Source organism: Aegilops tauschii, chromosome 7 (assembly GCF_002575655.3).
Source record: "Aegilops tauschii subsp. strangulata cultivar AL8/78 chromosome 7, Aet v6.0, whole genome shotgun sequence".
In the NCBI taxonomy this organism is placed as follows: domain Eukaryota; kingdom Viridiplantae; phylum Streptophyta; class Magnoliopsida; order Poales; family Poaceae; genus Aegilops; species Aegilops tauschii.
In genome coordinates this window covers 72,190,846-72,335,024 of record NC_053041.3, presented here as the reverse complement: position 1 = coordinate 72,335,024, position 144,179 = coordinate 72,190,846, and the positions used below count along the sequence as shown (strand labels likewise).

Here is a 144,179-nt window from a genome sequence, read left to right as displayed (position 1 = left end):
ATTACATGGTGACAAAGCGGCAGATCCGAGGCATCCTCGAGTCGGCAGCAGCACGGATGGGTTCAGTGTGTTTGGTATGACGGCAGCCCAATACAGTTGTTGGCCCGTATTTGTCTTTCCACTCAATCTCCCCCCCGGACAGATTATGCAAAGAAAGAACATTTTCCTGACGTTGATAATTCCAGGGCCCAACTATCCGGGGAAAAATATGAATGTGTACATGCAACCGCTTAAGGACGAATTGCAAGAAGCCTGGGATAATGGGTTCAAGACATACGATGCCTATAGCAAACGGAACTTCATAATGCGTGTCTGGTACATGTACTCGACGCATGACTTGCCGGCGTATGCGCTATTCGTTGGCTGGTGTGTGCATGGAAGGTTCCCGTGCCCCACATGCAAGGGAGCTCTTGAGTTTCGTTGGCTTCAGGCCGGTCGCAAGTTTTCTTGCTTCGACATGCATAGAGAGTTCCTGAATCCTCGCCATAAGTTCAGGAAAGACAAGAAGAACTTCATCAGAGGTAGAGTTGTCAAAAACTCTGCACCACATGCATTGACAGGCCAACAGACCCTGGATCAGTTAAACGCTCTCGAGCCAGATCCCGAGCGTCCAGGGTACTTCAAGGGGTATAATTCTAAGCACGCCTGGACTCACAAAACATGCTTATGGGATCTGCCTTACTTCAAAGACCTCCTTTGCCCACACAACATCGACGTGATGCACACTGAGAAGAATATCGCCGAGGCACTTTTTGGTACATTGTTCCGCATAGATGGGAAGTCAAAGGATAATACTAAGGCTAGAGTCGATCTGGAGGCGCTATGTGATAGGCCGTTACAAAACATGAAAGAACCGAAAGGAAAGCAGAACTGGACGAAGCCAGAGGCATGGTTCAATCTTGGAAGGCCGGCTATGAGGGAAATTATCTTGTGGGTGAAAATGCAGTTGATGTTCCCCGATGGGTATGCAGCGAATCTACAGAGGGGAGCCAGTCTTGATAAATTGAAGATATTTGGTCTCAAGAGTCATGATTGGCACATATGGATTGAGCGGGTAATGCCGGTGATGTTGCGTGGCTTCATCCCTGAGGATGATGGCTAGTACTGGCAGAACTCAGCTATTTCTTCCGTGTTCTTTGTGCGAAAGAACTATCGCCTGGCGTGCTAGAAGAAATGGAAGAGTTGGCGCCGGAGTTGATCTGCAAGTTAGAGAAGATCTTTCCACCGGGCTTCTTTAATCCAATGCAACATTTGATTTTGCATCTCCCGACCGAGGCAAGATTGGGGGGGCCCGTGCAAAATCGTTGGTGCTACCCAACTGAGAGGATGCAGAAGACGCTTCGACAAAAATGTAAAAATAAACGTAGAATTGAAGCATCGATGGCTGAGGCATTCATCACTGAGGAGGCGGCAAACTTCGTGACAGCACACTACGAAGCCAAAAATCGTCATTTGCATAATCCGAAGCCTCGGTACAATGCTGACGACCCTAAAAAGGGTGGATCCAACCTCAGCCTATTCAAAGGGAATCTCGCACCAGCCAGTGTTTCAAATCCAGTATCTTTGGATAACGAACAATGGCGGACCATTTCGTTGTATATCTTCAACAACCTGATAGAAGTGCGGCCGTACATCGAGTAAGTTCTCGGTACATAGTTTCGCAACTTCTATTTCCTTTGAACTGCTCTTATTCCTGGATATTTCATACAGTCGATACGTCGCCTTATTCTCGTATGGAGCGGTGATCCAAAAGGATTCTGTCGAAGAGTATGAGCTTCTCGCAAAGCAAGGTGGCGGCTATCCCGGTTTCATCTCTTGGTTCAAACAAACGGTAATTTCTATTAGACTTGTAGGCTAATTTGTAGGCGGCTATCCCGGTTTCATTCGCTAATTTGTGCGTAATGCAACAATCCTTTCATATTAAACTTGTAGGCTAATTCAGAGTCTATGGACGCCGAATTGAGACAAGTCGCTAATGGTTTTGACTATAAGGTTCGTTCATTTGACAAATACGACATCAACGGGTATCGCTTTCGTACCTATGGCAAAGAGCTATCTATGGCCGACCGAAAGTCTACAAATTGTTGTGTATCTGCTATCGGCGAAGGAGGTACCGAGTATTATGGGAGAGTTGAAGCAATTTATGAACTTCTATTCTATGGTGAAAACCCACCGAATGTCGTAGTCTTCAAATGTTATTGGTTTCAGCCGAAGGAGACTAGAAGAACTCATGAACATATAGGGCTAGTTGAAATCAACCAAAGCACCCATTTAGATGTTCCTGATGTCTATATTACGGCTCAACAGGCGACCCAAGTATTCTATCTACCGTGGGCCTACCAAACTAATCCAAATCTGAAAGGTTGGGATGTCGTTTATGAAGTGTCGCCACGTGCTAGACTATCTCCCCCAAAGGAAGAGGATTATGAACCTCACATTAACCCAGACACATATGAAGGAGAATTCTTCCAAGAGACACGTCTTTCCAAAAAGCGTTTCAAGAACCGCTATACTTCACCCCAAAACATTGAAGTAGACAGCGACAGTGAATCCGACATCACCCCAGAGGAGGAACAAGAAGAGCCGGAACAAGAAGAGGTTACTGCTGCGGATGACCTGTCATTGCTTGACCGATTACGTCAAGGTGGCCTTGCACATGTTGATGCCACTGAACCCTATGAGCCCGTCATTGATTATAGTGATGATGATGATTATGCATTTATTGATGATACTGATCGAGATTATTAGTAGTGTCAGGTATTAAATTTTTTAATGTTGTACTTGATGATGATACACTTAAGTGATACACATATTATTATTCATGTCGGTCTTTTTTTTATGTTGTACTAATTTCGTTTACTCTTTGTCATGGCAGGTGTTGAAAGATGGTGGGCGCTGGTCGGGAGCGCGCCAAGGCCCCTTCTTCCTCGGCGCGTGGTCTGAGGTCTTCGATTCCAGACGTACCTCTTCGCCGAGCGTTGCTGGACAGTATGTCCACACCGCCGGGCCCTTCTTCGTCCACCGCGGTGCCCAGCAGGGGACGAGGTAGGAAGAGAGGAGGTGGGGCACGTGGTCGCGGGAGAGGAGGTAGGGTGACTGCTAGGGCGCCTTCCTCGCCGCCACCCCCAGCTGTTTCACCCGAGCACGTGACTGCTAGGGTGGACTCGTCCGAGGAGGAGGCTACACGGACTCCGGTCCACGAGCCTCCGGTCCACGGGTCTTGGGCCCACGAGCCTCGGGTCGACTGGCCTTCGGCCCACGAGAGTTCGGCCCACGAGACCCCGGAGGAGCACACGTCCGGATGGGGTACCTGGCCGGATCAGCCCGAGGAGCCGAGTGGCCATGCTGATGATGGCGGGGAGCCGACTGATCTTGAGGAGGAGGGTGGCACCGTCTACCAGCGTGGTGCTACACGGCTCCCGTCCGTGCCGGTGACCCGCGAGCAGAGGTGGTTGATCTTCCCTGATGGGGAGAGGTACGTAAGTGCATTTAATATTTTTGTACCTTCTGCATTCACGTTTCTTCAAATAACTAATGCGTTGGCCTTGTCATGCTGCAGGGGTTGGGACCACCATCATAGTGTCCGCCGGCCCAACTCCGTCCTTGGAGTTCTTTGCCGGCAAAACTTCCCGGGGTTTGTCACGTTGCCTGGTGAGGGTCGGCTTCCAGAGCTTGGGTTGAGCTGGGAGCACTACGTGGCTGCCCCGGCCCCGCCGGATGTCATTATCGACGGTGTCGTGTGCGACACGAGGGCAGACATGGTGATCAGGACGTTCTGGGTAATTTCTCCTTTACACATTTCAAAATCTTCAACTAGCTAGTTATTAATTGTACTAATCAATATTGTCTCATTTGATTGCAGACATTCTACAGGTGTGAGGAGGGATACGAGGAGGACTGCGCAAATGTTATCCAGAACGTCTGCAAGCGCCTACTCCAGAACTTACGGCACGAGGCTCGGGTGCAGGCTGTTCGAGACTACTACGCCTTGCGTGGTATCAAGAAGACCAAGCCGGCGTGCCGCGATAAGTTCTTGAGTAAGGAGCAGTACATGAAGGTAATTCTTAAGGCCTTCTACTTAAGTTCATTTAGTAATTCTTAGCCGTAGCGCTCAAGTTTCTATTTGCTAACTTAGGCGCCTCCGAGATGGTGTGCGGATCGGATGGATTGTTGGGAGGTGTTGGTCGATGAGTGGTGCTCACAAGAATGGCTAGCCCTCCACAACCAGGCCAAGGACAAACGTGCCCAAATGGAAGGTGTGCCACACCATCAAGGCAGCTCCAACTTATATCAGTTCGGGCGCAACTGGGTATGTGGTTTGCTTCATGATTCATGCAATTCATTCATCATGCTAGCTTGAGCCCTTTAATTACTAATTTTCATTGTTTCTCTCTTTCAGGCACGCCACAATAAGGCGGATAAGGTGCCAGAGGTGTACGACCTGTATGCCATGGCCCACACTGGCTCTTACAAGAAAGTCAAGGCTTTCTCTCAGTCTGACCTCGATGATGCAAACAACTTCACCAACATCTCCTCCCACAACAAGCTCGTGAGATATAGAGATGAGGGGAAGGCGAGGAAAGGGGAGGACTTTAACCCGAGCCAGGGTCCCATTGATCCAGAGCTGGTGATGATATCTGGTGGCGGGAGGTCCCATGGCTCCATAGCCATTGGAGATGGACTTATCCGTTGTCCTAGCACTCTCCCGGAGATCAAGGCGCGCCAGTCGAGCTCCGCTCCTGAGATAAGGCCTCGTGAACGGCCAGTGCAACTCGCCATCAAGGTTAGTGATACGTACTCAGTTATCTTTCTCCATTACATTGTGTGCGCTTCCATCAATGATTACAAATGGTCATATGAGTGGTGTTGCAGGCTGCTATACAGACTGAGAGAGATAGAACGGAGAAACTTCTGGCGGAGGCGGCGGAGAGGCGGCGGGAGATGGAGGAGAGGACGAGAAAGATGATGGAGGAGGAGAGGGCACGGAATGACATGCAGGCAAGGGCCATGTACGAGCTCCTTGTGGTAAGTTTCTTCTGCAGATTACTTGCTAGTCTTAACATTTGAGTCTCATTACTAACTAGTATGACTCTGTTCTGAAAACCAAATGTGCAGTCTGTGTGCGAGAAGTCCGGTCAGCCCGCTCCGCCGATGCCAGTGATTGCTCCTGGGAGCACGGTGAGTTTAGTTTGAATGGACATGACTTGGTAGTCTTAACATTTGAGTGTCGTAATGCTAACGAGACATTGGAAATGATCTTTGGTGCAGCTTAACTCCAGAAACGCATCGCACGATCCTTCTCCAGGTAGCGGCACTAGCCACCCCGCTCCTACACCTCCCTGATCACGGTAAGTTTCTCTAGTGTTTTGCTTAACAAATGCATAAAGACCTAGACTTAGCTTTATTTCCTCCAATATGCTTACCATAATGACCTAGAGTTAGCTTATTTTCCTCCAAAATGACCCATTTTACCTAGGTTAGCTTATAAATGATGCAGTTCATCCAAGTTAGCTCAGAAATGACCCATTTTACCTACATTAGCTCCTAAATGATCCATTTTACCTACGTTAGGTTTAAAATGGCCCATTTCACCTAGGTTAACTCCAAAATGACCCATCTTACCTAGGTTATCTCATAAACGATCCATTTCAACTAATTTAGCTCATAAACGATCCATTTGACCTAAGTGAGCTAAAAAACGATCCATTTCACCTAAATTAGCTCTTAAATGATCCATTTCACGTAAGTTAGCTCAAAAAGATCCATTTCAACTAAATTAGCTCTAAAATGATCCATTTCAACAAAGTTAGCTCAAAACCGATCCATTTCAACTAAGTTAGCTCAAAAACTATCCATTTGACCTAAGTGAGCTAAAAAAGATCCATTTCACCTTAGTTACCTCAAAAACGATCCATTTCACCTTAGTTACCTCAAAAACGATCCATTTCTAACTTTCTTATTTTGCCATTTTGCAGATTTCATTATGTGCTGGATGGAGTGCTTGTTCTACTCTTCTTCTTCTTGTCTTCTCATTCTTGTCTTCTCATTCTAGTCACCTTAGCTATGGAGTGCTACTTTATGTATGGATGGAACTTCTTTATGTATGAAATGATGGATGGAACTTGTTTATGTATGAAATGATGGATGGACCTTGTTTATGTATGAAATGATGTATGAACTTGTTTATGTGATGAATGCCTGTGAAATATATCTATATGTCATATATATTTTCTGTGCAAATTGTGGGATTTAACAAAAAACAGAAAAAACAGAAAATATGCAGGCTCTTTGCCGTCTGCCACCGACGGCAAAGAGCTCTTTGCCGTCTGCCGTGGACGGCAAAGAAGCCACGTGGCAGCCAACTGTGCTTCCTGGGAGCTGACCCATTTGGTCAGTTTGCCTACAGTGGCAGACGGCAAAGACTTTGCCGTCCGTGGCAGACGGCAAAGAACCTGCACTTTGCCATCAGTGGCAGACGGCAAAGAACCTGCCATCTAGTGACGTGTAGATGACATCATAAGGCGGACGGCAAAGACCAAAGGCTCTTTGCCGTCTGCGGCGGACGGCAAAGGTCTGCCGTTAGCCACTTGTTGCCGTCCGCCCTCTTTGCCGTCCGCCGCAGACGGCAAAGAGCCTTTGCCGTCCGCCGCCAGGAAGCAGACGGCAAAGGAGCTGTTTACCGTAGCGTTCTTTGCCGGAGCCTTTTGCCGTCCGCGGCTGACGGCAAAGGTCTTTGCCGTCCGCCTTTCGAGCCTTTGCCGTCCGCCATGGCAGACGGCAAAGTAGTTGTTTCCTGTAGTGATATGAGATGTTCCGAAGACTGAAATTGGGATTTCAGACTAGTGCCCATGTCAAGAGGTATGAGACCCCTGACAAGTTTCTTAAGCCTGCAAACTAAGGGAGAAAAGCTCAATCGTTGAGCATGTGCTCAGATTGTCTGAGTACCACAATCGCTTGAATCGAGTGGGAGTTAATCTTCCAGATGAGATAGTGATGGTTCTCCATAGTCACTGCCACCAAGCTATTAGAGCTTCGTGATGAACTATAACATATCAGGGATAGATATGATGATCCTTGAGCTATTCGCGATGTTTGACACCGCGAAAGTAGAAATCAAGAAGGAGCATCAATTGTTGATGGTTAGTAAAACCACTAGTTTCTAGAAGGGCAAGGGCAAAAGGGATACTTCATGAAACAGCAAATCATTTGCTGCTCTAGTGAAGAATCCCAAGGTTGAACCCAAACCCGAGACTAAGTGCTTCTGTAATGAGGGGAACGGTCACTGAAGCAGAACTACCCTAGATACTTGGTAGATGAGAAGGCAGGCAAGGTCGACAGAAGTATATTGGATATACATTATATGAATGTGTACTTTACTAGTACTCCTAGCAGCACCAGGGTATTAGATACCGGTTCGGTTGCTAAGTGTTAGTAACTCGAAATAAAAGCTGCAGAATAAACGGAGACTAGCTAAAGGTGAGATGACGATATGTGTTGGAAGTGTTTCCAAGGTTGATGTGATCAAGCATCGCATGCTCCCTCTACCATCGAGATTGGTGTTAAACCTAAATAATTGTTATTTGGTGTTGAGCATAAACATGATTGGATTATGTTTATCGCAATACGGTTATTCATTTAAGGAGAATAATGGTTACTCTGTTTATTTGAATAATACCTTCAATGGTCTTGCACCTAAAATGAATCTCGATCGTAGTGATACACATGTTCATGCCAAAAGATATAAGATAGTAATGATAGTACCACATACTTGTGGCACTGCCACTTGAGTCATATTGGTATAAAATGCATGAAGAAGCTCCATGTAGATGGATCTTTGGACTCACTCGTTTTTGAAAAGATTGAGACATGCGAACCATGTCTATTGGTATATATGCATGAAGAAACTCCATGCAGATGGATCGTTTGGACTCACTTGATTTTGAGTCACTTGAGACATGCAAATCATACCACATGGGCAAGATGACTGAAAGGCCTCGTTTTCAGTAAGATGGAACAAGAGAGCAACTTGTTGGAAGTAATACATTTGATGTGTGCAGTCCAATGGGTCCTGAGGCATGCAGTGGATATCGTTATGTTCTTACTTCACAGATGATTTGAGTAGATGCTGAGTGTATTTACTTGATGAAACACAAGTCTGAATTATTGAAAGGTTCAAGTAATTTCAGAGTGAAGTTGAAGATCGTCGTGACAAGAGGATAAAATGTCTATGATATGATCATAGGGATATCTGAGTTACGAGTTTGGCACACAATTAAGACATTGTGGAAAGTGTTTCACAATTAATACCGCCTGGAACACCACAGTGTGATGGTGTGTCCGAACATCATAACTGCACCCTATTGGATATGGTGCATACCATGATGTCTCTTTACCACTATCGTTTATGGGTTAGGCATTAGAGACAACCGCATTCACTTTAAAAGGGGCACCACGCAATTCCGTTGAGACGACACCGTTTAGAGAAACCTAAGTTGTCGTTTCTTAAAAGTTTGGGGTTGCGATGCTTATGTGAAAAAGTTTCAGGCTGATAAGCTCGAACCCAAAGCGGATAAATGCATCTTCATAGAATACCCAAAACAGTTGGGTATACCTCCTATTTCAGATCTGGAAGCAAAAGTAATTGCTTCTAGAAACGAGTCCTTTCTTGAGGAAAAGTTTCTCTCGAAAGAATTGAGTGGGAGGATGGTGGAGACTTGATGAGGTTATTGAACCATGACTTCAACTAGTGTGTAGCAGGGCACAGGAAGTTGTTCCTGTGGCACCTACACCAATTGAAGTGGAAGCTTATGATAGTGATCATGAAACTTCGGATCAAGTCACTACCAAACCTCGTAGGTCGACGAGGATGCATACTACTTCAGAGTAATGCGTAATCCTGTCTTGGAAGTCATGTTGTTGGACAACGATGAACCTATGAGCTATGGAGAAGCGATGGTGGGCCCATATTCCGACAAATGGTTAGAAGCCATGAAATCCGAGATAGGATCCATGTATCAGAACAAAGCATGGACATTGGTGAACTTGCCCGATGATCGGCAAACCGTTGAGATAAATGGATCTTTAAGAAGAAGACGGACATGGACGGTAATGTTACCGTCTATGAAGCTCGACTTGTGGCAAAGAGTATTTTCACAAGTTCAAGGAGTTGACTATGATGAGATTTTCTCATTCGTAGCGATGCTTAAGTCCGTCGTAATCATGTTAGCATCAGCTGCATTTATGAAATCTGACAGATGGATGTTAAAACAAGTTTCCTTACCAGTTTTCGTAAGGAAAGGTTGTATGTGATACAATCAGAAAGGTTTTGTCGATCCTAAGGATGCTAAAAGGTATGCAAAGCTCCAACAATCCTTCTAAGGACTGGAGTAAGCATCTCGGAGTCAGAATATACGCTTTGATGGAGTGATCAAAGTTTTTGGGTTTATACAAAGTTTGTTAGAAACTTGTATTTACAATAAAGTGAGTGGGAGCGCTACAACATTTCTGATAAGTATATGTGAATGACATATTGTTGATCCGAAATGATGTAAAATTTCTGGAAAGCATAAAGGGTTGTTTGAAAGGAGTTTTTCAAAGGAAGACCTGGATAAAGCTGCTTACATATTGGGCATCAAGATCTATAGAGATAGATCAAGACACCTGATGATACTTTCAAAGAACGCACACCTTGACATGATTTTGAAAGAGTTCAAAATAGATCAGCAAAGAAGGAGTTCTTGGCTGTGTTACAAGGTGTGAATATTGAGTAAGACTCAAGACCTGACCACAGCAGAAGAGAGAGAAAGGACGAAGGTCGTCCCCTATGCTTTAGACGTAGGCTCTACAGTATGCTATGTTGTGTACCGCACATGAAGTGTGCCTTGCCATGAGTTGGTCAAGGGGTACAATAGTGATCCGGGAATGGATCACATGACAGCGGTCGAACTTATCCTTAGTACCTAGTGGACTAAGGAATTTTCTCGATTATGGAGGTGAAAAGGAGTTCGTCGTAAAGGGTTACGTCGATGCGAACTTTGACACTAATTCGGATGACTCTGAGTAGTAGACCGGATTCGTATAGTAGAGCAGTTATTTGAAATGGCTCCAAGTAGTGCGTGGTAGCATCCACAAGATGACATAGATATTCGTAAAGCACACACGGATCTGAAAGGTTCAGAGACGTTGACTAATAACCTCTCTCACAAGCATAACATGATCAAACCAGAACTCATTGAGTGTTGATCACATAGTGATGTGAACTAGATTGTTGACTCTAGTAAACTCTTTGGATGTTGGTCACATGGTGATGTGACCTGTGAGTGTTAATCACATGGTGATGTGAACTAGATTATTGACTCTAGTGCAAGTGGGAGACTGTTGGAAATATGCCCTAGAGGCAATAATAAATTGGTTATTATTATATTTCCTTGTTCATGATAATCGTTTATTATCCATGCTAGAATTGTATTGATAGGAAACTCAGATACATGTGTGGATACATAGACAACACTATGTCCCTAGTAAGCCTCTAGTTGACTAGCTCGTTGATCAATAGATGGTTACGGTTTCCTGACCACGGACATTGGATGTCGTTGATAACGGGATCACATCATTAGGAGAATGATGTGATGGACAAGACCCAATCCTAAGCCTAGCACAAGATCGTGTAGTTCGTTTGCTAAGAGCTTTTCTAATGTCAAGTATCATTTCCTTAGACCATGAGATTGTGCAACTCCCGGATACCGTAGGAATGCTTTGGGTGTACCAAACGTCACAACGTAACTGGGTGGCTATAAAGGTGCACTACAGGTATCTCCGAAAGTGTCTGTTGGGTTGGCACGAATCGAGACTGGGATTTGTCACTCCGTGTAAACGGAGAGGTATCTCTGGGCCCACTCGATAGGACATCATCATAATGTGCACAATGTGACCAAGGAGTTGATCACGGGATGATGTGTTACGGAACGAGTAAAGAGACTTGCCGGTAACGAGATTGAACAAGGTATCGGGATACCGACGATTGAATCTCGGGCAAGTAACATACCGATTGACAAAGGGAATTGTATACGGGATTGATTGAATCCTCAACATCGTGGTTCATCCGATGAGATCATCGAGGAGCATGTGGGAGCCAACATGGGTATCCAGATCCCGCTGTTGGTTATTGACCGGAGAGTCGTCTCGGTCATGTCTGCGTGTCTCCCGAACCCGTAGGGTCTACACACTTAAGGTTCGGTGACGCTAGGGTTGTAGAGATATTAGTATGCGGTAACCCGAAAGTTGTTCGGAGTCCCGGATGAGATCCCGGACGTCACGAGGAGTTCCGGAATGGTTCGGAGGTAAATATTTATATTTGGGAAGTCTTATTTTGGTCGCCGGAAAAGTTTCGCGCATTATCGGTATTGTACCGGGAGTGCCGAAGGGGGTCCGGGGGTCCACCAAGGGGGTCCACCTGCCCCGGGGGGCCACATGGGCTGTAGGGGTGTGCGCCTTGGCCTATATGGGCCAAGGGCACCAGCCCCAAGAGGCCCATGCGCCCAGAGATAAGGGAAAGGGAGAGTCCTAAAGGGGGAAGGCACCTCCGAGGTGCCTTGGGGAGGATGGACTCCTCCCTGGCCGCACCCTTCCTTGGAGGAACGGCCAAGGCTGCGCCCCCCCCTCTCCCTTGGCCCTATATATAGTGGGGGGAGGGAGGGCAGCGATACCTAAGCCCTGGCGCCTCCCTCTCCCTCCCGTGACACCTCTTCCTCCCCGCCTGCGCTTGGCGAAGCCCTGCCGAGATCCCGCTACTTCCACCACCATGCCGTCGTGCTGCTGGATCTCCATCAACCTCTCCTCCCCCCTTGTTGGATCAAGATGGAGGAGACGTCGCTGCTCCGTACGTGTGTTGAACGCGGAGGTGCCGTCCGTTCGGCGCTAGGATCATCGGTGATTTGGATCACGACGAGTACGACTCCATCAACCCCGTTCTCTTGAACGCTTCCGCTCGCGATCTACAAGGGTATGTAGATGCACTCCCCTTCCCCTCGTTGCTAGATTACTCCATAGATTGATCTTGGTGATACGTAGAAAATTTTGAATTTCTACTACGTTCCACTACAGCTCCTACATATTCTATGAAGATCTTTATTGGTCAAAGCGCATAACAACATATGTTGTTCCCTTTGTCATCGGTATGTTACTTGCCCGAGATTCGATCGTCGGTATCACTATACCTAGTTCAATCTCGTTACCGGCAAGTCTCTTTACTCGTTCCGTAATGTATCATCCCGTAACTAACTCATTAGTCACATTGCTTGCAAGGCTTATAGTGATGTGCATTACTGAGAGGGCCCAGAGATACCTCTCCGAAACACGAAGTGACAAATCCTAATCTCGATTTATGCCAACTCAACAAACACCATCGGAGACACCTATAAAGCATCTTTATAATCACCCAGTTACGTTGTGACGTTTGATAGCACATTAAGTGTTCCTCCGGTATTCGGGAGTTGCATAATCTCATAGTCAGGGGAACATGTATAAGTCATGAAGAAAGCAATAGCAATAAAACTAAACGATCATTAATGCTAAGCTAACGGATGGGTCTTGTCCATCACATCATTCTCTAATGATGTGATCCCGTTCATCAAATGACAACACATGTCTATGGCTAGGAAACTTAACCATCTTTGATTAACGAGCTAGTCCAGTAGAGGCATACTAGGGACATTCTTGTTTGTCTATGTATTCACACATGTACTAAGTTTCCGGTTAATACAATTCTAGCATGAATAATAAACATTTATCATAATATAAGGAAATATAAATAATAATTTTATTATTGCCTCTAGGGCATATTTCGTTCACAAACCTTTACAAACTATTCAGGGGTAAATCACAAGCTGATTCCTCATCGAAAACATCCTATCCACCTAGGAGTATCTAGCCTCCAAGAGTAACAAATGCTCAATATTTTCTTTGGTGGAAATGTAGGTTGGAAGCTCCTCTATCTTTTCGTCAAAGGTGTGATGTGTTTTGATGGAGCGAAGTGGAGGATTTGGCGTTTCTAGATTTTGAGAAATGGAGCAAGAGGGAGAATATGAACAACTCAAAAGTTAATAGACGTATACCTCTTGGGGAAGAATAAGTGGGCTTATATAGTCCCACTTCGAAATGTTGCCCTTGGAATGCATCAAACACCTTTCAAAAGGGCTTCGGAAGTCCCGGAGTAACATTTTGGGCAGTCTGAATTCCGGCACTACTTCCGGAGTAGCTTTCGGAGTAGAACATCGAGCTAACAGATCCCTGATCAATTCTGGAACTCACTCCAGAGTAGGTGCCGGACTCCGGGCACTCCGAAAGTTTCGGAGGAACTTTGGGCCTGTGTTTCTAGGTTCATACGAGTTTCAAGAAATTTTCTTGGGATATGGTGGTTTCATATGGTATAGGAAATGAATCGGGTATATTTTGCTGATTATAGAGGAATGCACCACAAGAGAGTTGAGTTTCACCTTACTTTCGTTGAGCACCCGTCTTAATGTGCGGTGTTCCTATACTCAAGAGAATGTAAAATACTTATGAATGCTTGACTATACCACCATCTTTTATCTTTAATAATTAGGGATCCACAAACACCATTGCTTCATCCTCTTTCACTATTCCACCTTGTAAATACTTAGCGCACAAAATTAGTCTTCAATTCGTATTGTCATTATCACTAAAACCCACTTAGGAAGATGATTGCACTTCAATTGATTTATGTGATCTACGCATACAACATATATGCATCCATGAATGGAAAAAAAGAATTGAGTGGCCAACACATGATACATGTTCTTAGTGAGAAACAATTTACATATGGATGTAGCATTGGAGGGGTCCGGACAACAGTAACTTGCACCTTCTTTATCCCATCGGCCCTCCTCCAGCCTCCAGCTACCCCATGGGATGCGTCTCTTCTTCCGCCAGGCAACTACTAGGGGGAGAGCTTAGTGACGCCCACCCGTCGCCCTAAGATGCTCGTCGCCACCACATTCAGAAGAGAAAATGGAATTGTGCGTTTTCGGGCTGAAGTGAGAAAGGCAAGGGATTCTTTTGTTTCAGCGTTGACGTAATTCCTGTACATCCTCATGTGAGGAGGAGCAAACGAGGATCTGGTGCGCCTACTACACCGGACTTGATGCTTGATGGTGAGTCTAGCACAAAAGGGGCGCGACGGAAGAACGCTTTGTCGAGGAACTGTTGCGTCGTGCGTGTTCTAGTGTTTGGAAGACGTGTGTCCGTGTAGTGCTCCGTGGTTTTTTGGGATTTATCGTGTGTATGTAAGCTGATTTTCATGGGTTTTTTCGTTCGAAGGAAGGTTGCACGTAGGGATAATTTTTGTCAAAATGAGTATGAGAAGAGAGAACGTATGAAGGGAGGGCTGGATGACAACGAGCGAACTGGGGAATGTTGCATTTTGTTTTAGATAGGAGATAGGAGGATTTAGGTCGAAAGTCATATTCTGCTTCCGAGCTCAAATGCTCTCCCATGAACAATAAAATCAGGAAAAAAATAGTAAAAAAATTTGAATTTTTTTGTGGTAAACTTTGACAAATGTTTTGTATGCATACCAAAATTCAGCATGAAATGACCTTTGTGGAAATCGTGGCGAAAAAAGCAAAATCAACAGTCCAAAATATTTTCAAAACTAGCATTTTTAGAGCATTGATTTTTTTGCCACAACTTCCACGAATGTCATTTCGTGCCATACAAAACATTTGCCAAAGTTTACCAAAAAAGAACCACAATTTTTTTGAATTATTTACTATATTTTGATTTTATTGTTTATGAAGGAGCATTTGAGCTCGGGAGCAGATACTCTATGTCCGATTTAGGTATGCTATTAGATTCTCCCTCATTTCAAAACGTATTGCGTATTTTGTTTTCTAAAAGTCAAACACACATATGTTTGATCAAATTTAAAGAAAAAATTATCAACATCCACGATACAAAATTAGTATCATTAGATTCATCATGAATTGTCTTTTTATATTCTATTTATTTATTGTAATATTTTAAATAGCGATAGTCTATTTTATAAACTTGGTCAATCATAAACATGATTGACTTTTGGAAAAGGGAGGGAGCAGTATATTCCACGTCTTGCTTCGCGCTGCCACATGACCATACAACTCCTCGTCATGGAAAGGAAAGGGAAAGGGCCGACAAGGACAGGAACCCTCACGGGCGGGTAACCCATGTATGTCATGCTCCCTGCACCCAACGGCACCAGCTAGCTGCCAATGCCACCAGACAACATCAAAACCTGAATTCGGCGGCCTGCTTCCCACAAACGCCAATTGCTGGCTCATCCCCGCCAAACCGCAAAGCAGCTGAATCCGTCGCCTAGTCCGCACAAGGAAATATGCCGGCCCCCCGAGCAGCACACATCAGTGCTCAAGTGTCAAGAGCTTGTTGCTCAAAAGAAAAGAGATGTGTTGAGAGCTCCCAAGAGCGGTAGTAACGCGTCCTGTACGTTCCACTGAAACTTTGGCACAGAGTTTTGGATCCCCCACAGTAGAATTTTGCAGGAGGTTGTAAACTTGCACTCCCTCCATAACAAAATGTAAGACCTTTTTTATGCCTCATGCAAAATCAAAAAACGTCTTACATTTATGGTACACAGTGACTAGCACTTTTCCCACAATTTTTATTTTTTTGGGGGTTTTCCACATTTATTATTTTGAGAAAGAGATTAATCCCACATTTGCGGGAATCTTGAGAATCGAGTTTTTTCTTCTTCAGAATTTTAAGTTACAGTGGGATCTCCATGATTCTCTTGAGCTTTTTCATGTTAAATCAAGTTCGTCTATGATTTTGATTTTTCAGAATAAGATTCGTTAGAATCTGCTCAAAGGAACTGGCCTTACCCCACGCCCCATCCGACGTCAAAAGCTTGTCGGAGGAATGCGCCACCAATGGGCGTCCAGCCCATCGCTCCACATGCGATAGCTTTTTTGAACATACCCCATTGAAGGGGGCAACCCTTTAAAAAGGGTACAAACTTGATAAGATGGTGTACTATGTTGGAATTTCTGTTAATCAATGGTAAAAAGCGTCACAAACTCAATCTTATCTAAGGGTGAAGTGCTTAGGATAATTTTCATCCGTAAACGTTTTTATAGGATACAGTAAGAGATTGTTGACATCCTACAACATCTAATCTAAATCCGAGTACGATAGATAGGATACAATATAGGATATATTGCAAATATACGACACAGTAGGATAATCCATTTTTTCTAGTTGGATAATCCGACATTTTAAATTCCAAATCCGATTTATGGGAGAAGTTTTAAGTATTAACTACCAATACATGAATGATGTCTTTGCTTATGAGACAAGACATATACAGTACTTGTTAGTGATTTATTTGACTCATTTAAATAGCATAATATTTGCTCATTGTTTATGTACATTTTTAGTTGAAAGCATTTATATATCATGAATAGGGTAAATGATTGTTCCGGACCCACCGTCGTTTTTTTATTACCATATCATTTTCGAATTCGCATAATCCGGTGTTCGAATCTGCATAATCTGGTATTCGTATCCACATCGAAAATAAAATGCAATATGATTACAATATAATATAATGATTATCCATCCGAATCTGACCTGTTTCACCCCTAATCTTATCTTAAATGGCGAACCAACGTGTGGTTAGATGGTTAGAGAGATAGTGATATCTCCGACCCACCAGGTTTCAAGTCCTGGTGTTCGCATTATTTCTGGATTTATTTCAGGATTTTCGGCGATGCGTTTTCAGCGGGAGGAGATGTTCCCGTCGACGACAAGGCGCCTACGCTGTTTTGGTAAATTTCAGTATGATATACCGGCTCAGTCTCTTGAAGGTGCTCACATGGGTAGGTGTGCGTGTGCGCGTTCATATGAGTAAGTGTATGCGCATATGTATGAGTGATTGCGTATGTACTGTATTTAAAAAAACTTATCTTATAAATGTAAATAAAAGGTGGAATTTACTATCTTTTTTCGGTTCTCATGTGTTCTGAACATTTCTATCCGGGGCAAGTTTTCAGCGCGAGTTAATTCATTCATCAATGCCCTCATCATCCAGGAACCAGGATTGATGGCGCGCAGAACACGAGATTAACACGACGGCGACGTGTCGCGCCACCGCAGACTCCCACTCCTACTCCCACCGCATCGCGCCTCCACCTCGCCGGAGTGGAGAGCCGTGAGCGATCGGAAACCGGGCCGAGGGACGGCCGGCACCATCGCGTGGCGGCGCAAGTGGCGAGAAAATCCGCCCACCTTTCCGCCGCGCTTTCCAACGCCACCACCACCACCCCCTCCACCCGCGCGGGCGGGCCACCACCGCACCACCACCACTAGGAGTTGTGTATCCACGCCCGCCCCGGCCTCGGCCTCCCCGCCGGCGCACCACGCTGCCACCCATCCCCATCCCTCCGCCCGAGCACGGAGAGACTGAGAGAGACCGGCACCAGCACCACTGTAGTAGGGGGAAGAGCGCGCGAGGGAATAAACAAGGGGCGCCACCGCACGGGCCGAGGCGAGGGATAGGGGGAAAAGTTGGGGGCGAGGAAAGCGGCGGATGCCGAGGCGCCGGTGCCGAGGCCGCCTCCCCGCCGGCACGGCGCGCTGAATCCCCCGCCGCCACCCGCCACCGCCCCCGCTCTCGATCCTTCCGTCTCCACCCCCAGTCCCCACCCACCTTCCCGTTTTAAGCGTGCGTGCGCCCTCACTCCCCTCCGCCTCCTTCGCTGCTGCGCTCTCAAGTCCCCATCCTCTTCTCAATCGCCGCACCGCGCCTCGGATCTGCGCGCCGGGGGAACCCGCCGGCCGAATCCATGGCGCGGCCGCTCGCCCTCGCCCTCGCGCTCCTCCTCGCCGTGTCAGGTATCCCCTCCCTCCCTGCCTCCCTCGTGTTGGTAGGATCGTTTCCCGTTCAATTACTCTGGCGAAATCACGACGCCCTGCTCTCTGATTTTCTCGCTGGTGGTGATGGTGGTCCTCCTGGTGTTGCAGTGACCGCGCTTCCGCTTGTCAGCTCCGCTGACGACCACGCGCGCTGCGAGGGGGCCGTCAAGGGCTGGGCGGACTCAGCCGGGGAGGGCGACAATGGCGGAGACAAACTGAACCTCAAGGATTTGCTCTTCTTCCTTCACATTCCCAGAACCGGTGGGCGTACCTACTTCCACTGGTAGGTTCTTCGCTGGGCCTTCGAACTGTTCGGTCCGTCCTCGTCTACGATTGTGTTGTACTGATAATCTGATACTAACTGTTGCCTGCCAGTTTCTTGAAGAAGCTGTATACCAATGCTCAGGAATGCCCCCGCTCCTATGATAAGCTGCGGTTCGACCCGAGGTGAGGGAGTTTTGTTCTCTGCTTCGCCGAGTTGTGTCTGTCATCTGGGTTTTATCTTCAAACTTCATGTTGACTAGCCAAACAGGAACAACAGCTCTGTTGTCTGTAAACAGTGATTAGAAAGTGCTCTGTTAATTTTTCAGATTTTCATCATGATGCCTGCAGTGCCTATGGTTCAGGATATTTTCATATATATTGGAATGACATTCTGGCGCTTACCTGGCTAAAATGTTATGTTACTTCATTCCGGCATGTTCATAAGCACTATAACTTGAAGTTGGTAATTGAGAAGTTGCATGGATTCTGACCCTTTGTACGTGTTATGCCAACAAATTGTGAGCCTGTGAGATAGTTAGTTAGTATAGATACAGTGTTCAGTTATAATGAAAATACGTGTTGCACAAGTATAGTTGCAATATTTTTATAGTTACTAATGGTATGTTTTTTGCCTTCATGTCAGCCATCCTGATTGCACGCTGGTTGTTAGCCATGATGACTATAGCTTAACTTCCAAGCTGCCAAGGGAGAGGACTTCCGTGGTCACAATACTACGAAATCCAGTTGATCGTGTGTTTAGCACGTATGAGTTCTCAGTGGAAGTTGCAGCCAGATTTCTTGTGCATCCAAACTTAACATCTGCCAAGACAATGACCAGTCGTGTGTTAACAAAATCACGTGCTGTAAGTACACTTGACATATGGCCTTGGAAATACTTGGTTCCATGGATGAGAGAAGATCTTTTCTCCAGGGTATGCTTACTTCCATCTTTTTATGAGAGAATGATTAGCAATATATATTGGATCTGATTATCAAGCCCTTTTTCTGTATATATTGGTAGTGTCTCCATATTCGAAACTTTGTTAGGATCAGCTCTTAGAGTTGTTAACAGGGAGGGTTTCAAGTGTGGTCCCTTATCCTTATGTTACACGGCACCTGGGTCGATCGGGGTATTAGTGTTGTGGCTTGAGCTTAACTATTAGTTATACATCAGTTGATGTGAATGGTTAGGAATGTGTCTTCAGATATATTTTGGAATTAGTTAACACATCGAGCTAATGTATGGTTTATCAATTGCATATGTTCTTGCAATAAGATAAGAGATTTTTTCATCTGTCAGAGAGATGCTAGAGGTAATGACAGCGTGCCAAGTAGCAAGAAGATTAATGCATACGATGTGGAAGACATGGTTATGCCATTGCACCAGTACATCAATGACCCTGTTGCCCATGAAATCATTCATAATGGAGCTACCTTTCAGGTATGCAAACTTCTGTGACATCATTGCTGTCTATGCCTTTACTTGCTTACTCTCTGTTGTATCTCATTGTGTACTGGAAACTGTAAATGCAATTGGCTTGACCCCAATATAATAGTCCTTATGCTTTGTAAGAAATTATGCAATCACTTGTTGTGCTCGTAAGTTGGCAGTTTGATCCATTAGGTCAAGTTTCTACATTTTTGGAAGGCGAAATAAAGCCTGTTATTAATTGTATATATCCCCACTATTTTCAGTCAATGTGTGATCATCGAGTTGTTGATTAAGGTGTACTCTAGACGAAATTTATTATTAAATGTATAAATGCCACAATTTTTGATAAATGTGTGACCATTGGCTAAGATGCACTACTCCTTTAAATGATTGTTGTCATTTGAAAGTAAAACAGAGAACCATGATGGACTTGGCCAATTAAACTTATGTACTTGCAGTTTTTTTTGCTCCGCAAAACATTATTTAATCCACTTTATTCATTTCTGCCAGCTGACTGATAGACCAAATAAGCATTTGATAAGGCTTAATTCCAAAGTGAAATGGCCAAATGTGTTGCATGTGCAACCACTCTTTACTAAACACCTGTGCTTTTTCAAAATGAAGTGGGAAAGAAACTTAGATTTTCTTTCTTTGCTCCTTTTTCGTGAATAACTTCAACATTCGGTCATTAAGTGGGCATTTTTTTCATTTCGATATCCCAGTGCCATATGCGGTGTGCCATTGTCCCCTGGGTCCTTGTATCACAGTCAGCTTAAAAAATCTGGCTGCTAATTTTATTTTCTTTCCCATGTTTCCTCGGCAGATCACTGGGCTAACAAATAATTCTTACTTCGATGGTGCACATGAGGTTCGACATTGTGTTAGAAAGCACCCTGATCTTGGTCGTTTTGTGCTTCAAGTTGCTAAGGTATGTACCAAAAATCAAACAGTTCAATTCATGAAAACTGTTTCCATTTGCACTCCATTGGCGAACGTGCAAGATCCACAATTCCATTCTTTGGCATTCAAACATCAGTGATCTGTGCATCGCGACTATAAGCTCTATGCTACTAACATTTAGTTAACCATATTACATTTCATTTCCTAAGCTAAGTTAGATTTATACTTCTTAAATTCTTCCTGCTGTAATGAGTATCGTTGTTTTCAATCACAGAACAGGCTGGACCGTATGCTGTACGTAGGACTTACAGAGGATCATGAGGAATCTGCAAGGTTGTTCGCTCATATGGTAGGAGCACAAGTGCTTTCACAATCTGGAGCGTTGAAGTTAGATGTTCAGGAAGATCAACCCAGTGGCACCGGTACGAAAACATGAAAGCTCGAACCTTTCTCCTTTATCACACACCTGCAGAAGTCGTGCTCATGTTATATAGTAGCTTCATAAACTGAAGAGTAGTAACCCCTCATTTCAGTTTCTGTTAAATCTGAAAGATAAGAGAACAATATGTTGGATCAGACTTCCATGAATTAAATAGCAACACATAATTACATTTTTCTTGTCACAATTCATAAAGCAAGGAGAATTAGATGTTGGTACATAACAAGACATGCGAGTTGCAAGAATGAGTCCTAAAACAACATGTCATTCAACAATGCTCGTCCAAATGGGAAGAAGGCTCTCGTGCAGCAGCATGTTAAGCCGTATTTTGTTTGAAGGAGTTCCTTCCTGAAACCTAAACTTTATTACCAGGAAGTTTTGTTGCATATTTAAACAATTTGGACAGGAAAACAGTATTTTGTTAAACCAGTAATTTTGTGAAATGACATAAATAGACAATAGTGTTGTCTCTGTTATTGTGTGGTGCTCCAGTTTTTTTGGATGTACTTGTGCAAAAGCAAAGAATCTAATATTTTATCTTTTTTTTTTCTCAGACTCTCACTCGTCCATGCTGGATCCAGAGGATGAAGAAACAAATGAACATATGGTAATAGGGTGGCTAAGATTTACAATTGAGTTGTTTGCATTGGGTAAGATGGTTTGGATATTTACAGTTGTACTTACTTTTTTTGTTTTCCTGATAGAATAGCACCCATGGCTGGAAAAATAATGAAGCTCTGAACACAACTGAGGATGATCATGGAAAAGGAAATGTAATACAACTACCCGAACTGTGCATTTATATTCACAGTTTCTTTATTGTTATCTTGCCATCTCTGACGTGGTGTTATTGTTGACGGCAGATGACTGTTGGTAAACTGATGGAAACTTATGAGGGTTGCATTGCAAAACTGCGGAAGTCCCAATCTAGCCGCCGCAGAATATCCCTAAAGAAGGTTGCAGAGGCAAATTTTACGAAAGCTGTGAGTATGGAAGGGGATGAAATGTCTGTGATTTGAATTTTTTATTCATTTTTCTTCTATGCTATTGGCACTGAAAATTATCATGACATACCTGAATCTTTTTTCCTTTGTGTCAGAACCCAGAAATAAGTATACATGAGAACCAGGAATATTAAAGGACGCAATTTATAATGTGCTTATTAAATGATGCCCTCTATGGTTTCCAAATTAAGTTGTTGTATCAGTTTAATTCTATGTCAGCGAACACATTGTTTTGTTTCTCAACTATTCCTGTATTCTCTATAAAGTTTGGTGAAAGTCTAAGATTACACTTTTTGTTTCCAGACAAGGCGTCATGTACCTGAGGCAATTCTGAATCAAATTATCTCACTGAACAGCCTTGACATGGAACTCTATGAGCATGCTAAGAAGATTTTTAAACAAGAACATCTTATGCTTAAAGGCCAGCATCCGATGGTGGTGCAGCAGAAACAATCAGCAGATCAAATAGTTCGGTCAAGCTCATATGAAGGCCAGCATCCCATGGTGGTGCAACACAAACAATTGACAGATCAAAAGGTTTGGTCAAGCTCATCTAATTATTCTTCCCTAAACGATATGTTGTCCCTTCAACCTTTCATACCCAAATTCAGGGACTCGGGACATCCTGTTTGGTAAAAGCATTACCAAACAATGTGTATATAATCTACCAAACAAAAGGAAGTATGCTCACATAAGTCACCATCATCGACGTGTATACATAGTATGAACAGTTATACTAAGCATAAGAATGATAGATCATCAAATCTTAATCTTGCCGGTGAATCCATTACGATCTTGGCCTTTTCTTATTTGATTTTAGAGCCTGTCTCATGTACAGTTTCTAGTTTTGTAACGCTATTAGGTGGTCTCATTTCTTATGTGCTTGTGGCCATATTTTTTTTCAGGACTGGATAGATGCGGTCTGCGAGTCCTGGAGTTGCTTTACCTGGTGGAAAGTGGCCTCATTTGGTCTTGGAATTGCCGTCACCACTGTTTTTGTTGTGTTTGTTGTAACAGGTAGAAGAACATTAAAACTTAAGGTTTGATAGATGAGGAGGATACAGCCCCTAGATTTTTCATGTACAGCTGATGTTGCCCAGGGATTTGCATTGCTACTCTTTGGGGCAAAGATGTTAACATGTGCTTTGACGGTGTCCGGGTACTGCGAGTGAAATCTTCCCACTCGTGGCGGCATGGTCTTTTTCCCTACACAAATTTGTTAAAGATGCATGGATGAAACAGTTGCAACTAACTAGCAGAAGCCGGTCCTTCCCGGTGAAAACAGGTTAAACAGAAGTGTGAAGCATAATCAGAAAGTGAAGATGGATCGAACAGTAGTGCACTGCACTGCAGCCCTCTTCACATGACACACTAGAATGATCATGGGTGGATACATATTGTCGGAGCGCAGAGCTTGCTTGCAGCCACTTCATTTCTACCCCAGCCTCTGTAGCAGCTTAACCGTCCACACTATGTCCCTTTGCCAGCCGACTTGCCGTCAATGGCACGTCACTGCGGTCTGATCCTTCTTCCATCTTGACGGGATGGTTGGTGTCGGTTCATGCTCGGCTTTGACTGTGCAAGTCACCCTAGCTCGCCTGGGCCTGGCTGAGGGTGTATGGTCATGGCACCTGTTCAACACTTTTTCTTTTGAAAGGAGTTCAACACTTGTTTAGCGACAGGCTAAGAGCATCTCCAATAGATGGTCCATATGTAAAAATACCTAACTTTTGGATCGTCTGGGGCAAAAAACGCTGCTCCAACAGACGGTCCATATGCAAAAAAATTTGCACCGCGGCCTCCTCGTGATGTAAAATACAACACCTCGCAGTGCAAATTTATATCATGAGGTGCATCTGGTCCAAAACCAGCTGCCTCCCGCGAACGCCCAACCGTCACTTCATTTCCTTTCCCGCCCGCGCCCGTCCGCCTGCCCGAAGAACAGCCGGTCGGAATCTGCCGCCGCGACCGCCCAAAACCTCGCCGTCGGCGCCGCCACCACCCCACATCCCCACCGCCGTTGCCTCCCTCGCCGGTAGCCACCTCGCAGCCGCCCGGACGCCGCCGAATCGGGAGGCAGCAGACGCAAGATTCGGCGCCTTCGGCGGTCCGGCTGCCGCGGTAGGCCTCCGCCGGGTCTTAGGCTGCCGCCGACCTCCTACCGTCGGCCGTGAGCCTGTCCACGGCCGTTGCGCCGGCCGCACGACCGCCGCACCAATCCCTCCGCCCGGCTGTCGAACTATTCTTCGCCGCCCGCCGAGCTCCTCTTGGCCGGCCTCCAAGCTCATTTCTTATCACCGCTGCCGTCCGGAGCCGATCGCAGCTGTCCGCAGCCGTCAGCAGCAGCCAATCCAACCGGCGGCCTTCTTCTTCCACCGCGCGCACAAGGTGTTCGACGGAATTCCCCAAGGTAAAAAAATGACGAAACTTGATGATTTAACTTAGGATTGGATAGTATGTTTGACGGTGGTTGTGTGCATTGTAGATGAGCTCGGTTGACTCCTCTTTCGTGGATGATTCATCGTCGGACGAGGAATTTGATTTGCATGAAGAAGAGGAGATTGCTATGCTAGTGGCCATGCACAAGAGGAAGAAACCGAAGCACGGTGGTTCCATTTATGGTCGTGCGTTCATTCGGAGAGAACGGATTGATGCGCACAAACGGTTGGTGAGCAACTACTTTGCATCATCACCTATTTTTTCGGAGAATTACTTTCGACGCCGTTTCAGAATGTCGAAAGACTTGTTCTTCCGCATTTGCAATGAAGTGAAGCAGCATAATCCAGTCTTCGAGCAGAGAAGGAACTGTGCCGGGTTGCTTGGCCATAGCATTGAGCAGAAGGTCACTGCCGCTTTGCGCATGATGGCATATGGTGCTCCGGCAAATTACATTGATGACAACTTGGCGATGGCAGAGAGCACTTCTATCTTCTATGTCAAGCAATTTGCAATAACTATGGTAGAAGTGTTCGGTCCACAGTACTTGAGAGCACCCAATGCTCAGGACACTCAGAGGCTTTTGGAGATGAACAAAGCTCGAGGTTTCCAGGTATGCTCGGGTCTGTGGATTGCATGCATTGCAAATGGAAGAATTGCCCAAAAGCATGGCATGGACAATTCAAGGGTCATGGGAAGGATGCCACTATCATTCTTCAGGCAGTTGCTGATCATGAAACATGGATTTGGCATGCATATTTTGGTATGCCCGGTTCCTGCAACGACATCAACATGCTCGACCGGTCACCTCTCTTTGCCAACTTAGCAAATGAAGAAGCACCACCGGTGACCTTCGAAGCAAATGGCCGCACCTATAACTATGGGTACTATCTTGCAGATGGGATCTACCCAAGGTGGAGTACATTCGTCAAGCCGGTTGTAAAACCTGAAGGTAAGAAAGAACTTGTCTTCCATAATGCACAAGCGGCGGCTAGAAAAGATGTTGAGAGGGCATTTGGGATTTTGCAATCCCAATTTGCTATTGTGTGAGGACCATCTAGATTTTGGGATCAAAAGATCCTTTGGTACATCATGACCGCTTGCGTGATCATGCATAACATGATCATTGAGAACGAGCGTGAAAAAAATTTAGATTACAACTTCTATCAGTTGATGAGCATTCGTGTTAACCCCATGCGCAAAGAGGAGCGCATCAGACGTTTCATGAAGGTGTACAGCGAGATTAGAGACACCGATGTGCATGACCAACTCCAGAAAGATTTGATGGAAGAGCATTGGAAATGGCATGGCGAAAGATCCGCATAGATTCATTATTTGTTTGTTCAAAACTATGTTGTATTGTGCAAAACTATGTTGTATTTGTGTTGCATTTCATCTCCTGGATCTGAAGAACTATGTAATAATTTGATATTGTGGACATGATTTTTTTTATGTTGTTTTAAAACATGTTTTATGCAATATGTGCGGCTGTACAGTGGCTGGACAGCGGCTGAACAACAGCCGCGCGGCTGCTAGCCGGTTTTGGACCATGAATTTGGACCATCTATTGGAGTTGCTCTTTTGAACCATGAATTTGGACCATCTGTTGGAGTTGACCTTTTTTTGGATCTCCAAAACGCACTTTTTGGCGGTCCAAATTTTACATCTCCGGTTTTGAACCGTCAAAATTTGGACCATCTATTGAAGATGCTCTAAGTGACGGGACACGGTGCTCAAGAGGTGGTACCTTACACAGCTACCCCGTCTCCATCCTCGATCAAGACCGAGGACACGAATATGGGACCGAACTTATAATTCGATCAAGACCGAGGACACGAATATGGGACCGAACTTATAATTCGGCTGTAAAGCCTGTCAGGGAGAAGCTTTTTTTTGAACCGGGCAGCCCCTTTTCATTACTTTAACATAACGGAAATACAACTGTTCGAACTGAAACTACCAAGGAAAAGTCAGGGAGAAGCTGAGATACATAACCGTGAAAATTTATTCTATATTGCCATGATGATCCCAAAATAGACTTCAGCCAACAATGATGGTGCGCTAGTGCTACGGTACTCCCACGTTTCTTGGTCACACACACATGAACTCACGTTGCAAGAACGCAATAGGTAGCGGCAAGCAGAACTGCAGAAGTAAAAGAAAGAAAAAACAGAGGAAGACAGCCGCAGCAAGCTACTCAGCCTTTTTTTGAGGGGAGCAAGCTACTCAGCCTAGCTCAAGACAACGACGACGGAAGAGAAGGTCCGCAAGACCAGCCGAAGACGCACAAAAGTAGTTCCCCACGTCTCTCGGTCCTATGAGTCGCCATTTGGCTCCCATCCAAAGGCCAGGTGAGGTCTGAGCCATGTCAATCAACTTGCTTTGCCTCTCATACGTTTCTTCCACTTTGCAAGAACCACAGGTTCCGTGGTAGTATCATGCTTGATCTGTGATACTCGGTCCGCATTTTATAACACAAGTTCACTGGATGCAGATGCACACCGTGGTCTTATTTATTTGTATAATGCTACAATCTCTCACTAAATGAAGGCTATTGATTGTTTATCGTGTCCATGGTCAGGGAGCATGTGGTAGTGGTACCCATCTACGGCCTCTTTTACTTCCGAGTTTTGATGCTAGTCCTTGTGAAGATCGATATAGTGCAAGGGACAATGGTTATTATGATCTTATAAATCTAGGCTGTTAGTGCATCTGATAACTTAGATTCCAAATGAAATACTGTTCAGTAGGGAGCTTAATTATCCAGAAGAAACAATGCTGATTTTTTACACACAAGGGTACAATATATAAAGTCTACAAGATTTCAAAATACATCTATGATATCTAAACTTGGCTTTGGTGTTCAGTTTGGCCATTTTATTCACGAAACCTCAAAATACGATCATTATGATTGCCGAAATGACTCAGTCTACAATCACCAGTACCAAATCGAGTGTATTATGCCGATGTGTGATACAGAGACAAGATTTCACCGAGTTCACCGTGCCAGCGAGGTGTGCAGACGTGGCTCAGGGATTGTACATGATGCAACTTCACAGTTAGACCACCCCGCAAAAAAACTTCACAATTAGACCCCTGTGCCCTGGGTGACATTTTGCATTAGATTATTCTGAGTGATAGTGTGTGTGGGTGCGGAGGGGGTATCTATATGATGGGTTTGTCACCAGTGCGCTTCTCCCACCAAGACAACGGTGAGAGGACTTCGATCGGGGTGGCGCATGTACACATAAGACCATGGTGTTACATAAGTTTCAACTACTCGAGGACCCGAAAGGATTATATCAGGGAGAACATGGAAGATCTTAACACATTTTCATGAGAAATCCATTGTATACATTCTTTGCCCCTTGGAAACATGTAATGATTATGTAGTGGGTGAAGGCATACTCATCAAACATGTAACATCAAGGACACAATTGATGTTCTCTTCCGCTGACAAAGTGCTTATGTCTTCAAGAATGATTTTCAACTCACAGGTAGTATCCATAATCCACATGTCCAATAATGTGTAATGATTGTGAAGAGGGTGAAGACATACTCATGAGCATGTAACATGAAAGGCACAACTGATGTTCTCCCGTGTTGACAAAGAGCATATGTCATCAAGAATCACAACATATGTTTAAATCACAAGTAGTATCCAGAATCCAAATGTTCAATGATGAGGAAACGGACCTTAGAGATGGGAAACTGAAGTTAGATTAATTGTAACACACTCTTTATCTTCAGCCACTTAACGCAATATGAAATGAGCACATACAACCAATGTTGAGGATATTGCTTATCGTTAGCGTCTCGGTTAGCTAGGGATTAGAGATTAATCGAAAATCGACCAATTAATCAATTTTATCGGTCGACTATTAACCAGCCAGTGTTTGCAAATCCTAGGTTCCCGGCACTAAAATATGTTATATTCGACACCAAAACAATATTGGACAGAAGTGTTACCTTGATTCCTAGCCTTTGAATCCTCTTATAATGACAAACAAAATAGAACAATAGTACATATTGCAAAACAAGGTCCACAAAACACAAATAAACAAAGTTTTTGCAAACATAATGTTAGGAATAGGCCTGATTTATCGGTAGATTCCTAATAAATTGCTTGTCAGAGTGATAAATCGGCCCAAACGATAAACGGTGAAGATAAGGCATAATCTTATCGGTCACCCCCTGAGTAGCGATAAATCAGACATAAATCGATGAATCGGAAGATTTCTTGAACAATGCATACAATTGAGCTACGCCAAGAAGGGATATCTAGATATAAGAACAATAAAGCCCAAAAGATATCATTCCCTAAAAAAACACAAAGGATGTTGTCATCAACTATGTAGGTCCTTGCTCACAGAAATTTTTTTGGGGTGAAACTGCTTATATATTACTCCTTCCATCCCGATTTACTTGTCATAAAAATGGAGACGTATTGTTAGTTCTAGATACACCCATTTCTATCCATTTCCATGACAAGTAATTTGGGACAGAGGGAGTACAAATTACAGGGGCATTCTAGGTCGTTAGGAGAATTATCCCCTCCAAGATGACATGGTAACCTTACCACTAGGTTGGTATTGTATGAGTTGAATCCTATGTAGGTTAACATAACATGTTTGTTTCTCCAATATTCCCTTTCTCTATGGAAAGTTTGGCAAAATATAAAGATTACACTTTCTGTTTCTAGGCACGACATCATGTACATGGGGCCATTCTAATTTTTATATATAATTGAATAACCTTGACATAAAACTATATGAGCATGCTGAGCATCTTATGCTAAATGACAACATGTTGTGGTAGTGAAATATGAACAACTATCAAATCAAAAGCTTTGGTTAAGCTAATAAATTCATTTAAAAAATCTCAAGAGCGAAGCAACTCAGCATGACTAAAAAGTCAACGGCAAAACAAAAGGCTATGAATATGACCATGCAAACAAGCAGTTCCCCGTCTCTCAGTCCCACAAGTTACTATTTGGATTGGCCCAATTATCAGATCGGAACCATGCCAACCAATTATGTTTCTCTCTCTCTCTCTCTCTCTCTCTCTCTCCCCATGTTACAAGAAAGGAAATGTGATAGTACCATGTTTATGTTTTGCTATTCTGTTCACCTTTCATAATATAGTTTGGCAAGGTACAAATGCATGGAAGTATTTCCAGAATTTCTTTACACTACAATCTTCCATTAAATGAAGGCTATTAATTATCATTTTTTTATGTTCATCGTGGCCATGAAAGAGGGAGCATGTTATTCCTATCCATGATCACTTTTATTTCCTCATGTGAACTTTTGGTGCTCGTCTTTATGAAGCTTCGATTCCAGGAAATAAGGTTATCACCTATCGGGTCATATAAAGTGTAGTCTGGTAGTACATTTAAAAACTTGTGTTGCAGATAGTGTACTATTCTACTGTGATCTTATTCCAATCATGATGAAGTAAACATAAGTGTACAAATCAAAACTCACAAAGTCAAATTGTTCTGCATGCATGCAAACGGAAATATCACATTCACTTTGATAACTTGTAACAATGGTTGGCTCATGATACGTCTCCAACGTATCTATAATTTTTGATTGTTCCATGCTATTATATTATCTGTTTTGGATGTTTAATGGGCTTTAATATGCACTTTTATATTATTTTTGGATCCTATTAACCGAAGGCCCAGTGCAAATTGCTGTTTTTTTTGCCTATTTCAGTGTTTCGCAGAAAAGGAATATCAAACAGAATCCAAACGGAATGAAACCTTCGCGCGGATCATTTTTGGAACAAACGCAATCCAGGAGATTTGGAGTGGACGTCAAGGAAGCAGCGAGTAAGCCACGAGGCAGGGAAGCGCGCCCCACCCTCGTGGGCCCCTCGCAGCTCCACCGACCTACTTCTTTCACCTATATATACTCTTATACCCTGAAAACATCCAGGAGCACGATGAAACCCTATTTCCACTGCCGCAACCTTCTGTACCCATGAGATCCCATCTTGGGGCCTTTTTCGGCGCTCTGCCGGAGGGGGAATCGATCATGGAGGGCTTCTACATCAACACCATAGCCTCTCCGATGATGTGTGAGTAGTTTACCACAGACCTTCGGGTCCATAGTTATTAGCTAGATGGCTTCTTCTCTCTCTTTGGATCTCAATACAAAGTTCTCCTCGATCTTCTTGGAGATCTATTTGATGTAATACTTTTTGCGGTGTGTTTGTCGAGATCCGATGAATTGTGGGTTTATGATCAAGATTATCTATGAATAATATTTGGTTCTTCTCTGAATTCTTATATGCATGATTTGATATCTTTGCACGTCTCTTCGAATTATCAGTTTGGTTTGGCCTACTAGATTGATCTTTCTTGCAATGGGATAAGTGCTTAGCTTTGGGTTCAATCTTGCGGTGTCCTTTCCCAGTGACAGCAGGGGCAGCAAGGCACGTATTGTATTGTTGCCATCGAGGATAAAAAGATGGGGTTCATATTGCTTGAGTTTATCCCTCTACATCATGTCATCTTGCCTAATGCGTTACTCTATTCTTATGAACTTAATACTCTAGATGCTTGCTGGATAGCGGTCGATGTGTGGAGTAATAGTAGTAGATGCAGAATCGTTTTGGTCTACTTGACACGGACGTGATGCCTATGTTCATGATCATGCCTAGATATTCTCATAACTATGCGCTTTTTTATCAAATTCTCGGTAGTAATTTGTTCACGCACCGTAAAATATGCCATCTTGAGAGAAGCCACTAGTGAAACTTATGGCCCCCGGGTCTATTTTACATCATATTAGTTTCCCGTCAACGTGCTATTTCTGTCGCCGTTTATTTTGCAATCTTTACTTTTCAATCTATACAACAAAAATACCAAAAATATTTATCTTATTATCTTTATCAGATCTCACTTTTGCAAGTGGCCGTGAAGAGATTGACAACCCCTTTATCGCGTTGGTTGCAAGGTTCTTAATTGTTTGTGCATGTACTAGGGATTTGCGTGTAGTCTCCTACTGGATTGATACCTTGGTTCTCAAAAACTGAGGGAAATACTTACGTTACTTTGCTGCATCACCCTTTCCTCTTCAAGGGAAAACCAACGCATGCTCAAGAGGTAGCAGCTCACATAATATATTTTCTAATTTGATAGAGCGGGTAGGATATACCAAACTCTCCGATGAAACATAGATAAAGAGCAACCATGACATGCCGATGTGCCGCCTGATAAACAAGTTGAAGTGAATTAAAATATGAGGTTTTGGTGAACATCAAAACTAGGTTCAAACTGCAATATTGCGTGGGTTCTTCTTGTGTAAAGTTCCAACATCGAAACCCACATGATACTAACTGCAACTATGATAAAAAAATGTAGCCCAAACTGCAATTTTTTCCTTTATTCCTTCAGCTCCTCCACCATTCGACGAGGTTTGCCCATTATTTTCAGAGGATGTAAAACAAAAATTAGCGTCCTCTGGGCATTTGAGAGCAAAACCATAAACTCACCACAAAATGGTATAGCACGACAAACTAGAAAGATGCAAGAGCCAATGGGCTTAGCGAAACTGTTGGACTGAGAGCCTTCTATATGTAGTTTTACACGAATGACATGGCGAGGGGAGAATGTTCATTGAAGGTCACAAATTCAAGGAACTTATTTGTGTGTTCCGGATGTCTCTCAATCCCGCAATTTAAGTTGCTACCCCCCCCCCCCCACACACATCAAAACTAAGGTCTGGAACATACAATTCTTCTATATTCCCATTTTCCACTCTTCCGATTTACACAAACTATTATATATTATGTTTCCTCTATGCCACTCGATCGACCCTTTATAACATAGTGGTTGGTTGCATATTTTTAAAACATTATTGTCCACCAATGAAAGTATATGTATTAATTATCTATCATGTGTCCTTGGACAAGGAGGGTATGATTCCTATTGAGGATCACATTTCTTGTACTCGGGTAGGTGTGAAGTTCACGCATGCTACCTTTTATGGAACTTTAGTGCGAGAAACTATATTTATTACTCACTCATAAGAACTACTAATGACTTTGATATAAATAAAAAATAAACCAATAAAAATAACCTACCCTACTCTTTTCTCGAAAATACCGTGCACATATGCGCCCAACATAGTTTGAAGACTTATGAATGCTGGAAAGCCACGTGGATGCTTTCAGTTTAGACACAAATACATAAATAAATTATTGTGAAACGATGAAATGATTATATAGTACTACGGAGCAAACTACGCACATACGTGGATCCTACTAGCATAAAGGCCTATGGTGGGATAAACGTGATCTATTGTGACCCCCATAAGAGAACATAGTCCAAAGAAAAAAAAATTACCCTCCTTCATGCGCCTTCTCTATTTTATAGTATAGTCAATAGTAACTTTGTAGGACATGGAACACTAGCGAGCAGAGCTACAAGACTGCAATGCGACCTTCCTCCCATCATACACTAGGCTACATGGTTGGAGCAAAGCTGCGAGGGCCACTTGATTTCTACTCAGTACATCAACTTTAACCATACTATATATTACTTGATAATATGATCATTTGTTGCGCACACTCACACACACACACACACACACACACACACACACTATATACACACACACACACACACACACACACACACACACACTATATGGCAGTGTTGTTGATTGGTCCTAGGGTATTGCCTCTAAGGATTTATGGTAATGTACATGTGGATATATACAAAGGGAGAGGGGAAAATTATAAATGATCTAACCAAGTCTGCGTCACTCCTGTAAGACTAGGCTTGGCCTTCTTCATGATCATCGAGAAATTCTCCTTGAAGACAAAGAGACACGGATCCATCATCCATGTCTCTAATGTGATCGTCAAAGATCATTTTGTTCCAATGCTTGCTCGAGTGTAGTGGACTGGCGGTAAACATTGTACTTTTTGTGAAAATATGAAAGTATCAAACATTTTCTCTTCGAGGGTTCCGTGGCCAAACTGATGTGGGCTGTTTTGCAATTTTCTTGTATTTTCAAATTTGTGTTGACTAGTGTCCAATATCTATTAAGATCTTGGTTTCCTATTTTTGGCAAAGATAAGAAATGTCAGTGCTTGTTGTTGTTGTTGTTGTTGTTGTTGTTGTTGTTGTTGTTGTTGTTGTTGTTGTTGTTGTTGTTGTTGTTGTTGTTGTTGTTGTTGTTGTTGTTGTTGTTGTTGTTGTTGTTGTTGTTGTTGTTGTTGTTGTTGTTGTTGTTGTTGTTGTTGTTGTTGTTGTTGTTGTTGTTGTTGTTGTTGTTGTTGTTGTTGTTGTTGTTGTTGTTGTTGTTGTTGTTGTTGTTGTTGTTGTTGTTGTTGTTGTTGTTGTTGTTGTTGTTGTTGTTGTTGTTGTTGTTGTTGTTGTTGTTGTTGTTGTTGTTGTTGTTGTTGTTGTTGTTGTTGTTGTTGTTGTTGTTGTTGTTGTTGTTGTTGTTGTTGTTGTTGTTGTTGTTGTTGTTGTTGTTGTTGTTGTTGTTGTTGTTGTTGTTGTTGTTGTTGTTGTTGTTGTTGTTGTTGTTGTTGTTGTTGTTGTTGTTGTTGTTGTTGTTGTTGTTGTTGTTGTTGTTGTTGTTGTTGTTGTTGTTGTTGTTGTTGTTGTTGTTGTTGTTGTTGTTGTTGTTGTTGTTGTTGTTGTTGTTGTTGTTGTTTGTTGGACAGTATGGATATGTGTAGTAATAATTCTTGTTTTGAACGCAATAGGATGAATGATCCTTTTATCCTGATTTATTTGGTCGAATATTGGCTTAATTATTAGCCTATATTGCAGACAACAGATAAATTCAGAGGAAACTGACCTTGGGGGAAACTCGTTGAGCATGTGGGAAATGAAATATTTGGCGTCATGGAGTTCTTGGAGAACGACCTGATCCACTTTATTATAATTAACTAAGAAAACTATACTTAACTGGAAATACATAAAAAATATGAAGCATTCTAAGAAGACATGATCTCTTGGTCCCTACTCTCAATTTATGCCTCGTCATTACTCTATGGGTTTGGTACAGTAGAAGATCAAACATTTGCATGTTTGACTGGTTTTGAATGTTTCGAAAGGTTTGCATTGGTCATCCACCTAAACCAGGTGAAAACCTAGATGCTGGGAACCTCTCTTTGCAATGTAGGTCGTCAAGATGCTTCTTTGTCATCGAGCTCGTGAAGAAGAAAACCAGGAATGCTAAATGACGAAACATGGCCACAAGCCATCATAACAAACTTGGCACCACAATGTCATCATTGTCGATATGATAATTAGTCACTGCTTTAATCTATTGAACATAAACCGTTAGTCCATCATCACCACGGCTCAATGCCGGGATTTGTATGGAGCTGATAAACACATCTCACCAAAAAATCATTGGCAAATGAAATGAGTGTTTGTTCCTTTAGCAAAAAAACATGATTCTTTTTTAAGAAGCAGAACATTTTTTTAGCATAAACTTTTTAATGATTTCATAGCTTTTTTTAGCGGAAGGGGATTTTTTTAGATTTTTTAACATGATTCTTGATCAGACTCGAGTTAATTTCACTCATGGTAGATACTTGTCGGCGATCTCCAAACCTTCGACAGACCTCTTCGCGAACCACAATGACTCTTGGTTGCTGAAGATCTTGCTTGGTGAAGACAATGTCTCTTCAACAATCGAGCCGACACCTATCCGCCTAGAGAGTGGCAACTCTCAAGAGTAATAGGTACAAGAACTCTTAACTCAGAACTACTGTGATGCTCAACCACTGTCTAAGTTTTGGCTCTTGATTTTTCTCTCGGTGGATCTTAAACTCAAATCACTAGGAGAGGGGATGCTTAATCAATCTTCTCAGAAATCTTAAGCGGAGCAGCCAACGGGCAACGTTGGAGCGGGGTGGCTATTTATAGCCGCAGCCTTCCCTGAAGGGAAAATACCAAATTGGACATGTGGAGCAGCCAATGGCCGAACGACACGAGTCCAATGGTCGGAAATGAGCACAACGGTAACATTCCTTGTGGAGCAAGTAATGCTAACTCCTCAATTCGAAAGATATCTCGTGCTCACGAAGAACAACGTCTACTGCTGGCAGGTAATCTTTCGAAGCATAAAGAGATTTCTCCCAGTCTTGCGTAGGTTTTGGGCTAAGCATCACAGCAGATCTAAGCTTCGAGAACCTATACCCCTCTTAATAGTACGGAGGTCTTATGCCTCAAATGAAGAAAGAAGAACAATGAAATAAATACTACGTCTTCACTTTGTCTTCGACATTCATTCGCTGCAGTCAATTTTCTTCAGACATAATCTTCTAACCAATTGCTTCACATCAGCAATAAATTTTCGAGGGGTTAACTCCTTCATATCAATCTTCTCGCCTACATGTCTTCAACAAATGCAACTCATTATTTTCTGCAACGTAGATATTCTTTGGTGAAATTCCTCGAACTTGACACCGGAGGCAACATTCTCTTCAGTTCTGCATGGACTATTTCTCTCTGTGTGCACTAGCAAACAAATCAGTCCATGACTGTTTTTGTCAACTAGAAACACATAAACAAACATGTAACACTACAAAAAAATGCACTTCCGTGATGATACGTGTTTGTCACAGTAGGTCCCGTTTTTTGTCATGCATGTACATCCATGACGATTTTATGACAGAATCAGGATAGTCATACCTGTGCTGTCGTAGAAGTGTTCCATGACATTACCAAAATTATCATCACGGAAGTGTCCACTTCCATGACGATAAATCGCGCGTCACAGAAGTGCTTACGTCAAGGGTGACCGACACGTGGCATCCACCGTAACAGAACGCCGTTAAGCTATCGGGACGGGTTTTGGATCCGATAACCCGTTAACAGCCCCGACCAATGGGGATTTTCCACCTGTAAAATCATCATTGGCTGGAGGAAACACGTGTCGTCTCATCGTTGGGACATATGTCATCCACTCATTGGACGGAAGGCGCCTATAATACGTCGACACGTGGCACGGCCCAACAGAGGCCCATTCCTGTGAAAAGGCCGGCCCGTTTGACTTGGTCAAAAGCTGGCGGGCCGGCCCATGGAAAGCCTGTTAACGGCCTGTTCGCATATAGCCCATTTCCAGCCCGCTAACCCAAGGCCCGTTACGCCCTATCTGAATTAGGCCCAGTAGCGTCATCTGGGCCATCCAATATGATTCCAGCCCGTTTTCACTTCTGGCGCATGTATGGCCCATGACGTCTTTCGGCCCATATGAGGCCCTATGTAACTCTTGGCCTATTAACGGCCCATGGTGAAACTGGCCCGTAATGAACAGTGTATTACTTTACACCCATTAACGGCCCGTGGTGAAACTGGCCCGTAATGAACAGTGTATCACTTTATACCCATTAACGGCCCGTTATTCCGTTGGGCCGTTTCCAGCCCATGTTATCTTTCGGCCTTCTCAGAGCCCATTTATTCTTGGGCTCATTTCCAGCATTCGGTTACTTACGGCCCGTTACTGTCATTTTCTGCTTGCGGGCCAAATTCAGCCCGTCGTTACAATCGGCCCGTTTGTGGTCCGTTAATACGTTGGGCCGTTTTCATAACGTCATCAAATACGGCCTATTAACGATGGCCCGTTATGGCTGGCCCATGAACGGACGATTCCAACTCTAGCCCGTTTACGGCCATAATGTGGTCTGTTTGGCCCATGTTTGGCCAATCGATCATACGGCCCGTATAAGGCCCATTGATGATACAGCCCGCAGAAGGCCCATTGTTTCTACGGCCCGTAGAAGGCCCATTATTTCTACGGCCCGTAGAAGGTGTTTCTACGGCTAGTAGGAGGCCCAGTGTCACTACAGTAAATATTAGCCCATGGTTATTGTGGCCTAGTTTAAAAAAATAGGTTATTGCAGCCACTAGCTAACCGCGGAAAAAGAACTGCAATGACTACAAGCAAACAAATAAACAAGACAACAAGGAAATAAATAAGCAAGCAACTAACGCTAGGCTATCACGGCTATTACACATATTACATCCACTGGGCATCAAAGTTCGCCACCAGTGCAAATATAGGGAACAGAGCAGCATATCATATACACTGGTTGTCAAAGTTGGCGACCAACGCAAATAAACGCCGGAGCAAAACAAATCCAGAACTGAAACCACTTCAGAAGATCTTAAGAAACAATATCCTGGGTACCCATAATGCTGGCAAGATGCTTAGCAAGCTTATTAACTTTCTCTTGTTTGGCGCTTAAATCCTCCAGCGCTTGCTGTTGCACCAGAAAATATGCATCTGAATTCTGCAGGGACTTCCTCAGTCATTCAGCTTCCTGTCGCAGCACATCTGATCGATGTCTTTCAACTTGAAGTTGAGACTCAAGAATACGAACTAATTCAGGTAGTGAGTTCGAAGAGCTTGTGCCAGCAGTAGTGGCCAGTAACTCGAACACTACATCAAGACATGACTTTTGGGTTCCCTCACTGTCGTCAAGATAGTTTTTATCAGCTTTCTTGGAGACCAACAGGGATGTCTCACTATCTTGAACCTTATCTGCATTACTTCCTTTACCATTGGATAACGCAGTACTGTTCTCCAATATTTTGTCCGCATTCTAAAAGAGAAACAAGCAGACACATCACATGTTTACCATGTTGTATATGAAACTCATTTTGGTAAATGAGTTCAGTAGTAAAGTGGACAGGATAACAGCATGAAACAAACATATATCTATGTACCATGGTCACTTTATGGTCTATATCATTCTAGTTTTTGTTGCCAAATCAAGATAGAGACACAGTTCAAATAGTATTTGTTCAAGACAAAGCAGAATAGACAGAATATAAGTGTGGGTAACTATAGAGCAATAACAACACTTGTAATGTGCATGGCATGAGAACATAACTGTTTATTCAATTGAAACTGAAATCAACATAGAGCAGGTTACAACAGCAAACCAGTTAAAGAAACAGGTTTAAAACATACCTGTTGCACCATTGGAGTTTCAATTCCATCCTTCAAATTTGAAAATAGTTGGTATGAGTAAATACAGTAATGCAAGAGCAAAGGAGTATGAACCATAGCTACAGAACCTGACCTGAGAACAAATCTTCTTCTCCTTTAAGCGTTGAGTTGGGATTCGGAGTGGTGGTCCTCGTGCTTTGGTCACTGTAGTTCCCTTACTAACTGCTCATGTTTGGGTGCTCTGTGGTGGAGACGGTGCTGTGTCAACTGGAACTGGGTTACTATCTGCCGGGGTTGGGGTTAGAAGGGGTGTAGCTGGTTCTCTGTCCAACTGGGTAGGGGTACAATCTGCGAGAGTCTGGGTTATGTGTGGTGGATCTGGTCCTTGGGCAAGGACAACCGTGGTTCTATCTGTTGGAAATATGCCCTAGAGGCAATAATAAATGGTTATTATTATATTTCTTTGTTCATGGTAATTGTCTATTATTCATGCTATAATTGTATTGTCCGGAAATCGTAATACATGTGTGAATACATAGACCACAAAGTGTCCCTAGTAAGCCTCTAGTTGACTAGCTCGTTGATCAACAGATAGTCATGGTTTCCTGACTATGGACATTGGATGTCATTGATAACGGGATCACATCATTAGGAGAATGATGTGATGGACAAGACCCAATCCTAAGCATAGCATAAAAGATCGTGTAGTTTCGTTTGCTAGAGCTTTTCCAATGTCAAGTATCTTTTCCTTAGACCATGAGATCGTGCAACTCCCGGATACCGTAGGAGTGCTTTGGGTGTGCCAAACGTCACAACGTAACTGGGTGACTATAAAGGTGCATTACGGGTATCTCCGAAAGTGTCTGTTGGGTTGGCACGGATCGAGACTGGGATTTGTCACTCCGTGTGACGGAGAGGTATCTCTGGGCCCACTCGGTAATGCATCATCATAATGAGCTCAATGTGACTAAGGCGTTAGTCACGGGATCATGCATTGCGGTACGAGTAAAGAGACTTGCCGGTAACGAGATTGAACAAGGTATTGGGATACCGACGATCGAATCTCGGGCAAGTAACATACCGATTGACAAAGGGAATTGCATACGGATTGATTGAATCCTCGACACCGTGGTTCATCCGATGAGATCATCGTGGAACATGTGGGAGCCAACATGGGTATCCAGATCCCGCTGTTGGTTATTGACCGGAGAGGCGTCTCGGTCATGTCTGCATGTCTTCCGAACCCGTAGGGTCTACACACTTAAGGTCCGGTGACACTAGGGTTGTAGAGATATATGTATGCGGAAACCCGAAAGTTGTTCGGAGTCCCGGATGAGATCCCGGACGTCACGAGAGGTTCCGGAATGGTCCGGAGGTGAAGATTTATATATAGGAAGTCCAGTTTCGGCCACCGGGAAAGTTTCGGGGGTTACCGGTATTGTACCGGGACCACCGGAAGGGTCCCGGGGGTCCACCGGGTGGGGCCACCTATCCCGGAGGGCCCCGTGGGCTGAAAGTGGAAGGGAACCAGCCCTTAGTGGGCTGGGGCGCCCCCCTTGGGCCTCCCCCATGCGCCTAGGGTTGGGAACCCTAGGGGGGGGGGAGCTCCCCCCTTGCCTTGGGGGGCAAGGCAACCCCTTCCCCCCTTGGCCGCCGCCCCCCCTTGGAGATCCCATCTCCAGGGCTGGCGCACCCCCCCAGGGGCCTATATAAAAGGGGGGAGGAGGGAGGGCAGCAACACAACAGCCTTGGGCGCCTCCCTCTCCCCCTGTTACACCTCTCCGTCTCGCAGAAGCTCGGCGTAGCCCTGCCAGAGACCCGCTACATCCACCACCACGCCGTCGTGCTGCTGGATCTCCATCAACCTCTCCTTCCCCCTTGCTGGATCAAGAAGGAGGAGACGTCGCTGCACCGTACGTGTGTTGAACGCAGAGGTGCCGTCCGTTCGGCACTCGGTCATCGGTGATTTGGATCACGGCGAGTACGACTCCGTCATCCACGTTCATTGGAACGCTTCCGCTCGCGATCTACAAGGGTATGTAGATGCACTCCCTTACCCTCGTTGCTAGTAGACTCCATAGATGCATCTTGGTGAGCGTAGGAAAATTTTAAATTATGCTACGATTCCCAACACTATCTGCATCAACTGGTAGCACTATCTTTTCTGAAGACCATGTTGTTACTCCCTTAGATACTGCCATCACGCTCTCCAATTCAAATGGCTGATAAACAAGAAAAGTAATTGAAAGTATAGACATTGTATGATAGACAGGTGCAATGGATAGTGGGGAATAAAAGAGGGCATGAAATAATTCATATTTATGTTGTCTAACCAAACAGGATAGCATGACACAATTTCACATATATGATGGCTAACTAAACAGGATAGCATGACACAATTTCACATTATGATGGCTAACTAAAAAAGATGGAAAGACACAGTTCAAAATATGAGACTATGTAAATAGGATGACATGACATAACTATATAATGTGTTTATTAAATAGGTTGACATGCCATAATTCACATACATTCACGGATAGAATGCCATAATTCAAAATATGATGACTGTAAACACTAAACAGGATGAATTGATATAACTATATGATGTCTTTATTAAATGGGTTGCCATGCCATAATTCAGATAGATGATGTGTATGTACTATGTAAACATGATGGCATGATATAATTCAAATATATGATTTATATAGTAAGCAAGTAAGCAGATGGCAATCCATATATGATGTAAAAACTAAGCAATGCAAGACAACATGCATGACATGGGTAATATAACCCTGCCAAGTTTGAGCATAGACCTCAGGGGAGAAATAGGACTGGTCATCAGTCTGTGAATCCTCCTCTGAGGAGCTCTCTGTAACCAGCAAGATGTCTGCTTCAGCAGGTAGCATTGTCTGCTCTGAATACCTTGTTTTCACTCCAGATACTTCCATCACCGCTTCAAATGGCTGATGCACAGGAAGAGTAGTTGAATATACAAACGTTGTCGACAAATGGAACACGTAATACAAAAAAATGATAGCATGATCTAATTCACATACATGATGATTGGCTAAACAGCATGGCATTGCATAATTCACATATATAATGCCTTTACAACAAGATAGCATTGTATAATTCACATATATAATGTCTTGCAACAAGATGGCAATGCATAATTCACATATATGGTAATTAGACACTGAACAGGTGGCATTCACACAAAGCATGTCTAAGCTAATCAAATGACATAGCAATGCGAGACACCATATGCACGATATGAGCAACATAACCCTGCCAAGTTAGAGCATACACCTCGGGGGGGGGGGGAATAGGACTGGTCATCTATCTCTGAATCCTCCTCCGAGGAGCTATCCGTAACCAGCGAGATACGCGCTTCGTCAGATAGCATAGTCTGCTATGAAGACCTTGTTTTCACTCCAGAATTTGCCATCACTGTGTCAAATGGCTGATGCACACGAAGAGCAGTTGAATGTACTAACATTGTTGACAAATGTAATATGTAACGGAAAAAAAGGATGGCCTGATATAATTTACATATAAGATGACTGGCTAAGTAGGATGGCATTGCAAAATTCACATATATGATGCCTGGCTAAACAAGATGGCGTTGCATAATTCACATAAACGATGAATAAACTAAACAGATGGCATTCGCATAAAGGATGTCTAAACTAAGCAGATGACATATTTGATGTATAAAGTAAGAAATGCAAGACACCACATGCATGATATAACCAACATCAGCATGCCAAGTTAGAGCGAAGACCTTAGGGGGTAAATAGGAGTTGTCTTCTCCTTTTGAATCCCCCTCAGAACAGATATCTTCCTCTCGATTACAATCCGAAATGCGTGGAGGGGGGGCTGCCTTTGCGCCTACCATGGAGCGACGTCTACATGAAATTTTATTGCCACGCAAGGCTCGTCTCTTTTGCTCTACATGTTCAGTTCCATTGTTTACAATAACTGTCATGCATAGGAATAAAACATAGTGAGATTATGTAAGGAGTGCATGCAGAAATCCAGAGTGATGGTAGCAACCTGTGGATAGACCCAAAACCAATAATAGCAGGCAGATAATGGCTTCAGTTAAAAAATACAGATAATGGCTTCTTTACTGTTTGTTTCCCACCCAACATGAAACTCATAGCAGACACCGGAGTTAACCAGATAGTAGATAGATACTATTGATAGCGGCCCCGATATGTACCCCAGAACCATTTAAAAACTCAAGTTTGACCATTAGTTTGGAGCTGACTCAGAGTCTAATCGGTGAACAGGACGATAAAGTAGCGTGTAATATTAAGCGATGCATAACGTAAGCAGACACAAAAGAGTGCGACCTCTCTTGCGGACCCGTGTAGTCCTCGAGGTCATCTGCTCGGTTGATGATGGTAATGCAGTTTTCATGGCTGCCAGCGGCGGGGAAGAAGATCTGAGGCGACGAAAGACAGTCTGGAGGCCGGATCCCTGCTGTGCTGGACCCTTCTGTCGTTGGAGCAACTGAGCTGGGGTGGACGACGGCGCAGCAGGAGCGGGACAAACCACGCAAGGTTTTCTTTGACAACTATCTGTAAGAGAAGTAATTCTGTAAGGGCTCGTTTGAATTGGAGGATTCCAACAATGCAAGGATAGGAAATAGACAGGAATAGGATAGGAATGCATGTGCAAAATAGAGAATTTAAAAACACAGGATTTCTGCCAATCTGGGTGTTTGATTCACAACAATTGGAAGATCATAGGATGCAAAGAAGCATGGTGAGATTAAGTCAAACCACAAGAAAATGTACGGTTATAATGCTATTATGCTACTATCTCTTAGTCTTGTGCTTCATGAATAGGAATTTGAAAAGGAGGACAAGTGAAAATTAAAATTCCTACATTTTTTCTTTCAAGGAGACACTAAAGGAACAAATCCGTGTGCTCAGTGGACAATATATATAACATGTAGAGTAAAAACGAGATGCAACAAGTGTACAACCTCTTTGGCGAAGCCATGTCGATCTCAGCGTGATTGGGTTGGCTGGTGAGGATGCTCCGGCTGACTTTGCTGTCGGAGGAGGGGAAGAAGATCTTAGGCGTCTGGAGATGGAGCCCGAGGTACTGCTCCGCTGTGATGGAGGGTTTCGTCGTTGGAGCAGCTCTGGTGAGTTGTACGACGCCGAGGCTGAAGCAGGACAAGAGAGACAACGAACAACGTTAACCTGAGTGGAATTCTAATAGCATCTCCAATACATGACGTAAAATACATAACCACAAAGTGCTAGATGTAAAATACATCAGCCGCTCATCTCCGAACTTAACTGTCGAAACTGAACTTAACTGTCGAAACTGAATTTTGATGTCGAAACTGAATTTTGCTGTCGAAACTGAACGCACTAGCAAGGTGAGGCTACACGTCGGTCGACTGACTTTTTCATCTCTGGTCAGTCGATTTTGTAGCCGTTGGATACGAAATCAAGGGCCTGCGGTTCATCTTCAACCTTCACCCCCCTGAGCCGGCAGCCACCACCGGCCAAACAGCAGCCCCCCGCCGCCCGCGGCCGGCGGTGCGCCGCCCCGCCCGCCCCAAAAACACTCCCCACCGCCGGTCCGCTGCCGCCCCGGCCATCCCTCTAGCCCCCCCCCCCCCCCCGTGCCGAGCTTTTTCTCCGGCGATCCCCACGCCACCGCCCCGCCAACGCCCCGCCACCGCCGGCGACCACCGCCCCCATCCTGAACCCTAAGATAGATAGTGGGGTACCTCTCCGGCGAGCCCCCCTCCCCGCTGCGGCTGGTTCTTCCTTCACCCCGGCGAGCCCCCCACCCCCTGAAAATCGACTGACCCAAAAGTCGATTCAGTCAACTGAAGTGTAGCTAAATCGGAGCAGCATCGCAAGCAAGAGCCAGAGCGAGAGCAGCAGCAAGAGCAAGAGCAATAGCAAGAGCAGACCAGGCAGGGGACCGAGAGCAAGAGCAGAGCAGCATCGCGAGCGAGAGCTAAAGCAGCAGCAGCTCCTACTGATGTGGATGTCGCCGCCGAGGGAGCGACGCCGTGGAGGAAGTGGCCGGTGACGCCGCCATGGATGGAGCCGTGCCGTGTCGGCTCGGGACCGAGCGCCGGCAGCACCGTGAGATCGAATCAAGAAGAAAATGCAGCGATTAGTGTACAACCTCTTTGGTGGCGCCGATTAGGCCGCAGCTTCATCCGAGGAAACGGTGATGATGATGCTCTTCCGATGGTGCAGGTGAAGACGGCGGTGTGGGAATGGAGGTGGCGCGAAAGATGAGGGGAACATCGGGGCAGCTCCTTGGAGGTGGAGGACGGGGTGGCTGAACCGGCGGGACGATGAGATCGACGACGGATCCTCATCTAGTACGGTGGATGAGGGACGTCGAGGTGTTGCTGTGGATGACGTCGTCGGGGAAGAGGCTCCGGCTGGGTGGCGGACGGAGCAGGGTGTGGGGTTTCGTCGCGGGTTTTCGCGGCCTCGGTGTACGAATGGGTGGGAGGATGGGATGGCAGTGGGGAACCATGGCTTAGAGACGTGCTTGTCCGAAATGTGGGGTAAGTTATGAAAGTACCCCCACCGATTTGAGGCGGTTCTTTCGGTTCAGGGGTACCACGGGCATTTCACGTGTCGGGATTTCACAGGAGGTGGGAGTTTTCGCGCGCGTTGTAATTTCGGAATAGCAAGGCGCGGGTTGAGATGGAGGGAGTTGTCGGAGCATAACGATACATAGATATATCTTAAATATTTTGGGCTAACAAGGCGCGGGTTGAAATTTCCGGACAAGCCTAACGTGTACTGTACCAAATAAATGCGCACTACAAATGTCATTCAAAACTTTGAATTCATGTTATGTTCAATTAAAATATTTCGCTACGTGTATAATGGATGCAACCTACTACTCAAATGAACGTTTTAGTGCATTCCAAACGTATATACTACCGCTTCAATATGAACTAAATTTGAATTCGTTTCTCTATTTGAATAAGATCTACAATAATGATTGTTGTGAATTCAAAGCATTTGAATTCGTTTCTCTGTTTTAATAAGATCTACAATCATCATTATTGTCAAGTTAAACCATCGTTTGTGTATTATCTTCACAGCACACCACATGATTAGTCTCGAGTTACATATGAACTATGTGTACTATATGAACTCGAACTAGATTTTTTGAATCCACTTTATTTTGATTTGAAATCACATTACATTTCTAGCTCTAGTTAGATCTTCATAATCTAAACCATGTCTCATATGTATAATGTGTTTATCACATTATGTATGGTGCCCCGCCCCCTACGCCTACAAGTATTTAGATGTGAGTTGCAAACACCACACATTACCACAAATTCAAATAAAATGTGAGAATGTTCGATATATAGTATTGTTTAGATTGTTCAATATTTAGTTGTAAGCTGCAAACACCACACATTATCACAAATTCAAATAAAATGTGAGATTGTTTGATGTAGAGTATGGTTTAGATTGTTCGGCATTTAGCTGTGAGTTGCAAACGCCATGCATTATCACATTATGGTATATCATGTGCACAACACGTGTATCACCGCTATATTCATGCATGCAATGTTTAAAACACTATGATCTCCTATTCAAATATATGAATCCGCTTTCATATCAAATTATGATCTTTGTTAGTCTCTTACACCCACACAATCCTCTAACCTTTGTAGCTACCACTAACTTTCTCTCGTGCATGCACACGCCCTCCTCGCCCTCCCCCTCCCTCGGCATTCTATCCACCGGGCACATTCATTTTTTTATTTAGGTCGTTCTCCCAGAGTCTCCACAACTCCTTTCCGACACACACCGATCGATAAACCTCTCTAGCGATGCCTGCCTACAACATACACACACACCTTCAATCTCCTCCTTTATGTGTCCTTGCCTCGTGTCTCTCATACGGTCAGACACACGTGTAAACTCTCGCCCCTCTTTTCATCGATCTCACAACCGCACACTCCTCCCCCTATCTAGCTAGTAGTTGGGCCTCTCGCACCACCTCCTAGCTCCATTCTCTCTGTCTATCCGTCTCGTTGGGCCTTATTTGCCTCTAACAAATGGACGTACACCGACCGATCTCTCGCTATACATATAGCTAGCTAGGTCTTTATAACTCGTTTTTACCCACACGTCAATCGATCTACTTCATTAGTTGTGTCTCTCCCTTCCTCCGACAAACAACAATTGATCTACCGATCTAGTTAGGTTTGCTTACCAAACACATGGTTCCCCTTCATCATCCATGGATGGGTCCCGACAGATCTATAACGCACAGGCACACACTAAACACATCCCCACTCTTATTGATAACATTGCAGTTCCACCCTCAGTTTGTCTAGTAGGCCTCTCCCACCATCTTCGAGAAGCAACTCCATCACCCATCCAGCACTCTACCCCTCTTCCTCCCTCTCCCTCCCTCTCTCTCTCCTCTCTCTCTCTGTCCCATCATATTTCCCGTCCTTCAGTTATGTATGGATGTCGACCGATCTCCCTCAAGACATAGCTGGGTCTCTCCTTCTCAACACATATACGAGTCGTTCTACCTCTATAGTTAGGCCTCTGCCTACCCCTCCTCCCACCCCCTCCCCCCCACACACACCGATACATCGAGCGCTCTAGTCATGTCTCCCTGCCACACACAAACTTGACAGGTGCCCTCTAACGTTCCGGTAGGCCAGTCGCCCTATATCTTTGACTTGCACACACACAATTTCGATGGCTCTCTTCATCGATCTCGCACCCACCCACTTGATCCTCTCTTCGACTCTATTGATAGTTATGACCCCTCCCTCTCTTCTCGTGGATTTCCCGACCCTCTATGTATGATATGGATAGGCCTCCATTTCACACACATTGCATGCAAAATTTTGTTTGAGATGTCATCGACACATACTCCCACAAATAATTCACGAAATCAACCCCCCACCCCACCCCCACCCCAAAACAAAAAACACTCACGAACACGGTTTGTATCTCTCACACACACCCACGTAGGTGGGGGACGTGCACGAAGAGAAGAGGTGCATGCACGGCGCACGTACTCCCGTCTCTTTCCCAACCACACCCGCGCGGGTACACGGTGGAGCTCATTTCTGTACGAAAAAGGCAGCCCACGTGGTAATTTGGCACGTGTACTGGTTGTCCACTTGGTGGAGGGAGGATCGTCTACCACGGGTGAACAAACAAATTGCGACTTGACGTGTTATGTTAAAAAAAGAGGCAAACCATGTGGGGCCTACCTTAGAGGCAAGGCTCTATACACTGGAGTACTTTTGATGTGTCCCGTCAACTCGCAGAACGAGGAGAAGCTTGCTTAGTACGCCGTCTCTCCCGCCCACGGGCGCGGTGGCTCGCCGGATGAGGTGAAGCTTTCTCCGCCTTACGCCCGCTCCCTCGCCCATGCGCGCGGTGGCTCTCAGGACGACGAGAAAAATTTACTACTCCCTCCGTTTACTCCTCGTCCCTACTACCTTGGTTATAGAGATTATATCATATTGTTTGGAATATATATGTCCTTTAGTAGATTTCAATATGAACTACTAGTACATACTCCAAACACTGATGTATATAGACGTATTTTAGAGTGTAGATTCACTCATTTTGCTCCGTATGTAGCACTCTCCCTCGGCCCTCGACCCTCGCCCACGTGGTGGACGTGCAGCAATTCATTCGGTCTCATATAGCCAGAACGATATATACTGCACTACCATTATTGCTCGACTTCCCGAAGAGGCGAAGAGCCAATCGCAAGGTTAATATTTTGGAGATGCCAAGCGCAAGGTTATAGGAGAACGAGTAGTAGGTGCCGCGTCATGTATAAATAAATTTTTTTCTTCAGTGGCACGTACGCAATATGATAGGTTCATATGGAGAGAAAAGGAAACCGCTCCACTATATACATAGTCAGGACGGGCTAGCCTACACGGTTGCTTGCTGGGGTTGCTCTCTTCACACTCTCTCGCACAAAACGACTGTGGCCACATCTCTAACATCCCGGCGGATACCGTCCGCTTGGGGAAGGGGTGGATACTTAGTGTAGATGCGGTGGCCGTCGCCGACGGCGAAAACCCACTGTCGGCACGTCCCGATCAGGGGTCCCCACCGTTCTCTCTCACAAAGCCGGTAAGGTTGCCTTCGTCCCTTGCTCACTGCCGCGACGTGGGCAGTTGCCGCCTCCCGCCGCCCTCCTCAGGGTTGAGCTACGTCCTCCATTCCTAAATATAAGTCTTTGTAGAGATTTCACCATGAACCACATGCGGATGTATATAGATGCATTTTAAGTGTAGATTCATTCATTTTGTTCTGTATGTAGTGGAATCTCTACAAAGACTTATCTACTAGTAATAGCTAGCCCCCACTACTAGGAATTCTCTATCCTCTCCTTGAGCCACATCATCAAAATTGATGTAGCCGTTAGATGAAGTAAATCAGTCCATAATAGCCGTCTGATCTAGACGTTGAGAGACTCCGCACTAAGCCACATGCAAGCATGCAGAAATACCGTGGCACATGCATGTGAGTGGGTTTTAAATCACATCAACATGTCTGCATGCAAGCATGCACCGGTAGCATGCATGTAAGTGAGCTTTTAAGTCCCATTAACATGTCAAAAAGAAAAATATAATCCCATTATGCAGTTGGAGTTGGCTGATCTTTTTTCCTTACGTGGGATGATCTAAATGATGATGGGAGTTTATTTAGTTTGGCTACCACATTTGTCATGCGGTTATAGAGTTCTTTTAGTTCTATGAAATCGATAATTTTGCGCAGAGAGATATACCGCTGTTCCGCGGCAACGCGCGGGGACTCATCTAGTAATATTTAGGAACGGAGGGAGTAATATATAAAGAGTTAGGTGTCGCACGGTGATAGTGTGAGGTGGGCCACGTAATCACTGAGCCTGCGTGTTTTCACTGCTCTTGCACGCCTCCGCTGTAAGAATGGAGAAAATTGTAATCTAGTAGTAGTACCTCCTTTCGCCGAAAGCGTGGGACATCCAGCAGTCCTACCACCTCAGTAATAAAGACCAATGAGCCGTCAAATCACATAGACCCAGCAGTAAGTTGGACGGACGAAGCAACCATCACTCTTGCGCCAGTGAGAGGTCGCGTCCGCTCTTCCCGGGCATGAATGGGGCACCGATTCTTTGGAGCGGCGCTGACCGTTTCGGGCGGGAAGCGCGCGCGGGCGATGGAGGGGCTTTGGGTGGGCCAGGCTGGTCAGGAGCGGGCGTGGAAGCTGTCCACATGTCCCTACCAGACACGCCCGGAAACGAGAGGATGCACCGACTCTCGCGGCTAAAATCGTACACTACACAACATCTCTCTGTAGGAGTAGGTCGATCTGTCGCTCTCTCTAACACACACATGCTGTTAAACATACACACACACACACACGCACACGCACACACCTTGGTCCTGTTGCACCTTCTAACGTGACTTATTACACCTAGACGGAGGGAGTAGTAAGTATACGCGATACGGTGGCACACTGACTTAAGTCGAATACAAGTGCCCAAAATTTGTGTGCATGTTATAATAAGGATTCACTTAAAATAGTACGTGAGCGAACAGAGGGATCAATTGGACAGTGTTCTCGAGCAGTAGCGAGATGTGTGAGGTAAGATACACCGCTGGCGCTTTTAATTTTTCTTATTAATTTGTTTGTTTCACCCTCTGACTGGTGGGACCCAACGTACTACGTGGAGAGAGGTAAGATGACTAAGGCTGCATTATTTCTGTACCACTGTGGATAGTCTTACCACCAAAGCCACATGACACGATTATGATTGAAATCCCAATGACTCCCACACACACAAAAAAAACACGGCATGCTTGTCACACGAATGCAGGAATGTATAAAAGATTATTTCCCTCTCGTTGAACATAACGGGAGGGTTGTGTAGCTGGTTAGCTTGTTCGCTCATCGAACTTGAGGTCTCGGGTTCGATAATTACACTTGAGCATAATTTGTGCCAGGAGGATTCTTTGACTGGTCAAAATGTTTTCTAGGGTTTGCACGCTTCACACTCTCTCCCCGGTATATATATACACGCTGGAGCCTCAGCGCTTGTAGTTGCTCTCTTCACACTCTCTCGCCCTCTCCCGCTGGAGCCTCAGCGCTTGTAGTTGCTCTCTTCACACTCTCTCGCCCTCTCCAGATCTAAACAAGACTTCGTTGGCCTCTCTCTCCCCTCACTGCTGCTCAAAGAGCCGGCAGGATCCGTCCGCCGGGAAGGGAAGGAGGCTTAACGCTGTCGCCGTCGGCGAGGGACTACCGGCGCAGCTGTTCACTTTCCACCCAGCGGCGGCGCGGGAGGGCCTCCGACCCCTTCTTCTTCGCCGTCGTCCCGTCGCCCACCGAACCGCGCCCCGAGAACCTTAAGGTATAATTTACTTACTCCACATGCATTGCTCTAGCTGCATGTATACCATGAATCTAGGACGTGGTTCAAAGATGAAAGGAGTGGGGGAAAGTAGTGGGAAAAGTTGTATATAGCATGAATCTAGGACGTGGTTCAAAGAGGTAATGAAGGGGGAAAGTTGTATAGCATGAATCTAGGACGTGGTTCAAAGAGGAAAGGAATGGGGGAAAGTAGTGGGGAAAGTTGTATCGCATAAATCTAGGACGTGGTTCAAAGAGGAAAGGAAGGGGCGAAAGTACTAGTTCAAAAAGGAAAGGAAGGGACAAGGCTGTAGAGTTTGAGCAGGACTAGATTTGCTGCGCTCACATAGGGAAAGGTGTCTAAAGATAACAAAACTGGGACCAACACAAATATGCTCCTTGGTTGTTTATTCTTTGTTGCAACAGACTGTGCATGACAACAGTACATCGGTAGATGCACATGGTGCTGATGCGTCCACTGTCCCGTGCAACTCATTAGCTGTTGTTAATCTAAGGCCCTGTTTGGTTAAAAACTCCCTAGTCCCTACCTGCTTGGTTCCAGGGACTAAACATGGACTAGAGGTTATTAAATGACATGCTAAAAGACCATGTTACCCCTAGTAATGAACTAATAGAGACAAGGTGCGATGCGTGGCAGGGGCAACTATTGGAAAAAGTCCCAAAAAGACTCCCTCGGGGTCTTCTTTCTTTAGTCCCATGCCCACTTTTAGTCCCTAAAAGTCCCTCCTCTTTGGTTTAGATGGGACAGACACGGAGTTTTTTTAGTCCCTACACCAAAATGTCCCTGTAAACAAACACCCTCTAATAATGCCGCTGGAAAATTGATGCAATGCCACAGTTAAAAGCAAATTACATGTTTAACGAATTTTATTGTTAATATAATGTCTATGTTAATATTAATCAATGCCACCGTTTGAGAAATGCTACTGTCTTGCTTTCTTTCCCATTTAGATAAGGTAGATGCTTATTTTTGTTGGCTTCTGTGTCATCCACCGTTATTGACCACTAATTGTTTCCTTTGCACCTCTGTGTAAACAGGGTTATCTACTTCACCTCGTTGCCATTGTGACCTTTTGTTGCACTGCACAAAACACTTTTGTTTTAAGAGTGTTTTGTGCAGTTCAACCAAAATGTCACACCGACAACATTGCTTGATTGCTTGATCTTAGTGGAACTGCACAAGAGGAGATCTTACTTCCTATCCATTAAGGCGAATTTGGTTCAGATCTTCTTCTTGTGAGTTGTTTGAATTCCGCATCATGAGAGGTCAGTACTAGCCTTCTTTCACATGATTCTGCAGTGTGCTTTCATATGTTGTGCTACTTGTACGATAATGCTGCTTGATTTTAGTGAACTGCACAAATGGAGACAAGACTTCCAATCTGTATGTGCACCGTAATATCCCATTGAGGTAAGATAAGGATATTTCACAACTGCTGGCCTGTATTTTGCCACTTTCATCAGAAAATTAAGTTTAGTACTATACTTGTGCTCCCTAATTGACATGCCAAATCTTACATTGAAGGCGAAGCTTGTCTGTTATTGAACCAAGTGATGAAGGGGAAGAACAAGCGGAAGAAAAACAAAAATCAACTCCCTATGTTGTAATGAAGCACTGGAACTGTGATGACACAAGTAATGATATAGTTTTGCATCTTAATTTATTGCTATGGCTGGAACGAGCAATTGTTTTGGCACTGATTTGATGCCACTCTTAATGTAATATGTAATTATCTCTACTTGTGCAAACATGGATCTTCTTTGAAGATACCATATATTTTAGTGGAACTGCACAAGAAGATGTTGGAAACATTAAACTAATCGAGGACTATATAGTAAGCATGGCCACCATCGTAGATAGCAACAGATGGTTCCGGAGAAGTGCTTCATCTGTATGCTCTACACAATAAGCCTCTTGACAAAGGTTGGTACTCGCCCACTGATTTCATCCATATGATTGAGCTTTGTCATCTCTATTGGTGTTGTGCTACTGTTTAGATACTGTCATGAAAAAGTGGTATTGTCCTTGAGAAGTGCTTCATCTGTGCTATTTTAAATATTTCCTTTCCTTTTTTTCGAGCAAATAGGGATGCTAGCATTTAGTAGTCCTCTTGTCTTTGCACAATAGGATCATCTTCCTCTGAAGAAGAATATGGAGTACGTGAAGTGACTAGTTCCGATTATGCCAGGATGAAGAAGCCCTGTCTATCTTCTCATCAGAAGGAGCAGTTGAGGATGGTTACATTACTCCTCACAAGACCAAACTAACTTCAGCTCAGAAGGACTGACAAATCTCCATTTTTTGCTGTGATGCGCGAGTACAATGTTGTTCTAGGATTCTTTCTGGTGAGTTCCATTTTTCTAAAAGTGTGCTCTACATGGACCATGTATGTGCCTGTTGAAACTGTCAATTCATAGTACAGTTTGCTTTATACTAATCACTTTTTTGTATTTGTGCAAACAGGGGTGCTCAGCTTGATTTCAATGGGAACTGCACAAAATGTTCATGAATACATCGAATCATTCATTTCCACCACAAGAAAGGAGGTGCCGATAAGTTCAAGGCGTTGCAACATATAAGGGCGAAATCATACAAGCTACGCGCGAATTTGGTTGATTTTGGTGGAACTGCACAAAAAGAACAGCTGGTTTATTTAGCACGAGGTGCCATGTCAATGTCCGAACTGATGGCAAACCCTGCCCATTCCACAATCGTAGGCATTTGATATTTTGGAATGGGATAACCTTGTCAAATTTTGCTCATTGATTTTAGCAAGACATGCGTTTGATATTTTCGAATGGGACGCTCTTTGCTGTCAGCAGCGTCGATCAATTTTTTATTTATTATTTAGTTGTGAAGTAAATATTGCCTCTGACATGTGAGTCGCTGAGATGCATAATCATCGATTGTTTTGATTGTTCTCTATGAATTGCCAGGCCCGTGTGTTTGATTGCAATGTACAGAAACACTAAAAAGCTGCTCAAACTCTTTGTACTCCTTCTGTTCCTTTTTACTTCGCACATTGTGAAAGTGCATACTTTTTTGTATAAGATTGGTCAAAGTAGAGATACTTTGACTACAGACAAAACTTGTATGCATACTAGAAAGGACCAGAGGGAGTACATGTGAAACTGCTACAAATGAGGTGATCACCCTGGGAATAATGCTAGTACGTATTGTTTTGCATGTTCATCCAATGCCAGTGATACAGGAATTCGAACTAATCGAAATAAATTCATTCATACACGGTCGGATTTCATATAAACATGCCGGATTTCATTACATTTCATACATTCTTCAACTAAAAAGGGGTGCGCTGGAGGTATAATTAATTAACCGAAGCTACCCACCTGTGTCCCGCTGAGCCGAACAGAAGCTTCAGTGACTTAACTACAGGTGCAGTTGCGTAACTGACATGTGGCCTGTTGGGCCCACGTGTCAGTCAGCCAACTGCACCAGCAGTTAAGTAGAAGCAACGTTCTTCTCCAGCGCAGCTCCGACTCCACGTCGCTGCCAAGAAGCTAACCGGCCGTCAATGGTCAACCCGCCTAGCTTGGCTTCAACCGGAGGGTAGCAGCGGTGGCCTTACTTGGACCCGAGCGGCGGCGACCTACCGTGTTCTACTCTTCCTCATTTTCTGTGTGGCGCGGCCTCGTTGGCAGCGGGGCGGGGCCTCGGCGGAGCCAGCGATGTCCTCTATCTCGTTGCCAGCGGGCGGCGCCTCAGCGGAGCGGTGGAAATCCTCCCCCGCGTTGCCGGCAGGGTGGGGCCTCGGCTGAGCCGGCGATGTCCTCTGCCTCGTTGTTGGCGTGGCGGGGCCTCGGCGGAGCCGGCGGTGTCCTCTGCCTCGTTGTTGGCGCCACGGGGCCTCGGCGGAGCAGGGCCTCGTCGAGGCCAGCGGAGCGGGGACTCGTCGGAGCCGGCATTGTCCTCTGCCTCGTCCTCGGTCTCACCAAACAGCGCCTCGCCCGCTTCATCGCCCTCTTTGCTAGCCTTTGTATGCGGCCGCAGCCTCCGCCACCCGCATGCGGTACCGCCAGCGCTCGAGGCGGCCCTTGCGGGCGGAGCGGTACGAGTCGAGCAGCGCCTCCTGCTCCGCCCGCTCTGCGGCGATCTGCTCCTCCGCCTGCAGGTGCTCCTGGAGGAGATGGTGGTTGTAGGCGGCGTCGGCCTGCGCCTCCCGGAACTGCTCCTCACACATCTGCCTCACCCTGTCCATATATTGGGCACGGGCCTCGCCGATGGTCATGGTGCAATGCACCGGCAAGGATGGCGTGGAGGAGGGGGTTGGCGCCGGATCGTCGACTACCATGTTCTCCATTGGGACGTCGTTGTCCTCCGGCTGCCTGCCGGCCAGCCGGTCGGCAGCAATGGCTGCCATCTCCTTGTGGTCCGTCGTCCGCCCGTCCCGAAGAGCGCTGGAGCGCGAGGAAGTCATGGTGGGCGGTAGTGGTGTGGACAGGAGAAAGGGAACGGATGCGGATGACTGCGGCTATGGCCGGCGCAACAGTTTATATAGCAATGGTGGGCGGGCGGAGGGACAGACGTGTGGTGCCGGAGTAGCCGCCTCGGCAACCGCGTATCATTAATGTGGGCGGCAGATGGACGGACGGACGGCACTTGTGTCGTTTGAAGGCGGAGCAATCGCCTGCACCGGGAAGCGGGGCGGGCGACGCTGACTGTTTCGGGCGGAAAGCGCGCGCGGGCGAGGAGATGACTTTACTTGGAGAGGATGACAATGGGGACCCACCAGGTCCATAGCCTCACGTACGCAAGTGCCTCCTTATTATATATATATATATAACTATAATTTATTTTGCTTCCTCCTGGTTTCCTGACATCACAGTCCCACACCATTGTCAACCTATGTAGTAGTCAATAAACGAGAGAATTGCACAAGAAGCGGCCGACAACTGGGACCAAGCAGCTCGAGCAGTATTTGTGTTTTTGAGGTGTGAGCACTGCAGAGTTTTTTGATGTTTAGCCCAGATATTAATTTTTCTCCTCTGAACAACAACGAAAACATCGCTGCAGGTATTAACTGGGCGGGCTGTGGCCCGTCTAGCCCAGGCCAGATATCCAGCCCAGATATTAATTTTTTTCAAGATGAAAATGGCTAGCCCAGCTATACTTTTTTTAGGAATACCCAGGCAAGGTCAAGTTGTTATTCTCCGCCCCGCTGGGCTGCAAATCTTTCCTAGGAGGGATGCATTAGGCTTAAGAAGAAAATGGGCTTTAAGAAATGATAAATGAGATGTAATTATAAAAACTGGGCAGTAACCAAGGTCTGAAAAAGCGGTAGGCGTAAGCGAGGCGGTTGGCCTTCGCCTAGTGCCTAGGCGGTGCTTAAGCGCCCTAGGCGCAGCCTAGGCAGTTATGTAATTTTTACTATCGGGGTGTATATGTGGTTATTATATGTGTATTTTATTAATTTAGGGCATATAAGTATGTTAACTACTAGTACTATGATTGGAATATGGCCCATTTGGCATATCAGTGCAATATGGCATGATTTCTCGCTTGGGTAGAGAATTTCTTACTTCCTCTGCCTAGACTGCTGCTTATGCCATAGGCGAGGCGTTTGGCCATTGCCTAGAGCCTAGGCATGCCTAAGCGCCTCCTAGGCACTGCCTTTTCCAACAGAGGCAGTAACTATAAAAAATGCACCAAACACGTGATTACTTTATAAAATATTATTTTTGGATATTAATTTTTTTAATTTCATTAATTGTTGCGAGCGCAATGTTTTGTTGGATTTTTACGTAATATAAATTTATATTGAAATTGTATTTAATCTAACTAGAAATTTCGGGATAAAAATATTTCGGATCCCATCAAAATGTGGGAAATTTTATTGAATTCTGTTTTGAATGGCTGGTTGAAATGGGCTGTACTTTTAACAAACTGTAAATTGGTTGTAGTAAATTCCATTAGAATTCAAAAATGGGCTACACATTCTTACAAATCTCAAATGGGCTATAAGTTCTCTGGCACACACTTCTGGCCTTACTAAGTTGACGCGTCCCTAAAAAAAATAGAGTTGACGCGTATGCAAGGCTTTGTCAACTTATAGTCAACACACGGTTCTAGCAGCAGTGGCCGTTGGATGTCCATCCAACGGATGCCGTGCTTCTTCTTCAATCTCGGATATTCTAGCTTCACCCGCCCAAAAAATTATTCCTCCCCCTGACATCTGGGGCGCACCATTTCGGAAGCTGACCTGTGGGCCTACTAAGTTGACGTACCAAGGGCTTTGTCAACTTAGTCAATATAAACGATTCTAGCTGCAGTGACCGTACGATGTCCATCCAACAGCCGTCGTGCTTCTTCAACCTCTAGTCTTCTTGCTCCAGCCGCCCAAAGCAGCGCCGGTCGTGCCGCCTGCTCCTGCCTCCCGTGGCCGGCTGTGCTGCCGCGGAGGCCTCACCGCCCCCTACTACTCCCACCGCTGGCCAGGCCGTCCCTCCACTCACCCACACCCCCTGTTATTCTGCGAGGACGGTAGCCTCACACCGCAGCCGAACCAGTGAACCCTCGTACTCCTCTCCGCGCGGGCTTCCACTGCTGCGTCTTCCCCGGCTCCGCGTCGTCCCCTTCCTAGGCCTCGCCGTCGTCCAGACCACCGCCCTGGTGCTCTCGGCGCGGCATGGTCAACGTGGTCAACGACCGACTTCCATCGGAAGAGTACTGTACATGGAGAGGCTGACAGCTGGGTCCAGGCGGCCGCAAGGAAGTGCTGTTGGAAATATGCCCTAGAGGCAATAATAAATGGTTATTATTATATTTCTTTGTTCATGATAATTGTCTATTGTTCATGCTATAATTGTGTTATCCGGAAATCATAATACATGTGTGAATATATAGACCACAACGTGTCCCTAGTAAGCCTCTAGTTGACTAGCTCGTTGATCAACAGATAGTCATGGTTTCCTGACTATGGACATTGGATGTCATTGATAACGGGATCACATCATTAGGAGAATGATGTGATGGACAAGACCCAATCCTAAGCATAGCATAAAAGATCGTGTAGTTCGTTTGCTAGAGCTTTTCCAATGTCAAGTATCATTTCCATAGACCATGAGATCGTGCAACTCCCGGATACCGTAGGAGTACTTTGGGTGTGCCAAACGTCACAACGTAACTGGGTGACTATAAAGGTACACTACGGGTATCTCCGAAAGTGTCTGTTGAGTTGGCACGGATCGAGACTGGGATTTGTCACTCCGTATGACGGAGAGGTATCTCTGGGCCCACTCGGTAATGCATCATCATAATGAGCTCAGTATGACTAAGGAGTTAGCCATGGGATCATGCATTACAGTACGAGTAAAGTGACTTGCCGGTAACGAGATTGAACAAGGTATTGGGATACCGACGATCGAATCTCGGGCAAGTAACGTACCGATTGACAAAGGGAATTGTATACGGGATTGATTGAATCCTCGACATCGTGGTTCATCCGATGAGATCATCGTGCAACATGTGGGAGCCAACATGGGTATCCAGATCCCGCTGTTGGTTATTGACCGGAGAGGCGTCTCGGTCATGTCTGCATGTCTCCCGAACCCGTAGGGTCTACACACTTAAGGTTCGGTGACGCTAGGGTTGTAGAGATATTAGTATGCGGAAACCCGAAAGTTGTTCGGAGTCCCGGATGAGATCCCGGACGTCACGAGGAGTTCCGGAATGGTCGGGAGGTGAAGAATTATATATAGGAAGTCCAGTTTCGGCCACCGGGAAAGTTTCGGGGGTTATCGGTATTGTACCGGGACCACCGGAAGGGTCCCGGGGGTCCACCGGGTGGGGCCACCTATCCCGGAGGGCCCCATGGGCTGAAGTGGGAAGGGAACCAGCCCTTAGTGGGCTGGGGCGCCCCCCTTGGGCCTCCCCCTGCGCCTAGGGTTGGAAACCCTGGGGGTGGGGGGCGCCCCACTTTGCTTGGGGGGGAAGCCACCCCCCTTCCCCCTTGGCCGCCGCCCCCCCTTGGAGATCTGATCTCCCAGGGCCGGCGCCCCCCCAGGGGGCCTATATATATAGTGGGGGGGAGGGAGGGCAGCAGCACCACAGCCCTTGGCGCCTCCCTCTCCCCCTGCAACACCTCTCCCACCCGCTTGTGCTTGGCGAAGCCCTGCCGGGATCCCGCTACTTCCACCACCACGCCGTCGTGTTGCTGGATCTCCATCAACCTCTCCTTCCCCCTTGCTCGATCAAGAAGGAGGAGACGTCGCTGCTCCGTACGTGTGTTGAACGCGGAGGTGCCGTCCGTTCGGCACTCGGTCATCGGTGATTTGGATCACGGCGAGTACGACTCCATCAATCCCGTTCATTAGAACGCTTCCGCTCGCGATCTACAAGGGTATGTAGATGCACTCCTTTCCCCTCGTTGCTAGTATACTCCATAGATGGATCTTGGTGATGCGTAGGAAATTTTAAAATTCTGCTACGATTCCCAACAGTGGCATCATGAGCCAGGCCTATGCGTAGTTACTATGCACGAGTAGAACACAAAGCAGTTGTGGGCGTAGATGTTGCCAATTCTTCTTGCCGCTACTATTCTTATCTTGTTTCGGCGGTATTGTGGGATGAAGCGGCCCGGACCGACCTTACACGTACGCTTACGTGAGACAGGTTCCACCGACTGACATGCACTAGTTGCATAAGGTGGCTAGCGGGTGTCTGTCTCTCCCACTTTAGTCGGAACGGATTCGATGAAAAGGGTCCTTATGAAGGGTAAATAGAAATTGGCATATCACGTTGTGGTTGTACGTAGGTAAGAAACGTTCTTGCTAGAAACCTATACAAGCCACGTAAAAACTTGCAACAACAATTAGAGGACGTCTAACTTGTTTTTGCAGCATGTGCTATCTGATGTGATATGGCCAGCAGATGTGATGAATGATATATGTGATGTATGAGATTGATCATATTCTTGTAATAGGAATCACGACTTGCATGTCGATGAGTATGACAACTGGCAGGAGCCATAGGAGTTGTCTTTATTTTTTGTATGACCTGCGTGTCATTGAATAACGCCATGTAAATTACTTTACTTTATTGCTAAACGCGTTAGCCATAGAAGTAGAAGTAATCGTTGGCGTGACAACTTCATGAAGACACAATGATGGAGATCATGGTGTCATGCCGGTGACGAAGATGATCATGGTGCCCCGAAGATGGAGATCAAAGGAGCAAAATGATATTGGCCATATCATGTCACTATTTGATTGCATGTGATGTTTATCATGTTTTTCATCTTATTTGCTTAGAACGACGGTAGTAAGTAAGATGATCCCTTATAATAATTTCAAGAAAGTGTTCCCCCTAACTGTGCACCGTTGCGAAGGTTCATTGTTTCGAAGCACCACGTGATGATCGGGTGTGATAGATTCTAACGTTCGCATACAACGGGTGTTGACGAGCCTAGCATGTACAGACATGGCCTCGGAACACACGCAATACACTTAGGTTGACTTGACGAGCCTAGCATGTACAGACATGGCCTCGGAACACGGAAGGCCGAAAGGTCGAGCATGAGTCATATAGAAGATACGATCAACATGGAGATGTTCACCGATCTTGACTAGTTCGTCTCACGTGATGATCGGACACGACCCAGTTAACTCGGATCATGTTTCACTTAGATGACTAGAGGGATGTCTATCTGAGTGGGAGTTCATTGAGTAATTTGATTAGATGAACTTAATTATCATGAACTTAGTCTAAAATCTTTACAATATGTCTTGTAGATCAAATGGCCCACATCGTCCTCAACTTCAACGCGTTCCTAGAGAAAACCAAGCTGAAAGATGATGGCAGCAACTATACGGACTGGGTCCGGAACCTGAGGATCATCCTCATAGCTGCCAAGAAAGATTATGTCCTAGAAGCACCGCTAGGTGAAGCACCAATCCCAGAGAACCAAGACATTATGAACGCTTGGCAATCACGTGCTGATGATTACTCCCTCGTTCAGTGCGGCATGCTTTACAGCTTAGAACCGGGTCTCCAAAAGCGTTTTGAGAAACATGGAGCATATGAGATGTTCGAAGAGCTGAAAATGGTTTTCCAAGCTCATGCCCGGGTCGAGAGATATGAAGTCTCCGACAAGTTCTTCAGCTGTAAAATGGAGGAAAATAGTTCTGTTAGTGAGCACATACTCAGAATGTCTGGGTTACACAACCGCTTGTCTCAGCTGGGAGTTAATCACCCGGATGACGCGGTCATTGACAGAATCCTTCAGTCGCTTCCACCGAGCTACAAGAGCTTTGTGATGAACTTCAATATGCAGGGGATGGAAAAGACCATTCCTGAGGTATATTCAATGCTGAAATCAGCGAAGGTGGAGATCAGAAAGGAACATCAAGTGTTGATGGTGAATAAAACCACTAAGTTCAAGAAAGGCAAGGGTAAGAAGAACTTCAAGAAGGACGGCAAGGGAGTTGCCGCACCCGGTAAGCCAGTTGCCGGGAAGAAGCCAAGGAATGGACCCAATCCCGAGACTGAGTGCTTTTATTGAAAGGGAAGTGGTCACTGGAAGCGGAACTGCCCCAAATACTTAGCGGACAAGAAGGCCGGCAACACCAAAGGTATATGTGATATACATGTAATTGATGTGTACCTTACCAGTACTCGTAGTAGCTCCTGGGTATTTGATACCGGTGCGGTTGCTCATATTTGTAACTCAAAACAGGAGCTGCGGAATAAGCGGAGACTGGCGAAGGACGAGGTGACGATGCGCGTCGGGAATGGTTCCAAGGTCGATGTGATCGCCGTCGGCACGCTACCTCTGCATTTACCTATGGGATTAGTTTTAAACCTCAATAATTGTTATTTAGTGCCAGCTTTGAGCATGAACATTGTATCTGGATCTCGTTTAATTCGAGATGGCTACTCATTTAAATCCGAGAATAATGGTTGTTCTATTTATTTGAGAGATATGTTTTATGGTCATGCCCCGCTGGTCAATGGTTTATTCTTGATGAATCTCGAACGTGATGTTACACATATTCATAGTGTGAATACCAAAAGATGTAAAGTTGATAACGATAGTCCCACATACTTGTGGCACTGCCGCCTTGGTCACATTGGTGTGAAGCGCATGAAGAAGCTCCATGCAGATCGACTTTTGGAGTCTCTTGATTACGAATCATTTGACACGTGCGAACCATGCCTCGTGGGTAAGATGACCAAGACTCCGTTCTCCAGAACAATGGAGCGAGCAACCAACTTATTGGAAATCATACATACCGATGTGTGCAGTCCAATGAGTGTTGAGGCTCGCGGAGGATATCGTTATGTTCTCACTCTCACTGATGACTTAAGTAGATATGGGTATGTCTACCTAATGAAACACAAGTCTGAAACCTTTGAAAAGTTCAAGGAATTTCAGAGTGAGGTTGAGAATCAACGTGACGGGAAAATAAAGTTCTTACGATCAGATTGTGGTGGAGAATATTTAAGTCACGAATTTGGTACGCACTTAAGGAAATGTGGAATCGTTTCACAACTCACGCCGCCTGGAACACCTCAGCGAAACGGTGTGTCCGAACGTCGTAATCGCACTCTATTGGATATGGTGCGATCAATGTCTCTTACCGATCTCATTTTGGGGCTATGCTTTAGAGACTGCCGCATTCACTTTAAATAGGGCTCCGTCAAAATCCGTTGAGACGACACCGTATGAATTATGGTTTGGGAAGAAACCTAAGCTATCGTTTCTAAAAGTTTGGGGATGCGATGCTTATGTCAAGAAACTTCAACCTGAAAAGCTCGAACCCAAATCGAAAAAATGTGTCTTCATAGGATACCCTAAGGAAACTATTGGGTATACCTTCTACCTCAGATCTGAAGGCAAGATCTTTGTTGCCAAGAATGGGTCCTTTCTGGAGAAAGAGTTTCTCTCGAAAGAATTAAGTGGGAGGAAAGTGGAACTTGATGAGGTGATAGTCACCCCTTCCGAACCGGAAAGTAGCGCAGCGCGGGAAGATGTTCCTGTGGTGCCTACACCGACTGGGGAGGAAGTTAATGATGATGATCATGAAGCTTCGGATCAAGTTACTGCTGAACTTCGTAGGTCCACAAGGACACGTTCCGCACCAGAGTGGTACGGCAACCCTGTCCTGAAAATCATGTTGTTAGACAACGGCGAACCTTCGAACTATGAAGAAGCGATGGCGGGCCCGGATTCCGGCAAATGGCTAGAAGCCATGAAATCCGAGATAGGATCCATGTATGAAAATGAAGTGTGGACTTTGACTGACTTGCCCGATGATCGGCGAGCCATAGAAAAGAAATGGATCTTTAAGAAGAAGACAGACGCGGATGGTAATGTGACCATCTATAAGGCTCGACTTGTCGCTAAGGGTTATCGACAGGTTCAAGGGGTTGACTACGATGAGACTTTCTCACCCGTAGCGAAGCTGAAGTCCGTCCGAATCATGTTAGCAATTGCCGCATTCTATGATTATGAGATATGGCAAATGGACGTCAAAACGGCATTCCTTAACGGTTTTCTTAAGGAAGAATTGTATATGATGCAGCCGGAAGGTTTTGTCGATCCTAAGAATGCTAACAAGGTATGCAAACTCCAGCGCTCCATCTATGGACTGGTGCAAGCATCTCGGAGTTGGAACATTCGTTTTGATGAGATGATCAAAGCGTTTGGGTTTACACAGACTTATGGAGAAGCCTGTGTTTACAAGAAAGTGAGTGGGAGCTCTGTAGCATTTCTCTTATTATATGTGGATGACATACAATTGATGGGAAATGATATAGAATTCTTGGAAAGTATAAAGGCCTATTTGAATAAGTGTTTTTCAATGAAGGACCTTGGAGAAGCTGCTTATATATTAGGCATCAAGATCTATAGAGATAGATCAAGACGCCTCATTGGTCTTTCACAGAGTACGTACCTTGACAAGATATTGAAGAAGTTCAATATGGATCAGTCCAAGAAGGGGTTCTTGCCTGTATTGCAAGGTGTGCAATTGAGCACGGCTCAATGCCCGACCACGGCAGAAGATAGAGAAAAGATGAGTGTCATCCCCTATGCCTCGGCCATAGGGTCTATTATGTATGCCATGCTGTGTACCAGACCTGATGTAAACCTTGCCGTAAGTTTGGTAGGTAGGTACCAAAGTAATCCTGGCATGGAACACTGGACAGCGGTCAAGAACATCCTGAAGTACCTGAAAAGGACTAAGGATATGTTTCTCGTTTATGGAGGTGACGAAGAGCTCGTCGTAAAGGGTTACGTCGACGCTAGCTTCGACACAGATCTGGATGAGTCGAAGTCACAAACCGGATACGTGTATATTTTGAATGGAGGAGCAGTAAGCTGGTGCAGTTGCAAGCAAAGCGTCATGGCGGGATCTACATGCGAAGCGGAGTACATGGCAGCCTCAGAGGCAGCGCAAGAAGCAATCTGGATGAAGGAGTTCATTACCGACCTAGGGGTGATTCCCAATGCGTCGGGCCCGATGACTCTCTTCTGTGACAACACTGCAGCTATTGCCCTTGCCAAGGAGCCCAGGTTTCACAGGAAGACCAGGCATATCAAGCGTCGCTTCAACTCCATTCGTGAAAGTGTTCAAAATGGAGACATAGATATTTGTAAAGTACATACGGACCTGAATGTAGCAGATCCGTTGACTAAACCTCTCCCTAGAGCAAAACATGATCAACACCAGAACGCTATGGGTGTTCGATTCATCACAATGTAACTAGATTATTGACTCTAGTGCAAGTGGGAGACTGTTGGAAATATGCCCTAGAGGCAATAATAAATGGTTATTATTATATTTCTTTGTTCATGATAATTGTCTATTGTTCATGCTATAATTGTGTTATCTGGAAATCGTAATACATGTGTGAATATATAGACCACAACGTGTCCCTAGTAAGCCTCTAGTTGACTAGCTCGTTGATCAACAGATAGTCATGGTTTCCTGACTATGGACATTGGATGTCATTGATAACGGGATCACATCATTAGGAGAATGATGTGATGGACAAGACCCAATCCTAAGCATAGCATAAAAGATCGTGTAGTTCGTTTGCTAGAGCTTTTCCAATGTCAAGTATCATTTCCTTAGACCATGAGATCGTGCAACTCCCAGATACTGTAGGAGTACTTTGGGTGTGCCAAACGTCACAACGTAACTGGGTGACTATAAAGGTACACTACGGGTATCTCCGAAAGTGTCTGTTGAGTTGGCACGGATCGAGACTGGGATTTGTCACTCCGTATGACGGAGAGGTATCTCTGGGCCCACTCGGTAATGCATCATCATAATGAGCTCAATATGACTAAGGAGTTAGCCACGGGATCATGCATTACAGTACGAGTAAAGTGACTTGCCGGTAATGAGATTGAACAAAGTATTGGGATACCGACGATCGAATCTCGGGCAAATAACGTACCGATTGACAAAGGGAATTGTATACGGGATTGATTGAATCCTCGACATCGTGGTTCATCCGATGAGATCATCGTGCAACATGTGGGAGCCAACATGGGTATCCAGATCCCGCTGTTGGTTATTGACCGGAGAGGCGTCTCGGTCATGTCTGCATGTCTCCCGAACCCGTAGGGTCTACACACTTAAGGTTCGGTGACGCTAGGGTTGTAGAGATATTAGTATGCGGAAACCCGAAAGTTGTTCGGAGTCTCGGATGAGATCCCGGACGTCACGAGGAGTTCCGGAATGGTCCGGAGGTGAAGAATTATATATAGGAAGTCCAGTTTCGGCCACCGGGAAAGTTTCGGGGGTTATCGATACTGTACCGGGACCACCGGAAGGGTCCCGGGGGTCCACCGGGTGGGGCCACCTATCCCGGAGGGCCCCATGGGCTGAAGTGGGAAGGGAACCAGCCCTTAGTGGGCTGGGGCGCCCCCCTTGGGCCTCCCCCTGCGCCTAGGGTTGGAAACCCTGGGGGTGGGGGCGCCCCACTTTGCTTGGGGGGGGGGGGGGGGAAGCCACCCCCCTTCCCCCTTGGCCGCCGCCCCCCCTAGAGATCTGATCTCCCAGGGCCGGCGCCCCCCCAGGGGGCCTATATATAGTGGGGGGAGGGAGGGCAGCAGCACCACAGCCCTTGGCGCCTCCCTCTCCCCCCGCAACACCTCTCCCACCCGCTTGCGCTTGGCGAAGCCCTGCCGGGATCCCGCTACTTCCACCACCACGACGTCGTGCTGCTAGATCTCTATCAACCTCTCCTTCCCCCTTGCTGGATCAAGAAGGAGGAGACGTCGCTGCTCCGTACGTGTGTTGAACGCGGAGGTGCCGTCCGTTCGGCACTCGGTCATCGGTGATTTGGATCACGGCGAGTACGACTCCATCAACCCCATTCATTAGAATGCTTCCGCTCGCGGTCTACAAGGGTATGTAGATGCACTCCTTTCCCCTCGTTGCTAGTATACTCCATAGATGGATCTTGGTGATGCGTAGGAAATTTTAAAATTCTGCTACGATTCCCAACAAGTGCCTCCTTATTACGCGCAAAATAATTATTCCTCCACCTGACAGCAGGGACCCACCGGACGGGCCACCTTATTTCGCGAAAAACGTTTCCCCCCTGACTGCTGGGACCCACCGGACGGGCCAGCGTATTTCGCGAAAAAAACGTTCCCCCCGCTGTCAGGTCGGACCCACCGGAAGTGCCTCCTTATTACGCACAAAAAAATGAATACTCCCCCTGCTAGCTGGGACCCACCATGGTGGGAGGCTGACTTGTGGGCCTACTAAGTTGACTGGGACGGGTGCCTTTGTCAACTTTAGTCAATATGAACGATTCTAGCTCCAGTGACCGTACGATGTCCATCCAACGGCCGTAGTGCTTCTTCAACCTCTGGTCTTCTTGCTCCAGCCGCCCAAAGCAGCACCGGTCGTGCCGCATGCTCCTGCCTCCCGTGGCTGGCTGTGCTGCCGCGGAGGCCTCACTGCCCCCTACTATTCCCACCGCTGGCCAGGCCCTGCAGCGACGGCAGCCTCACACCGCAGCCGAACCAGTGAACCCTCGTACTCCTCTCCGCGCGGGCTTCCACCGCGTCTTCCCCGGCTCCCCGTCGTTCCCTTCCTAGGCCTCGCCGTCGTCCACCGCCCTGGTGCTCTCGGCGCGGCGTGGTCAACGTGGTCAAGGAACGACTTCCATCGGACATGGACTGTACGTGGAGAGGCTGACAGCTGGGTCCACGGACACAGCAAGGAAGTGCCTCCTTATTACGCGGAAAATAATGATTCCTCCACCTGACAGCTGGGACCCACCGGACGGGCCACTGTATTTCGCGAAAAAAACATTCCCCCCTGACTGCTGGGACCCACCAGCTACATCTTCGCATGCAAGGAAGTGCGTCCAGGCAAAAAAAAATGATTCACGCCCTGACTGCTGGGACCCACCAGCTACATCTTCGCAGGCAAGGAAGTGCCTGATAGTCGGGACCCACCTGGTCGAAGCGTACGTAGCGTTGTCATTCTGGTCGCGAACGTGTACGTACATATATACTGGTGGATGTAGAGGCGCGCACGTGTCGTAGTAGAGGCGCGTACGTGTCGTAGTAGAGGCGCGCACGTAGCATGTACACGTACGTACAGCGGCCAGGGTGCAAGAAAGAAAATACGGCCACGTATGTGTACATACGGGCGGGGTCTCGAACGCCTACTCGCGCATACGTACGGCCAGGGCTCGTGTACATGGCTGGGTCGGAACGGAGAAACAGCGTCGTCGTCGTGTTCATGGGGAGGCAACGGAATGCGTCGTGTTCATGGGGAGGCAACGGAATGCGTTGTGTTCATGGGGAGGCAACAGAATGCGTCGTGTTCATCGGAAGGCAACGGAACGCGTGGGAGCCAACCGGCTGGGTCGGAACGGAATGTGTGGTCGTGTTCATCGGGAGGGCTTGGACGGAACAGGCGATGGAAACGAGGCCTGGCGTACCGCAAAACGGAGGAAACGGACCTCCTACATTCGGAACGGTGTCCTGTTGATCGGGAGGGGTGTGGCGTACCGCAAAACGGAGGAAACGGACCTCCTACGGTCGAAACGGGGGTCCTGTTGATCGGGAGGGGTGTGGCGTACCGCAAAACGGAGGAAACGGACCTCCTACGGTCGAAACGGGGGTCATGTTGATCGGGAGGGGTGTGGCGTACCGCAAAATGGGCGACATGGACCTCCTACGGTCGAAACGGGGGTCCTGTTGATTGGGAGGGGTGTGGCGTACCGCAAAACGGACGAAACGGACCTCCTACGGTCGAAACGGGGGTCCTGTTCATCGGGAGGGGTGTGGTGTACCGCAAAACGGGACTCCACGGGATACTGTTCATCCAGCCTCCACCATCGACCTCCTCCAGCCTCCACGGGCTACCATCGACCTCCTCCAGTCTCCACGGGCTCCTGTTCATCCAGCCTCCACCGCGCGCTACTCCACCGGCTACTGTTCAACCACCCCTCCACGGGCACCCCTCCACCGTCTACTGTTCATCTAGCCCTCCACACCACGGGGTCCTGTTCAACCATCCCTCCACCGTCTACTGTTCATCCAGCCCTCCACACCACGGGGTCCTGTTCAACCACCCCTCCACCGTCTACTGTTCATCCAGCCCTCCACACCACGGGGTCCTGTTCAACCACCCCTCCACGGGCACCCCTCCACCGTCTACTGTTCATCCAGCCCTCCACACCACGGGGTCCTGTTCATCCAGAGGCAACGCCACCGCTCACTGTTCATCCAACGCCCCCCCCCCCGCAACGCTCACTGTTCATCCAATCGATCGGCTTCAGTTAGCAGCAGTAGCGAAGGAATCGCTCGATCGGGTTCAGTTAACATACATCGATCGATCGCTCGGGTTCAGTAACGCGTAGCCTGCAGTGCAATCGCTCGGGTTCAGTTAGAGCCCGACGCCTCGCTCGGGTTCAGCTAGAGCCAACGCCTCGCACACATGAGCGTACGTGTACGAGAGAAACGCGCATCGCTCGGCCCCCGACCTCCCACCGTAACCGGGAACTCCCCGAAATTTTCCTCCCCCTCGCTTCTACCACGGTTTTTTCCGTCATGGACGGCCCAAAGAATGTCATGCGGCTGCGTCTCCGCCCCGCCCAGGACGAAAAGCCCATTTTCTGTCATGATTTTTTGTCATAGAAGTAGGAGCCCACCAAATCTATGATGATACCGGGTTTTATCACAATTATCGTCATAGAAGTGTCATATGTATGACAGAATTTTTTTTCGTCCGGCCCAAAATGTCACGGATGTGTCTTTTTTTGTAGTGTAAGCATTCTAAGAAGACACGATCTCTTAGTCCCTACTCTCAATTTGTGCCTCGACATTTCTTTATGGGTTTGATAGAGTAGAAGATCAAACATTTGCATGTTTGATCGACTTTGAATGTTTCGAAGGGTTTGCATTGGTCATCCACCTCCAGAAGGTGAAAACCTAGATGTTGGGAACCTCTCTTTGCAAGGTAGGTTGTCAAAATGCTTCTTTGTCATCGAGCTCTTCAGGAAGAAAACCAAGAACACTAAATTATGAAACATGGCCACAAGCCATCATGGCAAACTTGGCACCACAATGACATCACTGTCGATATGACAGGTAGTCACTGTCGTAATCCGTCGAACAAAAATAGTTAGTCCTTTAGCAAAAAAAACATGATTCTTTTTTAAGAAGCGGAACATTTGTTTAGCATAAACTTTTTTAAGGGAATTTTCTTAGCGGAAGGGGATTTTTTAGCCTTTTTTGAGACAAATGGGATTTTTTACCTTTTTTTGAGTAATCGGGGATTTTTTAGCTTTTTTTTTGAGAACTCTCGCCAAACTTTATTCATTCGAAAACAAGCGACATAGGTACAAGGTTTGGGTCATGAGGGTTGCCCAACCAAACATGTCTACCTAGTCCTAGAGTACAAGCAAACTTGGCGAGATTATGAGCCTCATAATTGTGGTTCCTATGTTCATGAATAAAAGAGTATGAAGTAAAACTATTACATCGAAGCATTATTTCATGTATAAGAGCAGCGTTGGGGCCTCCTGTCCCTCTGTTAATATCATTGACCACTTCTTGACAATCCGAGGCCACACATATGTTCATTGTCGCAAGCTGTTCTGCCAATGCCAAAGCTTCCCTGCATGCATAAGTCTCGAGCATCATCGGATCAGTGATTCCCTGAAAAACAACCGCCGATGAACCCAGATATTGGCCGTCCTGATCCCGGCATATCGCTGCAGCAGCCCCTGCACGCCGAGACCTGGCCACTGCTCCGTCCACATTAAACTTTACCTTGCCGCTCGGAGGCGGAAGCCACCTTTTCTGTTGTGCCGATGCTACCCTTTGTGTTATTTGATGCTCCTTCCTAGCATGTAACTGGCCCAGCTCATCAATGTAATTGTTTACAAAGGATGTGGTCTGTTGTGGACTCTGGAAAATTGATTCATATATAGCTTTCCTCCTTGCAAACCAAATAGACCATAGTGTAATTACCAGCCGCGTGAAGCTTGCATGGTCCAGGGATTCATTCAACTAGAATAACCAAATCCGCGCGTTAGCTTTCAAGTTCTCAGACATTTGTGAAACAAGTGCCTCATCCGATAGAGCCCAAACACAGCGTGACATCGTGCACGACACCAGTGCATGCCTCCATGAATCAACGCAACCGCATAGCGGACATGTAGCATGTACCGCCATGTTTCTTCTCTGCAAAGTGTCCGTCGTTGGTAGCGAGTGGTGAGCAAGCCTCCAGAGGAAGATCCTTACCTTCGATGACACCTTTAAATTCCATAACGCACACCATGACTTTTTCTCTTGTTCGCCATTGGAGGATCCGCTCCTTCCTTCGAGCCATTCCTCCCTCTGTAACTTGGTTTTTTGAAGGAATCTATAGGCCGAACTAACACTGAAATTGCCTTTCTTATCCGGGTGCCACGCCCAGAAGTCTGGTATGTTGCGTGTGCATACAGGGATCTTTAATATTGCATTAGCATCAATTGGAAGGAAAACACTGCGGATCAAGTCCTCATTCCATGATGGAGTCGCCGGTGTCAGGAGCTCCGACACATACCTTGGAGGATTTGCCACTAGCGACATGATCGGGCGTGGTGTCATCTCCTTCGGTATCCAGTTATCAACCCAAATCTCTATCGTTTGCCCATTACCAATCCGCCTTATGATGCCTTGCTGTAGTAAATCTCTCCCTTCCAAGATAGCACGCCAAATCTGAGATGGTCTAGTCCCTAACTCCGCATTAAGGATTGACCTTTCCGGATAGTAAACAGCTTTAAGAATTCTTGCACTCAGGCTTGCTGGTTCCTGGAGAAGCCTCCATGCTTGTCTTGCAAGCAAAGCCAAATTAAAAATCTCGAGATCCCTGAAGCCAAGGCCTCCCAAATGCTTTGGCCGAGTCATCACGTCCCAAGAAACCCAAGCCGGCTTTCGCTCACCTTGCTTACATCCCCACCAGAATTTCCTGATAATAGACTTGATATGATCACATAGTCCCCTTGGGAGCTTGAAGCATGACATAGAGTAAACCGGGATGGCTTGGGCTACTGACTTGATGAGAACATCTTTGCCGCCAGCTGAAAGGCATTTGCTCATCCAACCCTTCACCTTATCCCACACCCTGTCACTCAAATACTTGAACGTCCCCTTCTTTGAGTGACCCACATCAGTTGGTATACCCAAGTATCTGTCACTTAGAGATTCATTGTGGACCTGCAGAAAACCCTTGACAGCATCATGCACTATCTCTGGGCAGCTCTTACTGAAAAAGATTGATGATTTCTCTTTGTTTATTCTCTGTCCCGATGCCATGCAGTAAGTATTCAATAGGTTTGAAAACAACGATTTTTTAGCTTAAGCTGAGAGAGAGAGAAAACAACGATTGGGCGTGCTGGCTGGGTCTAACTTGCATGGGCCGCTGGACGGATTTCCTATGCCCTGGCCCGCAAGCCCACCTGGTGCCGAAAGGTCGCTTGAAATACATCCGCCTTGGCGCCCGAACGTAACCGTCCCAACCAACAGCCTTCACTTCTCCTCCCACCTCCCTCCTCGCCGGAGCCCCAAGAAACCAAGAACCCACTCCCCCTCTCCACCGCGCAGAGCCCACCTCCTCTGTTCTGCAGAGGTCCAGCGCAAGCGACCGATGGAGCAGTTCCGTGACGGCGACCACGTGCGGCTGCGCAGCCGCGAGTACGGCACGTACCTGCACGCCGACGAGGACGGGCATGGCGTCTCCCTCCACCACCGCCGGGCGTCGATGAACGCGGCTTGGGTGGTGCACGTGTACGAGCCCCCCGAGGCGCCTGTGCCGTACCTACTCCTCCACAGCGCCGCCTACGGCCGGTACCTCGCCGCCACGAACGTGGAGGCGCCGCAGGGTCACCACTGGTGCCGCGTCGAGCAGCGGGGCTGCGACCAGCCGGAGGTGGATCTAATCCCTTGGCTGGCCATCCGGACGGAATTCGGAGACGCAGTCTACCTCGACCATTTCCACGGCGGCTGCCTCCGCGCCAACTGGAACACCAGCGTCAGCGTCGATGTCGACGACCCCGACAACCCCAGCCCGACGACGCTCTGGGTCGTGGAGCCCATCCCCGCCACGCGGAGGATGCCTCGCCTTCCACTTCCACCTCCGGCTTGCGTGAGTCCGCCATGCCCGCTTCTTGATTCTTCCCGAATTTGCGCGAATTGGGTTCTTGGATGCTGTTAACATGCATCGGAATTTGACCGCAAAGATTGCAAATCGTGTTAATTTCATTCGGTTGGGAGCAATTCTTGGCTCAGATTCGTATTTGATCTCCTGATCGATAGTTCTTTGCGACTCAGCTGCGCCCTCCCTTCAACCACGACGCGGTGCTGTCGCGGGAAATCACGTACGTGTGGCCGAACGTCGAGGGGGCCCTCGTCAACCACAACGTGTTCGTCTTCAGGGGGAGGTCCGTGTACCAGCTGAGGCACGAGCTGGCCTGGCGGCTGGAGGTGGACGTCTCTCACCTCGCCATGTGCCTCCCCACACGTTATGGCCGGTTTTTCCCACTCGTCGTCGACCTGCCCCGCAACCAGCAGGCCCTCATCGTCGTCGTCGACTTCGCGGGGACGCCTGGTGAGAGGCCCTCAACTTCCTACTCTTTTCATTTGGCAAGAAACTCATACTTGCACTCTTCTGGAACTTTTCCGGATATTTGCACTAGTCTGAAAAACAGTTTACTGAAACTGGTGCCGTCTGAAACTTTGGATAATCTGTTTCAGTTAGGACCTATGACTTGGACATAGTCTGAACTGCTGTAGTAGGGTTATAGAAATCAGTAAAGGTTGTTGAATCGAATCAGTAGGTGGTCAACAGGAACGACATTATGCCTGTTGGATTTATGGACCGATGCTAGTGGAAAGCCCAAATCAGTATCAGTTCTCAGTCTGAACCCAAGTCATTTTCGTAAGTACAAAATCCACACTGAACCTGGAAACAGTTGGTTTTTGATGCTACTGTGCTTTGATTCAGATGATTTAGTTTTGCAATTTGATGCTACTGTGCTAGCTAGTGGAAGACTTTGGAACTTGAAAACCCAAATCAGTTCAGTCTGAACCTAGTTCAGCTTCACAGAGAAGATAATGATTTCTGTTTTTTAGCCTACTGTAATAGTTTCAGTTAACTTGTGGACAAAATTCAGGTTTTGTCCACAGCACATTGCATTGTTTTGAGGTTTTGTAGATCTGCTTCCTTTTTGATCTTCTTATTTAAACTTGTTGCAGTACCTGTTACTGTGACACATGACGCCTAACTGCTTAACTAATTTTCTGCTAATTCAGCTCACGCGGCGCTGCGGTACGCGGATGTCGATGCAGCATAGAGAGATACCCCTACAAGTCGCCTTCCTGTCCACCTCTTCAGAAGTGCCGCCGCCTCGACAACATTAGAACCCAGTTCCTTTCATAGAGATATGGGTTCAGGAAAACCCAGCAGTTCATTTGTTCCTGCTACTTAAACTTGGTTTGTTCTCCTGACAGTAGGATACCTATTTGCTTTGCCATATCGGTTCTAAAATTCTGAAACTGTTTGAGCAATGCGTTGACGATGGCCACTACTTCAACGTTGCCAGGTGCAAGCAGTTGAGCACTTGAGTTTACTAGTGCCTTTTACAGTTTCAGTCGTGTAACATGGTTCATGTCCTGTTTGTTGGTTCTGCTAGAATATTCCAGTACAGTGGCGATTAGTTGGCTAGAAAGCCAGAATGCAAAACCAGACGACATCGAACAGAAATCTTCCACAACGTCGCAAGGTTTCTAACAGATCACAGCAGTCTGGTTCCCCAAAGGATAGCACACATGTATTTGAAAAAATCTCCATGGCATTAAAAAGCTGCTGTACTTAAAAAAAACCATTTAATTAAAAAAACGTACTTTATTCTTTTCATGTATTTAAAAGTACATTTGTGTAATTTTAAAAAGTGCTTATATTTTTTTAAATGTCCGTGTAATTCAAGAAGTTTTTTTTAAATCCTTTTCTAAAAAAAATGTATTTTTTAAATGATGTGTAATTTAAAAAAATTCACGCATCAAAAAAAGGTCATCAAATGTACTATCGCGCTTGTTCTGTACATGAGAGAGTCTTTCACGATCGTGATAACTATTCAACATCTCACTCTTGTACGGAGGCTGATATTTGGGCCCGACCAGGTCGAAACCTCCCATGATATACTGAGCACGGTGCAACTCACCCGGTTTGAATGCTGACCTGAATATGGTGGTTCAACATATTTTGGAGGAAGATATGATTGATTTTTTTCTATTGGTCTGTCAGAGGAACCTGTTATTCAGCTTGTGCTGGAAGGCAGTGTAATGAAACTGTCTAAAGAACAGTTTACTGAAACTGTTGTATTCTGCAACTGCTGCTAATCTGTTTCAGTTAGAACTTGGGAGCTGTCTGGATTATTGTATTAGATATAAGTAGAAGGAGTTGAATAGAAATAGTTGGTAACTGCTTTAGTTGTACAGATGATAGAAGGTTGTCTGAAGCTAATTGGTCTATATTAGTCACATATTCACACTAAGCCTTGATAAATAATTTTTTGGTTTCATATGCTGTCCTTGATTAGCATACTGTAGAAACTTTGGAACCTGGAAACCCAAATCAGTCGAGTTTCTGTTTGATTAGCCTACTGTAATCACGATTTTTGTTTGATTTAGCGTATTGTAAATGCTTTTGAATAACTGAACCAAATTCAGTTCGTATCCTACAGTAATTCAGTTTTTCAGGTTCTGTACATCGGCTGTCTGTCTTCTAAGTTCATTCTGCAAAACAGTTCTCCAACGGTTGCATTATCAGTGACACGACATGATACCTAAATTCCTCACAGTCTGTTCTAATTCAGCCAACACGGAACTGCGGTACCGGGATGTCAGTGCAGAGTAGAGATGGATAGGAGCAGGACTCCTGACGGTCGCTCGACAGTCCACCTCTTCAGAAGTGTCGCCGCATGGGACACGATGACATGAGAATTCAGAATATTTTGCACTGAGATATAGGGTAATTTAGGAGGAAAACCCAGCAGCTCTTATTTTTCTGCTAGCTGAACTTGATTCATTCTCCAGACAGGAGGAACCTGTCTGTTTTGTCCTTGTGGTTCTAAACTTTAGAACCTGTATGAACAAATTACACAGTGACATTGGTCTGTAATGACTGTGTTCTTATTGTGGCTGCTACTTCAGCGTTTCCGGGTGCATTTCTCTTAGATGCCAGCAATGATGCGGTGGCTCTTGCAGTTAATTGAGCAGTCCCCTCGAGTTTAGCTGTGCCCTTTCAAGTTTCAGTCCATCAGCGGAAAATGAATTTGTGTTTCCACAGAGATCGAGTTCTGATTTCTGAACATGCAAATGTTCATGGCTTGATCCATGCGTGGCGTTCTCGATTTATCTTTGAATAGCATGTGAACAAAACTCAGGTTTTGAATACTAGTAGCTAGTTTCTGCAAATTACATTAGATTGGCTGATGATCAGAACTCATCAATTACTCGCGCAGAAACAGAGGTACATGACTAGATGCTCCAATCAATACAATTTCAGCCAAACAGCTGAAACTTGAGAGACACCATCGTCAAATGTCAAAACTACGCAAGATCGTTTCGATCGATCCATGAAAGCCATCTAGATCGGACAAGATCAGAAGTTCACAACTCATCAGTTGCACTTGCACCTAGCGTAGCAACAGGTCTACAGGGCAACAGCCTTACATTCATCTAATGTGAGCTGCGAGCCATGGCGGCGTCGCCATTGAATCTGTAGGGGGAGAGGGTGAAGGAAATATGCCCTAGAGGCAATAATAAAGTTGTTATTTATATTTCCTTACATCATGATAAATGTTTATTATTTTCATGCTAGAATTGTATTAACCGGAAACTTAGTACATGTGTGAATACATAGACAAATAGAGTGTCACTAGCACTAGTAGAAAAAGGGTCAAATGTGAAGCGCATTAGTCCCGGTTTATAACAGAACCGACACTAATGTGACCATTAGTGCCGGTTCAAACGGCTAGGCGGGCGGAGATCTATAGTACCGGTTCGTGGCGAACCTATAGTACCGGTTCATCCCACGAACCGGTACTAAAGAGGCTGTGGCCCCACCGTCCCCCTTTAGTGTCGGTTTGTGCTACGAACCGATACTGAAGAGGTTGTGCCAGGCTGTTTTTAGTCCCACCTCGCTCTCCTAAGAAGGTTTTACCACCTTAAATATGTTACTTCTCAAACTATCACAAGCACCTGGTCTTCATTGAACTCTATGTGTAAAATTTGTGACCGCAATATAAGTTTTCACCGGTTTACAAACCGTTGAGGACTCATATTGACAATTTAGATTCTACACAAAAAAATCATTGATGATCAAAGTATTTTTGATGTATTTCTCTGTAAAAATATAAGATCATGATCTAAATGCTCTTATAGTGTCTTTACATAGGGGCATATTTTTACATGTTTACACATAGCATTTAGATCAATGTATTTTTGATGTATATTTTTATATGTTTACACAATCTGTTTCGAAGTATTAGGATTTTGAACGGAAACGCACTGTTACACAAAGGCATGGTATCATAATTTCATCCACATAGCATGTGCAAAAAAGTAGAGAGGGTTACGACAAAAACTGGATGCATTTCATGTACAAATTGGACAATCTCTTTCGGAGTATCAGGGTCTCGGACGAGAACTCATCTGTTACATGGGCACTTTATTTTTCTATACTTATTTGAACTTTAGACTTTTTTGCGTTCCGTATGCACCATTCAAAGCGACGTCATCAATTTTCAACACTTTCTGACATCATTTGCTATTTTTCAGTCATTTACCGATTTGTTTAAAGAGCTAAATGACCGTCAAATTGAAAATCACTACAAAATGAACTCTGAAAATGTTGAAATTTGGCATGGTATCATCATTTCACCCACATAGCATGTGCAAAAAAGTAGAGAGGGTTACGGCAAAAAATGGATGCACTTTGTGTACAAACTGGACAATCTCTTTCAGAGTATCAGGGTTTCGGACGAGAACTCATATGTTACACGGACACTTCATTTTTCTAAACTTATTTGAACTCCGGACTTTTTTGCGTTCCGTATGCACCATTCAAAGCGACGTCATCAATTTTCAACACTTTCTGACATCATTTGCTATTTTTCAGTCATTTATCGATTTGTTTAGAGAGCTAAATGACCGTGAAATTGAAAATCACTACAAAATAAACTCTGAAAATGTTGAAATTTGGCATGGTATCATCATTTCACCCACATAGCATGTGCAAAAAAGTAGAGAGGGTTACGGCAAAAACTGGATGCACTTCGTGTACAAACTGGACAATCTCTTTCGGAGTATCAGGGTTTCGGACGAGAACTCATCTGTTACACGGGCACTTCATTTTTCTAAACTTATTTGAACTCCAGACTTTTTTTGTGTTTCGTATGCACCATTCAAAGCGACGTCATCAATTTTGAACACTTTCTGACATTATTTGCTATTTTTCAGTCATTTACCATTTTGTTTAGAGAGCTAAATGACCGTGAAATTGAAAATCACTACAAAATGAACTCTAAAAATGTTGAAACTTGGCATGGTATAATCATTTCACCCACATAGCATGTGCAAAAAAGTAGAGAGGGTTATGGCAAAAACTGGATGCACTTCGTGTACAAACTGGACAATCTCTTTCGGAGTATCAGGGTTTCGGACGAGAACTCATCTGTTACACGGGCACTTCATTTTTCTAAACTTATTTGAACTCCAGACTTTTTTTGTGTTTCGTATGCACCATTCAAAGCGACGTCATTAATTTTGAACACTTTCTGACATCATTTGCTATTTTTCAGTCATTTACCATTTTGTTTAGAGAGCTAAATGACCGTGAAATTGAAAATCACTACAAAATGAACTCTGAAAATGTTGAAACTTGGCATGGTATAATCATTTCACCCACATAGCATGTGCAAAAAAGTAGAGAGGGTTACGGCAAAAACTGGATGCACTTCGTGTACAAACTGGACAATCTCTTTCGGAGTATCAGTGTTTCGGACGAGAATTTATCAGTTACACGGGCAGTTCATTTTTCTAAACTTATTTGAACTCCAGAATTTTTTTGCGTTTCGTATGCACCATTCAAAGCGACGTCATCAATTTGCAACACTTTCTGACATCATTTGCTATTTTTCAGTCATTTGCTATTTTTCAGACATTTACTTCTTGACATCACAGCGCGCCCTTTAGTACCGGTTTGTGGCTCTAACCGGTATTTAAGGGTGGACTTTAGTACCGGTTGGAGCCACCAACCGGTACTAAAGGTGGCCGCTTCCGGCCGCTTGGCCTGGCCAAATTGACCTTTAGTACCGGTTGGTGGCTCCAACCGGTACTAAAAGCACTTCCTATATATATAGCACTTACAAAAAATTCAGTTTCATCTTCCCATCTTCAACCTCTTCGCGACATTGCCGCCGCTCCGGTCCCGCGCCGTCGCCCATCGCTGTCTCGCCCTCGCCGCCCCCGCCGCTCGCCATCGCCCCCGCCGCCTGTCGTCGTCGTCCTCGTCGTCGCCGTCTCGCGCCGCCGCCCGTCGTCGCCGTCCCCGCCGTCGCCGTCGTCGCGTCTCGCGCCGCCGCCCCGTACGTCGTCGTCTCGCCCCCGCCGCCCGTACGCCGCCCCCCCGTACGCCGCCGCCCCCGCTCGTACACACACACACACAAACACGTACACGCGCGCGCACACGCACACATTTTTTTTACTTATTTTCCGTTTTCTACTTTTTAGATTAATGCATGTCAAATTGTTAATTACATGATCGACTTGGACGAATTACCTTGATAAGAATGTTAGATTAATGTCGAATGTTAGATGAATTAGATAGAAAAGTTAAATATTAATGTCAATTGTTAGATGAATTAGCTATATATTGATTAGTGTTAATTAGATGAGTTAGTTTTTTTTATACTTTTACTTAAAGATGAATTAGCTATATTAATGTTAGATGAGTTAGTAAGTGCTTAGTTGAATAGTAAGAAAATTAATAAGTGCTTAGTTGAATTAGTAAGAAAATTAATAGAACTAGTTCATTTTTAGTAAGAAAATTTAGGTATATGAGATTTGATGATCTAACTAAAATATTACTATATAGAACGAGCTACTTTATATATTTTAGTAAATGCTTAGTTGAATTAATAGAACTAGTTTATTTTTAGTAAGAAAATTTAGGTATCTGAGATTTGATGATCTAATTAAAATATTAACATATAGAACTAGCTACTTTATTTTTGTAAGAAAATTAATAAAACTAGTTTATTTTTAGTAAATGCTTAGTTGAATTAGTTGAATTAATAGACTAGTTTATTTAATTGAATTAATAGAACTAGTAGGTGTTTAATGTTTCACCCATGCATATGAACATAGGAAATGTCGTTTAACGACGAAAAAGATTTCATTATGTGCGAATACTGTGAAGACTAGCGCGGCCTGTGCGACAGAAATTTCCTTGTTGATGATAGGCGCTTCAGCATCAAGCTAGATGAGACCTTTGAAGTGGATACAGTAAGTCACAACGACAAGTCTTTTTTCGTAATTAAGCATGACTTATGCTTCATTTGCTTAAACTTATAATTTTAAATTTTCACTATTCTACTAGCGCATCCCCTGCCATGCAAGAATTTTTGTCTTGGATAAGATAGGTTTCAGTGCTATGGAAACCATGGAAGTAAAGAGAGTTTACTTGAAGACCGAGCATGGTTATACTTTCGACGTCAAATTATACAATGCAGACACATACACCTATTTTGAATGCAAAGCTTGGCAAGCACTATGCAAGGCTTATGCATTTGAGCCTGATATGGTTATCACCTTTGATATTCGTCTAGAAGATGATATTGAAGGTAACAGAGACATCTGGGCCGATGTGCAGACGCCTCCAGTTCTACTATTATGTGAGTTTCTCAACCATATTTATGTCTGCGATATTGTTTATTCAAAAATAGTTGACAACTAATTTCTATGGACAACTTATTTCCATTCAAGCAAACATGTCCGGCGCTTGGTAGACAGGACCGTCCACTGTCCCGGGGCTGAACTAAACTGCGAGGAGATAAGTCATTATGTTTCATGGCTTGAGGATCTTGATGCTGTCAAGAGAAATTATTTTCCTAAATTTGAAAATCTTAGTACTCAAAATGTGCGATCAATAGTGATCGTATTGAACTACGGTCACATCTATTTAGGAAAGATGGTAAGATTTTTACTATTTGTCCTCAGTGCATATTTTGCATACATTATTTTTAAGCTAAATTAAACTTTCATTGCTAAGTATATTACTATACGATGTTCTTCAACAGGGACTCCCGATGACAGTTGTGCCTCACTAGATCGAGACTAAAGGTCGCATGTCAATGGTTAGCTTACGGCCAAGACATCCTACATTGCACATGAGTGCATTCAGGATTTCTAAAAGCGAGGAATGCTTAATAGTGAAAGATTGGAGCAAAATTGTTAACGATCGCATAGAAGTACTAGGGGGCAGAAAGCATAAGCGCAGCCCATGATTAGGAGACAGGTTCATCTGCATGCTCCAATATGATGAATCAGAAGAGCTATACATGTTCTATGCTATTTTACCTGAGAGAGAGCAGCAGGAGTGATTAGCTAGTTCATGCTCTTAGTACTTGTCCTCTCATGTCCGTGTTCTTCGTCCTGAACTTAATCTCAAAGAGTGATTTTCTTTTGTGGTGTTATGAACGCTTATAATATCATGACCATGTTGAACTCGATGATATCTTTGCTTCTGGTACAAGTGAATGTTTCTTCTTTAAGCTAGTGTTGGTGGTGATTAGATAGCGGTAATGACTATGATGATTAAATAGTGGTAATGACAACTATATATGATGATTTTTAGTTAGCAGTATACTGTTGTTGGTGATGATATGATGCAAGAGTTTTTATATTAATATGATGATGATGATGATGATGATGAGTTATTATATCATTTATGAAAGAAACCGCAGATTAGTTTCAACTGAATGGATCCTACTAAGTGATCAAGTATATGCCATATCCATATTACCTTGATCACCTAATTAAGTGATCAAGTAATATGAATATATGGCATATACTTGATCACTTAGCTAGCTAGGATCCACATGCATCCAGTCGAAACTAATATGCGGTACTTTCACCTAATGATTTAACAACTCATTATAATGTAAAACAATCACTAAATTAAATTGAAAACACAAAATTAAAGGAAAAACAAAAAATAAAACCAACCCCCGAAACAGTTAGTACCGGTTGGTGTTACCAACCGGTACTAATGGTCTACCCACACCCGGGCCTGTCTCGTGCCACGTGGTGGCTAGCGCCGGTTCGTGCCGAACCGGTACTAAAGAGGAGGGGGGCACTACCGGAATCGCACCCTATGCCGACGGCGAGGGCCGTCGGCATAGCCATGACTAGCCGTCGGGTCAGGCCTATGCCGACGGCCCCCGTCGGCATAGGGCCGTCGGCAACATATCCGTCGGTGTAGCCAGGATGACCGTCGGCATAGAAAAGCCGTCGGCTTAGACCCTATGCCGACGGTGGCCGTACATCTTGGCCGTCGGCAACGTCATTGCCTAACGGCGGCCGCCGTCAAGTGCTGCCCAATGGCTTCTCGCCACGTGGCGAGACGCCGTCCAGCATGGGCGTGTCTATGCCGACGGCCCAGCCGTCGGCTTAGTTTGAAATTATGCTGACGGCTAGGCCGTCGGCATAGACACGTCACGTGTCAGATACTGGGCGCTCCTGGGGCAAATCTATGCCGACGGCCTGGCCGTCGGCATAGACGTGCCACGTGTCGGCCACTGGGAGCTCACGCCAGGCCTATGCCGACGGCCTTTCCATGTGTCGTCCACTGGGAGCTCACGCCAGGCCTACGCCGACGGCCAGGCTGTCGGCATAGATTCTGTCCAGTTTTTGTTTCTTTTTTCTGTTTCTTTTCAGCTCAATTCATTTGAATATATAACAAATAGCATATAGAACAAAGAGCATATACACAACATCACACAACAAATTGGCATCGCTAAGAAGCATCGCAAAGCATCACACATATAAGTATCATCACCACAAAGCATATAAGAATCTCACAAACAACAATAAGATAAGTATCATCACAAGCATACAAGTATCATAGCATCGAGAACAAGCAAGTATCATAGCATCGAGAAAGGCTTAAGCGCCAGGACGTCGAGCACCGCGGAAGTCGTCACCGCCAAGACCGCCGAAGCCCAGGTCGTCACTGCTAGCGGCAGCGCTACCGCCAAGACCGCCTCCGCCTCCGTCTCCGTGGATCGGAGTGGTCGGGCTCCGTGTCTCGGGAGTGTTGCGAAGACCACCGCCAACGGTAGACGCACCTGTTCCCTGGATGTTGAAAAGATATATTAACGGGATATAAGACTGTGTTGAAAGGCATGACATGCTTTGGGTGAATTGATTGGGGATGAACTAACCGGCGAGGGGCCAGCGTTCTGTGCCACAAACTCCTCAAAGGTCAGCAGCACTGGTTGTGCTGGAGGACCCTCTGCTGATGGCCATTGAGGACACCTGCCGGCCGCCATTTCCTGAAAAGCGTGCTGCATCTCGTGATCCCTCTGCTGATGGTATGCATGAAGGCGGTCGTGCCACGCCATGGTCTCCTGGCGTGTGTACTCCATGTAGGCCTACAGTATGACATGATGAGACTCATAAAACTACTAAATGCGGAAAATAAAGGGAACAATGAAGATAAAAGGGAAAATACTTACAGTTTGCTGCTCCTGAAAGAGGGACAGTGACGGTGCACTGCTCATGCGCGTGCTCGTGCGCTGGCTCAGGGTCGGGTCGATCCGACGGAGCTGTGTGTAGGAGATAGACGGAGTGATCACAGCATCGAGAACCGCCTCCCGACCGTGCTCCTTCGGCCCCATGCCCACCACCACCCTTTCGTCCAGATCCGCCGCAATGGGGTCAGGTGTGTCAGGATGTAACGCCAGATACCCTTCAGAGTAGGCCTTCTTCCTCCCCGCGGTCTTCTTGCCGTAGTACTTGGGCTCGCCAGGCTTGGGGTCCTTCCGCGTATGGGCGATCTCCCACACCTGCATGTGTGAGAGCGGCCGCTTCAGTTTCTCCTCCTGCACCACCAAACAGAGGTTAGTCATACATAAGAAAGTGATGGTAAATAGAAGAAGAAGAATGTTTAATGGGGTTAGCTAGTCATACATTAACTGCCTTGTGGAGATAGTGGTTTCGGTTTCCCTGAGCATGTACTCCCTCCTTCCCTCGGTTAGCCTTGTTTTTGACTCTCATAGCCACCCAGGCTCCAGCCTCATCACACCAAAGATCCACCAATGCCGCCCAGGACTCGTCTTTTCCATAACACCAATTTGGACACACCTACATAATAAAAGCATAATGGCATGTCAACACAAAACGGTGAAATGTACCACAAGGTAATGAAAGCATAATGAAAAATCTTTTATACTTACCGCCAAGAACTCGTCCCTCTCCAAGGTAATGCCCATCCTCCGCGCTTCTTCCTTGGTCATCTTCACACCAAGATAGTCGTGGTAGTATGTCGAGATGGCCACATAGCGCACCTCGTACTGCATCTGGCAGGCCTTCTTCTTGCATTGGCGTAGCACGATCTGGTCCGCTCTGCCCCTGTGCTCCGGGAGAACTCGATAGAATTTCTACAATCATGCACGAAACAAGAATGGAAGAAGCCATGAGTTAAATCATTCATGAAACTAGAATGGACTTGTGCTTCTGAAGAGAACTCACCCAGAAAGTGGTGATCACGGCCTTGGCATGGGTCCCATGCTCCGCGTGGAGGGCCTCTTCCCAGTGCTCCCAGCTCGTGGCCAAGACCCGATGGTCCGGGTGCCTGACTGGATCCGGACAGTACAACCCCGGCCAGTGTAACTTCAGCAGGACGGTGATGAGGCCGTTGGGAATACGGACCCCTTTAGAATATATCCAGTTGCTGCAAAAGAATGAACTATTAGCATGTGACAAGCAAAATAAATAACAACCGGAATGAGCATGTGACAAGCAAAATAATGAAATTATTATAAAGTGGCACTTACTCTTTCCCCGTGGGCTTAATGAGCCACTTCTGCTCCTCAGTAGCAGGAACCTGCTTTGGTAGTTTTGCGTTACCACACAGCCACCCCTTGTTGTCAACCCCCTCCCCGCCAGCACCATCATCCCCGCCACCACCCTCCTCCTCGCCTGCCTTCCCCTCCCCAACCTCCTCCTCATCCTCCTCCTCCTCGTCCTCCTCCTCCACCTCCTCCTCGGCCCCATCCCGAACCTCCTCCTCCTCGCCTGCCTCGTCGTCCTCCTCCTCCTCACCAGAGGAGGGTACCTCACTAGAGGAGGGTACCTCACTAGAGGATGGCCTCGAAGACAACACCCCTAAGTCGGTGAGGGTGTGCTCTTTCTGGCCGCGACCCCCTGTAGTGGCTCTCCCCCCACCTCGCCCTCTAGGGGCTCTCCCCTCGCCCCCTCCTCCTCTAGGGGCACCTCTCCCTCTACCTCCCTGTGAGGAGTCATCGTTAAGTAGCCGGGGGGGGGAGGATTACGTGCTCGACCACTCCGACTAGGCAGGCCAACGACCTTGCGTAGGAAACCCACGCCGTCGGCCTTCCCCTTGCCCATGTTCCACGAACCTGCATTGAAAAGAGAATAAGCAATTAGTAAATTAATGAAATGAAGGAAAAGGCATGAAAATAAACACATTAATAAAAAGGCATAAAAGGCATATTCCTAAACTATAGAAAAAAGACTTGACACGTACATCTGCTAGAAACCATATGAATCATCACTGTTGTAACCTCTTTCTCGGTCCGTCTCATCATCACTATCAATCATATCATCTTCGTTGTCTGACGGAGGTGGAGGCTCTTCCTCGTCGTCAGCGTCTAAGTTTAACTTTTCTAGCATAAGTATGTCATTTTCATTGACAATGGTCTCACCATCATTCCGTGCTTCGTCGTCATTTGGATCCACATCATCATCACCCAATGGTCTAGCGTCATCGTTTCTAACCACATCATCATCATCAGGTTGCTCTTGATAGAACACTCCCTCGTATGTCATGGGGTTAATGTTGTAGTAATCGTCTTCATTCGGGTTCGGTAGCTTACCATGTGGCGACACCTTGAACACAACTTCCCAACCCTTTAGGTACTCTTTCTGGCATGGGTAAGGCAGATAATATACTTGTGTAGCTTGGGTAGCCGCAATGAAGAGATCGGCTCCGGCATAGACGGTTGATGGCTTAACTTCGACCAAACCAATGGAAGGCGTATGTTTTACCCCCTCCCGCGGATCGAACCATCCACATTTGAACACAGGCAGACTTAGGGTCTCGCACCCCTGGTGGAATTTAATCTCGTATATATTTTGTACCCTTCCGTAGTAGTCTACTGAATTTTGACCGGGGGTGTACACTCCGGTATTTATAGTTTTGGGATCAGGCCGGCTGTCACAGCCCAGATCAGCCCTTGTTTGACTTTGCTTGTTCCTCATGTCATCATGTTTAATTTTCAAAGAAACTTGAAATGGGGATGTTGAAACCCTAGCACCAAATGCATTCAACTAGGTTCAAGTAAACAATATTTTCAATGAACCCAAATGCCCTTTAGAAAAGTTCATGATTTTTGTTCAAGGTGAAAACCTCTGCCAAAAATGATGCACCTATTTCTAGGTCATTTTTGGATTTTTGAATTAACTCATATCGTATTTGAATTGGGGCATTTAGATCCTATAAATATTTTAAATGCTCTAATAATTCTGAAACTAGTTGAGGGCTGTTGGAAATATTTTCAAAAGTGCCCACAATTATTTCCAGGATTTTACGGAATGAATTAGTATTTTTACTAATCCAAAACAGAGAAAGAAAATAGAAGACAGAAACTAAAGGCAGAAATAAAAGGGAGAGAGAGAGAGATATAGGCCTCAGGCCACTTACCTGGACTGGGCCGGCCCACCTGGCCCATGCCAGTCACCACCTACCTTTGCCAGTAGGCAGAGGAGGGGGACAGCGCACCGCCGCCGAGCACCCGCCCGCGCCACCTCCTGCTTCCCCGGCCCCTCCTGGCGACGCCACGACGACGCCCCGAAGCCCCTGTCTCCTCTCCCTCACTCGCTGCACTCTCTCCCCTCCCCTGTCCCTCTCGCGCGCACTCACCCGAGCGCAGCCGCAGCCGCCGCTCGCCGTAGCCATGGCCACCGGCCACCCCACGCCTCGCCGAAGCGCCCAGAAGCTCCGCCACTTCGTCCTCCGCCCCCTCACCGAGCCACGCCCCGTCGAAAGCCCCCGAACGTCCTCACCGAGCTCGTCCCCAACCTCCCGACGACGAGATCGCCTCCGCCACCCCGACCGCTCCGGTTCTCCCCCGAGCTCGCCGTTCGCTTCTCTGCACTCGCCGTGAGCCACTGATCCTCTCCCCCCTCACCGTTCTCGCTCTTGTGCACCGTAGCCACCGCACCTTGCTCGCCCGCACGGGCCGCCGCGTTTGCTCGCCGCCGACGTATCTCCGGCCACCTATCGGTCCGGCCGTTGTGCTCAGCTCCCTCCCCGCGCCGCGTAGAGCACGTAGGTGCCCCGCACGGGCCACCCTGGCCACCGTAGCGTCGACCCCGAGCTCACCCGAGCTCCGGCGACCGCCAAGATCGACGCCGGTGATGACTCCGGCCATCCCAGGCCCAACCGCCGCCACCACTCGACGTGGACGAGTGCCCGCGTCCCGCATATGCCCTTCGCCGGCCATTTGGTCACCGGAGGAGGAATCCCGCAGCCCGCCGCCGCGTCTGGCCTCGCCGGCGTCACGTCGCCGGTGGGTTTAACCCCGCCAACCAGGGGGGTTTGACCTCCCCTCTGTCACTGACGCGTGGGCCAACCCCCACTGACACTTTAGTTAGTATTAGTTTAACACTAATTAACTTAGGTTAGTGGGTTAGTCACTGACAGGCAGGTCCCACGGGTCAGGTTTGACCCGGACCAGCCCCTGTTGACCAGCTGACGTCACAGTGACGCAGTGCTGACGCAATAACTCATTTTCTGGATTTAAAATAATTCAGAAAACTCCAGAAAATAGTATAAACTTCTAAAAATCATATAAAATCAACCGTAGCTCAGAATGAAATAATTTATATATGAATAATTATCAGAAAAATGCAATCTATCCATCTGTATCATTTTCATGCATGTCAAACTAAGTTATACCTGCTGTATAGGTGAAAACATGATAATGCACTATTTGAATTCATAGTTTGAATTTGAATTTGAACCTTGAGTTCAAATCAACCCAAACCTTTCTGTTGCTAGTTGCATTAGGCCAAATCTTGTCATATTGCCATGTCATAATCATGCATCATAATTGTTGCATTGCATTGATTGTGTTCTTCCTTGTTTGCCGGTGATTGTCCCCTCTCGATAGCCGTGATTCCGACGATGAGTTCGATGACACCGATGAAGAACTATAATATCTTCAGAAGTGCCAGGCAAGCATAACCCCCCTTGTTCATTCCGATACAATCCCACTCTCTCGCTCCTACTCTCTTTACTACATTAGGACAACAACGATTCAACTGTTACATGTTGCGGTAGTTGAACCCCTTATCCTCTGCATGACCTGTCATTGCCACAGTAAATAGATGAAACCCACTAGCATGAGTAGGAGTTGTTTGAGCCCTGATGTGCCTACTCATTCATGCTTGTTTGTCATGCCTGCTACTGCTTAGAGTTGAGTCGGGTCTGATTCATCGGGGATGAATTGGAATGGTGATGAACATGTCCTACTGTGTGTGAGCTAAGAGTGTGAACACGATTTGGTAAAGGTAGCGGTGAGAGGCCATGTAGGAGTGCATGGTGGGTTGTCTCATTGAAGCCGTCCTCAGGAACTGAGTTCTGTGTTTGTGATCCATGATACAGTTACTACCACGCATTGGGCCCAAAACCAATGGACCCTCTCGGCTTCTTAATCACCCTTGTCCTCGGTCCAGGAGTTGCAAGTAGTTTCTGGTGTTTGTAGTATGCTGGAGGCCGTGGACAGCGCTGACCGAGGGGTGGGCTGTGATGCGGTAGACACGTGGCACGGTGTACCGGGCGCCCGTTTGGTGTCTCGGGAACCCTGCACACATCGTTCGGGGCCGTATGTGGAAACCTCGGCCGGACTCCCTGCGGATGGAACCTGAATAGGCGATAAACCTGGACTAGAGACTTGAGTGTTTAGGTAGGCTGTGGCCGACACCCTCGCTGGGCTTCCGCTTGAAGGTTGCCGAGTACATGTCGTGTAAACGGCGGTAAGTGGTGAGAGCGTGTGTGTCGAAGTACACCCCTGCAGGGTTAACATCATCTATTCGAATAGCCGTGTCCGTGGAAATGGACTTCTGGGTTGCCTTAACAGTTCATAGAGAAGTGAAAGTGGATACCCTAAAATGCGCAAGATAAGCGTGAGTGCTATGGATGGCGTTCTCGTAGGGAGACGGGAGCGGATCCATAGTGGAGTATTGATATGGTGAATATGTGGAGTCGTGTGCGCCACCTCAAAGAGTTACTTGTAGTCATAGTTAGGATAGCCACCGAGTCAAAGCTGGCTTGCTGCAGTCAAACTCCACCACCCCCCTTTGTTGATACCGATGCATATGTAGCTAGTTCTGATGTAAGTCTTGCTGGGTACATTTGTACTCACGTTTGCCTATTTTATGTTTTGCAGAGAGACGCCAGTCTCGCTAGTAGTTCCGTGTAGACTTCGACGTTTAGCTTGATACCTCAGCTACGATCTTGTGCCCTCGGCAGGATCTAGTAAATAGTCAGGCTTCTCAGCCTTTTTCATTTGTAGATGTCTGTACTTAGACAGGTTAAGCTTCCGCATTGCTTTGACTTGTATGCTCTGAATGTTGGGTCATGAGACCCATGTTTGTAATATCTGGCTCTTCGGAGCCTAATGAATAAATACTCTGAGTCGTAGAGTCTTGTTGTGATGCCATGTTGTATTTGCACATATCGAGCATATTGTGTGTATGATTGAAATGCTTGGTATGTGTGGGATCCGACAACCTAGTTGTTTATCCTTGGTAGCCTCTCTTATGGGGAAATGTAGTCTTGTGCTTCCATGAGCCATAGTAGTCCGCTACAGCCCGGTTCACCGGAGTCCTGCTAGCCCAGCACTACTGCTCCGGAACACTTGACTGGCCGGCATGTGATTCACTTCATTCCTGTGTCTGTCCCTTCAGGGAAATCTCACGCGGTGACATCCGGAGTCCTGCCTAGCCTGCTACAGCCCGGGTTCCCGGAGTCCTGTTAGCCCAGTGCTACAGCACGGATTCACATGCTGCTGACCGACACGTTCGATGTTGATTCATGTATGCATGTCCCCATACGTTAGTGCCGCTTTGGGTTCACGACTAGCCATGTCGGCCCGGGTTCTCTGTCATATGGATGCTAGCGACACTGTCATATACGTGAGCCAAAAGGCGCAAACGGTCCCGGGCCATGGTAAGGCGACACCCGTGGGACTACCGTGCGTGAGGCCGCAAAGTGATATGAGGTGTTACAGGCTAGATCGGTGTGACTTAGAATCGGGGTCCCGACAGCGTTGGTATCAGAGCCTGACTTCCTGTAGGATTACCAAGCCAAACTGGTCGAAGTTGTGTCTAGAAATGCTTTAGTTATATAAGGGAATTGATTGTGGGAGGGAACGTAAGGCTCTTTTACTCCTTTACCTTATGCCCTTCTGATCTGAGTCATTCTCTTCTTATTCTACGTGGGTTAAGGACTAGGCTCTCTCCTCTCTATCAGCATCACGTGTTACTAATCCGTAGACTCATAGGATTAATGGATTTAAGCCTTAGTTCAGTTCCTACTACTTCCGTATGTTGACCATTGATCCCGGAAGTTTATATTGTGATGTTGAGTGGTCATGCCACTATTTTGCAGGATGTCTCAAGTATTTTTGAGCATTTACAGTCGTTATGCTATCCGAGTCATCCCAGGTTTCTAAACTATCTGATGCATTTGCAAAATCATCTCCCTCTGGTCGATGTTCCTTTAGGCCAGGTTAATCACACTAATTGCTGAGTTGAGGTACTCTATTGCCTCGACATATATGTTGGAGTTATTATTATGACCCTAGGTGTCTTAGGGGATCATCTAGTAACCTAGCCATGTTGTGTGTCCCAGTGTGATGATTCTGGCCATCATTCTTGGAAGCATTCCGTGATGCCATTTAGTTAGTAGGGATTCTATTTCTGGGTTCTTGAACCCAAGATTCACTCTACTTAATTCGTGTAGCTAGTGTTTGCTCGCTCCTTTAGGATATTAGTAACCTTTGTGATAGTCTTCGAGGTCCGTGGTACATCGTTCTTCCAAATACCATGAACCATTCTTGGCAGGAGTTCGTTTGAACCAAAAGATCACAACCAGGGCGCTCTTGAGGAGTACTCCATTCATATTGTGACTCTGCCAGTCCTTCCTCCTCTGCATGGGTTATCCGGAAGAAATATGTTGAATTTGTTCGACATACTAATCCATGCATCCACAACTTAGAAAAACATATGTTCCTTTGGGTTGTCCCTCTTTAGTTATTTTCTGGCCCTCGTCTATCAATTGATAGTCAGGAGTAACTGTGCATTCGTGTTATCGATGCTTATTATCCTTGTGGTCCGTCAAGCCGTTCTATTCAGAATGACTAGGAGAAACAAACTCCAGTACCTCGTCCATCTCTGGGATTGGGTCAAAGTAGTTGTATTCCACAGATCAAATGCCAATCCAGTTTTGTTCTGTTCTACCTTGGAGTGTTACCATCTTTATGTCAAGAGTGTCATGAGAATTGCACCACCTCTTATGAATTCTTGATTTAGTGATACTCCTCGCCATCATCGTTCATTCCTCGGTCCCCGTGTTATTATAACCGGAATACCGACAAGTGAATTGTGATGTGTGAAATCAATACTCCTGGCAACTCCGTTGCTTGGTAGTTAAAGGACAATAATTTCATCCTTAGCGTGTTGGTTACTGAATCACATCCTAAGGTTGATCGTGCTACCTAGTCCATTTTTCCTGGTGCACCTTTCGATCAAGAGTTAAGATTGTGTCAATCCTTGCCTAATTGATCATATCATCCTGCCCTTAAAAGCAAGATTGTTCTCGAGCTTAGAGACATCTCGGTGGTTCGCGATTTTCCAGATATCTTCACGGAAGTATCACCAGGTCGTCCCCTGACTGATATGTTGAGTTCGTGATCAAGTTGGTTTTCCAATAAGCCACTCTTTCTCCAAGAATCTGTGTTGGATACCCTTGAGCTAGTTGGTTAAGCTAGACAACAACTTGGAGAGCTGGAAGATAAAAGCTTCTCTAACTTAGTTCATTTCCAAAGGGATATCCTTGTGTGTGTGTGTGTGTCGAAGAAAGGTGATATCTTCATCGATTGGTCCTTGTGATCAGTTGATGGGTCTATCATCTTGTCAAAACTTTGATTTGAACATGGGCTATCATCAAATCAAATCAGAACCAACGATGTTCATAATGTTGTCTTACTCGTGGTTGATCCCTCGAGCATACACCATTATATCTTTTGGGTCTGACCAATGCTATCACTTGTTCACATAATTATGGAATTCCATCTCCATGGAAACCTGGATGAATTGTTGTTGAGCCCATCAGCAACACTGCTACCTTCTCCATGACTCGTGTTGAACATCCAGCTAGTATTGGAAACTTTATAAGCATTATCTTCGTGTTCCGTTCATGAAGCATATGTTGGATGAAAGAAGTGACTTCCTCTAATTCATGTGCACTTGGTGTAAGTTGCCGCCGTGAATTCCAGAAGGTCAATGTTGTTTCCTCTGGAATCATCCCAAGTCAATCATGCACGTGCAAAGTATCCTGTGGTATGATAGACTGATCATCTTCATTCCATATGCATCCCTAGCACACCAAGCCACTGATTGATTTGTTCAAGATAAAGGAGTCTGTTCTAAGGTGAATTCTTTGGACTTCCACGCGTGGAGACTTCGATGTCATTAATGATGGTTCCCCACCTGAACTCGGTAGCGTTTTGTTGTAAGACTACTATGCGGTCATGCTTGTCTTGGACAGTGTGTTCACAGGTTTGTAGCAGAACCAGCTCGTGTTTTGGAGCTTGCTATCGTAGTTCATCCCCTGAGAATCTCGCAACGTCATCTCGTCGATTTGTGTTGCAAACCTTCATTTTTCTTCCTAGACTTGACGAGTCTGGAATATTCTGACACCAACCAGATCTAAATCTCAGGCAGACATGATGGTTGGAACTTCCCAAGAACTACAATATTGGTCTCTCGTTAATCGGTAAAGTGGATGTCGTGGCCAACACACCCAGCCGGAAGACCTATTATTGTAGTATCTTGATTAAGGAAGTTGACCACCTCCCCATAAGGATTTCGTAGGATTTACCTCCGTAGTTATTCCTTATGGATCCTGCGCTCCCGAAGTCCGACCTACTACCTGATGTTCAAGATACCAAACCACGTCTAATGGGTTACGCTAGAACATCAAGGAGAACATTAGAAGCGGAGTGCTAAATGTCTCTCGGTCGATCATCCAGATTTTGCTCCCTTGGCTTCGCTAAGGTGAAATCTGAGAAAGTGTTGTCCTCCTTTGCACCTGCATCCTCCATCACCGTTCATCATGGTAGTATGTTGTGTTGCCAGGATCCTCGGCACGGATGTTGGTAAAACCTTGATGAATATGGAAATGCTCAAGTTCTGGAGAGCATACTCAGACACTAGGTTATATCCCCGGTATCAACGGGAATGTGCCTTCCGCTTGCCGAGTTGCTCCATAACCATAGTTTCCTTTCCGATCTGAGTATGCCATTTCTCTGAACTCCTTCAAATGATCGTTTGCGATTTTCCTTGGGCTGGTATAAAGAGTTTTAATGATCTATGTATCAAAAGTAATTCTTTTTGCCACTTAAGGGAATATTTCTACGAGCCACCTTCCCTAAGGTGCCCCGTTATGGAGTCATGGCAATTATCTCCTCGCTACTTTGAAACCATGCACCGTCTTATTCAGCGTGGAATTGTGTTTATCAACTTGAATCTTCGTTCTCTGTTTCACTTCATCCCTCTCTCGATGTATGTGTTGAGTCTCAGCTCAAGAGATACTCAACGTCGCATTCCGTGAGTTGATCGTGAGTTGCTCGATCTTTAAGGAGATCGATTTCTATAGAGTTTCCCTTATCGTCATCGTGTCGGATGAAGATCTCGAAAGCAAAGACGTCAACGTTAATTGAAGCAACAGATCAACATCTTCGCGAAGAGCAATTGGATCATGAAGATCGTGTTAGCTTTGTGTCCCCTCTGTCTTCTTACCTCACGTCTTGAATCTCGGGACGAGATTCTTGTTTAGTGGGGGTGAGCTGTCACAGCCCAGATCAGCCCTTGTTTGACTTTGCTTGTTACTCATGTCATCATGTTTAATTTTCAAAGAAACTTGAAATGGGGATGTTGAAACCCTAGCACCAAATGCATTCAACTAGGTTCGAGTAAACAATATTTTCAATGAACCCAAATGCCCTTTAGAAAAGTTCATGATTTTTGTTCAAGGTGAAAACCTCTGCCAAAAATGATGCACCTATTTCTAGGTCATTTTTGGATTTTTGAATTAACTCATATCGTATTTGAATTGGGGCATTTAAATCCTATAAATATGTTAAATGCTCTAATAATTCTGAAACTAGTTGAGGGCTGTTGGAAATATTTTCAAAAGTGCCCACAATTATTTTCAGGATTTTACAGAATGAATTAGTATTTTTACTAATCCAAAACAGAGAAAGAAAATAGAAGACAGAAACTAAAGACAGAAATAAAAGGGAGAGAGAGAGAGAGATATAGGCCTCAGGCCACTTACCTGGACTGGGCCGGCCCACCTGGCCCATGCCAGTCACCACCTACCTTTGCCAGTAGGCAGAGGAGGGGGACAGCGCACCGCCGCCGAGCACGCGCCCGCGCCACCTCCTGCTTCCCCGGCCCCTCCTGGCGACACCACGACGACGCCCCGAAGCCCCTGTCTCCTCTCCCTCACTCGCTGCACTCTCTCCCCTCCCCTGTCCCTCTCGCGCGCACTCACCCGAGCGCAGCCGCAGCCGCCGCTCGCCGTAGCCATGGCCACCGGCCACCCCACGCCTCGCCGACGCGCCCAGAAGCTCCGCCACTTCGTCCTCCGCCCCCTCACCGAGCCACGCCCCGTCGAAAGCCCCCGAACGTCCTCACCGAGCTCGTCCCCAACCTCCCGATGACGAGATCGCCTCCGCCACCCCGACCGCTCCGGTTCTCCTCCGAGCAAGCCGTTCGCTTCTCTGCACTCGCCGTGAGCCACTGATCCTCTCCCCCCTCACCGTTCTCGCTCTTGTGCACCGTAGCCACCGCACCTTGCTCGCCCGCACGGGCCGCCGCTTGTGCTCGCCGCCGACGTATCTCCGGCGACCTATCGGTCCGGCCGTGGTGCTCAGTTCCCTCCCCGCGCCGCGGTGAGCACGTAGGTGCCCCGCACGGGCCACCCTGGCCACCGTAGCGTCGACCCCGAGCTCACCCGAGCTCCGGCGACCGCCAAGATCGACGCCGGTGATGACTCCGGCCATCCCAGGCCCAACCGCCGCCACCACTCGACGCGGACGAGTGCCCGCGTCCCGCAGATGCCCTCCGCCGGCCATTTGGTCGCCGGAGGAGGAATCCCGCAGCCCGCCGCCGCGTCTGGCCTCGCCGGCGTCACGTCGCCGGTGGGTTTGACCCTGCCGACCAGGGGGGTTTGACCTCCCCTCTGTCACTGATGCGTGGGCCAACCCCCACTGACACTTTAGTTAGTATTAGTTTAACACTAATTAACTTAGGTTAGTGGGTTAGTCACTGACAGGCAGGTCCCACGGGTCAGGTTTGACCCGGACCAGCCCCTGTTGACCAGCTGACGTCACAGTGACGCAGTGCTGACGCAATAACTCATTTTCTGGATTTAAAATAATTCAGAAAACTCCAAAAAATAGTATAAACTTCTAAAAATCATATAAAATCAACCGTAGCTCAGAATGAAATAATTTATATATGAAAAATTATCAGAAAAATGCAATCTATCCATCTGTATCATTTTCATGCATGTCAAACTAAGTTATACCTGCTGTATAGGTGAAAACATGATAATGCACTATTTGAATTCATAGTTTGAATTTGAATTTGAACTTGAGTTCAAATCAACCCAAACCTTTCTGTTGCTAGTTGCATTAGGCCAAATCTTGTCATATTGCCATGTCATAATCATGCATCATAATTGTTGCATTGCATTGATTGTGTTCTTCCTTGTTTGCCGGTGATTGTCCCCTCTCGATAGCCGTGATTCCGACGATGAGTTCGATGACACCGATGAAGAACTATAATATCTTCAGAAGTGCCAGGCAAGCATAACCCCCCTTGTTCATTCCGATACAATCCCACTCTCTCGCTCCTGCTCTCTTTACTACATTAGGACAACAACGATTCAACTGTTACATGTTGCGGTAGTTGAACCCCTTATCCTCTGCATGACCTGTCATTGCCACAGTAAATATATGAAACCCACTAGCATGAGTAGGAGTTGTTTGAGCCCTGATGTGCCTACTCATTCATGCTTGTTTGTCATGCCTGCTACTGCTTAGAGTTGAGTCGGGTCTGATTCATCGGGGATGAATTGGAATGGTGATGAACATGTCCTACTGTGCGTGAGCTAAGAGTGTGAACACGATTTGGTAAAGGTAGCGGTGAGAGGCCATGTATGAGTGCATGGTGGGTTGTCTCATTGAAGCCGTCCTCAGGAACTGAGTTCTGTGTTTGTGATCCATGATACAGTTACTACCACGCATTGGGCCCGAAACCAATGGACCCTCTCGGCTTCTTAATCACCCTTGTCCTCTGTCCAGGAGTTGCAAGTAGTTTCTGGTGTTTGTAGTATGCTGGAGGCCGTGGACAGCGCTGACCGAGGGGTGGGCTGTGATGCGGTAGGCACGTGGCACGGTGTACCGGGCGCCCGTTTGGTGTCTCGGGAACCCTGCACACATCGTTCGGGGCCGTATGTGGAAACCTCGGCCGGACTCCCTGCGGATGGAACCTGAATAGGCGATAAACCTGGACTAGAGACTTGAGTGTTTAGGTAGGCTGTGGCCGACACCCTCGCTGGGCTTCCGCTTGAAGGTTGCCGAGTACATGTCGTGTAAACGGCGGTAAGTGGTGAGAGCGTGTGTGTCGAAGTACACCCCTGCAGGGTTAACATCATCTATTCGAATAGCCGTGTCCGCGGAAATGGACTTCTGGGTTGCCTATAACAGTTCATAGAGAAGTGAAAGTGGATACTCTAAAATGCGCAAGATAAGCGTGAGTGCTATGGATGGCGTTCTCGTAGGGAGACGGGAGCGGATCCATAGTGGAGTATTGATATGGTGAATATGTGGACTCGTGTGCGCCACCTCAAAGAGTTACTTGCAGTCATAGTTAGGATAGCCACCGAGTCAAAGCTGGCTTGCTGCAGTCAAACTCCACCACCCCCCTTTGTTGATACCGACGCATATGTAGCTAGTTCTGATGTAAGTCTTGCTGGGTACATTTGTACTCACGTTTGCCTATTTTATGTTTTGCAGAGAGACGCCAGTCTCGCTAGTAGTTCCGTGTGGACTTCGACGTTTAGCTTGATACCTCAGCTACGATCTTGTGCCCTCAGCAGGATCTAGTAACTAGTCAGGCTTCTCAGCCTTTTTCATTTGTAGATGTCTGTACTCAGACAGGTTAAGCTTCCGCATGTGCTTTGACTTGTATGCTCTGAATGTTGGGTCATGAGACCCATGTTTGTAATATTTGGCTCTTCGGAGCCTAATGAATAAATACTCTGAGTCGTAGAGTCTTGTTGTGATGCCATGTTGTATTTGCACATATCGAGCATATTGTGTGTATGATTGAAATGCTTGGTATGTGTGGGATCCGACAACCTAGTTGTTTATCCTTGGTAGCCTCTCTTATGGGGAAATGTAGTCTTGTGCTTCCATGAGCCATAGTAGTCCGCTACAGCCCGGTTCACCGGAGTCCTGCTAGCCCAGCACTACTGCTCCGGAACACTTGACTGGTCGGCATGTGATTCACTTCATTCCTGTGTCTGTCCCTTCGGGGAAATGTCACGCGGTGACATCCGGAGTCCTGCCTAGCCTGCTACAGCCCGGGTTCCCGGAGTCCTGTTAGCCCAGTGCTACAGCCCGGATTCACACGCTGCTGACCGACACGTTCGATGTTGATTCATGTATGCCTGTCCCCATACGTTAGTGCCGCTTTGGGTTCACGACTAGCCATGTCGGCCCGGGTTCTCTGTCATATGGATGCTAGCGACACTGTCATATACGTGAGCCAAAAGGCGCAAACGGTCCCGGGCCATGGTAAGGCGACACCCGTGGGACTACCGTGCGTGAGGCCGCAAAGTGATATGAGGTTTTACTGGCTAGATCGGTGTGACTTAGAATCGGGGTCCCGACAGCGGCTGTTCTGGTGATCCTCTGTATGGAAGCGATACCCATTCACATCATACTTTTTACATGTCATGACGGCAGGGTCAAAACCCATGAAAACCCATCTCAATTCATCATCCATAGATATGTTCGGATCTTTTACCTACAAGTATAATTGAAATTGTTGCGTGCATTAGTTAACTAATAAATGTTGAACTAGGTATTTAATAGGGGAGTGTGGACAATTACTTTCTCCATGAACCAAGCAACAAAATTTTTACGTCCAGGGTTTCCATGACGGAGAAGAGTAAGTGCCTCCGCCTCAGTAGGAGGATTCATTCCCGTCCATTCCTCTTGAACGAAATCACTAAAAAAAAGAAAACCGGTGTTAAACCGGGACTAAGTGAACATAAAACATGATGATGTGGAAGACATAAAGGAATGGTGTAGTGGTATTACCTCATCCACACTTCCTCAACTTCCCTAATGTTGTGCAAGATATAGAACATGAGGTCCTCCCACTCTTGTCGTGGCATGTTATAAGGTTTCGAGGCCCCAGCCCTCCCACCTTGCGCGTTGAATAGATAGAGCTTGGGTTGATAATTCGGCTCTTCTATATTGTATCGAGGCACCTTGTTATGCAGATGGGGAACGTGGTCTGGATAGTATGATGTCCTGAGGTCTGACACCTCCTCTAGGATAACTGCCTCAGCTATGGAAGCTTCAATCTTAGCTTTGTTTCCACATTTCTGTCGGAGATGCTTGTTCTGTCTCTCAGGGCCGTACTGCCAGCGATTCTGCACAGGCCCCCCCAACAATACCTCGTTCGCGAGGTGCAGAATGAAATGTGTCATCGGTGTAAAGAAGCCTGGCGGAAAGATCTTCTCTAGCTTGACTATCAACTCCGGTGCCTTCTTATGCAATTTTTCAATCACGTCTTTACTTACTTCTTTAGCACAGAGCGTGCGGAAGAAATGGCTTAGCTCGGTAAGCACTCGCCAGACATGCTCGGGGACAGCCTCGAACCATCACCGGCATTATCCGCTCAATCCATACATGGTAGTCATGACTCTTCAGGCCGGTCACTTTGCCCGTTGAAAGATTGACTCCCTTACTTATATTCGATGCATAACCATCGGTGAACTTCAAAATGTGTTTCAGCCAGATAAGTACTTCCTTTTTTTCTGGCGGTTTAAGGACAAAGTCAGCATCTGGCTTGAACCAGTTTTTTCGACCGCCTGTGGGAGGCTTCATGTTCAGACGTGGTCTATCACAAATTCTCTGTTGATCGGCTCTAGCTTTAACGTTATCCTTCGTCTTATCAGGAATATTGAGGATCGTGTGGAAAAGGGACTCTGCCACATTCTTTTCGGTGTGCATCACATCGATATTGTAAGGAATTTTGAGGTCCTTGAAATAGGGAAGCTGTGAGAAGGGGGTAATGTGAGTCCAGTTGTGCGTCTCACCATATCCCTCGAAGCCTTTGGCTTTGGCTTTGGCTTTGCCTTTGACTTTAGGCTGGAGAGCTTTTAGCTGAGCAAGAACATCTGCCCCCGAAAATGTTGGAATCTCGGTTACTTCATGAACAACCCGGCCTTTCGTGAAGTTCTTCTTGTCTTCCCTGTCTGGATGGTCTGGAGGGAGGAACTGTCGATGCAGGTCAAAGGCTACATACTTGCCACCCTTACTCAGCCAAATCATTCGCAGAGCCTGCATGCACACTAGGCATGGCATCTTCCCACTTGTACACCATCCGCAGAATAGAGCATAGCCGGGAAAGTCATGCATGCAATAGTGCAACCAAACTTTCATCAAGAAATTTCTCTGCAGATCCCGGTCGTATGTCCACGTCGGAAAGTACCAAGAATGGTGCAAAGCATCCACCAGCGGCTGCATAAACACACCCAATTGCTTCCCCGGATAATGAGGCCCCGGAATGATGAGCGACAAGAACATGGTCTTGCGTTGCATTAGGGCACCGGGAGGAAGATTGAGCGGAATTACAAACACGGGCCAGCAGCTGTATGGATTGGGCGACATACCATATGGATTCAACCCATCACCTGATATGGCTATTCTGACATTCACAGCCTCGGCTGCTTCCTCGGGGTATTCTTCATCGAACGACTTCCATGCTTCCCCTTCCGATGGATGTACGATTTTTTTTGGATTGTACCTTATACCTTCCTTGTGCCACTTCATCATTTTGGCAGACTCCTTCGTGATGAAAAGGCGCTGCAATCTTTTTATAAAATCAAGATACCGAAGTACCTTAACGGGGAGGGTTAGCTGCTTTTTCTCACCATCCTCACCGACCACCTCAATGTACCGAGACGAACCGCACTGCCTACAGTACTTGTCATCCACATACTCGTGCCTAAACAAAAGGCAATTCTTCGGGCAAACATCTATTTTCTCATAATCCATAGAGAGTGCCTTCATGATTTTCTTTGTATCGTACATGCTTTTCGGCAGTTCATGACCCTCAGGGAGGCTGTTAGCCCATACTCCCAAGAATGCTTCAAAGCATTTCTGGCTACAACCGTACTCAACCTTGACTGCAATCAGTTGCGAGATGGCATCCAGCTGAGATATTTTCGCCCCCGCATAAAGAGGTTTCTTCGACGAGGCCAAGACCTCCAAGAAGGCCTTTGCGGTTGCCTCCGTCTCCTCCGGTTCATTCTCTGAAGGTGTCGCATTTCCCGTTTCTGCAACAATGACATCATCTAGCATGTCCCTGACCCCGTCGTCCTCATATCCATCGATGCGTTGTCGCATCACCTCCTCTCTACCACGATCCTGCTCGGCTATGTTTATCGGCGGCATGTCAAAGTTTGGCATATATCCGTGCGTGCGAAGGTGCTCACTCATGTCCGTCTGATTTCTACGGTGACGTCTGGCACATCTCGCACAGGGGCATGGTGGGATAATTCTCATTGGACGACGGAATATCTCTTTCAAATAGACATCGGTTTTCGCGATCCACTCTGATGTTACTCGATTCCGACGGATAAAACCACTGTACATCCACTGATTATCTGCCATCCTCTGCTTTTTTGCAAGCCACACAACATAATTAAGGATTCATTTAAATTAATCACATCAAAATTTCAGTTTCTACCGCGTTTAATCCACCTACATCTCTAATAGGTAAAGATGGGTCCTAATCCCACCCGAGGATGTGTAGATTGAGTACGTTCTCCATTCTACCCCGTTCCGAGACAAAATTTCGGCAGCACCTCCCCGCTGTTCTCCAGATACACGTCTCGGCAAATAGCCGAGAGAATGTGCTCCGGAGAACAATGGGGAGGCGCCGCCGAAATCCTGTCTCGGAACGGGGTAGAACATGGAGAACATACCCAATCTACACATCCTCGGGCTGTCCGTGGAAAACGCTGGACAATCCGAAAGAGCTGTGGTGATAAATATGCAATTGAATGCATATTTATCGATGCAACCCTTTCGGACGGGAGACGCCTAGGTTACGCCAGTTGAGTTGAGAATGAAATCTAGTCACATGAAAAAGGAGGTGATGGATTTGTAGCTCACCCTCCGCTGTAGAGGAAGTAGTCGAACAGCAGAGGGATGCTCAGGGACCAACGCGTCGGACAACGGCCATTCCGGTGAAATGTGACACCACAAAGCCTGCAAATTCCACCGAAAAAACAACTTAGATCATCACATCTCAGTCAAGTGTCAAACTTTTGTCTTCTATTCTTTTAACAAGATCATCATGACTATCATTTTTTAGCAAGATCATCACATCTTAGTAAGTTTCAAAATTTTGTCTTCAATTATTTTATCAAGATCATTATGAGTATAAAAAAATAGCAACAACATCATCTGCTCCTCATTGATTCATCTCACCGAACCAAATTTTTTTGCAACATATGCAACATATAGCATCTCATCTAACCAAATTTTGTTACTACCTATCTCACTATCTATCTAACTATCTAACTATCTACCTATCTAACTATGTATACAACTATCTATCTAACTATGTATCTAACTATCTAAATATCTATCTAAATACCTATCTAACTAGCTACAAAATTACTAAAAAATACATAAAATTTCACCTTCGAGAGGGCCGGCCGGAGTTGGGGCGGGGAGGCGCGAAGTCGGGGCGGGGAGGCCGGCGGGGGGTCGGGGCGGGGCGGCCGGCGTGGGGTCGGGGCGGGGAGGCCAGATGGGGGTCGGGTCGGCGCGGGCGAAGGGGGGTCGGGGCGGGGCGGCGCGGGGTCGGGGCAGGGAGGCCGGAGGGGGGGCGGGGCGGGGCGGCCGGCGCGGGGCCGGCGCGGGGCCGGCGCGGGGCGTCGGGGAGTCGGGGCGGGGCGACCGGCCCGGGGTCGGGGCGGGGTGGCTCGGGGTCGAGGCTGGGAGGCGCGGGCGGCGGCGGGCTCGAGGTGGGGCGGCGCGGGTCGGAGCGGGGAGGCGCGGGCGGTGGCGTGCTCGGGGCGGCGCGGGCGGTGGCGTGCTCAGGGCGGGCGGCGGAGGAGGTGGGCGGCGGCGGTTGGGGTCGGGGTCGGGTGCGGTGAGAGGGAGAGAAATGAGTGGAGGAGGAGGGTGGCCGCGCGAGGGGATAAGGTTGGCCCTATGCCGACGGCATGGCCGTCGGCATAGGCTCGGCCCACATGTCAGCAGCCCGGGGGGAGTGGATAACGTGGACGTATGCCGACGGCCCGGCCGTCGGCATAGAGGGGAGGCCTATGCCGACGGCTAAGCTGTCGGCATAGATGGCAACTACTTTTTTTTTTTGAAAAAATAGTCCCACCTCGCCGAGGGAAAAGCAATTTGACCTGTTTAAATAGTTCACTAATCCATACGTTATAATCTCCGGTATTCATTAGACTTATATGAAGAAAATGGACAATTGCTGTGAACTTTTCAGTGCTCGGGCACCGGGCGTGCCCGTGCAGCCGGCCCGGTGCCCGAGCACTAAAAGGTTCACATCAATTGTACATTTTCAATGATGAATACCGGAGTTTTTAATCAATTCAATTATTACATTTTAGATTCTTAGTTTACCGTCAGTATGGGACCCGGTACCCGGCACCTGGAGGGGGGAAACGGACGCGTCGGGTCTACACGGAGGGGATCTTGCCGTGGGTCTGGCCCGGATGTTGCTCCAAAGTGTTCCTATGGACTGACCTAACACAACCGGGTGGATAGGTCCACTGCTCAAAGCCCGTCCGTGCAAAGTCAAAGGGCTAGATCCCGTGGTCAAACGCTACAGGCTTAGGCGGGACGGGGGCCCTGGGGGGTAGCAATGCCACCCGAGCGTCGCACCGGGCCCTCATACATGCGGGGTGGTGTGGTGGCATGTCCCAAGAGGCGGCACGCGTCTCCGGGGTGTGCCCCCCCCTCACGGACGGCGCCGCCGCCGGCACCTGGAGGGGGGAAACAGGCGCGTCGGGTCTAGACGGAGGGGATCTTGCCGTGGGTCTGGCCCGGATGTTGCTCCAAAGTGTTCCTATGGACTGACCTAACACAACCGGGTGGATAGGTCTACTGCTCAAAGCCCGTCCGTGCAAAGTCAAAGGGCTAGATCCCGTGGTCAAACGCTACAGGGTTAGGCGGGACGGGGGCCCTGGGGGGTAGCAATGCCACCCGAGCGTCGCACCGGGCCCTCATACATGTGGGGTGGTGTGGTGGCATGTCCCAAGAGGCGGCACGCGTCTCCGGGGTGTGCCCCCCTCACGGACGGCGCCGCCGCCGGCACCTGGAGGGGGAAACGGGCGCGTCGGGTCTACACGGAGGGGATCTTGCCGTGGGTCTGGCCCGGATGTTGCTCCAAAGTGTTCTTATGGACTGACCTACCACAACCGGGTGGATAGGTCCACTGCTCAAAGCCTGTCCGTGCAAAGTCAAAGGGCTAGATCCCGTGGTCAAACGCTACAGGGTTAGGCGGGACGGGGGCCCTGGGGGGTAGCAATGCCACCCGAGCATCGCACCAAGCCCTCATACATGCGGGGTGGTGTGGTGGCATGTCCGAAGAGGCGGCACGCGTCTCCGGGGTGTGCCACCCCTCACGGACGGCGCCGCCGCCGGCACCTGGAGGGGGGAAACGGGCGCGTCGGGTCTACATGGAGGGGATCTTGCCGTGGGTCTGGCCCGGATGTTGCTCCAAAGTGTTCTTATGGACTGACCTAACACAACCGGGTGGATAGGTCCACTGCTCAAAGCCCGTCCGTGCAAAGTCAAAGGGCTAGATCCCGTGGTCAAACGCTACAGGGTTAGGCGGGACGGGGGCCCTGGGGGGTAGCAATGCCACCCGAGCGTCGCACCGGGCCCTCATACATGCGGGGTGGTGTCGTGGCATGTCCCAAGAGGCGGCACGCGTCTCCGGGGTGTGCCCCCCCTCACGGACGGCGCCGCCGCCGGCACCTGGAGGGGGAAACGGACGCGTCGGGTCTACACGGAGGGGATCTTGCCGTGGGTCTGGCCGGGATGTTGCTCCAAAGTGTTCCTATGGGCTGACCTACCACAACCGGGTGGATAGGTCCACTGCTCAAAGCCCGTCCGTGCAAAGTCAAAGGGCTAGATCCCGTGGTCGCTACAGGGTTAGGCGGGACGGGGGCCCTGGGGGGTAGCAATGCCACCCGAGCGTCGCACCGGGCCCTCATACATGCGGGGTGGTGTGGTGGCATGTCCGAAGAGGCGGCACGCGTCTCCGGGGTGTGCCCCCATCCAAGTGACGGCGGCACTGCCTTGCGTGCAGGGGGGCACACCGCGGAGCCCCAAGACGGGCGTCTACGCATGCCTGAACACTTTCACATATGCATCGGGACCCGTGTGATGTTTCGGTGACATAGCTACACCCCGAATCCCCCCACCAACTAGAATTCCCTCCGTGTCGACCGTTTCCCCCCTCCGTGACACGGCGATAGCGACGTTCGTAACGGGGGGCAATCGATATACAATCAGGGTATGTTTTTTTAGATAAGGCATAATTATCTTATGCAAAAACAAAAACTAAAATAAAGTAAAAATGAGAAAATAAAGTAAAAATAAAAAATAGTATGCCGACGGCGAGGCCGTCGGCATACCTGTGCATACACGGAGGTGCAGTCCCACGGATCGATGACGTGGCATGGCCCACGGATCGATGACGTGGCAGAGGGGCCTATGCCGACGGCTATACCGTAGGCATATATTTGCCATAGGTAGTATAAAGCGAAATTTAAAATAAAACTAAAAAAATGTATGCCGACGGCTAGGCCGTCGGCATATCTGTGCACACACGGAGGTGCAGTCCCACGGATCGATGACGTGGCATAGCACACGGATCGATGACGTGGCAGAGGGGTATGGGCCAGGTCTATGCCGACGGCATAGCCGTCGGCATAGGGCTGGCACGGGTATGCCGACGGCCGCCGTTACCACCCGTCGGCGTAGGCTCAACGTCGTCAAACGGTCAGCGCTGACGGCAAGGGCTATGCCGACGGCCGCTCCTATGCCGACGGGCCCCGTAGGCGTACCTCGAGCGGTCCCGACGGCCTCGTATATGCCGACGGCCCCGTCGGCATATATGTATTTATGCCGACGGCTTTTCTACGCCTACGGCCTGCCCTTGGCCGTCGGCATAGCGGCATTTATGCCGACGGGTGCCGTCGGCATAGATTTGGCCGTCGGCAAACGAAGTTTTTCTTGTGGTGGGGGGGGGGGGGGGTGGTGTTAGTCCCCACTCTTTAGTGCCGGTTACAGAACCGGCACTAAAGGCCCTTACGAACCGGCGCTAGAGCCCGATTCTGCACTAGTGAATTAGTAGCTTACCATGATAATTTCCATCTCGAAATATTCAATGTGGCGCTTGATCAAATTATTGTTGAGTTGAATTGTCATTTTGCTACGAGATGTTCTCAGCTGAGGTGCATATCTTGATCCGAAAAATCTTTTGCCAACTATGACAATGACAAATTAACTGAACTTGCAAGTGTAGATTATTGAGAAGGGCGTTGGAGTTCAGCCATGTTCATCATGCCCAAATCCTGGGTCCGCCGCTACACGCACGCAGCCATTCAGCACTCAACTGAGGCAGGCGCTAGTGCATGTGTAGCTTACTAGGACGTCCCGAGTCCCGGCTGGGGCACGCGGCAACGGCCTCATCCTCCGTAGTTCCTTCCTCTGACAGAGGTGCTCACTCAGGAGGAGCCCCTCGAGCAATCAGTCGGGCACGACGTAGGCTATGAACCACGCGATCTGGTGCCGCAAGTTGGGCATGCAGAGCGCTCCATGGCCGATCCAGCGCACCGCTGCGCGCGCATAGTCGTCAGGCGTCGGTATCAACGGCGCGAATAGCTTGGCCTCCGAGAAGCCCGACGCCATCGTGCCGGTCACGAAGAACAGTGCCTACACATAGGATTGGTATTAGCGGCACCGTGGCAGTGCATGGGAGGTGAATTTACTTTACCTGGCATTGCACATCGATTCCTTTGCTTCTATACTCGACGTGTAGACACTTGGAGAACCGAGCAACGTAGCTGCATGGTATAGGAACGAGTGAAACAAAGTCGCTTCATGAGTACTCTTCTGCCATGGAGTACGTACGTGCATATGCTTAGCTAGTTCTACTTGGCAGTTGGCACACCGTACCGTTTAGTGGCGGCGTACATGGTGTAGAGTGGCAAGGAGGGGAGGGCCTCCGATGACATCAAGCCGAAGTTCACCACAGCTCCCCTCCCACGCTCCACCATGCCCGGAATCACCGCCGCCGTCACCTCGGTCAGCGCCAGCAGGTTCACCCGTATCATGTTCACCCACGCCTCCACGCCGGCGTGGTGCAGGAACGCCGCGGGGGGCTCCAGCACCCCGGCGTTGTTCACCAGCACGCCCACGTCCAGCTCCTCCATGGTCCGCCGTAGCCGCCGCATCACCTCGTCGCCTGCCGGATATTCATTTTAGTAGTACATCAGATGAGCTTAGATGAATGATGGATGCATGCATTCTTGTGTGCGTAGTGTTAATTTCTCACCCTGAGCGGTGGAGACGAGCGACAGGTTGAACATGACGGTCTTGGTCTGGACGGCGGGAGCGGCCTTGGATATCGCCGCGGAGATGTCTCGGAGCTTGGCCGGGTTGCGGCCGACGAGGACGATGTTCATCCCCCTATTGGAATTAACCACGACGTCCTAGTCCGGCTTGGACAGGAAATAGTCACCGAGTAGGTTTGTATAGGGGCAGGTTAGCTTCTTTATATACCTATGTAACCCACGCTGTAAATCACCAGATCAAAGCAATACAAAGTAAAGCAAGGCTCGATACGAGCCTCTGGCCAGCGATCGGTTTTTCTGTTCGCTAAAGCTACGTCGAGACGTTCCGCCGAGGCCGCCGGCCAGGACAAGTTTACGTATACGTCTAGTGAGGTGCTTGAGAATCAATCAAGCTGCCTGCTTGTCTAGCTAGCTTTGCACTACACGTGCACAGTTCCTGGGTGGTTTTGATCTAGCCAGTTCAAAAACCAACAATTGGTATGTAGTACACTCCGGTGAGTATGCGATGTTCTCCTGTGAGACCCTCGAAGAGGACAGATCCTTGCCCGCAAATCTCCACATCTGAACCATCACCGAACTTGACCGAGCCTTGAACATCATATTCCAGCTCGAGGAACTTCTCCTTGCACCCCATCATGTGGTTACTCGCACCCGTGTCTAGATACCACGACACGTTCGGGCTTCCGGATAACTTTGGTGTTACCTTTTCCTCATGAAGTAGCACCTTCCGGTTTGGTTTCGCAACCTCTGTTTGGATGAGATCACAAACTTCGGCCATCAGAAGACCTGGACGTTCGTCTTCCTGCTTCGCCAAATTTGCTTTGATCTCCCGCTTGTTAGGCTCCGGACAATTCTTCGCAAAGTGACAGAGACAACGATGCGCATGACACGGGTGGAGATCTCGACAACGAGGTGCATAGTGACGATGACAATCAAGATGATGGTCACGGTCACGACGACTACGGCGACGACGAGGATGCCAACGATCCGGCATCTACCACGCCCGAGACTCAACGGTCTTCCTCAAGTGCATCAACGCCGACACAATTTGTGTCGCTCCCTTCGCAAGCCACAACGGATTCTTCCGGGCCTCGTCGCTACAAGCCCCTCAAGAAAGTCTACAAGTACGCAAAGCCAGTTACACTCGAGTACTCCGATTTGTGTTTACGCGGAGTTGAGGAGCCGGCGAACTTCGTAGAGGCGGGCAAAATTTCAAGTTGGATGCACGCCATGGATGAGGAGATGAAGGCGATCGAGAGCAATGGCATGTGGACTTTGGTAACCCGACCTCCAAACCAAAAGGCCATAGGTTTGAAGTGCGTTTACAAGTTGAAGAAGGACACGAAGGGTGCCATTGTGAAGCACAAGGCAAGACTCGTCGCAAAGGGCTACGTACAACGTCAAGGAGTTGACTATGAGGAGGTGTTTGCACCGGTTGCTCGAATCGAGACGGTGAGAGTGCTCCTAGCTTTGGCAGCAGAAGAGGATTGGAAGGTTCATCATATGGATGTGAAATCCGCTTTCCTCAATGGCGACCTCAAAGAAGAAGTGTACGTGGAACAACCCCTCGGTTACGAGAAGAAAGACGAAGAAGGGAAAGTTTACAAGCTCAAGAAGGCACTTTACGGGCTGAAGCAAGCGCCAAGAGCTTGGAACGCAAAGTTAGAACGAAGTTTGTTCTCGCTCGGGTTCAAGAGATGTCCCCTCAAGCACCCGTTCTATACAAAGAACTCCAAAGGATCAAACCTGCTAGTTGGAGTTTATGTCGACGATCTGATTATCACCGGAGATAGCGCGCAAGAAATTGAATGTTTCAAGGCACAGATGAAGAAGAAGTTTAGTATGAGCGATCTGGGATTACTCAGCTATTACTTGGGCATCGAAGTGAAGCAAAGCTACGGAGAGATTTCCCTATGTCAATCGGCTTATGCGGTCAAGTTATTGGACAAGTGTGGCATGACAGATTGCTACGAGACACAAGCTCCAATGGATTAACGACACAAGTTGAGCAAGCGTAGCTCAAATCCGCCGGTGGACACCACAATGTATCGAAGTGTTGTGGGCAGCCTAAGATATTTGGTGCATACCCGACCTGACTTGGCTTATTCAGTCAGGATCGTGAGTCGTTTTATGGAGAATCCGACAACCGAACACATGAGCGCGGTCAAGCAAATCTTGCGCTATGTGAAAGGCACTATTAATCTTGGCTGCACGTATCGAAAGGGAAAGGAAGGATTGATCCTTCGTGGATACTCAGATAGCGACATGGCAGGTGATGTGGATGAGCGGAAAAGCACAACGGGCATGATATTCTGTCTTGGCCCAAATCCTATCAGCTGGAATTCTCAGAAGCAAAAGGTGGTTGCACTGTCTTCATTCTAGGCAGAATACATAGCAGCAAGCACGGCGGCTTGTCAAGCAGTGTGGCTGAGAAGACTCCTAGCTCATCTTGCAAAGCGGGAGGTGCAGAAGGTGTCATTGAAGATCGACAACCAAGCTGCAATCTCATTGTGCAAAAATCCGGTTTATCACAAAAGGAGCAAGCACATCGATACCCAGTTCCACCATATCCGGGAGTGCATTGAGGAAGGCACTAGTAGAAAAAGAGGCTTCCATACGCCCCCATTAGTCCCCAAAACAATCGAACCGCGACAAAAGGGGCCTTTAGTCGCGGTTCGGGAGGAGACCCGCGACCAACTATCTGGGCCCAGCGCGCTCGGTCGACAGCTGGCGGATGGGAGGGGCTTTAGTCCCGGTTGGCCTGGCCAACCGGGACTAAATGTCCCCGAAGGCCTTTAGTCGCGGTTGGCCAGGCCAACCGGGGCTAAAGGCCCATCCAGCTGGCGGACGGGAGGGGCATTAGTCCCGGTTGGCCTGGCTAACCGGGACTAAAGGCCCATCCCTATATATAGGACTCAGCTCACTTCACTTCACTCAGCTCACTTCACAATTTTCAGAAGGGGGTGGTGGGTTTGCTTTTGGTTCCTCCTATGCACACAAGGTGTTCGATGAAATGCCCGAGAGCCTGAAACAAACATGATATGAAGTGTCCGAGCCACACTTGAGCTTTCTCATTTATTTTTCCTCCGCGATCGCGGTTAGCAACTTGAACCTTTCATGTGTCATTGATAAAATATGCATGTGTGTAGTTCATTGTTTAATTTGTATTATTTCTAGCTAGTTAGTTTAACAAATGCATGATGGTTAATTATATACTTTATATAATAATAATGCAGATGAATCGGCAATGGATGTACGGTCCCCGACTCTCCGGCGAGTTCACTACGGGTTTGAAAGATTTCCTCGTAGTGGCAAATGCGAACAAGCAGCGAGGTTTTATTATCTGTCCATGTGCTGTCTGTAAGAATCAGAAGGGTTACTCCTCCTCAAGAGAGGTTCACATGCACCTGCTTCGGCGCGGTTTCATGCGAAGCTATAATTGTTGGACCAAGCATGGAGAAAGAGGGGTTAGAATGGAAGAAGATGAAGAAGGGGATGATATCGATGACAACTATCATGATCATTTCGGTGATACTTTCATGGAGGATGATGCTGAAGGTGGGGAAGGGTTAGGTGAAGGTGAAGAAGAGGCACATGATGAGCCCGCTGATGATCTTGGTCGGACCATTGCTGATGCACGGAGACGCTGCGAAACTGACAAGGATAGGGAGAATTTGGATCGCATGTTAGAGGATCACAAAAAGTCGTTGTATCCAGGATGCGATAATAGTCTGAAAAAGCTGGGCTGCACACTAGATTTGCTAAAATGGAAGGCACAGAAAGGTGTAGGTGACTCATCATTTGAAAATTTGCTGAAAATGTTGAAGAATATGTTTCCGAAGAATAACGAGTTGCCCGCCAGTACGTACGAAGCAAAGAAGGTTGTCTGCCCTCTAGGTTTAGAGGTTCTGAAGATACATGCATGCATTAACGACTGTATCCTCTACCGCGGTGAATACGAGAATTTGAATGAATGCCCTGTATGCACTGCATTGCGTTATAAGATCAGAGGCGATGACCCTGGTGACGATGTTGAGGGCGAGAAACCCAGGAAGAGGGTTCCCGCCAAGGTGATGTGGTATGCTCCTATAATACCACAGTTGAAACGTCTGTTCATGAACAAAAAGCATGCCAAGTCGTTGCGATGGCACAAAGAGGACCGTAAGTCCGACGGGGAGTTGAGACACCCCGCTGATGGAACGCAATGGAGAAAGATCGACAGAGTGTTCAAAGATTTTGCAGCTGACGCAAGGAACATAAGATTTGGTCTAAGTACTGATGGCATGAATCCTTTTGGCGAGTAGAGCTCCAGCCATAGCATCTGGCCCGTGACTCTATGCATCTACAACCTTCCTCCTTGGTTGTGCATGAAGCGGAAGTTCATTATGATGCCAGTGCTCATCCAAGGTCCAAAGCAACCCGGGAACGACATCGATGTGTACCTAAGGCCATTAGTTGATGAACTTTTACAGTTGTGGGCCAGACCTGGTGTACGTGTCTGGGATGATCACAAAGGAGAGGAATTTGACCTACGAGCGTTGCTTTTTGTAACCATCAACGATTGGCCTGCTCTCAGTAACCATTCGGGACAGACAAATAAGGGATACAATGCATGCACGCACTGCTTACATGAGACTGAAAGTGTACGTTTGGTTAATTGTAAGAAGAACGTGTACCTGGGTCATCGTCGATTTCTTCCCCGAAATCATAACGTAAGAAAGAAAGGAAAGCATTTCAACGGCAAGGCAGATCACCGGCCGAAGCCTGCGGAACATACTGGTGCTGAGATATTTGATATGGTCAAGGATTTGAAAGTCATCTTTGGAAAGGGTCCTGGCGGACAATCAGTTCCGCGGGGAGTTGACGGGCACGCACCCATGTGGAAGAAGAAATCTATATTTTGGGAGCTAGAATATTGGAAAGTCCTAGATGTCCGCTCTGCAATCGACGTGATGCATGTTACGAAGAATATTTGCGTGAACCTGCTAAGCTTCTTGGGCGTGTATGGGAAGACAAATGATACAAAGGAAGCACGGCAGGACCAGCAACTTTTGAAAGACCCAGATGACCGGCATCCGGAATGGTTTCAAGGTCGTGCCAGCTACGCTCTTACCAAAGAAGAGAAGGTCATTTTTTTTGAATGCCTGAGCAGTATGAAGGTTCCGTCTGGCTTCTCGTCGAATATAAAGGGAATAATAAACATGGCGGAGAAAAAGTTCCAAAACCTGAAGTCTCACGACTGCTACGTGATTATGACGCAATTGCTTCCGATTGCTTTGAGGGGGCTCCTACCGGAAAATGTTCGAGTAGCCATTGTGAAGCTATGTGCATTCCTCAATGCAATCTCTCAGAAGGTAATCAATCCAGAAGATCTACCACGATTACAGAACGATGTGGTCCAATGCCTTGTCAGTTTCGAGTTGGTGTTCCCACCATCCTTCTTCGATATTATGACGCACCTCCTGCTCCACCTAGTCGAAGAGATTTCCATTCTCGGTCCTGTATTTCTACACAATATGTTCCCCTTTGAGAGGTTCATGGGAGTATTAAAGAAATATGTTCGTAACCGTGCTAGGCCAGAAGGAAGCATCGTCAAGGGCTATGGAAATGAGGAGGTAATTGAGTTCTGTATTGACTATGTTCCTGACCTTAAGCCGATTGGTATTCCTCAATCGCGGCACGAGGGGAGACTAAGTGGAAAAGGCAAGATCGGAAGGAAATCCACGATATGTATGGACGGTCATTCTATGACTGAAGCACACCACACAGTTCTGCAAAATTCCAGCTTTGTGGCTCCGTACTTCGAGCAACACAAGAATATTTTATGCTCGGACAACCCGGGGAAGCCTGAATCCTGGATTAGAAAGGCCCACATGGAGACTTTCGGCAGTTGGTTGCGAAAACATTTAATGAATGACAATGATGTTGGAGATCAACTGTACATGTTGGCCAAGAAACCATCTTCGACTATAACGATTTTCCAAGGGTACGAGATAAATGGGAATACATTTTACACCATCGCCCAAGATAAAAAGAGCACCAACCAAAACAGTGGTGTCCGCTTTGATGCAGCAACCGAGAATGGGCGAAAGGTCACATATTATGGTTACATAGAGGAGATATGGGAACTTGACTATGGACCCTCCTTTAAGGTCCCTTTGTTCCGGTGCAAATGGTTCAAGCTAACAGGAGGTGGGGTAAAGGTGGACGAGCAATACGGAATGACAATGGTGGATTTCAACAATCTTGGTTACCTTGACGAACCATTCGTCCTTGCCAAAGATGTCGCTCAGGTTTTTTATTTGAAGGACATGAGTAGCAAATCGAGGAAACAGAAAGATAAGAAAACGATCAGTACATCATGCGATGATCCAAAGCGCCACATTGTTCTTTCAGGGAAAAGAAACATCGTGGGAGTGGAGGACAAGACAGACATGTCAGAAGATTATAATATGTTTGGTGAAATTCCGCCCTTCAAAGTGAACACTGACCCAAGCATTAAGTTAAATGATGAGGATGCTCCATGGATACGGCACAATCATAAGCAAGCAGGGACACAAGGGAAGAATTGATGTGTAATAATTTATTGTACCAAACTTTGTATTTGATCGATGAACTGAATGATGTATCAAACCTTTTGTCGAACCTTCAAGGGATTTTAAAATGAATTAGTTTTATTTTTCTGATTTTTTTGATATATAATTGTATTTTTAAGATTTTAAAATGAATTAGTTTTATTTTCCTGATTTTAAAAGGAAAAAGGAAGAAGAAGAAAGAAGGAAAAAGGAAGAAAAAACAGAAGAAAAAAACAGAAGAAAAAAAGGAAAAACAGAAGAAAAAAACAAACAGAAGAAAAACATAAGAAAAAAACAGAAGAAAAAAACAAACAGAAGAAAAAAACAGAAGAAAAAAACAGAAGAAAAAAGGAAAAAGGAAAAAAGGAAGAAAAAAAAGAAGAAAAACAAGAAAAAGGAAGAAACAAACAGAAGAAAAAAACAGAAGAAAAAAGGAAGAAAAAACAGAAGAAAAACAAGAATTTAAAATGAATTAGTTTTATTTTCTGATTTTTTTGATATATAATTGTATTTTTAAGATTTTAAAATGAATTAGAAACAAAATAATATAAACTTTAATAAAATATATAAGTACAAACAAAATAAAAAATATGCCTCCTACTGGGCCAGCACAGCCTGAATACGACTAGAAACCCATCAATGTGCCAGGATTCAGGCCCGCAGAAGGCCCAGTAGGCCCACAAGCACATAGTGACAGAATAGGCCCGTAAGCCTGCATTTGAGAGGAGCTCAAAGTGGTGAGCGCAGCCGCGCTTATAAACCACTGTCGAAGCCTCTCGGCTAGCGAGGTGGGACTAAACATCCCACCGCACCGCGCCAGTTCCAGCACAACGCCTTTAGTCCCGGTTGGGGAGGCGGACCGCGACTAAAGGGTACCCTTTAGTCGCGGTTGTTGTCCCCAACCGCGACTAAAGGGTCTTCTTGCGCGGGAACGAAAGCGGCGCCAAAACCCTTTAGTCCCGGTTGGGGAGGCGGACCGCGACTAAAGGTACCCTTTAGTCGCGGTTGGTGTGGCCAACCGCGACTAAAGGGTACCTTTAGTCGCGGTCCGCCTCCCCAACCGCGACTAAAGGTGCATCTATAAATACTGCACTTAGCAGTTTGGCCACTTCCCATTCTCCTCTCTCTCGACGCCGAAGCCCTGCCCCGACGCCGATCGACGCCGACGCCGACGCCGAAGCCCTGCCCCGACGCCGACGCCGAAGCCCTGCCCCGACGCCGACGCCGAAGCCCTGCGCGCCGCCGCCCCCGTCCCCAGTGAGCGCCGCCGCCGCCCGTGCCCTGCCCTTGCCCGCCGCCCGACGCCCTGCCGCCCGCCGCCCGACGCCCTGCCGCCCGCCGCCCGCCGCCCGCCGCCCGCTGGCCCTGCCTGCCGTCCTCCGCGCGCCGGCAGAAGAAGAAGAAGGAAGAAGAAAAAGGAAGAAGAAGAAGAAAGAAAAAGGAAGAAGGAAGAAGAAGAAAGAAGAAAAAAAAGGAAAACAAAAGAAAAACAAACAGAAGAAAAAAACAAAAGAAAACAAAAAAACAAAAGAAAAACAAAGGAAGAAGAAAAAAACAAAAGAAAACAAAAAAACAAACAGAAGAAAAAAAAACAAAAATAAAGGAAAACACAAGAAAAAAGAAAAAGGAAAAAGAAAGAAAAAAGAAAACAAAAGAAAACACAAGAAAAACAAACAGAAGAAAAAAACAGAAGAAAAAAGGAAAAAGGAAAAAGGAAGAAAAAAACAGAAGAAAAACAAAGGAAGAAGAAAAAAAGAAAGAAGAAAAAAATAGGAAGAAGAAAAAAAGAAAGAAGAAAAAAAAGGAAGAAGAAAAAAAGAAAGAAGAAAAACAAAGGAGGAAGAAAAAAAAAGGAAGAAGAAAAACAAAGGAAGAAGAAAAAAAGGAAGAAGAAAAACAAAGGAAGAAGAAAAACAAAGGAAGAAGAAAAAAAGAAAGAAGAAAAAAAATGGAAGAAAGAAAAAAAGAAAGAAGAAAAACAAAGGAGGAAGAAAAAAAAGGAAGAAGAAAAACAAAGGAAGAAGAAAAAAAGAAAGAAGAAAAACAAAGGAGGAAGAAAAAAAAAGGAAGAAGAAAAAAAGAAAGAAGAAAGAAAGAAGAAAAACAAAGGAGGAAGAAAAAAAAAGGAAGAAGAAAAAAAGAAAGAAGAAAGAAAGAAGAAAAAGGAAGAAGAAACAAAGAAAGAAGAAAGAAAGAAGAAAGAAAAAGGAAGAAGAAAAAAAGAAGAAAGAAAAAGGAAGAAGAAAAAAATGAAAACCAAATGAAAACCAAAAGAAAGAAGAAAGAAAAAGGAAGAAGAAGAAAGAAAGAAGAAAGGAAGAAGAAGAAAGAAAGAAAAAAGAAAAAGGAAGAAGAAGAAAGAAAGAAGAAAGAGGAAGAAGAAAGGAAGAAGAAGAAAAAAAGAATTTTTACTTAAAGAATCTTATTTTTTAATTCCTCCTCCTGTATGTCCCCTTAATCTTATTTTTTAATTCCTTTATACTTAAAGAATTTTTACTACATGCAGGAGTGAAATATGGCGGACGATAGAGCCGAGCCGCTTAGGGATCCGGAGGCTGAACGTTATCTAATGGGCATCATCAACAACGAGATTCCTTATGTGCCGGGCTCAGAATATGAGCAAGAAGAGGATGTAGTCTCTTCTTTTCTGAACCTTGAAGGTGGAACAGAGATTGTCGATGATCAAGAAGGTGAAGGAACGGACATTGTCGACGGAGGTCAACCGTCAACAAACGACGATCTCGAATTGCAAGTAGCAACCACCTCCGGCGAGGTATATATATACATTGAGCCTCTCGTGATACAAACTTACTGAACTGTGAATACATATGTATTAACGCGCGCGACTCTCTTTCTTTTTTTAGCCCTCCGGATCGAGTACGACAAAGCGTGGCAAATCCAAGGCGATGAAAACAGGAGAAACATATGCCATTGAGTTTGTCAGTGAAACCGGCAAGCCCCTGCAGCACACCTCAAAGTTTATCAACCAATGCGGAGTCGTTGTTAGAGACAACGTCCCGATCACCGTCCAGGAATGGAAGGAGCCAAAGAAGGCACGTATTGGTTTCAGTTTTGTCGACAAGAGAACGAAAAAGGATTGCTGGAGAAAGCTTATGGAACATTTCATTCTACCTCTGGAATACAACAAAGTCGATGAATTCGGTAACGAGGTTCCGGGTGGACGTCAGAGGAGGAGGCTAGTTAAAGAGTTCGCTCTTCAGAAGATGGGCGAAGCATTCCGGAACTTCAAGAAAAATTTAACCCGTGACTATGTCAACAAGGGCAAGACTCCGGATTTCAATGGACAACATGAGAAACTGAAAGATGATTGGCCAGAATTTGTGAGGCAAAAGCAATCGGAGCATTTCAAGGAAATATCAAAAAAAATAAGGATAATGCGAGTAAGAAAAAGTTCCATCATATTATGGGGCCAGGAGGATACCGCCTTTCGGAGCCTAGGTGGCAGAAGATGGAGGAGGACCTGAGGGTGCGAGGAATCCCTCTAGGTACAGAGGGATGGGACCCAAGGGCCAAAAGCTGGTGGTACGGGCATGGGGGATCGCTAGACCCGGAGACAGGGGTGTGTGTTCACCGGCAGAGACAGTTTGCTCCCACCCAAGCCCTTATTGACGCAATGACCCAAGCTCAAGAGGGCTTGATCAAGTTCACCAGAGAGAAAGACGCACTGACAATAGCCCTCGGGAATGATGAACACGGAGGACGTGTACGAGGCAAAGGCAAAGTTCCGTGGAAAGTAGGGTTTTCCCAGGACAATGACCCGTACTGTTACAGAAGCCGTAAGAGAAAGACGGACCGGGATGCAGATCTTATGACGAAGTTTGCATCGGAACTCCATGAGTTGAAGCAGACCGTGCATGAACTAGTAAAAGAAAAATCGGCTGCAGGGCCGCATGAAGATCATGAAGCGGATCGCGGAAGCCAGCAGCGGAGAAGCAGCGTGGCTTCCACGGATGCCCCGCCTGGTGCTAGTGCACCGATGATCGAGATTCGTGCACCGGAGCCTCACTACCCCGTGGATGATGTAAAGGAGATGAAAGAATGTGATCTGCATTATCCCGTGGGGAACGTTTCCACGAAGGTAGCTAGCGGCAGTGCTTTACCCTGTACACCTGGAGCACTCCACCACAACAACCCCATTGCATATGGCTATGCTCGTGTCACGGTGGAAGACATAGTCCAAGGGTTTGAGGACCTGGAGATTGACAAACCTACACCCGAAGGGGAGAGAAGACTTGGAGATGTCAAGCGCCAGTTCATTCTATGGAAAAAGAAGTACATAGTGTTTCCAGGCGAGGCGCCAAGGCTAGCAAGTCCACCCGCCTCCGATGGTGGTGGTGGTGGTGGTGGCGGTGGTGGTGGTCGTGGTGGTTCACCTACACCTCCTTCACGCCATTCGACGCCGTCCCCCGATCCACAACCTCCGGCGGGTACGACGCCCCCCAATCCTCCTCCGGCGGGTACGACGCCCCCCAATCCACCTCCGGCGAAGAAGCAGAAGCAGGCGGACAGCAAGGAAACCCGCTCCTGGACTATTAACCCGGACCCTTATGTACCTAAGACCACAAGGGTACCAGAGCCATCACTGAAGCCTCTCCTCCCAAGGCCTGGGGAACTTAGTGAAGCTGAAACCAAATTGGCCGCGTCTGCTGATTATGAGAAATGGAAGGCGGATATGAAGGCGATAAAAGAGCCTGAGCCCAAGCAAGTATTCACTGAGAAGCAAAAGAAGTGGGCTAAGGATTTTTTGACGACACCGTCCCAAGCCGAGCTGAATATGCCTGACGACTATGGACATGAACTTCGTAGGCAAGCAAAAATATTGAAGGAGGAGAAAGAAGAAAGTAAAAAAAGCGGAAAACAAGTTGACCAGCTCGGGATGCAGAAGAAACAATCGATCCCCCCGCTCATAGTGAAAGCCGGTCCGGAAGAGGACCCCGAGATTATAGCAGCTGCGGCAGCACTTGGATTGACTGTAGCGAGTGCCATGAAACAAGCGTCCGAGATGGGTTTGACTCTTCGTGCCTTCTTAGGCCTTGAGGATGCGCCAGTATGTGAGATAGCATTACAATATGTGCGGAATGGGCCTCTCGTCGAGCCTGCGCGGGAGAAGAGTCTACCGCCACAAATGCGAATTCTGCTACGTTGGTACAAGCAATTCATAACATGGGCCGACAAAGAATATATTTATGCGGATTTAACAGAGGAGCATCACACCAAACGGTACTCTGTACAAGTTCATATGAGTGAATTGTTCCAGCTGTTCAATCTGCGCGACCTCGACAAATCTATGCTGAGTTGCTACGTTCTGTAAGTGATTTATTTCTACCTCATCTCGTTCTTCATTGCCTGCACTATATATATATATATATATATATATATATATATATATATATATATATATATATATTGTCCTAACTATATTGTTGCGTACGCTATTATGCAGATTGAAGATTTGGGAATGCAAAATAAGAAACATCCATGATGTTGGGTTCATTGACCCACATATCGTTAATGGACATGTGTTACAATATCACCCCGAAGACGTGGAGAAAGACTTGTACAAGTTTCTTAGAAAGCATCAACTCAAAAGTCATATTCTATTTCCTTACCATTTTGGGTGAGTGTTTCTCTCTTGTGCCCATTCTCTTTTGTTTACTCCATGCATGGTATGTCTAATCGATGAGTTATGCATGACTGTGCATGTAACGTGTCCGCAGGTTCCACTGGATTCTGCTAAATATTGAACTTCACACCTCCAGAGTTCTAATCATGGACTCTATGGATTCGGATCCAAAGCGTTGGGCCGACATGAGAAAAATGCTGCAAAAGTAATTATTTTCAATCATTTGAGCTCTATATCGATCGGTCTCTTTCGTTCATTTCCTAATATCAAGTAACTAATAACTCCCTTGTTCATTTAATTTTCTTTGCCCTGTAGGGTTTGGAGACGGTTCTCAGAAGAAATTGTCGGTGAATTCAAACATGAGCTAGATTTCAGAAGGTTAGTTAATGTGGATAAGCAGCCACCGGGGACCAATCTATGTGGATACTATGTTTGTGAGAACATCCGGAGACTAACCTCTGAGCGGAAGGCATCGGATAGCGTGCGGAACGCGACGGATAACTTGCGGAGGAGGCTTAGTCCAGAAGCTCGCTTCCGACCAATTCAAGATGAATTAGCAGGATTTTTCTTGAGGGAAGTCATCAATCCTAAAGGACAACACTATACCGAGGACGCAGACATTTATATGCATACCCGAGATTGAAACTTGTTCGAAGTTGTATATGGTCCTCCATCCTAATTGTGTATGGAAACTTGTTCGAAGTTGTATATGGTCACCCGAGATTGAATATATATTATATATTCCTCTTGAATTCTTCTTGTTTGAAATTTCATATGCATGTATATAGTATCGTAGAATATGGGTACTGAAACTTCATCAAAATTAAAACAAAACACAAAATAAAATATAAAAGAAATAAAACACTATAAATTAAAAAGAAACCCGGTTTAGGGGGGCTAAAACCCTAAACCTGCGGACGAGGCCTTTAGTCCCGGTTAGCCACGAGAACCGGGACTAAAGGTCCTCCGCCATGACGGACCCCTGGCGGCCACGTGGACGGGCCTTTAGTCCCGGTCAACCACGAGAACCGGGACTAAAGCCTTTAGTCGCGGTTCGTAAGTGGCGCGACTAAAGGGGGGGGGGGTCTTTAGTCGCGCATATTTAGTCCCGGTTGCACAGCCGGGACTAAAGGCTGTTGCGAACCGGGACTAAAGGGCTTTTTTCTACCAGTGAGGGATGATCGAAGTTCTGCACGTGAACACGAAAGACCAGCTTGCCGATATTCTCACGAAGTCTCTCGGGCGACAGAAGTTCTTGGAGATGCGAGAAAGGATTGGCGTCCATACTATAAAGTAAGGACATCGTGTTTAGGGGGTGATTATTGAAATTAACCACGACGTCCTAGTCCAGCTTGGACAGGAAATAGTCACCGAGTAGGTTTGTATAGGGGCAGGTTAGCTTCTTTATATACATATGTAACCCACGCTGTAAATCACCAGATCAAAGCAATACAAAGTAAAGCAAGGCTTGATACGAGCCTCTGGCCATCGATCAGTTTTTCTGTTCGCTAAAGCTACGTCGAGACGTTCCGCCGAGGCCGCCGGCCAGGACAAGTTCACGTATACGTCTAGTGAGGTGCTTGAGAATTAATCAAGCTGCCTGCTTGTCTAGCTAGCTTTGCACTACATGTGCACAGTTCCTGGGTGGTTTTGATCTAGCCAGTTCAAAAACCAACACCCCCTGCGCGCGAGCTCCAGGGCCGTGTAGCGCCCCATGCCGGATGTTGGCCCGGTGACGACGGCCCACGCGCCGTAGCGGCGTCAGAGATCCTTGGGCCGGCTCAGGCAGAGGGCGAGGTGCGAGAGGAGGGGGAACGCCAAGGCGGCTACTACGTGGAGGGCGCCAAGAAGGGCCAGTGAGGCGAACCATGCCATCCCTCTCTCGACTCTCGACCTCGAGTGAGGACCAGCTCGTGCCTCAACTCCTCGTCTCAATTGGAGACACAACACCTGCCTTATAGTACGTCCCCCCCAACAAGCCATGGTACTCCTATATATAAGTCATAAAAAGAAAACATGGTAGTACATACCTCAGCCATTTATTAGGTTTGATTCTATATGACCGACAACCCTCACCAATAAGCAAGACCTATTAACTGTATGGCATTCTCAGCCGATATTAATTGGAAAGTACAATTGGATCTTTATTAAGGTCTTTAGTTTTCTTAGGGCACCTACAATGCGGGCACTTAGGCAAGGGCCGTAGGGATTAAATCCTGGTCATTTTGGCAGTCTTCGCGTTGTATCGACCCTTTGATTAAAGGGAAACGTTTACGTGCGGTGCGCCGGCGGAACGCTCTGGCCGGTCACTTCGCCACGCTGGCGCTAGCCACCGGGAAGTGAACACGTGTACCTTATCCTCTCCCCAATGCCCGCATCCACTTCTTCTTCCTCGCGGCCGTGACCTCGCTTTCCGCCTCGCCTTCTCCGCCATAGCACCAGGCAGCTCCGAGCACTCCTTCCTTCACACCCCCACAGCTGCACCTCCTCCATGGGGGTGCTGCTCTCATGCGCCATGGCCTGCGAGCTCATGGTCAGGGCGGCCATGGCTTACGAGCTCGGGCGGACTGCGACTGGGGCTCCAACAAGCTGCTATGGACTGTATCGGGGCGCCGCGACGGAGGTGCTGGGACCGCGCCGGGGGAACCATGCCGAGCCGTGCCGACGAGCCTCCATGGATGACCACGGTGAAGGTTGCGTCGCCAACGAGCGGACAACGATGCTGGAGCCATCATTTTGTTTTGCTTCAACTGGCGAAATCCATAGCTGGAACCACAGCTGTTTTTTGCTGCAACCGATAAGCGAGTTGGAAACACAGCTGGTTTTTGCTACAACTATATCATTTTTTTGATACATCTGGCGTCTCTATTTGCTACAATCTTTCGGCGGTGTAGTTTGGCCGATGACGACAAACAACTGCATCTCGGAGATCAGAAAAGTTGCAACCCACGCCGCAAAAAGGTACGACCGGCAACAAAAAAAGCTACAACTATCGGACTGACGTGTTGCAACCAACGACGGCAAACTTGTGGCCGGTGACAGCAGATAGCTGCAACCTACGACCAGGAGTTGCAACCAGCGTCCAGTTTTGCTACAACCTGCATTTTGCCGTGCTACCATTGACGTCGAGTTTTGCTACAACCAGAATCAACAGTTGGAAAAATAAGCTTCAACCGGTGGTGTTTTTTGCTGCCACCATTGATGAATTTTGCTACAACCTTTAATCAGGGGGTCCGGCGGGGGCGCTGGACTGCGAGCGGCAGGGCGCGCGACTGCAAGCTGCAACCGGCGACTGGCGTTGCCGGAGCCGCGACCATCACCAGCGAGGGGAGCTGCAACCCACGGGCGAAGTTTTTGCTGCATGTGGATCCCGGCGAGAAACATCAGAGAAGACGGCGGTGACCGGCGGCGACCGGTGGCGAGGGCGGCATCCAGTAGCGGAGGCGGCGGAGAGAGGAGATGCAGGTGACGGCCGGGAGAGGAGAGGAAGAAAGAGAGGGAAAGTCAACGCGGGGGATCGAACGGCTCCTAATCGCGCGCATCGAACGGCTAGGGCTGGACCGGCCGAAACTGTTCGGCCGGTGCGCCGGCGCCTAGCATCGCCTAAATCCTGAGCAGGTCAGCATGCACAAGCGTCCGGCGCTAACAGCTATATTTTGTAGGCATTTTTTAAACCTTCAACTCCTTCAAGGGCCGTAGAGGCCAATGATGTTGCGCACCTGGCTAATGTGACAAAAATTATGAACCTGAATGTATGGGTAGAAAACGCACCCCTTGCACCTACTAACTTTGATTGGTAATGAATTGTGATGGAAGATCTCACATCATCTTACTTATTGATTGTGACATAGTTCTCTATCTCCGCATTTCCAAATGGTTAGCGACGGGTCTTTTGTTTTCTGGGCGAGCTGCAGAGGTACTTTAAGTTGTAAAAAAGGCTTTAGTTACCGATCTGAACCGAGCATAGTTCTCAATTTTCACCACAACCTGTCGGTGCCATGCGAGGGCATCATGTGAAGTTTCATGCTTTTCGGACTTCGTTTCAATTTTTTGAAATGAAAAAAAACAATAAACTCCATTTTCTGGGTTGACTCTTGAGATCCTTATGTTTGAAATTCCTTTTATTTTCTTGGATAAGGCCTAAACATGGACTCAAGAACACAAATATGATTTATCAACCCAATTTTACCAATCTTTTCTTGCATTTGATGTTAAAATTAATATTATATTCACTAACAATCTAGTCATACACTTAATGTCTTATAAATATAAAAAAAGGAGCATGAAAGATGCCAAATTTGACATGGATCATGTAATGACGTGTCCTGAGTGTATTTTTCTAAGGTCAACAGATGAATTATCGGTTGTATCGCCTTGAACCCAACTCATTCCCTCTTGAAACCATGTCTCTTGAAGGTGGTCCCGTTTTTTAGTCGTGTACGTCACAACTTTTGCAAAATCTTCTCAATTTTTACCATAGCCTTTACGTGTCGTGCGAGAGAACCATATCAAATTTCATGCTTTTTGGACTTTATTTGTATTTTTTGAAATTAAAAAAACTAATACACTCCATTTCCTGGTTGAGTCTTGGCATCCTCATGTTTGAAATTCCTTTCCTTTTCTTGGATAGGGCCTAAAAATGGACTCAAGAACACAAATATGATTTATTAACCCAATTTCGGCCAATTCAAATTTTAATTATATTCACTAAATGTCTTATGTCTACAAAGTTCACTTAATGCCTATAAAAGGAGATAGGGAGGTTGGAAGAAAGTAAAATAAATGATGTAGAAAGAACAAAACATAGAGAAAAAATAATGCACAAAAGAAAAGAAAACAAAAAAAAGAAGTGTTTGCCTAGTGAAAAAAGGCACTTGCCAAAGAGAAAGAAGAAGAAAAAGAGAGAGAAAATAAGCGTTTGCTGAGTGCAAAAATAACGACACTCGGTAATGCAAAAAACAAAATAAGACTCTCGGCAAAGAATTTTATGCCGAGTGCTAAAAAAATGCACTCGATAAAGAGTTGTTTGCCGAGTGAAATGTTTACCTACTAGTGCCCGATGAACTGCACTCGGGAAACAACTTGATAGTACTGGGCAACGTTTCAAATTCTGGTTAATCAAAGATGGTTAAGTTTCCTAGCCATGGACAAGAGTTGTCATTTGATGAACGGGATCACATCATTAGAGAATGATGTGATTGACACTATCCATTCGTTAGCTTAGCACTATGATCGTTTAGTTTATTGCTAATGCTTTCTTCATAACCTATACATGTTTCTATGACTATGTGATTATGCAACTCCTGAATACCGGAGGAACACTTAGTGTGCTATCAAACATCACAACGTAACTGGGTGATTATAAAGATGCTCTACAGGTGTCTCCGATGCTGTTTGTTGAGTTGGCATAGATCGACAATAGGATTTGTCACTCCGATTGTCGGAGAGGTATCTCTGGGCCCTCTCGGTAATGCACATCACTATAAGCCTTGCAAGCAATGTGACTAATGAGTTAGTTATGGGATGATGCATTACAGAACGAGTAAAGAGACTTGCCGGTAACGAGATTAAACTAGGTATTGAGATACCGATGATCGAATCTCGGGCAAGTAACATACCGATGACAAAGGGAACAACGTATGTTGTTATGCGGTTTGACCGATAAAGATCTTCGTAGAATATGTGGGAGCCAATATGAGCAATCCAGGTTCCGCTATTAGTTATTGACCGGAGATGAGTCTCGTCATGTCTACATAGTTCTCGAACCCGTAGGGTCCGCACGCTTAACGTCCGATGACGATCTGTATTATGAGTTTATGTGTTTTGATGTCCCGAAGGTTGTTTGGAGTCCCGGATGTGATCATGGACATGACGAGGAGTCTCGAAATGGTCGAGACATAAATATTGATATATTGGATGACTATATTCGGACACTAGATGAGTTCCGAAAGTCACTGGATATATATCGGAGTGTCGGAAGGGTTATCAGAACCACGGGAGAAGTAATGGGCCTTATTGGGCCTAGGGGAGAGAGGGAGGGGCTGCCAAGGGCTGGCCGCGCCCCCTTCCATGGGCCTAGTCCGAATTGGACTAGGGGGAGGGGCGGGCCCCCTCCTTCCTTCTCTCCCCTCCTTTCTTCTTCTCCTAGTAGGACTAGGAAAGGGGGGAGTCCTACTCCTACTAGGAGGAGGATTCCTCCCCCCTTGACACGCCTATGAGGGTCGGCCGGCCTCCCCCTCCCTCCTTTATATACGTGGCGAGGGGGGCACCCTAGAACACATCAAAGTTGATTCTTAGCTGTGTGCGGTGCCCCCCTCCACATAGTTCCACCTCGGTCATATTGTCGCGGTGCTTAGGCGAAGCCCTGCGTCGGTAACTTCATCATCACCATCACCATGCCGTCGTGCTGACGAAACTCTCCCTCGATCTCAGCTGGATCTAGAGTTCGTGGGACGTCACCGAGTTGAACGTGTGCAGATCGCGGAGGTGCCATGCGTTCGGTACTTGGATCGGTTGGATCGGAAAGACATTCGACTACATCAACCGCGTTACTAAACGCCTCCGCTTTCGGTCTACGAGGGTACATGGACACACTCTCCCCGCTCATTGCTATGCATCTCCTAGATAGATCTTGCCTGATCGTAGGAATTTGTTTGAAATACTGCATTCCCCAACAATGGCATCCGAGCCAGGTCTATGCGTAGATGTTATATTGACGAGTAGAACACAAAGAGTTGTGGGCGATAATAGTCATACTGCTTACCAGCATGTCATACTTTGATTCGGCGGTATTGTTGGATGAAGCGGCTCAGACCGACATTACACGTACGCATACGCGAGACTGGTTCTACCGACGTGCCTCGCACACAGGTGGCTAGAAGCACTACAAAAAAAGACACATCCGTGACATTTTGGGCCGAATGAATGTTTTTTCTGTCATACTTATGACACTTCTATGACGATAATTGTGACAAAAGCCGGTATCATCATAGATGTGGTGGGCTCCTACTTCTATGACAAAAAATCATGACATAAAATGGGCTTTTCGTCCTCGGCGAGCCGGAGGCACAACTGCATGACATTCTTTGGGACGTCCATGACGGAAAAAACCGTGGTAGAAGCGAGGGCTAGGAAAATATCGGGGTGTTCCCGGTTACGGTGGGTGGTCGGGGCCGAGCGATGCGCGTTTCTCTCGTACACGCACGCGCGTGGGTGCGAGGCGTTGGGCTCTAACTGAACCCGAGCGAGGCGTTCGCCTACTGAACCCGAGCGATTGCACTGCAGGCTACGTGTTACTAAACTCGAGCGATCGATCGATGGCTGTTGACTGAAACCGATCGAGCGATTCCTTCTCTATTGCTACTAATTGAAGCCGATTGATGCTGCCTCTGGATGAACAGTGAGCGTTGCTGGGGGGTTTGGATGAACAGTTCCCGGTGGGGGTGGATGAACAGGACCCCGTGGTGTTGCCTCTGGATGAACAGGACCCCGATCGATCGAGCCGCTTGGGGTTGGATGAACAGGACCCCGTGGAGGGCTGGATGAATAGGACCACCCTGTGGAGGGCTGGATGAACAGTAGATGGTGGAGGGCTGGATGAATAGTAGCCCGTGGAGTGGTGGTTGAACAGGAGCCCGTGGAGAGCGCTGGTTGAACAGTAGCCGGTGGAGTAGCGCGCGGTGGAGGCTGGATGAACAGGAGCCCGTGGATGAACAGTCACAGGTGGAGGCCGGAGGAGGTCGACGGTGGATGAACAGTAGCCTGTGGAGGCTGGAGGGGGTCGACAGTGGAGATGAACAGTATCCCGTGGAGTCCCGTTTTGCGGTACGCCACACCCCTCCCGATGAACAGGACCCCCGTTTCGACCGTAGCGCTCCAACACAAGTCCGTTTCCTCCGTTTTGCGGTACGCCACACCCCTCCCGATCAACATGACCCTGTTTCAACCATAGGAGGTCTGTTTCCTCCGTTTTGCGGTACGCCAGACCCCTCCCGATGAACAGGATCCCGTTTTGAATGTGGCCGGTCGAACACAAGGCCGTTTCCTCCGTTCTGCGATACGGCAGGCCTCGTTTCCATCGGCTGTTCCGTCCAAGCCGGTTGGCTCCACGCGTTCCGTTGCCTCCCGATGAACACGTGAAAGTGCAACTATCCCTGGGTGGTTTTGGTAATTCCTAACAACATAGAGCTCATTGAGCTAATGCTATTTCAAGCTAAACATTTCAGGAAAGCTCAATGATTGGCATGGCAGGGGTTAAGAAAGTGGACCCCTCAAAATGCTAAGGACAAAAGGATTGGCTCAAGCTCAAAGCACAAGACTCCACATTTTATTTTTAGTGATCCAAGATCACGTTGAGTCCATAGGAAAAGCCAATACTATTAAGAGGGGGTGAGGTGTTGCTTAATGAGTTTCTTGCTCAAAATGCTTAGTGATATGCTCCAAAGCCCTCAACCACTTATGTCCCAAACCAAAAGTCAAACTCGGCCCCACCAATTTGATCTATCCGGCGCCACCGAGTTCACTTGACATAGCCACTTCCACAAACCCTAGTCTTTTCGGTCTCACTCATAGGGATCTCGGTCTCACCGAGATGGGATTATAATCTCTCTGTTTCCCTTCGTAACGTTTCGGTCCAACCAAGATGAGCGATAGGTCCCACCGAGATTGCAATGCAAACTCTCTGTTTCCCTTTCGTAACGTTTCGGTCCAACCAAGATGAGCGCATCGGTCCCACCGAGTTTGCTTGACCAACTCTCTGGTTAGTCTATTACCAAAATCGGTCTCACCGAGTTTGTGTAATGGGTCTCACCGAGATTACGTTATGCCCTAACCCTAATGAAATCGGTCCCACCGAGTTGACATGTCGGTCCCACCGAAAATCCTAACGTTCACATTTTGAACTAAATCGATCTGACCTAGTTCTCTGAATCGGTCCCACCGAGTTTGGTAAATTGTGTGTAACGGTTAGATTTTTTGTGGAGGCTATATATACCCCTCCACCCACGCTTCATTCGTGGAGAGAGCCATCGGAACATGCCTACACTTCCAACATACATTTTCTGAGAGAGAACCACCTACACTTGTGTTGAGGTCAAGTTATTCCATTCCATCCACATAAATCTTGATCTCTAGCCTTCCCAAGTTGCTTTCCACTCAAATCATCTTTCCACCAAATCCAATCCTATGAGAGAGAGTTGAGTGTTGGGGAGACTATCATTTGAAGCACAAGAGCAAGGAGTTCATCATCAACACACCATTTATTACCTTTTGGAGAGTGGTGTCTCCTAGATTGGTTAGGTGTCACTTGGGAGCCTCCGTCAAGATTGTGGAGTTGAACCAAGGAGTTTGTAAGGGCAAGGAGATCGCCTACTTTGTGAAGATCTACCTGAGTGAGGCAAGTCCTTCATGGGCGACGACCATGGTGGGATAGACAAGGTTTCATCTTCGTGGACCCTTCGTGGATGGAGCCCTCCGTGGACTCGCGCAACTGTTACCATTCGTGGGTTGAAGTCTCCATCAACGTGGATGTACGATAGCACCACCTATCGAAACCACGGATAAAAAATTTCCATGTCATCATTGCATTTGCTCCCTCCAAACTCCTCCCTTTACCTTCATATGCAATTGTTTTACATTCCGCTTCTATACTCTTAGAATTGCATGTGTAGGTTGATTGCTTGACTTGTTCAAAGTTGCTAAAATCAGCCAAGAATTAAAATTGGGAAAAGGCTTGATTTTTATTTGGTCAAGTAGTCTAATCACCCCCCTCTAGACATACTTTCGATCCTACAAGTGGTATCAGAGCTTTGGTCTCATTTGCTTTGATTTCCATAGCTTTTGGTGATCATAGCCTTGGTTTCACAACCTAGGAGAGTATGGCGTCTAGCGAGGGAAATTACCACCGTAGAGGTCCTTACTTTGATGGTACAAATTTTGCTAGTTCGAAGCATAAGATGAAAATGCATATTCTTGGACATAACTCCGCCGTGTGGGCTATTGTGTGTATTGGCTTGCAAGGTGAATTCTTTGATGGGAGAGAACCGAACCGTGAAGCTACCGCGGAAGAGTTGAAGATGCTGCAATACAATGCTCAAGCTTGTGATGTTCTCTTCAATGGATTGTGTCCCAAAGAATTGAATAAAATCAACCGTCTTGAGAATGCAAAGGAAATTTGGGATACTTTGATTGATATGAACGAAGGTACCGACTCCGTCAAGGAACCCAAATTGGATATGCTTCAAAGTCAACTTGACAAGTTCAAAATGAAGGATGGTGAAGGTGTCGCTGAAATGTACTCTAGGCTTGCTCTCATCACAAATGAGATTGCCGTCTTAGGAAGTGAAGAGATGACCGATAGATTCATCATCAAGAAGATCCGAAGAGCCTTGGATGGAAAATATGATACCATGTGCACATTGATCCAAATGATGCCCAACTACAAAGATCTCAAGCCAACGGAAGTCATTGGAAGAATTGTTGCTCATGAGATGTCACTCAAGGATAAGGAAGTGCTCCACAACAAGTCAAGTGGTGCTTACAAAGCCTCATGTGAAGCTCCCACATCATCAAGTGAGAAGCAAACCTTCAATGAAGAGTTGAGTCTAATGGTGAAGAACTTCAACAAATTCTACAAGAGTAGAAGCAAGGAAAGAAGCTCCAAGTCAAGGTCCTACAATGACAAAAGATCTTCTAGTCGTGAGCATAATTGCTACAATTGTGGAAGACCCGGACACTATTCCAATGAGTGTACGACTCCCTACGAAAGAAGAGAAGATTCTCCCAAAAGAAGGAGTAGGAGAGAAGAATCACCACCAAGAGAGAGAAGGAGTAGAGATGGTCGTTATGAACGAAGACCCTATCGGAGAAGCAAGGATTCGGAAAGGAAGGGCAAGCCATCATGGAGCTACACAAAAAGAAGACATCGAGCTCATGTTGGTGAATGGGTATCCGGTTCCGACTGCGACCATCACTCCGAAAGAAGTTATCACTCTGACTCCGAATATACTCAAGATGAAGGTGTTGCCGGTCTAGCACTTGTGTCAACCAACTCCTACGACATATTTGACTCACCAAATGAAGGAATTGGAATATGCTTTATGGATAAAGGTCCAAAGGTAACACACCCCGAGTATGTTGATTTCAATAGTGATGAAGATGATTTGCTAGGAGATGATGATTTACTTGTTGACAACTCTAGTTATGAAAACTATGATGAACTTGCTATTAATCATGATAATCAAGATAAAACGAATGATGATGATAAGAAGGAGATTGAGCGTCTAACTAAAGAACTAAACACTCTTAAGTTAGCTCATGAAACTACCTTGGAAGATCATCGAGAACTTTTAAAAACTCATGAGAAGCTACGCTTTGAAAAGCTCAACCTAGAGCAAGAGCATGAGTTCTTAAAAGCAATCAATGATGATCTTCGCAAGAAAAGTTCTTCTTACATTGCCAAGCGTTTACTCTTGTCTACTTACATGCCACAAGTTAAATCTAGCAACAAGAACAAGAAAGATTCTTCCTCTAGTAGTAACAACAATCATGCAAAATCCAATATTGTTGCTTCTAGTAGTTCTCTTGATTCCACTAATGATTCTCTTAGCCAAGTTACACTTGAGCAAGAAAATAGCTTATTGAAGGGAATTATAGAGAAAGGTGTTTACAAGAGTCTTGCCGGAAGTTAGAAATTTGAGGAAATTGTACGCAAGTAAGGAAGACACCGGAAGAATCAAGGTGTTGGTTTTGAACGAAAGTTCAATGCCAATGGAGTTGAGTGGGAAGAAGATCAATACCCCAAGACGAAGTTTGTTCCTCAACAAGAGAAGTATGATCCTACTTCTTTCCAAGGAACACAAGCTCAAGATGATCTTCCACCACAAGACCACAAGCAAAAAGGCAAGGACAAGCTTCAAGAGGAGATTGATGCATTTGAAGAAGCTCCTAAGGCCTTGGTCAAGTGGGTTCCCAAGACTACATCAAGTTCTACTTCATCAAGTACGACAACAACTCCAAGGATTCCCATCAAGATGGTGTGGATCCCGAAGAAGAAGAACTAGAGAGTTCTTGAGGGTGACTCCGCCAACATACTTCACTCTTATCATTTTGGCAATGACAAGTGCAAACAACTTCCATATCTTGCACGAGTTCAAGGAGTCACAAACCCTCTTGCTGGTAAGACAAGGGACAAGATAACCTAATGTTTTCATGGACATCATCTGGTGTGAACATCACTCTATGTCTATGGATATCCTTGTTTGTTCCTTGTGGGACTAACCCGTGTAGGTATTGAAAGTGCAACTCACTCCAAAGGATTGCTCCGAATGATCCACATCAACATTGAGCACCAACATCTTCAACACCTACATGAAGTCATCATCGACAAAACCCAAGGTTAGTTCATCCCTCTTAGGGGGGATATCACATCTAGGGGGAGCTTTACTCTAATCAATTGAGCTAAAGCAACTCTAATGGTGTGAGCACATCAATGCTTTATGTGAAAGTGGTAACCCCACTTGTGCTTAAACGGTGAGTATGACCTATGATCAAATGTTCTCATTTGACTCCTAAGTCAATATACTCATATATAGATGACCTAGTCATCGCCAAATTGCTTGATAGATGTTAGAGTGTTTGTGCATGCTTTGTCACATATTTCATTTGTCATTTTATTGTGTGAGCATGTTGGATGCATATTTTACTCATTCGAGGACATCCATTTGTAGCTTTGATTGTTTGGCTTTTTCTCTTTTGGCAAATGGATGGACAAGAATGCCTAAGAACTCTCTCTAGCTATCTATGCTTTCCTCGTCTCAAACTCTATTCATGCTACATCACAAAGTTTGATCAAGTCAGATTCGAACCACTCTGTGTCCCCGATTCATCATAGACTTAAACTTCCAAAACCTCTTTGTGCATTTCGGTCTGACCGATTAATCCTTTTCGGTCATACCGAGATCACTAAGTTGATCTAGGTTTTCAATCTCGGTGCAACCGATTAGAACTCTTCGGTCACACCGAGTTGCAGTAACTGCTCGCAGTTTTGCATCTCGGTGCCACCGAGTTGTTCCACTCGGTCACACCGACAGGGTCAGGTTATATATTCTGACGGGTCAAATTTTGGAAAATTTTCCAAAACCTTTCACCCGCGCGTGACCTGCTCTGCCTCCTCGGGTCTCCGGATCGTCCTCTCACCGCCAGCGACCTCCTGCCGCTGGTCTCCGCCGCCGTTAATGGCAATCTGCCCCGCCGTTGCCGCCGTAGCAAGTTCACCACCGAACTAGGGTACGAACTTGATCTTTGTGCTATTCCTTAACTCTAATTCTTAGCACATTGCTTTGCCATGATTCTTGCCACGTATGAAATCACTCTATCCACTGAAATCATCTCGTAGATTAGATTTGATTTGGAAATTTAGGGTTAGGTCTCCGCCGAACTCATCTCGGACCGACCGAGTTGTAGAAATCGGTCTCACCGATTTGGCTTAGGCCATTGCACATGTGTTTTCAGTCTGACCAAAAATCGCAACTCGGTGTGACCGAGTTCGATTCTCTGTGAAACCCTAGCAGTCTTGGTGCCACCGAACTGTGACTCAGTCTGACCGAGCTCACTAGTTTAGGTTCCAAAAGGTGCTTCGGTATCACCGAGTTTACAAATCGGTAGATCCGAAATGCTTTCTGTGAAGAACTAAAACTAAGTTTTTAAGTCATCTGTTTTGCAAAAACTCTGCACTTTGTGATGCTCATCCACTCTACCTCATCTATATCTGTTCACAGGGTCTGCTGCCAGCTAGTTTGCAGAGATGTCTGATCAAAGTGACAGCCAGAATAAGTCTGAAGAGCAGGTTCAGTTGAGTGAGGGCACTAGTCCCTCCAGCAGCTATGATGAGGGCAGCAGGAGCACACCTAGTAACTTGCCAAAGGCAGCCACCAGGACAAGGAAGAAGAGAACCTCAGATTCTGAGGATGAGGATTATGTGGCTGTTGAGGATGAGGGCACTTCAAGGAAAAAGGTGCTGAAAAAGGAGTATGGCACAGCTGCTGCAACAAAGCCTGGAATGTAAACAAAGGCTCCAGCAAGAAGAGTTCCTATGTCTAAGGCCAGAGCCTCTACTCAAGAGACAATGGAGTTCACTCTTGAACCCAAAGAAGGAGGTGAAGGCAAGAAGAGGAAAGAAAGTGTTAAGAAGACCATTGCCAGATTTATTGGGAAGCCCTCCATGATGAGAGATGATGATGAAGAGGAAGAGGATGCTGCACCAGCACCCAAAGCTCAGAAGCTTATGGGAGATGCAATCAGATCAGGGGCTGCTCCATCTAAGCCCAAGTCTGCTCCCAAAGCTCCAGCTCAAAAGACTGCACCCAAGAGGAGGGCCAGGAACATCCCTGCCGAGGAGAAGAACAAGGCCCTAGTGCCTGAAGCTGATGATGATGAGGAAGATGATTCACTTATTTTAAGAAAGTTGAAGCCCAAGATCCCTGACCATAATGATGCACATCCTGTTGCAGAAGATATGAGGATCAGGAAGGATTCAGTACTGAGATTGTGGAGACAGTCTGATCCATATGCTGTCAGGAGGAGAACCGCTGTGGATTACAGGTTCCACACAAAGGAACAACAAGATTTCTATGAGACAATCCTGCTTGACAAGAAGCCCATTGTCTCTGACATGAGATGCGTTGACTGGGAATACATTAAAGAAAATGAAGATAATTTTCCAGGAGTTTATGATAGCTTCAAGGCTTGTGAGGTTGACAAGTTTGTTGGCCAAAAGCTCACCAAGTGGAATGATGAGCTGATCATGGAATTCTATTCGACTGCTCATTTCTATACAGATGGAAGGATTTTCTGGATGTCAGAGGGTAAAAGGTACCAATCTATAGTTGATGAGTGGGCTAGTTTGATCAATGCTCCAGAAGCTCATGAAGATGATTTGGATGTCTATGCCAAGAAGAAGAAGGATCACAACTTTATGGCACACATGTACAAGGAGATTCCTGATGCAGACCTTGAGACTCACAAGTTTGGTTATGTAAAGCACTTGTTGTTAGGCCTGCCTACAATCAATTGGATCCTAAGGCACACATTGCTACCAAAGTCAGGTGATCACAGGATGATCAGAGGACACTCCATCAACTTGCTGCATATATTTGATGTTCCTCAAAAGTTCAATGTGATGAGTCTGATTGTGGAAACAATCAAGAGGACAGCTGCAGATCAGAAGAGATCTTTTGGGTATGCTCCACAAATTCAGGAGCTCATCAACTCCAAGATGGGCACAGGCAAATATCTATTGGACAAAGAGCATTTACCCCTCAGGCTAGACTTTGAGGACAACATTGTTGTCATGACTGAGGAAGATCCATCTTCAGTGCAAGCACATGAGAAGAGAGACAAGGCAAGGGCAGGGAAAGCTGCAAAGATGCCAACTGCTGAAGAGGCATCTCAAATGTTCTTGAAGAGCAAGCAAGACCAGCTTGCATATCAGATCAAGTCTACACTCAGGATTGAGAAGGGCTTGGCCACCTTGACTCAAAACCAGGAGAGCTTGGAGAGGATCATTGAGCAGAAATTCTATGATCTTGATGTCAAGGTAACTGAGATTCAGACAGCAGTTGAGCAGCTTCAGGAGGAAGCAGAGGAGAAGAAGGGCAAGGCAACTAATGATGCATTTCAGCGAGTGCCTAGAGGACAGAGGTCTGCTGCAGTGCCAGTGAGAGATTCTAGAGCTACAGCTTCAGCACCAGCAGCTACAGCTCCAGTGCTACCTCCAGCAGCCACTCCACCAGCTCCAACTACATCCACAGATGCCTTCGTCCTTGGAGTTCTATCTACACCACCTCCCGAAGATCAAGCCTGAGAGACGTTTAGCACTATGCATTTTTGAACTTTTTGGTAACTTGTTGCCAAAGGGGGAGAAAAATGTATAGATCATAGGCTTCGAGAGGGAGGGTTGCTTTTTATCTCTCTTGCTATTTTGGTTGAACCTTTTTATTGTGTGCTTGTGTGAGATACTTTATGTCCTTGTGAGATACTTGCCTGATCATGTGTTTGATCATATGCTACCTTAATGCTTGTTTGGATGATACTATTTTTTACATCTCATATATGATCATTCACTTGCTTGGTGATGAGTGCATGCTTTTAATTTCTATCATTTTGAGCGCTCCACCAAGATGTATGTGACATGGAAGAGTAACCCATGATCCTAATCGATTCTGCATTTGCATTCAAAAGCAAATCTTAAGTAATCCACAAATTTAGGGGGAGCTCTTGCTTATCACATACTTCTCAAAGTGAATATGTACTTCAATCTTATTATCATTTGTCGAAGCTTTGGTATATATGTTTTCATCAAATAACAAAAAGGGGGGAGATTGAAAGTGCAACTATCCCTGGGTGGTTTTGGTAATTCCTAACAACATATAGCTCATTGAGCTAATGCTATTTCAAGATAAACATTTTAGGAAAGCTCAATGATTGGCATGGCATGGGTTAAGAAAGTGGACCCCTCAAAATGCTAAGGACAGAAGGATTGGCTCAAGCTCAAAGCACAAGGCTCTACATTTTATTTTTAGTTATCCAAGATCACATTGAGTCCATAGGAAAAGCCAATACTATTTAGAGGCGGTGAGGTGTTGCTTAATGAGTTTCTTGCTCAAAATGCTTAGTGATATGCTCCAAAGCCCTCAACTACTTTCTCATATCCACTTATGTCCCAAACCAAAAGTCAAACTCGGCCCCACCGATTTGATCTATCCGGCGCCACGGAGTTCACTTGACATTGCCACTGCACAAACCCTAGTCTTTTCGGTCTCACCGATAGGGATCTCGGTCTCACCGAGATGAGATTGTAATCTCTCTGTTTCCGTTCGTAACGTTTCGGTCCAACCGAGATGAGCGATCGGTCCCACCGAGATTGCAATGCAAACTCTCTGTTTCCCTTTCGTAACGTTTTGGTCCAACCGAGATGAGCGAATCAGTCCCACCGAGTTTGCCTGACCAACTCTCTGGTTAGTCTATTACCAAATTCAGTCTGACCGAGTTTGTGTAATCGGTCTCACTGAGATTACGTTTTGCCCTAACCCTAACGAAATTGGTCCCACCGAGTTGACATGTCGGTCCCACCGAAAATCCTAACGTTCACATATTGAACTAAATCGGTCTGACCGAGTTCTCTGAATCGGTCCCACCGAGTTTGGTAAATTGTGTGTAACAGTTAGATTTTGTGTGGAGACTATATATACCCCTCCACCCACTCTTCATTCGTGGAGAGAGCCGTCAGAACATGCCTACACTTCCAACATACATTTTCTGAGAGAGAACCACCTACACTTGTGTTGAGGTCTGTAGCGACCCGACCTCAGACGGTCAACTCTCTGTGTTTAAGTGTCATGCCTGGATCGGTATGCTGACACACACAGTACTCGAGGATTTATAACAGAGGTAAATCACATGTATAAAGTAACGTAAATACTATTACCTCAACCCAAATAGCGAAAGTAAAAGGTTGTGGATTCCCATCAACACCAACGGCAAAGTTGAGTGTAGGAATCATAACCCTAACGTATCACTTACTCATCGTAAGAATCTTGCAACATGAGATGTTGCACCCACAAAGGGTCAGTACATTGAATGTACTCGCAAATTCACACCATAGGATAAATGATGAATAATAGCTATCACTACATGCATATTTGGCTGGTGGAAAGCTCTCAGTTTATTTTTGCATAAAGCCAGTTTTTCCCTACAACAAAGGAATATATTTTATTTAACTACAAAGTTTGTTGAAAATATTGAGAAGGTAAACCCCAACTCAATCCCAATTAAAAGTTAACAACCCAACAAATTAATTAAGTAAAATGATGAGATCAACATGATAATTCAAGAAACTAGATACTCAAAACGTCCATAACCGGGGACACGGCTAACCATGATTAGTTTGTACACTTTGTAGAGGTTTGCACACTTTTCCCCACAAGACTCGATCTCCTCCATTGGATTTCTCGCACTACATGGTGTTTGAGAAATGGATGACCGAGACACAGTCTTTCAGAAGCGTTAGCACCTTACGATGGGTAGACAGTACCACCTACATCCCCTACATCTGCTAGTCTACCACTGTAAGAGTTCACACGACTTAATCAACTATGCTAGAGCCCATAATAGCTTGTGGCTGCACACGGAAGTTTCTAGCATGAATAATCTTATGATCCCTTTGAGCCTGGGAGGCGGTCCATAGGAAAATCACACGGAACCCCGGGATTTCCAAAAAAACAGGCAACACTGGATTCCCCAAGTGCCTCAATCCACCTAGATGTGTATTAAAATAGCCACCTTAAGTTAACCATTAATTAACAATCTCACATCTGTCATGGATACACTCAAACCCAATCCACGTCTACGAGCATAGCATAGCAGTATTAAGCATAACGTTGAAGTAACTCCCAAGGGTTTGGTAATAAACAGGAAAATAGGTACTACCTCATCTACTTCCCAAAACCGACATGTTAATCAGATCCTAACCATGCAATTGTTTGAGGGTAAAACCAATGCATACAAACTGGGTATGAAAGGGATATGATCAAAGTGTGAACTTGCCTCTACTGTTGATGAAGATGATTCGCACTCAATTCCTGATAGTTCTATTCGTCACACTCCGTTCAATCTATCGTAAGCAAACAATAGTAACCACACATAAGCAATCACTCAAAAGATCGGAAAGAACGAACAAAACAATTTGGAAAACTTCGAAACAAAGCAAATGAATCTTGCAACCGAAAACAATTTCTAACAGTACCAAAATTAAGTGAATTTGGCCTTATCAGAAAGTTTAGGTCAAGAGCTTCGATTTCCAAAAAGAATCAACTCAAACGGAGCTACGAAACTCAAGTTACGATCAAAAGAAGATTCAAATTCAAATCTGTTTGAATTCAAATTTTAAAACTTTCAAAAACAGGTTTGAGATGGATTACTGGATAGAGGGGATCATAACGAAGAAGTGGGCGTTGGTTTCGTTTGATTCTGACTAACGAGCAAAAAGTAGTGTTCGTTTTAAAACTAGGGACTAATTTGTAAATAAAATAACTGCAACTAGGTCCCTGGCTACGTGGCAGAAATCTATTGGTTAAAAACCATTCGCTGCAAAGGCAAAGCAGTGAACGTTCACTAAGTAAAGAAAAACGATTCAAATAAAATAAAAACAAAAATGAAAAACTAATCTAATCCTATCCATCTAACCTAGATCGGATAGACGAGGAGCACCAGCGGCGGTGGCGAAGAACAGCGGCGGCGGGGCGTCTGGTCGTGGTCGGGGCGGCTTCTTCGGAGGTCCTCCAGCTCAGGCGAACCCACGGGGAGGCGCGGCGCGGCGACGAGACTACGGTAGTGGTGGCGGCGTCGGGCGTAGGCGGCAGTGGAGCGCGGGCAACAGCGGCAGGTCTCGGCGGAGCTCGCGAACTCCGGCGAGTTCGCGTGGGGCGTGGGGAGGCGAGGGCGGCTGCGTTTCGAGGCGAAAACGGGGCCGGGGTCGAGGGTTTAAATAGGGTGGGTCGCCTTGGGCGAGGGGCAAGGCGAGGGAGGCGTCCGGGTTGAGCACGGCGTCCGCCGGCGGAGCGTGCGCGTGCGGGACTCCGGCGAGAGGTCGGGGACGAACCCGACACGTGGGTCCCACCTGTCGGTGGCTGAGCGAGGCGGCGGCCGATCGCAGGCGCGAGCGGGCGAGCGGAGCGGAGCAGCTTTGGGCGCGGCTGGGCTTCGGCTGGGCACTGGGCCGTGGCCTGGCCTGGGAGCTGGGCCGGCCCAGTTCGTAAGCAGGGATTTTTTCTTTTAAAAAAAATCTTTCCAGACAATCAAAAGTAATAAAAACCAAACAAATAAAACTATTATATAGGCATATAATATATCGAAATTTTAAGAAAAAGACTTCCTAGAGGATGAACATTTTTCTAAAGTGAAATAAAATCCACAAAAATTCTAATAATTCAAACAGTGCTACTGCTACAATAAAACCCAATAAAAATCATTTTAAAAATACCAAAATTAATTCAAATTTATTTCTCTCCAACTTTCTGATGTAGGGAATCATTTTACCCTAATTTCTATATATTTTATTTTTGGAGAAAAATAATTTGAATAAAATCCAAATAACTCCAAATTGAAAATAATTTCCAAAAGGACTTTAAATTTAATCCTTGTAAACTCCCAACTCATATTTCATATGTTTTGGAGAAGTCATTTTATCTTCTCTCATGAAAATCATTGAGTTACATAAAGTTTCTGAATTTGAAATAGTTCCAAATAAAATTCAAATATTTTCAAATACCCTTTTCATTTAATTAAATGGAAGAAGTCATATCATCTTCACTCAAGGGTTTTGTGATGAAAAGAATTTGAATTCATGGAGATCATAATAAAGCAAGATGAAAGTTTGGGAAAGTCCTTTTATTCCCTCTCATTTAGCTTTCAAAAGTTTCAAATCTCACTCAACTTCACACAATCAATCAAACAATCAACCAAAACTATCTATATAATATAACATTCCAAAATTTAGAATTTCGGGATGTTACAAACCTACCACCCTTAAAATGAATCTCATCCTCGAGATTCGGAGAGGCTAGCAAGAATTAGGTTAGGTTTGGGGTCTTCTCAAAATCCATCAATCATCTCCGGGGTCTCGGGTGCTACCACCCTTAGAAGCATGGTTACGGTTCCATCAAAACTCATATACTCCATCCTTATTGCTGACAGTGGCGGTCTTCTCAGATCTTTAGGATAATTCCTTCTCTAGGCTCTTCCGGTAGTGGAATAACCTTTTCCCTCAATTCTTCTATCCTTTCATCTTGGTACGGTTATTCCGAGACTGGGTCTTATTAGCTGACGGGTCTCGTGCCAATACTAAACAACTATCGATATCTCATGGTGGTCAACAATTTATGGTTTCTCCTGCAGAAAACGGGTCTGGGTTGAACCTCACCGTATGTCCTACGATTGGCAACAACTGCCTTGTACAAGGAAAAAATTGTCATACCATTCTAAGGTTCAAACAAGGTCTTGATTGTCGTCTCTCTACTATGGGTAAGTCACTCAGATTTACCACCCCATATAACAAGACGAATAATAAGAGTAAGTCCGTATGGTGATCAACCCATCCCGCACCCAAATCATTATCTTGTATATGGTTTAGCGAATCTCGCATTCTAACTCTCGGTCATCCTCACAAACATTGCAGAATTTCTCTTGTCAACGAACCAAGTTCGGGTAAATCCATTGATTCTGCAAGCCAAACAAACATCTATCGTTTCTTCACAACTCTCAGGTTTTGCGTTGCTCCTATAAAATCGTCTATTAATAAAGTCATAACTTCGCCCAGGGTTTTTTCCTCCAGCAAGAATGTGCTTGCTTCTTGGCAGGTCCTGGGGCCTATGGGTTATGGCCCATCTCATCACTTGTAAATCTTGAACTCTTCTTCGGGGGCAACTGATCATTAATCCAACATCCAGCTTCCTAGCATTCTTAAATCCATCCAATTGTACTGTCTCCCTTCCTTCTATTGGTACCAAACTAAGACATGATTACTCAGACTCATCATGGAGTTACAATTGCTCCATATTTCCAACGTCATACCTCCTTTATATCCAATTGTACTTCATCCCTTCATATTCTCGGGGTATCCCACATATCGAGATAAAACTCATACTTACTTTGTCCGAAGTCCACTCCGTGGAACATCATTATCTTTTCCCAGGGGTCAAGTGTCCTCACAGGGTTCTACCACCCTTGAAATACACAAATTCTTCCATAGACCATATTTCTCATATCCTCGAAAATGGTCAAAATCTTCCTTCATAGAGTCACTACTCATAAAATCCAAATCAGTACCGATGATGCTAACTTTATTGATTCTCAAATTCTTACAATCTCCTGCATTTCCATTACATGCCTCAACTCAACATCTCAATATAAAAGACAAGTTCCCTCTACTACTACTACATTTCTTTTTATTGCAAACTCAACCATTTAGCACAAGCCTCCTTCTCTTTGGGACAATCTATGGCAAAGTGCCCTGCTTCATTACAGCGGAAACATATTACTTCTGACAAGTCTCGAGGTTTCCTTATGATACATAGCCTCTTTGGGTCCTCATCTACCTTTTTGGGCAACCACTGAAGTAGTGCCCTGACTCCTTGCACCTTAAACAGGTGATATGGCTCAGGTCCTTCCTGGAATCAAATCTATTTCTCTTCCTGGACTTTCCCGTGCTAATCAGGGCTTCTATTCCCTGTGGGTCATACTCTACTTCCTCTGTCGGGAATTCTACTAGATCCCCATTCAGACAATTTTGGGAGATGTGTCCTTCTTCTCCACATGAATAGAATGACTTGGTGCAAGGTTTAATTTGTTCTTCTTTGGGTGTGTCCTCTACCTCTTCCTTCATCATTGGTTCTTCTAAAATTTCCATGAGGGCTCCTTTCATTGCTTCTTTCTTTTGCTGGATGGTTCGTTGTACCATGGGGTAAATGTGACACTGAGCAGGGTAGTGGGTAGTCCCTTCACACAAGAAACAAGTAATCTGCCTAGTTGGGCATCCTTCAGCTGAGTGACTTCCTTCACAATTAGGGCATTCATCCTTGTGTTCTTTATGGTTGTGTCCCGTTTCTCCACAAAGCTTGCAGGCACAAGGTTTCTTCATATCATTTCCATAAAGCTTCAAATTCGGGGACACAAGATGAGATTTTAGCAAAGTCAACTTAAATTCCTTCAAAGTGGTTACTCCTTGCCATCCATTGATGGTTTGGTACATCCTCCACCAAGTAGCAGCACCTCTTTCAAAGCGCTGAAGATCATGCTGGGCCATATCCTTTCCAGCTAAAGGGTTATTCTTCATGTGATCCTCCATGTTCTGAATCCATCGGCCCGTGTCCAATTGACTCGTCGGTCCAGAAAATATAAGCTCATCTCCATTCGTCCTCTATTGGGTCCATGGGTTTGGGGTGGGATAAGAGAGATAGAGAGGGATGCACACAATACAAACAAAAGTTTTGAAAAGACAGATTTTATCTTGTGGCTGTCGGAAAACAACAAACAAATGACAACTCACAAACGTCGCATCTAACGTGGGCATATAACAGGGGTTTGGTCTTCTAAAGGTCAATAAATCTTCAAAGTCGCCAACCTCTTCAACTCTTGTTCGGGTCTCCGCTGGCTTCTTCCGATCGTGCTTGTCCTTCTCAAGTTCTTTTGCCAGATCAACTCTGTTAACGCGAAGTCTCTCATGTCATCCTTTAATATTTTGGAGATGCGTTCCAAACTTCTGGGTTTCAACCTCCTTGGCATGAACCCTGGTCCTACTGTACTTCAGTTCCTGACGAATTCTTCGGTATCTCGAGGTTTGGCTCCTCCATCTTGGCTACTTTCAACTTCTGGGTCCTGAGTTCTTCACGAAATGCTCCTTGTCAAATATAGCTTCCTGCAGGTCCATCTTAAGGTTCCTGATGTAATTCTCCAGATCCTGGTGATACACCAGCTAAGGTTAAAACTCCAATGTTTGCTGATAGATGCTCCATCAGCCTTCTACCATCCAATGCTTCCATGCATCTACATGCTTAACTCCGCACGGTGACAATAGCATAAGCGTGCAATAACACCATGGTTAGTCATGTCTATGCCCATGTTACTGCCATGAGCTTTCATTCCATAATTGATATCTCCTGTCTTAAAGTTTTCTTGACAAAACTTTGTGTTCTAATGCTCTATGTTCCGGTCATTCTCCAATACACCTTGATCTCGGGCATTGACAGCTTCATTAGTCTGCCAATTCCATAAGGGGTGCCTTCCTAGGTCATACAAATCTGGAAAATTCTACAGGGCCTTCAAATTCTCCTAGTCTTCGGAGTCTTCAACAGTTGTAGTTTCCATTATTATAATGCACGGTAAAATCCTCTTCATTCCGAAGTGGTCTTACTTGTCCGATATCTTGTACTTCTGGGAGTGGTCTCATCAGTCGTATCTTCGTGTGGTCAAAAGGGGAAAGGGGTATGGTCTAACTAAAAGGGAATATTTGATAAATCTCAGAAAAGAAGACAGGTAAAAGATCTTTTTGAAAATAAAGTTTTTAGAGAAAATCTTTCCTATGGGCTTGCCAGTCTCTAGGGTCACGTCCTACAGTCAACATGTGCTCTGGTACCATCTTGTAGCGACCCGACCTCAGACGGTCAAGTCTTTGTGTTTAAGTGTCATACCTGGATCGGTATGCTGACACACACAATACTCGAGGATTTATAATAGAGGTAAATCACATGTATAAAGTAACGTAAATACTATTACCTCAATCCAAATAACGGAAGTAACAAGGTTATGGATTCCCATCAACACCAACGGCAAAGTTGGGTGTAGGAATCGTAACCCTAACGTATCACTTACTTGTCGTAGGAATCCTGCAACATGAGACGTTGCAGCCACAAAGGGTCAGTACATTGAATGTACTGGCAAATTCACACCATAGGATAAATGATGAATAATAGCTATCACTACATGCATATTTGGCTGGTGGAAAGCTCTAAGTTCATTTTTGCATAAAGCAAGTTTTTCCCTACAACAAAGGAATATATTTTATTTAACTACAAAGTTTGTTGCAAATATTGAGAAGGTAAACCCCAACTCAATCCCAATTAAAAGTGAACAACCCAACAAATTAATTAAGTAACATAATGAGATCAACATGATAATTCAAGAAACTAGATACTCAAAACGTCCATAACCGGGGACACGGCTAACCATGATTAGTTTCTACACTCTGCAGGGGTTGGCGCACTTTTCCCCACAAGACTCGATCTCCTCCGTTGGATTTCTCGCACTACATGGTGTTTGAGAAACTGATGACCGAGACACAGTCTTTCAGAAGCATTAGCACCTTAGGATGGGTAGACAGTACCACCTACATCCCCTACATCTGCTAGTCTACCACTGTAAGAGTTCACACGACTTAATCAACTATGCTAGAGCCCATAATAGCTTGTGGCTGCACACGGAAGTTTCTAGCATGAATAATCTTATGATCCCATTGAGCCTGGGTGGCGGTCCATAGGAAAATCACACGGAACCCCGGGATTTCCAAAAAAAGATGCAACACTGGATTCCACAGGTGCCTCAATCCACCCAGATGTGTATTAAAGT

General features: G+C 46.3%; 2 protein-coding genes and 1 pseudogene across 2 annotated transcripts; 2 read left to right on the top strand and 1 right to left on the bottom strand.

Moving 5' to 3' along the window:
- The first annotated feature begins 17,061 nt into the window (after window positions 1-17,061).
- On the top strand, window positions 17,062-23,179 carry LOC109765635 (protein-tyrosine sulfotransferase). The gene is made up of 12 exons (XM_020324420.4): window positions 17,062-17,904; window positions 18,034-18,208; window positions 18,301-18,372; window positions 18,833-19,121; window positions 19,490-19,630; window positions 20,445-20,549; window positions 20,796-20,943; window positions 21,515-21,567; window positions 21,665-21,733; window positions 21,824-21,943; window positions 22,268-22,501; window positions 22,870-23,179. The coding sequence occupies exons 1-12, from the start codon at window positions 17,856-17,858 to the stop codon at window positions 23,008-23,010; spliced, it is 1,596 nt and encodes a 531-aa protein (XP_020180009.1). The 5' UTR covers window positions 17,062-17,855; the 3' UTR covers window positions 23,011-23,179.
- Window positions 23,180-24,695: 1,516 nt separating this feature from the next.
- Window positions 24,696-25,726, top strand: LOC141026847 (uncharacterized). Its single transcript, XM_073503706.1, has 3 exons — window positions 24,696-25,013; window positions 25,121-25,352; window positions 25,554-25,726. Exons 1-3 carry the CDS (start codon window positions 24,696-24,698, stop codon window positions 25,724-25,726), a joined length of 723 nt encoding a protein of 240 aa, XP_073359807.1.
- Window positions 25,727-105,822: 80,096 nt separating this feature from the next.
- On the bottom strand, window positions 105,823-121,553 carry LOC109765636 (very-long-chain 3-oxoacyl-CoA reductase 1-like; annotated as a pseudogene).
- Between the last annotated feature and the right edge of the window lie 22,626 nt (window positions 121,554-144,179).

Bases quoted from the DNA above. Each gene is read 5' to 3' on its own strand.
- LOC141026847 (XM_073503706.1), top strand. From the start codon at position 24,696: ATGTCGAAAGACTTGTTCTTCCGCATTTGCAATGAAGTGAAGCAGCAT. The intron at 25,014-25,120 runs GTATGCTCGGGT...ATCATTCTTCAG, and splicing joins ACAAAGCTCGAGGTTTCCAG to GCAGTTGCTGATCATGAAAC. The intron at 25,353-25,553 runs GTAAGAAAGAAC...AAAAAAATTTAG, and splicing joins GCCGGTTGTAAAACCTGAAG to ATTACAACTTCTATCAGTTG.
- LOC109765635 (XM_020324420.4), top strand. From the start codon at position 17,856: ATGGCGCGGCCGCTCGCCCTCGCCCTCGCGCTCCTCCTCGCCGTGTCA. The intron at 18,373-18,832 runs GTGAGGGAGTTT...CCTTCATGTCAG, and splicing joins AAGCTGCGGTTCGACCCGAG to CCATCCTGATTGCACGCTGG. The intron at 22,502-22,869 runs GTTTGGTCAAGC...ATTTTTTTTCAG, and splicing joins AACAATTGACAGATCAAAAG to GACTGGATAGATGCGGTCTG.